This window comes from Neltuma alba, unplaced genomic scaffold (genome assembly GCF_004799145.2).
Source record: "Neltuma alba isolate B1F8T4 unplaced genomic scaffold, ASM479914v2 tig00011612_pilon, whole genome shotgun sequence".
In the NCBI taxonomy this organism is placed as follows: domain Eukaryota; kingdom Viridiplantae; phylum Streptophyta; class Magnoliopsida; order Fabales; family Fabaceae; genus Neltuma; species Neltuma alba.
This window is the reverse complement of record NW_021636263.1, coordinates 1,796-106,521: the sequence shown is the minus strand read 5'-3', so window position 1 is coordinate 106,521 and position 104,726 is coordinate 1,796. Positions and strand designations below refer to the sequence as shown.

The 104,726-nt window shown below is 33.7% G+C and overlaps 11 protein-coding genes and 1 non-coding gene across 20 annotated transcripts; 5 read left to right on the top strand and 7 right to left on the bottom strand.

Annotated features, from left to right (window-relative positions):
- Positions 1-2,417: 2,417 nt before the first annotated feature.
- Positions 2,418-3,632, bottom strand: LOC114715781 (probable carboxylesterase 18). The gene has a single exon (XM_028900673.1). It carries the CDS (start codon positions 3,580-3,582, stop codon positions 2,584-2,586), a length of 999 nt encoding a protein of 332 aa, XP_028756506.1. The 5' UTR covers positions 3,583-3,632; the 3' UTR covers positions 2,418-2,583.
- An 8,022-nt stretch (positions 3,633-11,654) lies between these two features.
- LOC114715779 (CCR4-NOT transcription complex subunit 11) lies at positions 11,655-18,721 on the top strand. 2 transcript variants are annotated; one of them, XR_003737570.1, is made up of 12 exons: positions 11,655-11,867; positions 12,715-12,825; positions 13,976-14,062; positions 14,353-14,406; positions 14,522-14,667; positions 15,113-15,263; positions 15,343-15,480; positions 15,931-16,002; positions 16,081-16,154; positions 16,265-16,366; positions 16,799-16,877; positions 18,252-18,346. XR_003737570.1 is itself a non-coding variant. In XM_028900671.1 (12 exons), exons 1-12 carry the CDS (start codon positions 11,709-11,711, stop codon positions 18,377-18,379), a joined length of 1,341 nt encoding a protein of 446 aa, XP_028756504.1. In that variant the 5' UTR covers positions 11,655-11,708; the 3' UTR covers positions 18,380-18,721. The 2 variants fall into 2 exon arrangements, 1 of the variants encoding a protein (XP_028756504.1); XM_028900671.1 differs by having other exon boundaries at positions 16,265-16,406; positions 18,252-18,721.
- A 12,596-nt stretch (positions 18,722-31,317) lies between these two features.
- On the top strand, positions 31,318-31,420 carry LOC114715786 (U6 spliceosomal RNA). Its single transcript, XR_003737571.1, has one exon. It is a non-coding gene; the product is annotated as a U6 spliceosomal RNA (small nuclear RNA).
- On the bottom strand, positions 31,383-38,713 carry LOC114715764 (uncharacterized). The gene is made up of 12 exons (XM_028900646.1): positions 38,633-38,713; positions 36,287-37,711; positions 35,454-35,461; positions 34,969-35,138; positions 34,784-34,844; positions 34,579-34,677; positions 33,672-33,766; positions 33,191-33,304; positions 32,733-32,800; positions 32,446-32,556; positions 31,965-32,193; positions 31,383-31,714 (listed from the first exon to the last, which is right to left on the bottom strand). The coding sequence occupies exons 2-12, from the start codon at positions 37,603-37,605 to the stop codon at positions 31,604-31,606; spliced, it is 2,385 nt and encodes a 794-aa protein (XP_028756479.1). The 5' UTR covers positions 37,606-37,711; positions 38,633-38,713; the 3' UTR covers positions 31,383-31,603.
- Positions 38,714-44,191: 5,478 nt separating this feature from the next.
- LOC114715763 (extradiol ring-cleavage dioxygenase-like) lies at positions 44,192-45,823 on the top strand. Its single transcript, XM_028900645.1, has 3 exons — positions 44,192-44,570; positions 44,730-45,100; positions 45,465-45,823. The coding sequence occupies exons 1-3, from the start codon at positions 44,334-44,336 to the stop codon at positions 45,694-45,696; spliced, it is 840 nt and encodes a 279-aa protein (XP_028756478.1). The 5' UTR covers positions 44,192-44,333; the 3' UTR covers positions 45,697-45,823.
- Positions 45,824-49,209: 3,386 nt separating this feature from the next.
- On the top strand, positions 49,210-49,932 carry LOC114715771 (zinc-finger homeodomain protein 3-like). The gene has a single exon (XM_028900660.1). It carries the CDS (start codon positions 49,210-49,212, stop codon positions 49,930-49,932), a length of 723 nt encoding a protein of 240 aa, XP_028756493.1.
- Positions 49,933-52,459: 2,527 nt separating this feature from the next.
- LOC114715785 (vesicle transport protein SFT2B-like) lies at positions 52,460-56,938 on the bottom strand. Of its 2 annotated transcripts, XM_028900678.1 has the most exons (7): positions 56,675-56,938; positions 55,514-55,567; positions 54,805-54,878; positions 53,863-53,980; positions 53,707-53,765; positions 52,961-53,159; positions 52,460-52,573 (listed from the first exon to the last, which is right to left on the bottom strand). In XM_028900678.1, the coding sequence occupies exons 1-6, from the start codon at positions 56,822-56,824 to the stop codon at positions 53,081-53,083; spliced, it is 534 nt and encodes a 177-aa protein (XP_028756511.1). In that variant the 5' UTR covers positions 56,825-56,938; the 3' UTR covers positions 52,460-52,573; positions 52,961-53,080. The 2 variants fall into 2 exon arrangements, with proteins under 2 accessions (XP_028756511.1, XP_028756509.1); XM_028900676.1 differs by lacking the exon at positions 52,460-52,573 and having other exon boundaries at positions 53,087-53,765.
- A 1,727-nt stretch (positions 56,939-58,665) lies between these two features.
- LOC114715770 (peroxidase 47) lies at positions 58,666-62,702 on the bottom strand. The gene is made up of 4 exons (XM_028900659.1): positions 62,419-62,702; positions 60,597-60,785; positions 59,725-59,887; positions 58,666-59,237 (listed from the first exon to the last, which is right to left on the bottom strand). Exons 1-4 carry the CDS (start codon positions 62,656-62,658, stop codon positions 58,858-58,860), a joined length of 972 nt encoding a protein of 323 aa, XP_028756492.1. The 5' UTR covers positions 62,659-62,702; the 3' UTR covers positions 58,666-58,857.
- Positions 62,703-65,471: 2,769 nt separating this feature from the next.
- LOC114715767 (PHD finger protein At1g33420) lies at positions 65,472-76,801 on the bottom strand. The gene is made up of 5 exons (XM_028900649.1): positions 76,575-76,801; positions 69,651-69,777; positions 68,380-68,595; positions 67,228-67,845; positions 65,472-66,549 (listed from the first exon to the last, which is right to left on the bottom strand). The coding sequence occupies exons 2-5, from the start codon at positions 69,686-69,688 to the stop codon at positions 65,793-65,795; spliced, it is 1,629 nt and encodes a 542-aa protein (XP_028756482.1). The 5' UTR covers positions 69,689-69,777; positions 76,575-76,801; the 3' UTR covers positions 65,472-65,792.
- A 916-nt stretch (positions 76,802-77,717) lies between these two features.
- LOC114715768 (histone-lysine N-methyltransferase ASHH3) lies at positions 77,718-85,860 on the bottom strand. 7 transcript variants are annotated; one of them, XM_028900650.1, is made up of 15 exons: positions 85,641-85,860; positions 84,425-84,474; positions 83,753-83,882; positions 83,383-83,497; positions 83,075-83,174; positions 82,265-82,389; positions 82,036-82,179; positions 81,844-81,924; positions 81,614-81,743; positions 80,665-80,692; positions 80,438-80,510; positions 80,247-80,292; positions 80,097-80,169; positions 78,835-78,948; positions 77,718-78,121 (listed from the first exon to the last, which is right to left on the bottom strand). In XM_028900650.1, the coding sequence occupies exons 2-13, from the start codon at positions 84,452-84,454 to the stop codon at positions 80,098-80,100; spliced, it is 1,074 nt and encodes a 357-aa protein (XP_028756483.1). In that variant the 5' UTR covers positions 84,455-84,474; positions 85,641-85,860; the 3' UTR covers positions 77,718-78,121; positions 78,835-78,948; position 80,097. The 7 variants fall into 7 exon arrangements, with proteins under 7 accessions (XP_028756483.1, XP_028756487.1, XP_028756488.1 ...); XM_028900654.1 differs by having other exon boundaries at positions 81,614-81,740; XM_028900655.1 differs by having other exon boundaries at positions 82,036-82,210; positions 82,311-82,389.
- Positions 85,861-87,158: 1,298 nt separating this feature from the next.
- Positions 87,159-90,571, bottom strand: LOC114715783 (alpha-ketoglutarate-dependent dioxygenase alkB homolog 6). The gene is given in 9 exon segments (XM_028900674.1): positions 87,159-87,435; positions 87,543-87,589; positions 87,683-87,874; positions 87,877-87,922; positions 88,869-88,981; positions 89,561-89,599; positions 90,106-90,166; positions 90,282-90,393; positions 90,468-90,571. Coding segments are annotated over 8 exon segments (786 nt in total). The 5' UTR covers positions 90,390-90,393; positions 90,468-90,571; the 3' UTR covers positions 87,159-87,255.
- A 3,546-nt stretch (positions 90,572-94,117) lies between these two features.
- Positions 94,118-94,762, top strand: LOC114715784 (trypsin inhibitor 2). Its single transcript, XM_028900675.1, has one exon. The coding sequence runs from the start codon at positions 94,118-94,120 to the stop codon at positions 94,760-94,762; it is 645 nt and encodes a 214-aa protein (XP_028756508.1).
- Positions 94,763-104,726: the final 9,964 nt, after the last annotated feature.

The following is a 104,726-nucleotide window of genomic DNA, read 5'->3' as shown; positions in this document are numbered from 1 at the left end:
TCTTCAGCATGAAATTAAAATGCAAACCTAAACATCTACCCAAAGGGGAAAATAAGATATTGTTTTGATTTTTTTATTTTCAGAATAATTATTTAATTTTTTAAAAAATTGTTTGATAATTAATTTTCAGCCAAGTGTTTTAATTTGCCACAAAAAAAACGATGCGTTATAAAAGAATAAAAAATCAGAATAATTTTTACCTGCTATGTTATTTTTAGGGTCCATTTGGTGTGAGGAGATAGAAGGGAGAGGAGTAGAGAAAAAATATAAATGAGTTCAATTTAAAAAATTTAAAAAATAATGTTTTTAGATTTTAATTAAAAATTTAGATGAAAGAGTAATAAAAATTAATTAAAATATTTTAATCCTACTTCTCAAATTTTTTAAACCGAGCTCATTAAAATTTTTTTCCTCTTTCCTCTATTTTTCTCATATCAAACATAGGGTCAGTTTTGTACAATTGGGAGAAAAAAGAGGCAAAGAACATGTTTCATTAAAAAAGACGTCTTTTTTTTTTTTACATGTCTGTTTTTTAAATAGGAGCCAATTAGAACCACACACCCACCCATGACACTCCTGCCCCGTAGGAAGGAAAGACGGAGCAGAGGTGCCACTGGGGCACAAGAACCACGGGTCAAATATGTATATTTATCAAGCCTTGTTCTGGAAAATAACTTTATGAGAAATTAAAATAACTCTAAGAACCTAAAAAGTAAAAACAGAATTAAACAAGGCCAAGTTATCAGTCCCTATAATTTTACATCAAGTAATCATTTGTATAGGCCAATGAATATAACTTTGAGAATCTAATACACGATTAATATAATTTTTAGTTCTTAAAATTTTACTTTATTTTGGTTTTCATTTACTTGATTATAATTGAGACAATATCTATAGAGATAATTTAAAAAAAATTATAAATATAAAAAATAAATCTTATATTTAAAAACAATATATATAGCTTTATAAATTTTAGCGGCCATATAATTGAGGCCACTCTTCTCATTAATTTTAGGGGCCACACCACCGTATGCCAACCAGATATTACTATAATTGAGGCTGTCTCTTCTTATTATCATATCCATGTAATTAACATTACTATCTCCTGCCAAAAAGCACTTGGACATTTCAGTGTTTTTGGGTGAAACGTTGGCGTTTTTGTGGAGGAACTGGAGGACGTCAGAACTGTCATCGTATTGAGCAGGATACCAATCCTCCGGGATGGGACGGTAATTCACAGAGGTGACAACAGCAGAAAACTTACACGCAAACTGCCTGCAAATGGCGTCGTACGCGTGGGAAGCCGGTGAAAGGTACGTGAACCCACCGTCGTGAAAGAAGACAATGACGGGAAGATACAAAGAAGTGGTGCTCGTTGGTGTGAAAAGCCTGGAACCAGAGGTTTCGAGCGGGGTCGACTGTAGTGTTGGAGGATTTAACACCTTTAACGGGTTTCGGATTGGGGCCGGTTTTGCGGTCGAGGATGTTCATGAGACGGCTGTTGAGGGTGCCGTCAGGACGGCGAGGGGCGTCGGTGAAAAAAATTGATTTTTTTCCCATCATCAGATATCTTGCAACCATGAAATGGTGAAATTTTGTATATTTTATTACTTTAATTTTAAATAAAAATTCAAAACTGCATCCACAATTAATCAAAACTATCATATTTTAATCCAACGGTGTTATATCATGATATATAGTCAGGGATAGGTAGGAGATCCAATCTCCAAAAAGAAAACTACTTTTAGTCTTAATTATAAAATTTTATTTATAAACTATAAATAAGATCTTATAATTAGAGTTAGATGTATATAATGATTGGTAAACTTACCTACTACACGGTGGATGATACATATTTCAATTTACAGGTTACTTGGTAGAAAGACCATAAGCCGTAATTACGGAGAAATAATCACACGTGGCACACATGGATTCGTGCACATGTTTGACCTTCAATGTCGAGGAAGGAATTCTGAGATGGCAGGATTACCGTAAGTTTGAAGAAAGAAATATGTGCACTAAAAAATCTTGCAACAATTGAGCAACTTGTTTGAAGAAAGAGGTTTGTCCATTAAAAAGTTGTATAACAATTTTGGTTTTTTTTTTTTGGGCCTCATAATAATTCTTCCTTTTGAGATTATAGTAGCTAATCACCACTATGGTAACATGTTCTAACATTAAATTAACTCTCATATTTAGAATCTAATATGAATATAATGACCAGTAAACTTACCTACTGCACCGTAAATGATGCACATATACTCTTTTAGTTTTATTTATAAGTCACTTCTAACATATTTTATAAGATTAAAAAAAACCTTAAATTTTATTAATTTTCATTTAAAATTTAATAATCTTTTAATTTTATTCCTATTTAATATATATTATACCGTACACAAAATCAACACTTTTTCACATGCATAAAAATCCCACTATATATGCGGCAATAGAGCTCAAGAGGAAGATGATGTTTGTGACAAGAGATGATAAACATCGAACAAAAATGAAAATTAAGGAACAGAGGAACCAAGACATCACATAAAACAGAGGCGGCCAAGAACTTATAAGCTCGATCCTATTTCATTACAGTCTGGACAGGCGCTTATTGATGAAATCCTTCACTTGGGAAATTAACTGTGAAGCTTCGGGCAATTCTGGAAACAGATAAAATGCATGGATGCTGTCTGGATACTCGATTAATTCCGCCTCTTTCCCGGATTTCTTTAACCACTCATAGAACCTCCTCTGCCAGTCCTGCAACGGGTCAAAACCACCCACGAACACTAACGTACCCGGATAATCCATACCCGATATATCCACAGCGTTCGGCCCGCTCACGTTAACCGCTTCGTGGTCTCGGTTGCACCCCTCCGGTAGAAACACCTTCCATATCCAATCGGTCCTCTTGGCCGAGACCAACGGCACGTTTACAAGTCGGGTCTCCGATTCCGTCCTCTCCTCTCCTCCGAAAAACGGCTGGATTGAAATCTGCCCGACGATCCGCACATTCTGGAGCCTGCTCCGGCAAACCCGAATGGCCACGTTATGGGCCAAGTTCGCGCCGGCGCTATCACCCGCCAAGAAGCACTTGGACAGATCAGCAATATCGGGTAAAGCGTCGCTGTTTTGGTCGATGAACTGGAGGACGTCAAAACCGTCTTCGTATTGAGCAGGATACCGATGCTCCGGGATGAGACGGTAATTTACAGAGATGACAATAGCAGAAAACTTACGCGCGAACACTCTGCAAACGGCGTCGTATGAGAAGGAAGCCGGTGAGAGGTACGTGAACCCGCCACCGTGAAAGAAAACAATGACCGGAAGAGACGCCGAATTAGAGGTCGTGGGTGTGAAAAGTCTGAACCAGAGGTTTCGAGTGGGGTCGACGGTAACGTCGGAGGATTTAACACCTTTAATGGGATTTGGATTGGAGCTGGTTTTGCGGTCCAAAAAGTTCATGAGACTACGGTTGAGAGTGCCGTCAGGACGGCGAAGGGCGTCGGTGACTGCGGAGACAATGGAGAGAGAGAGGCGGGTCTTCCAGGGAAGGAGGGGCTTGGAGTTGGTGGTTGAAGAAGCCATGGGGAGACCGTTGGTTCTAGAGGAGAGAGTCAAGGGGCAGAAGAAGAGGAGAAAGAAATCTTCGATAAAGCGGAAGAGATTTTTCTGTCGAGGCAGGTGAAAATGTGGTTGAGGCTGAACCCAAAAGCAATAAATAAGGCTGGAGCGCATTGACTATAGTAGAAGCTTGCCGAGGGGTTAAAACTAGGAAATAATTTTAGAATTTAGAGAATCAACCATGTGCGACAGTTGGGGAAATTGTGACACGGACAACTGGTTATATAATTAGTGATCATACTATTGTGTATTTTTTTTTTGAGTGAAATACTATATGCATTCTTTAAATTTCATATCATGCATTTTTTTTTGCCAAACACATCATGCATTTGCATACTCATATTTATTAATTTATTTTTATTAAAGCCTCAAAATCTAATTCTTGTTAACTAAAGTATATGTATGTCACATCAAAAAATAAAAATATTAAATAGGAAAAATCACAATTAAAGACTATAGAATTTGAAAAACATAGATAGGAACTCGTGACAATTTGACTTTTGATAATAATAATATGTCATAAAGTTATCAAAATCTATAGTAAAGTTGTCACGGGTTCTTATCTGCGTTTTTTAAATTTTAGGATCTTCTTTTACGATTTTTCCTATTAAATATCCATTCATGGATAAAATTAAAGTAATTTTATGTACATAAACAGTAGACTTATATAATGATTACAACAGATTACAATAAATCACTTAATTAATATTACATAACAAAGTTATGTAACTTGAATTCAAACTTGCATGAATCAATGTATAGACATCTATATAATCTATGAATTAACATTTAAACAATTACCTTCCATTTTCATCTTTGATATCAGTTCACAAGAGAGAAAATAACCAAAAAAAGGACCTAATATAATTTATCCTTTTAAAATTCCATAAATATTTTTCTATCACTTTTTCATATATAATATGCGCGCGCAGACATATAGCCTGATATAAGTTTTAACCCAATAAAATTAAATAAATGAATTTTATTAAATTGAAAAATAAGTTAAAAATGATGCATAAATGATATTTAAGATTCATTTAGAATAGCTTATAAACAACTATTTAATAAAAATTTATAAAATATGAGATAAATATAAGGCATAAATTTTATCTTAATTTATGTAAAATATGTTTATAAATTAATTCGCCTTAGAATTAATGAGACGTGGGTAATAAGTTATAAATTAATTCGCCTTAAAATTAATGAGGCGTGGGTAATAAGTTAAGAGTTGAACCCTTTGAATAATGATAATAATAGGCGGGAAATGTCGGCACGTGAAATGAATTTGGCAACAAGTGGGTATGCCCGCAAGGGGTCGCTGGGCGTTATGGCTTTGAAAGTGACAGTGAATGTTGTTTGGCTGATCGCTGAGCCATATACCCCAGCACATGGCCTCCCCATGAAAATGGCTTCTCTTTATTTAAAAAAAAAAAAAAAAACAGAGAGAGAGAGAGAGAATTCCAACAACTTGTTTTTGGGAGAATGATGAATGAAAACCATGAAAATTACTAAATCTCGTATCAGGATTTGTTTCAACACTTTAATATATTTTGGTAATAATTAATTTGTAAATAACAACACATTTTGTCAAAGTACTGTGATGAATAAATTGTAGACGGTGGGCAGCGTCGGTCAGTGAAAGCGTTTTAGACTACTGCTCATCTTTTAATTCTTGAGAAAATTAATCTCTCATTCTTTCAATTTTTTACTCACTTATAAATTAATCTCTTAATTATAACTCAATATAACTCAGTCCTTAAATTTTTGACTCGTATATAACTCAATCCCTTATTTTTTTTAATTTTGATATTACTATCATTTTCCTTCACAACTCGGTTTTATGTGGTAACATACTTTTCCAACTCAACTCCACTTGGTTGGTTTTTATTGCATTAATGTATAAAATACTTTGGGATAATTATTTCATTAAAGAATAATACTCCTCCGGTCCTTAATATAGAACTCAATTCTTGAGTTGGTTTTGGTCCTAAATATAAGACCCATTTTTCATATTTATCAATTTTCTCTAAATTACCCCTATAGATATTCTCCCAATCATAGTCAAGTAGAAGAAAAAGGGGGTATTAAGAAAGATGATTATGGTGTTTTAGAAAAAATATGTCACTTTTCTTATAATTAACTAATTTACCTAGCTTCCTTAATCTAATCAAATTAGTTAAATGGGTCTTATATTAAGGACTGGAGGAATATAATAATATGACGTCCAGTCAAAGTGAAACAACAGTCCCTCATTTCCGATGACCGCAAGGGAAAAAAAAATTGAAAAGGTTTTTTTAAATATTTATAAAAGCAAACACGTGCGTGTTTTGTGAGGCGTGGGGAATTCAATAAGAGATAAAAAATAACAAAAAGTAATTTTGACACAAACTCACTCTTACAATTTTATTAAAATTAGGACAGTCTCATAATTTATAAATTATTTACACACACATATATATTAATGGATGATATAATAAAGAAGATGATTTAAGAAGAGATTAAAATGAAATGATTAAATAAAGAAAAGGAGAGTAGTGGAATCTTAGTAAGGCACACTAAAAGGGGGGGAGAGGTGGGCATATCCATCAATGAGAAGGGAAGAAAAGAGAAATTTGTTTGGTTTGACATGAAAAGACAGCCTTCATTTTCATTTTCATTTCTTCTTCTTTCACATTTAAATGCCTTTTTGACAATTTTCCTCTTTTCATTTCTTGTTCTTCTGTCCCGTCTCAGTTTTTTTTTTTATCCCATCTAGATTTGTCTTGTCATGAAAAATTTCAGAACGAACCCGTCCCGTCCCAATAAAACCAGGACCAGAACCGGCAAAACAGGCTGGCCTTGAACACTCTTATGTATGGCATTGGCCGCAAAAGGTAGCTGGGAGTTATGGGCTTTGAAAGTGACAGTGAATGTTGTTAGGCTGATTGCTGAGCCATGCACCCCAGCATATGGCCTCCCCGTGAAAATGGCTTCTCTTTATTCAAAAAAAGAGAGAGAAAATTCCAACAACTTATTTTTGGGAGAATGATGAATGAAAATCATGAAAATTACTAAATCTCATATCAGGGATTTGTTTCAACACTTTAATATATTTTGATAATAATTAATTTGTAAATAACAATATATTTTGTAAAAATACCTGATTTAATATTTTACAATTTTCACTGTTTTTTGGCCATTTTCTCTTTACTTTTTTCCTAATTTAAACCCAAAAAAAAAACAGTAAAAAGACTAAGATGCTTCGCCTGTATTATGTTGGTAGAATGGTAGTTGTGGAAAAATTATATCAGGCAACAATGGGGAATTGTGATGAATAATTATAGACAGTGGGCAGCATCGGTCAGTAAAACGTTTTAATTCTTGGGAAAATTAATCTCTTAGTTTCTCAATTTTTAACTCACTTATAACTTAATCTCTCAATTATAACCCAGTGCGACTCAGTCCCTGAATTTTTGACTCTCATATAACTCAGTCCCTTATCTTTTTTAATTTTTATATTACTATCCTTTCCCTTCACAACTCGGTTATATGTGGTAGCATACTCTTCCAACTCAACTCCACCTGGTTTTTTTAAAAACAAAATTTAAACAAAAAAAAAGGGGGGCTAGAGAGAACTGACGAGGGGGAAAAAGTTGCAAAGAGATTTACATCATCAAACCTAAGCCTGCCAGCGTCTGTCTTTGTGGTCTCTGAAAAACAAGACAATCACATTTGATAATATCCTTGTATGCATCAGATGGGGAACTGGTGCTTTAAATTAATTCCTTATTATCAATTTTTGCTGACATCAGTGCTTGTTAGTTCAATCGATGAACTAATGGGAAGGCCTGGGTTCTAATATAGCTTAAAATAATTGAAAGAAGGTGCCAAGGGGAAGAAGAATTGATGTATCACCGAAACAAATGCCAGAATGAAAGCAATGGTTGCATATTCGGCTAAACAAATTGAGAAGCCACTGTCAAAAATATGAGGAATGCCTTGAATTGGATGAGTTCGCCTTCTTCTTCCGCAGCTTGGGTGAGTCCGCCTTCATCACTATGTGAAGCTGTGAATCTTTAGGTTCATCTATGGGGACATGGCTGTCTTGTTTTTCAGAGACCACAAAGATAGGTGCTAGAAAACCTGTGTCCGATGATGTGAATTTCTCTGCAACTTTCTTTTTCCCCTCGTTGATCCTCTGCAGCACCTTTTTTTTGTTTAAATTTTGTTAAAAACAAAAAAACCGGGTGGAGCCGAGTTGGAAGAGTGTGCTGCCACATAAAATAGAGTCGTGGAGGGAAAGGATCGTAATATGAACATTGAAAAGATAAGGAATTGAGTTATATGCGGGTCAAAAGTTTAAGGATTGAGTTGTACTGAATCATAATTGAGGGATTGAGTTACAAATAAGTTAAAAGTTGAAGGATTAAAAGATTAATTTTCCCTTAACTCTTTTTATCTCAAGAAGAAAAATATAATCACAAATATTTTCCAACAAGTGAATGGCGTGGATCTGGTATTATTTCCTACATCTTACAATTTGTTATCGTGTTACTTATTATGAGAATTTTTTATTATTAGACTCTTTTGTTGAAATTCCATAAGAATTCTCATTATCTTTTATCTGATTTTTATGTAATTATATTTGCACCCCATGCGATGTATAATGTCAAATATTTTGCATTTCCCAAAAATTATTGGTTAAAATCTTAATTATTCTCAATAATTTTAGGGTGAAGTAGCGCTTAACGCCCTAAAATTATTTTACAGGCACATTCAACACCCTAATCTTTTAAAGGGTGCAATTTTACCCATCATTTTTTAAATTTGGAGCAATTTTAATCAGAGCTAACTTTGCATCAAACTCCGTTTAAAAACCTTGACACATGGCTTTTTTCTTTTTTGAAAACTTCCAGATAAACATATTGACATGGTACCTAATAATAATGAAATTTCCACATAAGCTTAGGTTTTTCAATCAGAAAAAAAAAAACCCTTCAGTATTTCAACGTGTAAAGAAGAGTGGAGAAGCATCATGCAAATAGCAGTCAAAGAGTAGAGAAGCATCAAAATCAGGTGAGGAAATTCATCTTCAAGCAGAAAGGAAAGATCGATTAAAAGGCAAGAATGAATGTGTATTGGTTTTGTTTTCCTTCTATAGTCTCACTGAAACCATAAAAAAAAAACAAATAGGGTTTACTAAAAAGGGTTTTTTATCTAGAAAATGGAAGGAGATGGGAATCTAGGAGATGATGTGGAATGAGACGAAGATGATGTGGCATTTGATGTGTTGGTTGAAGATGACAGGAAGAAAAGAGCCCACCAAGTTGATGAAGACCATAGGTACAAGCGGCCACCAAGTTCCTGCGCGTTAGGGTTCCTGATCAAATTTCAAAGTTAAAAAATGCAAGTTAATAAATTTTTTAAAAAGATTCAGATCAGCCATCTTCATGTCATATGCTTACGTGGAAGTTTTCAAAAAAAAAAAAGCTGTGTCAAGGTTTTTAAATGGAGTTTAATGCAAAGTTAGTCATAGTTAAAATTGCTACAAATTTAAAAAATGAGGGATAAAATTGCATCCTTTAAAAAATTAAGATATTGAGTGCACCTGTAAAATAAGTTTAGGGTACCGAACGCTACTTCACTCATAATTTTATATCTTTATAATTTTATGCTTGAGTGAACTATATATAATTGTAAACGCACGTCTTCATCTAAAGGGATCAATCTGTACCTGGACTAGTAAATCTACATGGAGATGACGACATTCTTTTGTTGGGAGATCCTCTTCTGACGGCAATTTCTCCATTAAATCTGCTCATACGAAGCCATCGAAAAGATGAAATTAAATTGCAATTACAATTCTGAAATTTGGTGTAAAATTTAGAGATAACCCACATGCGGATGTATTAAATCATTCATTTGGAAATCTGATTGGGACCACCTTCAAATCAAGTACACCAAAGTCGAGAGATATCTAGCGTCTGCCAAAGGATCGGACCTACCCGCTTGGTTGCAATTCCATCGATTCTATACCCTACAAATCCTTAGGGGGGACTATCCTAGAGTTAAACGGCTTGGTTAAACACAGTGAACCATACCAAACTCAACTAATTGTCTATGTTTATAGGGTGTTCATGAGATGGACGGGACTCAGATGGTTTTCTTTTGGTCCCGTCCTGATAAACAGTAATAATATAGTATTTTTGTTCCGTGTTTCGTTCCAGTCTTATTCAGAACAAGATGAGATGGGTGTTCTATCACTTTTTCCCCCCTTCAAACTCGTATAAATTGGGTCTGAATTTTGGGCTTTCTCTTTTTTATATGACATTGTTCGTTTTTATTGGGCTTTTGAAAAATTAAAACACTTAAAAATCTATTATACAAAAAGCCCAAATCACAAGAAAAACAATCATGCCTTTGACGGTAAAAAAAAATAACTGAAAAAATGAGCACTAATATTAATTTCATAAGTGGATTAATCTAGCCCATTCATAATGAGCAACTTCTCTCACTATCATCTAGCACTATCAAGAGGATTAATAACCTCGTCATGAGGAATTGGAATGTTACCTTGTATCATGCCTTCAAAACAGAGAACAGAATCATCTCGGTTTAAGATACAATAATTCTCAATAATCCCATGCATGAATCTATTTATACTATTTCCGGTTTTTAATATAACATCTCGTTTGATTTTTATTTTGATAATAAATATAAGACCTTAGTCTATTTTATCTCTCATATTTATCTATCTTTTTCTAAGGTAGTCCTTCTAATAATAGTAGCTCTAGCTAATAATGCATTTGATTATCAAGGATATTTTGGAGAAGACAACACTTATTTATTACAAATAACTAATTTAACTTATTTACTCAATCTCTTCAAATTAGTCAACTAGCTCTTATAATTAAGATCGGAGGTAGTGCTTAATAAGAAACACTTTTAGTTTTAGGCTCCGTTTGGTTGCCTGGAATTATTTTAATGGAAATAAAAATAGAATATAAATTAATTGAGATTAAAAGTATCTTTGGAATGACTGAAACATAATGAAAAAAATTCTGTTGGCATTTTAATTAAATTGATTTTAAAATAGGAATAGATTAATCCTACCCTTTTCTCTTACCTACATTCTTCCTCTCTTCCCTATTGTCCATCTAACCCGAAACATCATCAGAAATATAAAACAGAAAAACCAACAAGCAGTTCAAACAATAAATCATACAATTTGAAAATAACTAAATAAAAAACCATTGTTTTTTCTTTATCAACAAAGACCCAATAAGATATCATAAAATCATAAAATTAATGTATAATAATAGTTCACTTATTATAATTAGATGCAAAAGAATCTGGTTTTCAAAATTCCTATACAATGAATAACTCTTTATAAAATCTTTAAAATATCCAAAAATAAATCATTAGTTAAAAAGCTAAAACAAATCATCCCGTTGCCATCATACATTCATATAGATATATCATGATGAAAAATGGGAAATTCATAATTTTTAGTTATACTAATAAATTAGGTTTTTATAATATTAGATAATTTAGGTTCTAAATCTTATATTTGAAATTAATAATTAATAAATTTTATATACTAAATTTTGATAGGTATTAATATATATTTCTTGATATTTTTATTATACAAACAATATTACTGTAGGCTTGCACCTAGCCACATGGTTCATGTCTTTAGCCTTATTTAGAAATGATATATTAGGAGTGTGTTTGGGAACCTAGAAAAGTGCTTTTTAAAAAAAAAAATTTTCAAAATAAGACAGACTCCTCTACATATTTACTTTATATACTGTAAAAATACTTCTAAAATAATAGTTTAATTTTTATCCAAACACGTTCTAGGTTAATGAACGGATTTTCATACTCAATACATTAAATCATTTTTTTATTTTTGACATGGAAACAAATGATTAAATTGGCAACAAAATAGGAATTCGGGGGTATTTTTGACCGAACAAAAAGTAGGGGTATCCTTTGGTGAGAGTGATGGGCCGCGGATTCACCAATTTCTCTCTCCTTTTTACTTTCTCGGAGAATTGTCTCGTATCGCCTAGAGTGGGGGGAGTGAACGCCGAAGCTGGAGGGAGACGATGAGTATCAGAAAGTTAAGTGCTGAAGAGTCTCTGACGCTGTACTCTCTACTGAAATCGGAGCAGCGTCCACTGGACGATGTCATCGCTGACTTCAACTCTAAGATCTCTCGCCAACACCATTTCACTGTCTGCTCAAATATCGTTTGGCTCTTGGAGGCAAGTCAATCTAATCCCTCATCTTTTCTGTTCCTCCTCTTTTTTCATACACGGGCATATGATTGAGTTGATTGAGTTCTGGGCCTTAGAATTTTAGGGTTGCTTGCCGATTTATGGAGGGAATGGTAATGGATTGGGTTTCGGGAGGTTTTTGCCGTCTTGAATTTGACGATGTAACAATCTTTTAGCTGAACTGCATAGCTAAGAATTCTTTTATCTATGGGAATAGGAGTTTTTCATGTCCCAATGATATCATGTGAGTTCTTTAACAGATATGGGACTTGTTTTGTTCATATGCATGGTGCTCCATTCAGATGCGGCTGTGCTGGCCGAGGCCTCTGTGACATGGAATGATTTAAACCATTTTATTATCTACTTCTTATCAGGATGCCCTGTTTATACTTCCTTTCCACATGTTAATAACATTTATATCCCTTTTGTTTAAAGACAGACAAATGTAGATTCTTGCATCTAAGTTCTTAAAGACATGCATCCACTTACCCAAATGCATCAGTTTCTTTATTATTAAAGTTTTCTTGGTTTCTCCATTTTGGTTTCTGGGGGTCATGCTCATTACCATATTCATGTGTGACGACAGTTGCTCCTTGACGAGAAAAAGAATCCATATGGCGCATCCTAAATATATCATGCTTGGTCATCTTGTTTCTCTCAACGGCTTATCAAAATTTGATAGTTCTGTAGTTCATGCAATTACCGTATTACCGCATAACTAAATATATCATTATCATTAACATTCTTTATTATTGTTGTTGTTTATTACTTCTTAATTCCTCAGCTATTATGTGGCCATAGTAGAGTATGACTTGTTTGAATCTCTGATGGACAGGACAAGAAGATTCTTAAATCCACTGAGCGCTTGGTTGCTTTTGCCATCCTCCATCAAGCGTACTCGTCACAGAAACCTGCTTCAAACCCCTTCATAAACTTAATCGTAAAGGTGCAGCTTTTTTTTTTACTACATCCTAAGTTGTTTATTATCTTTCTCCTATCATTAATGGAGTGAGAAAACTAGTTTTACCTCATGTCTTCTCTTGCCTCCAAGGTCAGATTTTTTATTCCCTGTTAGTCTTTAACTAAGCCAACCAACTCTTCTGTCAGATAATATTTAGCAACAAAATTAGATACAGAATGCTGAAAGAGACTTTGATAGATATTGAACCCGAAAATTAGTTTTTTGGTTAATCGAATATCATTGCACTCCATCTATTTTACCTCACCTGACTTAAATAAGGCCTTATAATTGAAATTAGTCACAAGATGAAATTTATTATCGGATTGTCATTATGAAGCTGTTTTAACTCATCATACATTCATGTTATCCTTGTTTAAGTAATTGAAGGTCCTTTTGAAAAATCACCCTCATATATTGTAGTCATGGCAAGCTACAGACAGAATGTTTTGAAATGGATATAATGCTTATGACTCTAAGTTATTTCATGTCTCATTAATTTAAGTTCAATAATGCTGTTGGGCTTTGCTGAAGGGCATGCCACTGTATATTTTGAACTTTCTTGATATTATCTTTCAGCTGGTTATGATTATGGTAATGAACGACTAGGTAGAAGCCATTCTGCTGATCAATCAGCTATCATTAATACTAATTAGCTGGGTATACATAAAAACACTGCCCATCTGGTGTGACAATACTTTTAAGCCGGGTTTTAAGGTTTATCATTTCGTAATCTTTTAGTGTTAAGAAATAAATACTGCTATAGCATGCATGAAAATAGAACCACGAGTATGGTGTGCATACTAGGGAAGTAATAAATTTATGTTACTTTGGTTGTTGATTATTACTTAATGCTCCCATACCATAAGACCTTTTATGTCTATGCATTCCTTGAAAGTCCCCTTAGTGATTTTAGATCATGAATTCTCTGTTAGATGAGATGTTATCTAATCTTGGTTATGGCTCTTGATGCCTTCCATTAAGGCTTATATAATCATGGCCATAAAACAACGTCACATGGAGTTTGAGTTGCATTTGATTTGGTTATTTTATCATCTGTGTTGAGTTCTTTGCTTGTATTTCTTTTGATTTGATTCGTTATGTAACTGCTGACATAAATATCATTTTAATCAAACAGGCCGCCTGTGATGATGCAGCTGAAAAATTTGAAAGGGCATTTATTCTCGAGCTGCTAGGCCTTGATAGCTCAAACAATAGCAGAGAGGTTATCTTGAGTGAATTTTTATATTTTCACTAGTAATAATTGTCATGTTTTACGTTCTTGATAATGGGTTACCCTCTATAATGCATGTCTGGCATGCTGCGGTGTTAGATCCTCCGGTTGATTTACTATTTTTATTTGTTCTTTTTATTGTGAATCTAATTCGTTATAGGTAAATGCATACATGGCATCATGTGTTTGTTTTGTTGCTTTTAGTTGCTTCCTTCTTTCTTGGGGAGATGGTTTAAGTTTGCAATTTCTGATGTCTTTTTACCTTGGCTGGAGGATTGCAGTTTCTTAAGCAGTCTGCGGCAGATTATGTGAAAGGATTTGATCAGTCGTTGCATGTAAGCTACATATGGATCAATAGATATTTCAACTTTAAAAGCTAAACCTGCTTTCTGAGGCAGACATTTTGATTTTTTTTTTTTTTAAATAATTATTTGTTCCCTGTGATTCCAGGTTTTCCCACAATTAGATCAGTTGCAGCAGCAGTTTTCTGTTAAAGAGCACCCTGAACAATATAAGTGCTTATTTAAAGATAATTCTGTCAAAAATGCAGTCCCAGATCCTGATATACCACATGGTTGTGATGCAAACTCACCAGAGTATGGCTTTATATATTGGAGTGCAACTTTTTTCCCTTTTGTTTTCTTGATAACGGAAATTCTGATGAGATAAAGATAACAGAAGATTTGAGTATAAGAAATTCTCAGACAAAGGCAACAAAAGCAGTCTGAAAACAAAGCTACGGATGAGAGCCATCCATTCTCTATGAACATAAAGAAACTGAATGCCTTAAAAAGACCATATGCAGAGCACCAAAAACAAGACAGAAAAGCAAATCTATTCTAAAGGCAAAGAAACACCCTTGGAGATGTGGGGCATATTCCTCCCTAGCTGATAAACGTGAAAATCCCATAGACGGCCCATTGCCTCAGACTTTTGCTATCCTTTTTGTTACCAGACCCTTTAAAATTAATTTGTAATGGAGTGTAAACCCTAATTCTCATAATTTCATGTGTTGCACATTACATTAAGCTCTTACTGTAGGTTTGATATACAACCTGGAACGAAAGCTAAATTTGGATCTGGAGATAAAGATGAGGCAGTATCTGGGCTGCTGTCAAATCTATCACTGGAAGGGTTGAGTCCTCGCTGGATCAGGCCTCGTCCACCCCGACTACCAGTACAGGATGGAGAGGTACTGATTGGAATATATAAGATCTAATTTAAAGAGATTAGTAGATAAACTACTTATGCTTGGAAAATATTTTCTTCAGCTAGTTTGGCTCAACCCCCATGACAATCATGAACTTCAATGGGACTATGGTATGTGTGTTGATACTAGCAGAGGGGCAGCTGTAAGGGACTTAATTGCAAAGGCTCTGAAAGGGGCACTTGCGCCAGCACAGCAAGAGGTGATTACTATTTTCCTTGATAATGAATGATGCAAGTTTTAACATCAGAACCTCAGTAATGCTACTATGCTAATCGGTGCTTATGATGCACCTGCAAATTATTTGCTTATTTTGGACACAAGTGGCATTCTGACTTCTAAATTTGTATATGCCACTTTGATTAAATAGTGATTTCATGAATTTGCTCAACTTTTGCTAAGACTAACAATACTGTATCTGTGGACCCTGGACGAGGAGAAAGATCAATTTCTGATCACTCTGGACATTTTTAGCTGTTCGGATCATTTGAGTTGTGCCAGAGAAAAAAATTAGGGTTTACTTGAATGACCTAACGTGATTGTAGTTTCTACAACTTGCATCACGACTATGTGAAAAATGATACCTGTTTCTTAATCTGTATGAGTTCAACTGTTTGACGAAGAATCAGATGTTTGTGCTTTTGTTACCCAGCAAGTTCTGGTGGAGCTGGCAAATGACCCCAAGCTTGTATATCACTGTGGGCTGACGCCCAGAAAGTTGCCAGTAAGTGTTCCTGTAATCACTCTGGCAAATCATGACACTTGCTAGGTCTTTATGTTTTATTCTCGTTACTTTTATCAGGAATTGGTGGAGAACAATCCCCTTATTGCGGTTGAAGTTCTAACTAAGTTGATAAATTCTCCAGAAATTGCAGAGTAAGCATCTAGATGTTCATTGATATACTACCTACTTGCTTTCTCTTATGCGATGAATCTCCCAATCTCATTTGTTTTCTTTATTTTGGCTTGCCTATTTATGTGTACAGATACTTCACAGTACTTGTGAATATGGACATGAGTCTTCATTCTATGGAAGTCGTGAACAGGCTTACAACAGCAGTTGAACTTCCTGCTGAGTTCATTCACATGTACATAACTAATTGTATATCATCCTGTGTGAACATCAAGGTGCCTCCGTGAACTTTTCATTTTCTGCAAAACCTAAGCACTGATTTTGCACAAAAAATATAGTCCGTATGCTGAGTCTGACATACTGATATGCTAGCTTTGGGTAACTGGAATCCCGCTATATTCTTAAATATTGTAGGTCTTTTTAAGATATGAGACTGTTTTAATGGCATCCCATTTTGCTTACAAGTTTTGCAGTTTTAGTTTGTTTTTGTGTATCCACGGGAGTTATGTTCATAGAGAGATGCACGCTCAAAATTCTTTCACCCCCCCCCCCTATCTCTGCACTTTGCATGTGTCTTGTGGGCAGGGTGCAGCCTATTAAATGTTGCATGATTTCTGCACTTGTGCCGTGGCACTAATAGGCATTTAAAATCTACTGTTTCTCTCAGGATAAGTACATGCAGAACAGGCTCGTGAGACTTGTATGCGTTTTTCTACAGAGCCTTATTCGAAATGACATTATTAATGGTAAGTTTATTCAGATTTACAGAAAACTGTTGTCATCATAGCAATTCGAGTATAAATGTTATATGGCATTAATTGGTATTGGCTTGTGTTAGTGTTAGTGGAAGCTACTAAGAAAAAGAAGTATAGGGAATTTTGTTGCATAGACTTGCAACCCTAGTGGTTTATAAACATGGGATGAGGAAGATGCACGTTTGTGAATGATTCAAATAGAATAGTGATTTTATTATACTCTGTGCCTGTATAGCACTCACCTAGCAGGCCTGGGTGCTCACTTTCTTGACTGCCTCAAATTCTCGTTGACTGAAGTAAATATTAGCAATTGTTACTTTGCGTATTGATTCAACATTTAGAATGGTTCTTCAAACACATTAGGGAATAGAATTGGCACTTCGGTGACTAAAACCTGTAGATGGCGTAATCTATTTTCTAATATCTGACTGTTGGAAAGGGGAAGAGTTGCTGTGTCTGACAAGCTGTCTAGGCAAAAAATTTTGTAAATAGAAAATGTGAAGTATATTAAAGTTTGTTGGAAGCCCCAAAGAGAAGACAAAGAATCAATATATCAATTTATGTTCACAAGTCATAAAGAGCAGGGCCCACCTCAGATGCTTTGCAAAGCATGATATTTACAGTCCAGTTGATTGAAAATAATTATTGAAGTTCTTGTTGGCATATAATAAAATTGCTCAGTTTCCCAATTTAAATTCCCAAACAAGAGGGAGGGCTTTCTCTTCCCTCCTTTCTCTACCCAGACATGTGACTTTCGTGCAAGCATAGAACTCCTTGCTGTATTGTTAATCAGCGAGCATACATTCCAGTAAATCTTTCCAAGTACAGATAAGTTGCTAACAAATCGTTGGACTATTATTGATTTGGTTGGTGAGACAATATGTTCAACCAATGTTTCTTTCAAAGTACACGTGATGGAGCACATATGAAGAGGGAGTTTTGAACCGGAAGAGATTATCTTCTAGGTGAGATCTTAGAATACTAGTGTTATAATAAAGAAACTTTACGACAAAAACGAACTTTGTCCTACGTGGGGTGGGCTACATATTTCACATTAGACCAGTGTGCTTCATCGACTACCCAATCTTTTAAGTATACAATGGAGAGACTAAATAAAGAACTTTGATTGATGCGTTTTATTCTGTTGATTCATTCTTCATATTTTAATAAACAAAGCATTCATTTGCAATTTGCCTGAAGTAGTAGGTTGATGTACTGAAATCCTTGGTTAAATTATTTTGTTTGCTTTTCTCAAGTTCTTTGCCATGGGAACTTTTTATGCATTTCCTGCTTTATGTAAATCAGGTTTTGAAATTTATTGCATTGAGGCACGTTACTGACTTGAGAAATGATCCCATCTTGCAGTGAAAGATCTTTTCATTGAAGTTCAAGCCTTCTGCATTGAGTTCTCAAGGATCAGAGAGGCAGCTGCATTATTCAGGCTTCTTAAATCCTTGGAATCAGTTGACCAAAAAAAATCCTTGGAATCATGATTTGTGACCCCTCAAATCTTCAATTTTCCCTTTCCGGTTGTAGATAAAGTATGTATATCATTCAGACTTAGCTCTTTAGCGCTGGGTTCCCATTTTCAGTGACGGACAATAAAGATTGCAGTTGAGACTGTTGACTTCCTCATCCATATGTCTAATTAATAGGGAGTCAGGAAAAGTGGAATTTCATATTTGGGCCTCTTGTTCTTTAAAGCTATTAGGTTAGATGCATTTTTTTCCCCCCAATTAACAAGCCATTGAGTATTCAATATTTAGATTTGAACCGTGTTAGGTCACAATTCAGACTAGAAATTTATGAAGGGTGTCGAGTCTTTTACGTCAGAATCAAGTGGTGGTACTGTTGCTTCTAGGGTTAGCTGCATTAATTTTTTATTTTAAAACACTTTTATTTGAATTCGTGAAGGGAATCGAGCGATTGAATTATAAATGCGCTGGTCAAGCGTTTTCTTTTTGTGAACAGCATTTTTCCTAATAAAATTAGGAGGTGTTTGAGTGAAAGGTGTTTTGATAAAATCAAATCATAATTTAAAGAATAGCTTCTAGAAAAAAAAAAGTTCTTTTTAAGAATAGATTTTGGAAATATAAATTTTGTAAAAAAATAATTCTGATAAAATCAGAGTGTATGAATAGTTATTATTATAAATATTTTTTATATATAAATTACTAAAAAAAACAAAAATTAGTACGATAATTATATAAAAGATAGATTGTATAATATATTTTTATTTGAAGTAATAAATTTGTTAATAATATATTTTTTACTAACATAATAAATAATATATAAAAAATATAATTAATAAATAATTAATACGTGTATAGGTATTTATAAGATTTAAGATTAAATATGTATTTATCAATAGAAAAATATTATTTAACGATTTTAAACATGAAATTTTATAACATTTTTTCGCAACTAGTTTTTTTAACAACACACTAACTCCGATATTTAATATAATAGTTTTTTTTTAAATTCAATTTGGTCTTAAATATAAAATCCTAATTCATTTTTTCTCATGTTTATCTATTTTTTAAAAAATAGTTCTTGTAATAGTTACATATGTAAATATTTTAACATATGATACTTCTAACTAATATACATGCTAGGAAAGATTATTTATTTAACAAAAATAACTAACTTAACTAATTTTCTTAATTTACTAAAATTAGTTAATTGTTTCTTATATTAAGAATTATATGTAGTATTACAATGTGAAAAAAAGACCACATTTTCAAAAAAACAACATTTTTTTTATTTTACTTTTCATAAAATCATGGTTTAGGTGGGTCAAATCATGGTTTTGGAGTCAAACCATAATTTCATAAAAATGTGGAGTGTTTGACAATTTTTTGGACTAAACTATAGTTTGGGCTTCAAAAGTGATTTTGACAAGTTTGCCAAACACCCCTAAATTATGATTTTAAAAGTAGTTTTGTGATATACATCGGTACTCTGAAAATTGAACTTGTTTGACTTCCACTTCTTTATCTGTACTTTTTTGGACGATGGAGCAACGAACTCAATCCAAGGCTGTGTTTGGGTGACACCCCAAACCATGGTTTGGGGACCCAAACCATGGTTTGGAGAATAAGTCACCCAAACAGCCTCCCAAAAATCAAAACCATGGTTTTGGGCAAAACCATGGTTTTGGTTCCAAAACCATGGTTTTGAAAAAATCAAAATTTTTTTGCTTTTGGAGAAAAAAGGGAGAGTGTGAGAGCCTATAGGATATGTATCTTGTTATTTTTTTATAAACATATTTTTTTATAAACATATTTAATCTTATATTTTATAAATATATATACATATTAATTATTTATTAATTATATTATCTTATGTATTATTAATTATGTTGGTAAAAAATATATTATTAACAATTTTATTCCTTCAAATTAAAATATATCATAAAATCTATTTTTTCTGTAATTATCATATTAACTTATGTCTTTTTTTTAGTAATTTGTATATAAAAAGTACTTCTGATAACAACTATCCAAACACTCTCACTTCTCAGAATCACTTTTTTACAAAATCTATTCTTCACAGAATCTATTCTCCCCAGAATCTATTCTCCAGAATCACTTTTCCAAACCACGGTTTGGTTTCATCCAAACACACCCCAAGTGGAAGCCAACAGGATTCAGAACTTGAAAAGATTATAAATGCATGCATCCATATATACACACACATTATCTCTGATATTTAATATAAGGACTAACTGAATAATTTGAATTTATTAAAGAATTTTGTTAAGTTAGCTTTTAATAATAAATAGGTATTGTCTTTTCTAAAATACCTCTGCTAATCATGTGTATTAGCTAGAATTACCATTTAATGAAATATTTAACATGTGTAATTACTACAAATGCTATCTTAGGAGAAATTGATAAATATTAAAGACTAGTAGATTGATCTTATATTTAGGACTAAATAAAAGTTAAACTAACTCTTATACTATCTTCGCTCTTTAATATAAGAGCTAATTAACTAATTTGAGTAAATTAAGAAAACTAGTTAAGTTAGTTATTTGCAATAAATAATGTTATCTTTCCTAAAATATCCTTATTAATCAAGTGTACTAGTTAGAATTACTATTATTATAAGGACCGCCTTAAAAAAAGGGATAAATGTGAGAGATAAAATGGATTGGGATGTTATATTTGGGACCAAAATAAAAATCAAACGAGCTCTTATATTAAAGATTAGAGGTAGTGTATATTTTTATATATGGGGTAAATTATAAATTTCTGTCGGGATAATGCATTCATATGCAAACGTCATGTTCGCCAATTCTTGACTAATGAAATGAAATATTAAATATTTTTTTTTTGAGCAAAAGAAATATTAAATATTAAATATTTAAATATTTAAATTGTAGTCTTCAACAACGTATATTAAGCAGCTAATGAGTAATGGGCTAAAGCTTTTGGGTCTAAAATAATGGGCCAAAGTGTGTCCCAGAGCTGAAATAAAAGGGCAGAGTTATTTAATTTGTTTTCAGCTTTACTTTTTAAAAGCATTTTTAAATTATTTTTTTTTCTTTCTTCTTCAGTAAAAGGACATGCATTTAAAATAAATTAAAAGAAAACTACGTGTCAGTGCACCCTTGGATTCAGCTTTTAATTTCTTTGAGAAAGCGAGCGTTTGCATAAAAGTGGCCATTCCCTTTTCAGAGCTGGCCAGTTTGGTTATATTTAGCTTTCGGGGCTAATGTTTATAGGAGGAGTAAATTTTAAGAATCAAAAGTACAGGTTTTAAATTTTAAAAATTAAAATTGAAATGGGGCCAAATTTCATAAATTAAAAATTATATCAACCTTATTATTATACTCCCCCGATCCTTAATATAAGACCCATTTAACTAATTTGATTAGATTAAGGAAGTTAGGTAAGTTAGTTAATTATAAAAAAAGTGACACATTTTTCCTAAACACCATAATCATCTTTCTTAATATCCCTCTCTCTCTTCTACTTGATTATGGTTGAGGGAGTATCCATAGGGGTAATTTAGAGAAAATTGATAAATATAAGAAATTGGTCTTATATTTAGAATCAAAACTAACTCAAGAATTGGACCCTATATTAAGGACTGGAGGAATATCCCAGAGAGAGATCATCAATGCTGGACTCAATTTTTGCTAATTGCCATGGTTGAAACAATTTTATATGCACATTCATGCACCAAACCATATTAATATGCATAGAAATTTCTGTACACATTGTTGTACACATGTACGGCATAGGGCCATTGCATTATGATTAATTGATATTATGATTAAGTTATTGTGTAGATTACCATATTCTCAGCAACAATCATGTGTGTCCCTTAAATAGATTTGCAAGAACCTTAATTTATTGCCAAAATTATATTCTTCCCTTTCTAATTATTGCACAACACATGTCCCTTACATACACTTGCAAGTGAGCACTATTCATAGTCAAGAGCCTTTCAATAATATAATTGCAATAAGTTTGGCAATGGATTCAATTATTTAGTTATTGAGCATTTAACAACATTCACAAAAACTTATTTATGAAAATTAATTCAAATAAAGGAAATTAAAAAAAATTGGTCAACATCTGTTATTACAGGTGGCAAAAGGTTTGCGACAAGATTTTAAGTTCGAATATTTTTAAATGAACAAAATCAATATGTTAAAAAGAGTTTCCTTACCTCCTTGGTATAGAAGACTAGAAGTTCATAGATTAATTAAAGTATGAGTTAAAAGATTAATTATAAAGCATCGTATAATTGGTAGTAAACTATAAAAGATGATTATCTGTGTTAGTTAAATAATTTCTTTTTTCCAATAGTCGTATATGTTAATTAAAATTTGTGAATTGTTTTATTGGAAGCTCAATGTGAATACAATTTCCTGCTCTCACATATGTTAGTTATAGACTTTTTTTAAGAAAAAATGTTGAAATTCAGAATATTAGTTGTCAATTTTCTTCACATATCATGTCAAATTTTGAAAAATCAGTATGAAATTTCTATATCTATATGATATGTTGGGCTCAGAGTGTTATTTTTTTGAAAAAGAAACCACTTTTGCTTCTTTGATAGCTGGATGGATTGAATCAAAGACATTATAACTTTTTTTGATTATCATGAACCAAAACCAACCAAAAACATAAAAATGATGAATTTAAATTTCTATATTAGTGCATGCATGAACAAATGATATGTGTGTGTGTGTGTGTATATGTACACATACCTACTGAGATATACGTTAAGATCTTCCTTATGAAGGAAAAGATTTCGTTTGCCTAAAAGTTGTTGTAAAAGTGGCCAACATTAGGTTTTATTCCGATTGAGGTGAAGTTTAATGTAAAATATATATATTTATAAAATAATTAAATCCCAATAAAATAACCAAGTTGGTGGTATTGTGGCGTTTGGCATGATGGAAACCGCTAGAAATAAGTTTCCTTTTGTTGAGGAAGAATCAAGCTAGTTAGATCACTACCTTCTATTAGCAACCTCTTTCTTGCACTACTTTATATATTATTTTTTGGGCAACAATTAATCTCAGTTTCAGTTCTGAATCATGTATAAATAATTCATTTAACCTTTAAAACGTAATAGTAGTAGTAGTAGTAATAATAATAAGAATAATAATAAAAGCTTCCATGAGCTTTTAGAACTGTGTGGATAACTCCCAGCTATCAAATATATATATATATATATAGAGAGAGAGAGAGAGAGAGAGAGAGAGATGATCTCTCTAAATTTTAAGTTGCTTGCAGATACTTAATTAGTAATGCACAAGATTGATTGTAAAATTTTAAAGATTATGACAGAGATATCTAAAAAAGATATCGATTTATATACTTTGCTTTATCTATCTTTTGCTGTAAGGCATGATGGAACGAGCATCTTATTCTTTGTAATTGTTTAATGGCACAAAAAAGCAAACAGATATTGAAACGAAAGGCTGGAGCTTGAATCTTTCCTCAAGATTTCCCAACATTATCTCTATATATCTTCTAGTAGATGATGATGAGTTTTACATATATATATATATATATATATATATAATATGCGTGGCCAGTTTTAAATTCACACGTTCATATCTTAGTTTTCTCCTGTATTTATACACACATAAACTTGTATAAATAATTCTTTTCATTAAATTTTAAATTATATGCAATAATAAGATATGATTTTATTAATAAAAAAAAGATACAAGATTATAAAAGTATATCCGTTGTTACATTTTGGAAATTATTAATACATATGACTCAAAATAAAAAGAAAACTAAGTATTTTAACTTATATATTTGTATGCATCTTATATGCTTGGAATGCATTATGGGTATATTGTCATCTCTTATCTTTTCTCCCCCATTAATTATAAGTGATAATTAAGTTTAAGCATTACGAAGAGAAATTGTCAATTTTTTAAATTCAAAATCTATAGACATGGCTGTACGGTTAGGCATATGGAGATTCCATAATAATAGTTGTAGGATGCACTCACAATTATTTATTACTACTACTACTACTATTATTGTTGTTGTGGTGGTGTTGATGGATTATTGCCCATCTATATGACATGATATGCTGTGAAAATTAAATTAAATTAAATTAACCAGAAAGTATAAACTCTCTGTAAAGTAGTTTGCTTTTGTGAAAAAATAATTTTTTCGCTGATACGTATAATCAACAGTTAATTAACGATTATTATAAATGGGTGAATTTAATTAATTTTTTATGCAAGGAATTAGGCGCACTGATACGTTTCATAGCAGCCTTTTGATTATGATCATATTGATAATCTTTTAATTTGTTGGTAACATTTAATTAATGTATTGTCAGTAGTAATAAGTTCTTTCGTGTATTTGTTTACTATTAAGTGCTGATTAGTATTTTTTTAATAACACTTTAAATTTTTTGTGAGAGTAGAAAGTTATAGTTATTAATTATATCATGCTTAATTTCTTCTGAACACCCAATAAACTATTCATTATTCAGGGAGTATAAAAGAAAAGATGATTTTGCTTTCAAAAAAATAAAGATACTAAAAGAGTGAAAGATATGGTAGAATTATGTTTTCGAATATAATATACTTTCGGGAGATATGCATGATCAATTAAACTAAGAAATTATAAAAATAACTACACATTTTTCAATTTGGTCGATTAGTCTAATTAATAGCACTTTTTCTCTTTAAGCCTTGAGAGTCTAAATACGTTGATTACCATCAAATATATTTCGTTTCAAATATAAGACACTCATAACACTTATCTCACATAAATCAATAAAATTAATTATTAATTAATCTAATTAAATTTGTAGCAAAATATATTTCTGTCACAAATTTATTGTTGATTAATGATTGATATTTCTCCTTGATTCTCAAGTTTCTATCTTATGCTTTATTTAACAAAAAAAAAAATTAGGATGATGACATTTAACGACCCAAAATATGTAACTTGCATACACATTTCCGACCAATTAGCAAAGCATTCAACAATTACCTTATATTTGAGATCGGAATATTAGCTTTATATTAATTCATTATTTGCTATTTTTTAGAGTCATGATTTGTGCTCGTAATCAAGATATATGAAGCACGAGTACTTAGTCACTAAGCTAATATCTAGTATTGGGACTAATCACATGATTATATATATATTTATATGATAAGTATTACTCTCTCTCTCTCTCTTCCCTTTTCTCTTTCAATAAGATTATAAAAATTATTTAAAATTAATTGAGTATCAGAGAGTTTGACAACTTTTCAAAAGTATAGTTTATTGGGAGAGTAAAAGGGAAATTGAAAAAAAAAAAACCATTATTTAAGTTAGGAGTGGAAAAGATAGGTTTGGCTTTGAAGTGAGTCACAAATATTTCAATAAATCTTGTATTAAGGATAAGTAAATATGGTTTATAAATAGGGTTAAGGGGAACTATTATTTATAAAGGTTAAATTTAAAAGTACAAAAAAAAATTAGACAAAACAAATTCAAAATTTTTTAAATTATAAACTTTAAAAATAAGAACATTGAATTATAGGGGAATACTTCTTCTAATGGAAAGCAGCAGGTCAATCCAAGACTAAATGCAACATTACATTTATATTTTGATTTTTTATTGTCAATAAAATAATATGAATTTTGACCCGAAGACCAAAAATATGACGTTTTCAAGGAAGACTCTAAACGCTGAAGATCTTCGATCAAAGTCATTCCATCACAGTCATCCTTCTGGTCTTTGATCAACAAAAGCCAATATATAAAATACAAAATATTTAGATGCATTCTAATATAATTTTTATGACAGTGACGAAGTAACTAATTGTAAATTGTGGTAGGAGACCAAGCATATAATTATAGATAATTAATTATATATTACATGGTCTTTACAAATAATAAGGTAGTTTAACAATTTCAGCGAAATTAAAGAACCTTCTGGTCTCTTTTGGAGGGCATCTATTGCTGTATATTTTTATACTATATTAATGGTTTTATAAATTATTTTGTTGCATTATTTTATGAAATCATGCATGCATGCAATCTTTCTATTAATATATATTATCATATAATGCACAAATAATTTATCCTGTTTTTTTTGCCAACAGCATAAATAATTTGTCATTAAAATATGATAATATAAAACCGAAACATCTAGACATTTTCAGAATGTGAAATTTATAAAATATTTAGAAGCAAAAAAAATAAATAAAAAATATTAGATGTTTCGTATTTCATAAATCAAGACAGCGATCTCTGACGCTATGGTAATGCTAAAAGCAGTTGTGGTCAGGAACATCAGGACATGCACGCTGTTGATATCGTCTGTGGATATTTGATTTCCACGTTTGTCTGTTACTCTGGTCCTATCTATGAGATAGATAGAAAAGGATATTTTTTTTTTATCCTATTTATAGGACATAAAAAATATTTTTATTCTATTTATAGGATACTGAAAGAAATTTTTTATATAGATGTACAATTTTACCTTTCATTTATTCTTATATTGACTTTATTTACATAAGTCATAATGTATATGAAACAAGACTAAAGTTAAAAAGTTGTTGAATTTTAAATAAAAATTAATAAAATTTAAGATTTTCTTAAATGTGCATGAAACATATTGAAAATGATCTATACACAGAACTATAAAAGTATATGACAAAGTAATACTCATCCTAATTTATAAACATTATTTCTTCTTATTCTTGAATATAGTAGTTTATTTTTCTATCATATTTATTAATTTATTTCTTAAGCTTTTCCATGGGTTAACCTTAGCCATATTATGAGTTATTTTTAATTACTCACATATATCCTCCTATTAGAGGTAATCCTATTTAAGATTCAGGGTCGAATACTAAATGTAGACACATATTTTAATGAAGATTTAAATTATAGTTTGTCATATTATGAAGAATTAGTCTTCATAAATTAATTAACTATTTCTTAATAGAATATATGACCTAATTGATTGATTTAAAAAAAATTAAAAAAGTGACTAAATTATTTTAAAATATTTATATTTTCTCACCAAACTAATTTGCCTCATTTATAAATTTATATATAACTTAATATACATATAAGTATTTTAGAAAGATCATATATTCTATGATATAATTATATAATTTAATAATTTTATTAATATCTTCAAATTAATTAACTAAATTTATACTAAGGATGGGAAGTAATATGGTAGTATTTGAGGATAAAATTATTACAATATAAAGTTTGGCAGCCTGCGATAGGGAATTGGTCTACATCTGTCCTTAAAAATATAAAATAATAATTTTCGGCAAAAAGAGTAAAATAATATTATAATAATACTGGTAATAATAATGGGGGCGTGGGAGAGACGAGGCTGGCATAGGTGAAATAAAAAATGTGGGGAAGAATGAGAACGTGGCGAACCAAGAGACATAGTAAGCAAATGTTGGATTTGGGGTGTTTGCCACGTGGACCCCTTCCCACGTCCTCTCTTGATTTGTTTTTTGGTTTTATTCTCATTCTTTCATTCCCAAGGTCGCATCCTTTCATTTCAGCCACTGCATGGGGTCCATCTTGTCCTTTCCCAAATTCCCCCAAACTTTGATACTTTTTTTTTTTTGAAGAAAACAAAAATTCTATTTATTTTTTTTTCAAAAAAAAAAAGTGGTTGCTTGTGAGCCTACCATTCTACACTACCCCATGTTCTGTGGTTCTTTTCCGTTGATCTCAACTTTTTTATAAGGAGGTTATTTTAGTTGGTAACAATAAGATACTTTAGCAAATAGAGATTTTTTCTCCATTGGAAACTCCTTTTTTTTTTTTAATGATTTTCCCAGAAAAAAAATTACAAAAAATGAAGTTTAGTCAAATTAGTTGACGTGGATCAAATGAAAGATACTAAGGGGACAAGGTAAGATGGGAGAATGGATAAGTAGGTACAGAAGGAGTCAATAGTTGAGGAAGAACGCACCATTCATTTGTTTGCTGCAATAGAAGACTGACTTCTTGTACATTTGTAAAGACCTTGTTTTTATTTTTTAATTTTGGCAGCGTAGATTTGTAAATACTTCCCCTTATATAGTCATCTCTTTTGTATCGAACTTAGTTAAGAGTTGTATTTAATTATAAATATGATATTTTAATTCATATTTCTCTTGTATTTATTATTATTTTTTAAATTAATTTATTTGAATATCTATAATTTAATAAATAGAAGTGTTTTAGAAATTTCATGTAATATTTATTATAATTAATTATTTGGTCCGATTCATAGTATAAGCAGTGCTTGTGAGTTGGATGTAGCTATAATTTTAAATTGATGGTAATTTATTTGAATTTTTTAATCTCTTTAAATTAATTATAGAACTCTTACATTTGCAAAAAGATAAAGTTACAAATAAAAGATTTGAATTTTAGCTAGGAGGGGTTTCCATGTTCAGTATCCAAGAATACCTCAAATAAAATTGTTTTTAATAAAAAAATATTTATGCATAAAAAAAAAAAATAAAAGTTGAATGACCCAAAAAACTTATTACTCTTTGTTTTACTATACTGGAAAGATAAATATCTCCAAAATCTATTTAGGCACTCAATCCCTCAATGATTCGCATGAATCCTGTGGGTCCCACTTTCTTACTACGTGGCACTACAGTCCTCAAACACGTCGACTAATTCCAGCTCACAGCTCACCCAATTATTTGACTCTCCTCCAACCGGAAAAAAACCAATAATTCGTTTGCTTCCAAAACCCCATCTCCAATAAAATTGGGCCCCACGGTTAAAGGGCACCTAGGGCACAGCCTTCCACAAATGGACCCCACCCTGAGCCCTCCCTTGAGGACACCCCGCACTTCTCATCCAATGAAAATCCTCCACGTGTCATCGTACCCCACATGGCCTCGCTTCTATATATACCCGCACGAAAGCGGAGTTACTCAGAGCAAACAGCACTGATCTACGAACAGAAACTGCAATGGGAGCACCTTCCGTCTTCCTCCGAAGCCTCTCCTTGCGGCGAATGATTCAGCCACGAGCTCCGCCTTCCACGGTGGCTCCGTTGCCAGACAAAAGCCTCTTCGATGAACACCTCAGGGCCGAGCTGGACGCACTCCGCCCGCCGCAACAAGGCGGAGCTGGATTGATTCGATTTCTCGACGCTTCCATCGCCACTCAGAAGATTGCCGTGGGAATGTTGGCGGATATTCCTTACAGAGACGATACGGATCGTGGAACTCTCGAGCATTACCTCGAGACCAACGTTGAAATTCTAGACGCCTGTAATTACTTCACGGACAAAATCGAGATCGTCAAGAAGTATCTGGATTCGTTGAGAGTAGTCCTGCGTTTCGTCGATGGAAACTTCAGCTCCAGAATGCGCGCAACAGAGCATCTGGAATCAATTCGAGGTATAGAGCAGAAATGCAAAGTCGTGAGCAAGCGAAATGGACTGAGAAGAATCCTGAGGCGAAAGCTAGGTCATGATGAATCAGAGCTCGGGGAGATCATGTGTGGTTCCAAGGCTATGGCGTTGATGGCTTGTGAATTCCTCGAGCTTGGATTGTCGTTTGATTCAAAACGCAGAATCCCTACAATCACAGAGTCTCAGAGGTCAAGAAGTTCACCTTCCTGGTTGAGAATTCTGCAGGAATTGGTGAATCAAGAAGAAGGAATCGAGAAGATGCAGAGAAGAAGGTGTGGAACAAACTTGATTATGAAAGATTTGAAAGAGACAGTAAGATCAGTAAGGGATTTAGAGGAAATGATGAAGGGGAAGAGAGAAAGAGAGGTGAAATCTGCAGTTGAGGGATTGAAGAGAAAGTGCAGGGGATTGGAGGTGAGATTGAAATTATAGGGGAAAGAGTGAAAGATCTGTATAAAACTTTGATTGACGTTAGAATGGCCTTGCTGGGGATTTTATCCCAGGCCTGAAAAAAAAAAAATTGTTGGATCAGATTAGTTAGATTGTAGGAAGATTGATTTTAGGGAACTCAATGTAGCTTCTCAAGATGTATAGCATTGATCTTAATTAACCCCTTCATTTTATAATTATTGGGTTTTCGTTATGGAAAAATCCTTTGTTGCATCTATTTTATTTTTCATTGTTAGATTTCTTAGTTAAAAATTAAAATTTAAACGAATGTAAAGTTTGAACAAATCAGTATATGACTTCTTCTTTAAATTACATAATTATTGTATTTAAATTAAAAAATTTAATGAGAAATATGATTTTACCGCTAAACATGTCCCTTACGGTTCATATTGAGAGCCTGAGACTCTACTTAAGTGATTATCATGGATTGCGAGGGTACTTTAGTTGTTACTGACAGTTGTTTTACTTCTTTTTAATCACAGAGGCAAACACTAAGTGCCGGTAATAATGATTTACCATGTTTGTAAAATTGTAGGAAAATTGCAAACAATAATATAAAGAGGCTAAAAAGGTGGGAAAAATCAACAAGGATCCATTGTTTATTGTCGATGGACCACCTATGATACGGTAATTTTAGATTGTACTCCTCAGGCTCTAAATATAAAACTTTTATACATACTAGTATAAAAATCTTATATTTATAACCGAAAGAATAGTTTCATTTGAATGGATGAGAAAGAAGGAAAAATTATTATTATTGTTATTATTATCATTATCCTTGACACAACATAAAACAAAGATATTTTAAAACTTCGTAAAACTATGAGAATCAACAAGTGCAACAATCTTTCAAGTTTTCATACTGATTTTAGTTGAGACAATTTTATCAGCACTTTGCAACCTTCAAAACATGGCCAGCTTGATTAAACTTTGATGCTCAGACGTCCTCCTTTTGTTTTCCCATTTAGCAAAGGCATTGCTTCCCCAATTTCTATGGTCAATTCAACTCACCAATACTTTTACAAGCTGTAAGCAACTCATTTTAACTTATTTTCGGACTAAATAGTTGTGACAATAATGCACAACTTCCCTCCCTTCAAGGACATCCAATACAACTGGAACGATAGAGAAAAGATTAGCATGGTCACTGTATAAGAATGACAATAATGCAAAACTTTAAGGAAAAATAACCCATTAAAAAGTAACAAAGCTAATTCTATGAAAGACTAAAATCCTATATTACCATATTAAAGCAGTATTAAAATTCCTCATGCGTGGAAAGAAGCAAAGCAACCCCAACCACCCCCCCCCAAAGAAAAAAAAAGGGAAAAATCTATCGTCCTCAGGATAAATAAATAAATAAAATAAAAGAACTAATCAGTTGACAAGAAGTGCACACTTGCAAGGGGATACTCATTCCCTGCAATCGAAACACCAGTTTGAGACCATTGCACATCTTCCCATTCAAGATTTTCCTCCAGTACCTGATCACACAGTGCACATGCTAAGCTATCATGCTCAGAATGAAACCAAATTAAATCCGCTATATATTATAGATAAGATTCGGGTTAGAATGAAACAGCACCTATAAGTTCTGCCATAAAACCGTATGATACAGAATTTTTTAGGAAATGAAACGAAAGATCGTGCAAACGGCTTCCAAACATTAAAAATAATAGAAGATATAGAAATATTATTGATATGCTAGTGAAAAAATAATGCATTTGAAACTACCTCCACATAATCAAGGGGCAGAGGTATGCCAAGTGTAAGCATCATTTCCTGGGGCAGAGGCTTCTTACAGCGAGACCAGCGAAAGATATCAACCACAACATTTTTCCCATCAGATTTTCCACTTTTTGCGGAAAGTGAGTGGTTTTGAGACTTTTCTAAATCTGGGTCATGCATTTGAGTTGGTGGCACCAACTTCCTCTTCTTCTCTCCAGTAAAACATAGCTCATATCTGCGAGTAATTAACTTAGTCATATAGGTCCTACAGGAATCCTGAATTCATCAACACCCCAGACTACATGATGATGGAAACTGACCCTTTATTTTCAAATAGACAAAACAGTCACTCTGTTATCAAGGGTTTTAAAGAACATTACGCAACGCAGTTCCACGTTCAAAGCACTTTTTTTCCCCCAAAAAAAAGGAAATTCCGGAAAAGAAGGGATCTAAATGAAGCCTACAAAACTCCTGTGCGAAAAAATACCTGCAAGAACGGGTCTCCAAATATAAAACCTCTCCTTTCTTCAACCGAGCGGATGTGAAGAGTGGCTTTTTAAGACCCTTGTCCGCAACAATGCTAATACCGTACTTGGTCCTGATAAAAATATTATTATCATGACATGAACACGAATTATGTGCCAACAATAAAAAAAAAAAAACCTAATGTCAAGATAAGCTGCAAAAATACAAGGTTTAAAGATCTAGTATCTAATTTAGGGAGAATAAGAAAATATTGTAACTCAAGACAACTGTAAATTAAAGCTAATATACCAAGGCTCATTGCAGAGATTGTATAGGATTGTGACTTCTCGTACAAATCTTTGCTGCCGCAACGCATTCTGCTTGTAATGCAGGTCACCATGTACAATAACAAATTAAAATGTCAACATGTTGGTTACTTTACCAAGTTACTGAAGAACATGAAAAAAGGAAATTGTAAAACTAGGATTTTTTTTTTTTTTAAGAATATCACCCCCCCCCCCCCAAAAAAAAAACTCGTCCTCCATCCAAGATTGCAGTTTTCCATCCGGCCTTTGAAGGTATTCAGTAAAGATAGAAAAATTGATGAATTATGGAGAATCAAAGAAATTCATAGAAAATGAATTTATCAAAGATAAGAACAATAAAACTATGAGGACACGTCCTCCAAAAGATATAAAATATAATTTTTCAGATATATTAGCTAGATTTTGAAAGCAAGGAGTTTAATCATCAGATGAATGACAAACCGAGGCTGCAGCTCTGGTAGTTATCGTCCTCTCAACAGCCACTGGAGCAAGGGTGGACTCAACATTTGATGTATGTGCAAGGCAAGGCTCAAGATCTATAGTTCCACCTCCTTTCTAAATAAAAGTGAAATAAAGATGGTAAACAAGAATTAGATAATATATAATGACATGCACAGGTGTGCAAAAACAGATATTAGTACGCATATGTGAAGAAGCAGAGTCATTCCAGAACTAACACCCCTTCTTTTCAAAGAAAATCTTGAGTAGCAGTTAACATGTTATGGAAATAGTAACACGAGCACGCCTATAAAAACAACTCAGCCATCTCCCACAAATGAGGAACCAAAAGGACATGCCTTGAAAATGGAACATAATAAACTTAGTTATATGAAGTGCATCAAAAGTAACCAAGGGAATAATGAAAGAAATCATATAAATTCAGGGCGATAATCAACATACGTTCCAGAGTTCTTGTTACTACCTTCACAATGCAACATCTTTCAACTTGGTAACTGCAACCAATTGTTGCACACCAGACACGGGAACGGACACTGTTTCTCAGAGTAGAAATATAACCTAATATCAAATAAATTTAGAATCTTCAGATTATCTACAAAATGTTGAAAAGTTTGACAGAAATAGCAATATTAACTGAGAGAGGAAGGGAAATCAACATCACCGCAACTAACTTCCCTCTACATCACAGATAAATATTTCAAGGCTTCTAATCAATCATGTCTGCAAGCCAACATCTAAGTAGGTGCTTGGTGGCCATTACAGTGACTTGCATAAAAAGTGCCTCTCATTGCCTTTTTGTACAGGAGTAGCTCTCAGTTCTGTATAGCTAACTGCCTTCCCTAAAATATCATGCCAAATGTTTGATCCAATAGATATATAAGCGGTTATGTCTTCTGATAGGTATTATTATATTCTTAAAAGTAATTTATGTCATTAGAATTTTTATATTGGTTGTTTTAACTTGACCTAAAGGTGTGTTCAGACATGTAATGATAAATAGTTCTATTTGGGTGATATTTGGAGGCATTGAATGCAATCGACTTAGTGAGCATGCATGTAATTAAATGTATGAGCTGCTCGAGCAAATTCCGAGTTTGAATTTGAGATTTAAAAGTTCCGAAATTTTCTCTCTCTCGTTTTTATTTTCTGTTGCCGCACAATGCACAGGTAATGTTCAGAATCAGAACCACAAGTTCAACTGAAATATTTGTTATATGCATCATATATGCAAACTATGATGTTAAACCACAAGAATTGCTCTCAATAGTACCAAGGCCTAGAGAACTTAAAATGTAATGACGACCATTTAAAGAATCAACATGGCATCTCTATGATTATTTAAAAAAAAAAAAATCAAGGCGGTGATTTACATTCTTGTGGAGGAAGCACCCGAATGGTTGCACATAACTCTTGTATGGTTGTGGGAGGCTGAGAAGTTGATGGTTGACAGTAACCAGTATGCATGAGAACTGTGCAACAAAATTGCCACATCAAATACTAATCTCAATTACTTCACCTTGATCATTTTCAAGCAAAGCTAATTGTGTCCTCTTTGTAATAAGTAACAGCACATACCAGCAACAAGGTCTGAGTCATATGTGTACACATCAGTGCCCCATAGCTGGCTAGCTCTGACCTAAACAAAATAATCTAAGCTCAACATGGAAAAAGCTTAAATCTTAACAACTTTAAAATACATATTAGAACCCAAAACAAAATGATCAATATTACAACATGGTACATATCAGTTTTAATCATACTTGGCGATTGGCAGTAGTGACATGCTCTGCTGGTATCCGTATTTCAAGAGTGGGGCCTTTTTTAGAACTTTCACCATTTTTTTCTGTTTGAGATAATTCATATTCCTTCCACAATGTTACCAATTCTTGTATGCATTCCCCAACTTTATATACAGACAGTTCTGCTTTGCCTGAAATGAGAGAAACTTCTATATGATGAATATGCAAGGATAGGCTGGCAGCTGCAGTCTTTTCCATCCAATATGCATAAACAATTGACTGAATATATGAATATGTGATGACAGTAGCCCATCACACAATAGTGATGACACAGTAAAAGGACAAGCAGGGGAGGTAAGTAAAAAAAGGAAGGGGGTAAAAATACAAAATATGCGGCTACATGTTAACTCAAGTTCTGCTGATACATTAAATAACAATGCCACATGTTCAGTGATCTAGAACAAACCAACTACTTTGAGCCAATGGAACAAAACATAACAGCATACCTTGAGACCTGCAAAATAAATGAACCAGATAGTCAATATCAAAATGAAAGAAAATAGAACAGTAGAAAGGATTCCATCAAATCCTTTCAGGATACTTCCAAGCTCCAAAGAGTAAGACTCAATTAAGAGATATGAGAAATTGTTGATATTTATACCATACAGAAGAAGCAAAACTTGACATGTGGTGCTTCAAAACAGAAGGGTAAAAAAACATGAAAAAGAAAAGTAGAGGCAATAAAAGACAACCTTTTGATGAGAGAAAAGGATCAAATCGAAACAAAGTTCTTGTCTCAGTTCAATAGGAGCTGCATTTAGATCTAATCTAAGTCTTCTAAAAGACAAGGTTCTCAAAGTTTAAAAACAACTATTACATCGACATCTTAGATATCCAATAGGATTATATATGAGAAAAACAAAACAGAAATCATAGGTCACAAGCTTATCTCTCCAAAGATCCAGGATATAACATAAAAGCAGGGAAAGAAAGAAGCACTACCACACTTTTTCTTTTGATTAATAAATAGCATCTAGGAATATTCGTATCCCTATAAAGTTCAGACTTCAACCACAAAAGGTCAATCATTTCAGTTTTAAATGCTATACTTGCAAGCAGACATGACCATCCTGCCGCATGCAGTAAGAGGGGGGAAATTGAAATACAAAATTCAGTGGTCATAAATTTTAAAAAATCTTGAACTTCAGCATTCGTAAATCAGTCTCATATATATATACACGGGGTAAAATTTGTTTACAAAGATTATAAGAAAATTAACAAGGAAGCAGAAAGATGCTTATTAGAAAGTAAACTTCCCAAGCATTTAGGGGGAAAATACCCTTCATTGTCTTGAGCAGGGGATCTGACATGAGGCTCACAATTAGCCACTTGTGGAAGACCTCTTGATCTTTTCACTCTCTTACGATGGTGAACACCAGAATTATAGACTTCCTTCTCATTCTCAGCTTCCCCTTCCCTATCAGCACTTCCCTCTTCAGGTTCCTTGTCAAAGCTCCTACTACGCTTATCAGCCCTATCTCCTAAATCAGAATTCTTTTCAGTCCTCCTCTCCGCTGGTTCCCCGTCAACATTTTTCCAATTATCATGATCTTTTGGTTTCTTCTGTTCTGGCAATGCCTTATCTTGCTCTGGAATTTTAACTGATGCATCACCATGCTCTTTCTCATTATTTTGAACTTTTACAATTTCATTACATAAGTCCCTCTTGATACGATCCTTTCCTCTCTCTTTTAAACTAGCCTTGTCTTTTGGAACATCTCTTTTCGCCCTCTCCAACCTCTGTACATCCCTAACTTCTTTAGCAGAATCTTTGCCTTCATCTTTAGTAGCTACTTGCATACTGCTTCTACAGTCGCTTCTTTGTTTTTCCTTTTCCCTACAATCCCAATGCATTACATCCTTTCTTTTTCTATCCTTCTCTTTAGATCTGTCTTTAGATTTGTTCTCCCCAAGAGCCTCATGACTTTCCACGTAATTCTTCTCCTCTGCAGTTGAACCCTCCTTCCCAGCCACGAGAGAGCCTTTCGTATTCCCATGTGATACATGCCTAACATCCAAAGCCCCACTGGAAGCATCAGAGTATCTTTTCCCCCTATGGCGCTCTTTTGATTCTTTCAAATTCAATGGACTACTCGACACACTGTAACCATTCTTCTCTGTCTTCATATCACCTTTAAAATCATGACGACTATCCCTATCATATCTAACATCTTTCTTGTCATCTTCTCTACCTTTAACATGCACATCCTTCTCATTCTTAGCAATCTGAGAATCCCTTGTAAGCTCACCATGGAACTCGTTCTTCTCTGACTTAACATCACAGTTCACAAGCTGGAGATCTCTACCATCCTTAAAATCCCTTACTTCTAAACTGTTTTCAGTACTGACAGGATGATTTAAATGTGGCTCATTAGACAATGATGGCATCCGATGAGCTGAGTGAGGAGGAAATTGTCTGTCTGTATCATGAGATTCATAACGTGGGATCTTTGCCACACAGGAGTCTTGAACTGTTTCAATGTGATATTCATTCGAAGCCAATGATGACAATTTAGAATAAGTAACAGCATCTTCATGAGGATGCTTGGAAGATGACTGAACAGTCTCTTCATGAGATCTCTTCAGCATACTACTCATAATGAGAATCAATCCAGTCGTAAAATATAGCCAGAAGGTAGTCACACAGCCAAAATAATACCAACTTGCATAGCCTGCTTGTCACGTAATAGCTGGTGTATACAACCTGACAAAACAAATTGTAAAATTAAATGAGCGTACAATAATTTATAGCTGCACTCAATAAGAAACACTTACCAGCATCTAAACAGATTTAATCGCATATGACAAAATATGAACTCGTAGAAACCTATAGAAGCAATTATTAGACACCGCAACTTACTTATAGTATGGGTTCGACAATTTTGCTTCTTTTTTTTTTTTGCCCAAAGAGTGCAACAAGGTTTAAATTAAGAGTAGAATGACAATTAGGCAAGACAGGAATAGAATAAATCATAGAACTCAAAATGTCCTATTTTCTCCTTGGATCGAGAATATATTGATAGATACCCAACCTCAATGCACCCACACGAAAATAAATTGAAGAAACAAGAAAGGAGACAACTTCTTTTTAGCGTCAAACCCAATTAAACTTCTCTGCAACATACGAGTCATAGAGGAAAAGATTGACAAACACGTGACAAGGGCCAACCACAAAACCGAGGAAGAAACAGCATTTTAAAAACAAAATTAAATAAAGTTTCAATTGACAAATATCCAATCTCAATGCACCCCTAAGAAATAAGTTGAAGAAAGAAGAAGACCACCTCCCCTCCGAGAAAAATGAGCAAACCCAATTTAACTTCCTCAACTCAAAATATATAGAGAGAGAGGAAAAGATTGGGAAAACAAATGAGAAGAAGCAAAACCAGACCGAAGAAGAAACAGCATTTGAATAACAAAAGTTAGTGAATTGGATACCGTGTGATATGCCAAGAATCACTGATCAAAACACTAGATAAAGCAGCCAAGACTGACAAGCGACAATGGCAACACAACATTCTGTTATATTGCTAATGTTCGACCAAAACAAACCAAAATGAAGTGGGATTTGCACAGTGGAGTCAAACCAAACCCTATCAAACGCACAACAAAGAGAAAATCTTACGCATACGTAACCAAATTCTCTTCATCAGCCTATAGATTAGGCGCGCCCATATGTTTCCTTTTGGCGTTGAGTCTCCCTTGGCGCACACTGATATTTGGATTTTGCGAGTATAGTCTCTCCATGTACTTTTGTAGGCCAAGACAACTGCGTGCTGCCGCACCAAAACAACCGCACCCCATTCAAATCTTTCAGCTACTAAATTAAATTATTTGCGTTTTTAAATCAAAAAATATAATATAACTGATGCCTATTATTTTTATAAGGGGTGTTTCGAACCTTACAGGTGATTTTAAATTTGGAGATAAACATAAAAAATGTATAAAAGTATTTTTTTTAAAGTATTTCTGGGAGCTCATAAGCACATCCTAAATGATGTGATTTATTATAAATTTTATGTTTAATTTTAATACTATTTGGTTATATGAGAGGTCATCTATAGTGAATACATTATAATATATATAATAAAACTACATATTTTTGTGCACAAATCTAAAAGAAATAAGTGATATTGTTTGTCGTTGATAAATAGTAGGTCTTTTAATAAACTGAAAAAATCGTAAACAGCTGGTAGATTTTATTATATCGCGATAAAATTAAAAAAAATTATTAACTTTTGGGTAAAAAAGGAAAAACTTATTAAATTTTACAGAGAAATTCATCTTAGGGTGTTTGGATGAAACTAAATCATAGTTTAGAGAATAACTTCTCGAGAATAGATTTTTGTTTGGATAGTTGTTATCAGAAATACCTTTTATATGTGCAAATTACTAAAAAGGGCGTAAGTTAATATGATAATTATATAAAAGATAAATTTTATAAGATATTTTAATTTGAAGGAATAAAATTGTTAATAACATACTTTTCACCAACATAATTAATAATATTTAAGATAATGTAATTAATAAATAATTAATGTGTGTATATATTTATAAAATATAAGATAAATATGTTTATAGAAAAATAATTGATGAGTGTTAAAGTCATATTATCATTGAAATCTATTTTGACAGATACAATCATAGTTTCTATTTTGAACTAAAAACAGAATGGATTCATTTTTTCTGAAACTATAGTTTTGAGCATAAAACAATGATTTTAATTCAAAATCATGGTTTGCTGATTTTTTTTTCCTGTTTAGAAATTTTTACCCAAATCATGGTTTGGATCCTAAAAATATGGTTCTGGTCATTTGCCAAACAAGCCTGTTAAGTTGCAATTTTTTAATAAAATTTTTTGAAATATAAATGTCTGGTAACTGGCACCTGGCACCTGCATCGTTAAGTTTTGAGTTACAAGGGGTGTTTGGATGATATGAAAATCACTTTTGAAAAGCATTTTTTTATAAATTGAGATAATCTCCTCCACATATTTATTTTGTATACCGTAAAATTACTTATGAAATCATAGTTTGATTTCTATTCAAACACTTTTATAATCATTAAAAAATAGCGACATTGTACCACGTTGGTTTTCACTTCCGTCCCTCAACGTCAGCCTTCTTCATCTTCAACGCTTTTTTTTTTTTTCCTTCCTCCAAACTCTCTCCTAACACGGTATTACCTCATCGTCTTTCCCGCCTCTCATTCCCCCCCCCCCCCTGCATTCCTCCGCGCCTCTTCTCATCAATCTTCTTCCTTTTCATCTTTTTCTCATCACTTCTCTCTTTTTCTTCCAAACTCCCTCTATCCCTACCTTTCATCTCTCCACTCGTCATTTTCTTCCTCCTTTTTTTTTTTAATCATTGCAAGTCTGTCACAGTATCAAGAGATTGGTGACACACTCAAAGATGCCCCGTGCAAGCTATTTATTTAATGTTTTGAATTAAGTATTTTAAAAAATAATAAAAATTTTATTGTATAAAAAATATCAATTTTTTTAAAATAGTAGTTGAGCGTGGTCCCAACCCACCCCGATAGGTTAGAATTAATTAAAAATTAACTCATAATTATACGAGTTTTTTTAATTTTCGCTGTTTAATCCTAACCTATCACATGTCAACCCGTGAGCCGTGGATTGTCCCGTGTTACCATCTTTGCTTGCAGAAGCAGGTTGGCCGAGTTGGTCATGCTGGTTAGTGTTCTAGAGATTACTCCTTGACCAGGCCAGAGGCCAAAGCAGAGAAGATGACGATGAAATCAGCAGTGGCTGTGGTTGGTTTGGCGACACCGAGGTAGCTACCGTGGAGGCTGACTCTTCAAACGTGGACGCTTTCATTTGATGGGGTCGAACTTTGGAGTTTAAATGTGGAGGATACTGGGGAGAGAAAGATGGGAAAGAACAAGTGCCAGAGAGGAACGCAAAGGGGAGGGAAGGACGAGGGTGTAAGGATGTGTTTGGTATGAGAGATTTGGAAGGGAAGAGAGGAGAGGAAAAGAGAATGATTTTAATTATTTTTACTTGTTTGGCAACACACAAATTTTAGGAGGGGAGCAAAAATTTTAAAATTTTTTTTCCTCCCCTCCCCTTTAAAATTGGGAGAATTTAGAAAGAAAGGATAATATTTTGTCATGTTGTGATCATTATACCCATATTTTGTCATATGATGTCTTAAATAAAATAAGGACGAAATTGTCTATGTCAAAATATTTTTCCTCCCCTCTCCTCATGAATCAAATAAGATAATATTAAAACTCTTCTCCTTCCCTCTCTTTCTATAAATTCAAATAGGATAATATTAAAAATCTTTCTACTCTCCTCTCCTTCACTTCCTTTTATTGAGCCAAACAGAGCCTAAAGGAGAAGGATATAAGTGCGTGGAGAGAAAGAGAAGAATGAAGAAATGAGAGAGAAAGGATGAGGGCTGGCAAGTGAAGGGAGATAAAAAAAGAAGGAAAGAAAAAGAAGGTGAAATGCGGACAAATTTAGGGCCAACCAAATCAATAAAAAAAACAAAAGAAGTAAAAGTGTTCATTCGGAGGACTTGACAACAGAGGCAAATTTTGGGTAACCCCGTAAGCTCTTTTCAGAAACATATTTTTTAAATTGAGATAAATTTTTTTATATATTTATTTTGTATATTGTAAAAATACTCTTAAAATCATGATTATGTATTTTTGCATCCTTTCAAAATCTAATGGTGCCACATACTCATCTCGCTAAATATTGCAATTAAAATTGCATCTTATCGGAAGAATACATTAAGTGTACATCTATAAGTTTTAAATTTGAGAAAGTGTGTGGTCAATTTTATAAGTTTCAATTTATGTTTATCTTATCATTTGATGTATTTTTTTAATCTTGTTCTCAAATTATTTATTCTCTCCCATTCATTATATTCTCTTTTATCATATTTCTCCATCCATTTCCTTTCATCCTTCTTTTTTATTTATTATAAGGGCATATTTAAAAACAAGATTATATTTCTAATTGTTATGAATAAAGAAGAAATAGAGAAGAATCATACAAAAGAAGAGAGGATCAGCAAGAAAAAGTACTTTTCTTTCCATTCAAGTGTACTTAGTACATTATATATGGCCTCTATTTATAGGTATAGCTTTATACCTTTGATAAAATCTACAGATTACATATTAATATGAAATAATTGTGGGATATAGAGAATAAAAGATATTGGAGATTATAGGAGATATAGGAAATATAGAAGATAATGTGAGATATATGGATATCTATAAAGATATTATTATATTCATAACACTAATATATTTATTGCTTTTAACTAATTTTAACTAATTATTTATTATTTCCAAATTAGTTATTTGAAACTTATATTTAGGACTAGTGGGAGTATCTTATAAGGTTGGGCCAAAAAAAAAATCACCTGTAATTTAACAGTCTTCCTTTTTGCATTTTAGTATTGTCTTTTTTAACTGGACAATTTAATTAAAACGATCAGTGTTTAAGGTTTTATTGTCATTTTCCATAATTTAAAGTCCTTATTTTTTAAACTAAAATAGTTATTGCACATCTACACTGCATATCTAGATCACTTGAAGCATGACTTCAGAATAATAATGTCAATGAAGACAGCCCAAAAATCCAAAGACAACGACAGCCCCAGATGCAACCACAAGTCTCATTCTTATTTCATTTTTCTGGTGATAAGCCTTATTCTCATAATTATTTTTTGATAGGCCTTGTTCCTTTTTTCTTTTTAAAGCCAAAGCAGGCCTTATTCTTATTGATTCTTATAGGGACAAGTGTTGGATAAGAAGGAAGTATATATGTTTTTTTAAAAAGATAAGGAAGCATATGCAGACACACACAGGTATCTCTGTGTGTGTGTTTGTGTGTGTCTGTGTGATTAAGGCTCTGTTTGGGTGTTTCAAAACCGTGGTTTCAGAAGCACTTTTTCGCAAAACGAAATAACCTCCTCCACATATTTACTTCGTAATCCGTAAAAACACTTCTGAAATCATGGTTTGGTTTTTATCCAAACACTCTCTAAAATGTCTAACCGGTGGAAGAGGTCAAATGGCAAAACTTTGAAAATGGGATAATAGTAATACCTAGTCCCCTTCCAGATGTTCTTTCTTCTGATGTCATGTCTCATGCGGTCAACTAAGGAGAAGTTGCGGGTCAAAAAAAGGCAAAACTAAGAAGAATTTTTTTAAAAAAATATTATTATCCGGCATTTAATATTTTTTCCTAAATTATATTATCAGGTTATTTGCCCCTCTCAATAGGAGCGCTCAGACTTAAAGTGGAAGGTAACAAACTTTCAACCTCCCCTTTTTCGCCAGATTCAACCTTGAATCGTGAATCATACTATCACCCCTTCTCTTTAATACTACATCCGATTCTAATTATAAGAGCCAGTTGACTCATTTGAAGAGATTAAGAAAATAAGTTGAGTTAGTTATTTGTTCTAAATAGGTGTTGTTTTTCTTAAAATATCCTTGTTAATCAAGTGTATCGACTATAACTATAATTATTAGAAGAACTATCTTGGAAAAAATTGAATAAATATGAGAGACAAAGTGGATTGAAATCTTATATTTAGGATAAAAATAAAAGTCAAATAGGTTAAGGACCGGAGGAGGTAGTATAAAATTTGTTTGATTTTTATTTTTATTTTAAATATAACACCCAATCTCTCTATATAAATATATATATATATATATGTATATTACACAATCAGAAAAGAAAAGAGAGACGAAGACAAAACTGGGTGACAGGTGCAGACGCTAATAGTTCCCAAAAACAAAAAAGCACGCTAAACTTGAAGGCCAATAGGAGTAGTCAGTGCTCGTTTTGCCAATATGTCATTTGTTTTTTTTTTTAATATATATATATATATTTATTTTTTAAATAATTTTTATTATAATAATAATTAATATAATTGATTAGTAAAGATATTTAAAAAAATATAATATATATTTATTATAAATAATTAATTTACCTAATTTTTTAATTTATTTAAATTAATGCACTAGACTAAAACAGGGACACACAAATAGGTACTCTCAAAGTCACCTCAAAAACAAATAGGCAATAGTTTTCCTTTGACCGAAAAAAATAGGCGATAGTTGAGACAAAGAAAAGACGAAATAACGAAATACCTGTCTGGGGTTTGTTAGGTGGGGACTGGGGAGATATTACGCGGTACTCACCTACCCATGTCAGGATCTATTTCTCAATTCTAATTTCCTGAGAAACTGAATTAGTTTGATATCCCAGATACGAATCAGTATTAATAAGCAGATTTATTAATCATCCAACATATATAGCTAAGCGGCAATTAAAGATGCAAGCGATCAAGGAGACGTTCTACATTTCGCACGGATCCCCGATGCTGTTGATCGACGAGACGACTCCGGCTAGAGGATTCCTCCAGAAATGGAAGACGGAGGTGTTCCCGCAGAGGCCTTCCGCCATTCTGATAATCTCCGGTCACTGGGACACCGAATTCCCCTCCGTCAACATCGTCCCTCGCAACGACACCATTTACGACTTCTATGGCTTCCCCAAATTCTTGTACGAGGTTCGTTCCTATTTCTTCCGTTCCAAGTTTCTCAAAGCTCAGATCTCTCTCGCTCATTAGGTTTACGTGCTCTGGGGATTAATTTACTCATTGAAAGAATTAACTCACAGTACGTCAGAATTCAATCCTCATGCGCGATCTCTGAATTACATCGTGCAGCTGAAATATCCGGCACCGGCGGCTCCAGATCTGGCGAGGAGGGTGAAGGAGCTTCTCGAAGCGTCGGGGATAGAGCGCGTGGACGAAGACAGAACGCGAGGGTTGGACCATGGCGCGTGGGTGCCGCTGATGCTGATGTACCCTGAGGCGGACATCCCGGTGTGCCAACTGTCAGTTTCCGGGAACAGAGACGGGACGTTTCATTATGAGATGGGAAAGGCATTGGCTCCCTTGAAGGAAGAAGGAGTTCTGATAATTGGGTCCGGAAGTGCCACTCATAACCTGAGAACAGCTCGCTGGGACGCCGTCGGCGATGTTCCTTGGGCTGTTGAATTCATTTCCTGGTTGAAAGACTCTCTTCTTAATGGCAGGTACTGTATTTTCTTTGCTTCCACAACATGACTTAGCCTCTCAATACTATGTTCATAATACTACCAATATGGCTGAGGAGATTCAGCCTTAGTATACAATATATCAATTATACGTGTATATATATATATATATATATATGATGCCATCGAATCTACATATATAGAATGGCAGACAGAATAAATGGACTGAAGAAGGATGTCTCATATATGGAATTGAAATTTGAAATAGAAAAGGGGCAAAAGAAGAGAAGAGATAAGACGACATATAAAATTGAACTTGGAAAACTCATTGTGAGGGAAGAAAAGGCTCCATATAAAAAGGGTGATGATATATATATATATATATATACATATAAATGTGCAGACACGAAGAAGTGAACAAGTACGAAGAGAAGGCACCACATGCGAAAATGGCACACCCATGGCCGGATCACTTGTTCCCATTGCACGTCGCCATGGGCGCCGCCGGCGAGAATGCCAAAGCCCAAGTGATTCATGACAGCATCCGTGGCGGTACCATGTCTTATGCCTCTTTTAGCTTCACATCTCATACTCCCTCATCATCATCATCATCATCACCACCACCCACACTTTGAAATCTTTTAAGGTCAATAATTTACCCTTTATTCTGTCTCTGTGAGAAGAAAATCAGGGAGCGAAAAGAATAACACTACCTTTGCTTGCTACTCATTTGTAAATTATTTAAAATAGTAGACTTTTTTTATAGTATTTTTTTTCTCTCCTAATTTTTCCCCTCATTTTTTCTTCCATTCAAACCAAGTCCTCGACTTTAAAATAATTATTCTTCCTTACAAGATCCTAAAGTGGTGTACGTGGGGAATCGGAACTTCTGGGGCAGCCTAGACGTACAGCTGCGATAAAGGTACAAAATAAGAAGAGGAATGGTAAAAATAAGACTCGTTAGTGGGGCTACCTCTCTCCACCACCACCTCCACGATCTAATAATTATTGGAGGGTCCCTACTTATTTGTACATTATCATCATTCTAATTTAATCGCATATTCTATATTCCTTGATGAAAATTAAATTATGCAAAAGGTGAGATACGTTCTTCTTTTCAAGCTCTATATATATGTGTGTGTGTATGACTATCGCTCAATCACATCTTAAATCTTAAACTATTATATTACCTCTGGTTTTTAATATAAGAATTAAAAATTAGTTAAGTTAATTATTTATAATAAATATATTTTTTTAAAAAATATCATTGCTAATTAAGTAAATTGGTGAGAACTACTATTATTACAAGGATTATTTTGAAAAAAAATAGATAAATATAAGAGATAAAATGAATTAAAATTTTATATTTAGAACCAAAATAAAAATTAATCGAGCTTTTATATTAAGAACCGGAAATAGTAATAAAAATTGCATTGCTTCGGTAATGTACGAGAGCCTTATTTATTTTCATGGAAATAATTGTTGCAGGCACGCACTATTAAATAGTCACATAGGATTTGTGTTTGATAGATAATTTATGTCCTTTAAAATTGAAAAATAAAAAAGAAAGAAAAGCATACTATGGTTGAGAGGCATATTCAGAACTTGGTATGATAGTATATTTTGTATCTTTGAAAGGGGAAACATTCAACTGGGGAAGAAATTAGAAGTTTTAATGTTTTCAACAAGTGATTGAGTGAACAAATCAACATATTTTTAATGAATCTTAATGTAGCATAGCACTAACAATTTCTTTTAGAGACATGGTAACCTTCGTTGACTTTGGTTCTTATAAGCACCAAGCATTAAAATATTTACAGAACTATAAGTTTGTCTAGGTTTTTAGAAGAACAAAGTTGAAAACTCATCATGACCTGTGTTACTTTAATAATTTAAAAGGTTATTAACATTAATAATAAAAATCAAAATTTAATAATGTGTGTGTGTGTGTTACACGCCTCACAGTTCTCCTCTATGTGATCTCATGTTCTAAAATTGTTGAACATGAAATAAAAGGCAAATAATTAAAAAAAAGGGTTGTTAAAAAGTCGGTTTTGATTTTAAAGGTAAGAAGAAAATAATGATGTATATATTTTTTATGAAAGTAATATCATAGTAAAGTTTGTGAAATTATGGGTAGAGTTTCTTTACCAGACAAAAGACCTACTGTCACCTATTTATAAATTATAATTTATCACAAGGTGGGGCCTCCTTCAATCTAACGTGGCTCCGCTAAATTGGTGGTAACTTTTTGAGGAGCGCAAATTGCTTTTTTAATTTTTTTGGAAGTTGAAATTATTTTTAAATGGATATATGTATTTTAATGCCTATAAGATAAGTTAAAATCTTGTATAAAATTAAAGAATTAAAGATATATTTCGGTCTATTTTTTTTTATACAAGAGCGTTATATATATATATTTAGATGAACCGAACAACAACAATTTTATTACTTCTGTGAACATCCAATGGGAAATTTCTAAGAACGATTTTAACACTCCCTCTCTATGTGTTTATATATAAATATATATGTATATGTATATGTGTGGTAATATGGTTGGCAAGAAAAATACACACACATCTGTGTGTGTGTGTGGTAATATGGCATGGCAATTTATAAGTGTGGGGCTGAGGCTACCAACCAAATCTAGGACTCCCAACGCACTTTTAATTATAAATCGATTGTCTTGTTGCGAAGCAAGGGTTCATGATGACAGCTGTTCTTTGTTTCGTTTGATTATGATTAATGTAATCACTTTTGGAGTAATCAATTTTATAAGACCTTAATTAAGGTTTATGTCTTAAAAAAAAAGAAAAGAAGAAGAAGGAAGCATATAAACTCCCCGCTTTTTTTAATTAAACGTTCTTTCTTTTAACATTTCAATCCTGCATACAAAACACCTCTCTCTAACTCTTTCAATAAGCAAGTTAAAATCCATCTTATTCAAAATATTAATTTAACAATTTGATTATGAACATATAATAGCATGCTAAGAATTTGATTTGACCAAGAGATGATGATACGATAAGAATGAGTTTCAGTATCTATTTTTTTACAATAACAATAAGCTTCATCCCACTAAGTGAGGTCGGCTACATGAATCGTACGATGTCATTAGATATATTGTTAGGCAGAAGGTCTCATTCAATTACTTCATTGAGCGTTCTTTTTGGTTTTCTTTTCCTGGCAAAAAAATATTTACTACCTCTGGTCCTAAATACAAGAGTTAGTTGACTAATTTGAATAGATTAAGAAAAGGGGTTAAGTTAGTTATTTGTAATAGATAAATATTGTTTTTAAAAATATCATTTCTAATCAAGTTTATTGGTTAGAACTACTATTATTAAAATGACTATCTTGGGAAAAACTAGATAAACATGAGAGACAAAGTAGACTGGGGGTCTTATATTTAGGATCAAAATAAAAATCAAACAAGGCCTTATATTAAGGACTGAAGGTAGTAATTTTGTTCCTTTATTTTTTTTTTTGAAAAAAGTTAGTCCACTGTTTGACCTACAGTCTGCAGTTTTTTTTTTTAAAATTTGATATGATCTATATAAAAATCAATTTTTAATCTCTAATAAAACTTTTTTCAAATCATGTACATATACCCATATATCATAAATGTTGGAACTGAAACAAGAATCTACTTACAACCCAATATTTAATTTTGAAAACAATCTTGTTCAATCTTACGTTAGGAAAGCATTACAGTTGTACTTTGGGATTATTTCATGCCAACTTTGTCTTGAACCCAAATTAGAAAGATTGTGTTTTCTCTAATCCCATCTCAGATTTCAATTAAACATTCCTAATTTGTTATTAAAAACTTTAATTGAAGTGACCGTTTTATGATGTTTCTGATGCCTCTTTCACTCCTTACTATTATATATAAATTGAGTGCCCTTTGTTATTTCACTTGCAAAATTCCTATCCATCCTTTCACTCACTCTCTCTCTCTCTCTCTCATGTGGCCAGTTTTTTCTCAGAAGGTTCTATCCATCACAGTCCGGTTAGAAAGTTCTCTTCTGTTTCATGTCAGAGCCAAAATCATTTCTATGATCAAATCCGTTTTTTCCTTAATAATAATTTAAGGTATTTTTCTGTTCTAGCTATAGAAGTTGTTATTTTGTGTTCTGTCTCCTAACATGGACTCTAGCAACTGTCATGTTGAATGCAAAAGGCCAAGCCCTTCTTCTCCTTCACCCATTACTGAAGAGCCTAAAGAACAGAAGAGGATAATAGTAGTGAGTTACCAGGAATGCCTCAAGAACCATGCAGCTTCAATAGGCGGGCATGCAATTGATGGGTGTGGTGAGTTCCTTTCTTCAGAAGAAGAAGGCTCACTTGAGGCTTTCAAGTGCTCAGCCTGCGGTTGCCACAGAAACTTCCACAGAAAGGAGATCCAATACTGTTATTCAAATTCCTCCTCCAATACTTTCTTTTATAGCTCTGATCAGCATTATCTCACCCCATCGCTTCCAAACTCCTCTCAGATCACCAACCCCATCTTTCTGGATCATCTTCTATTATCTCCCAACAAAACTGGCTCAAGTCTTTCTGATCAGTCACATGATCATGACAGTAGTAAAGATCCCGGGGAAGAAGATCATAGGAATCATTATAAAGAGGTTGGGAAACCAGAAGATGAGAAGGTGATGATGAAGAAAAGGTTTAGGACTAAGTTCAGTGCAGAACAGAAGGAGAAGATGGTGAAATTTGCAGAGAAGGTAGGGTGGAAAACGCAGAAGATTGAAGAATCTGTGGTGCAGCAGTTCTGTGAAGAGATAGGAATCAAGAGGAGAGTCCTCAGAGTGTGGATGCACAATAACAAGAATACTTATGCAAAAAACTTGTGCTCCACTGGCTAGTTGTAGCAATTTTCCAGCTTATTGGCTGTTTCTTTGATTCGGTTTGGGGTTGCTTTTTGTTCTGTTTCACTGGTTTTCCTGTTTGAAGGGCTTTTCCATTTGTTCATAGTGTATCCTGTGTTCCTTTTCTTTCTTGAGAACAACGTGAATTAAATGTAGTTTTGAGGATCTTCATGGGCACTATATCAGTGTATTTTGCAACTAATTCAGCTTCCTCTTTAATTAGATTTTAATTCTTTTCTGAGAGAAGAAAAACTCTTGCCAAAACACAATCTAACTCATTATCTGAATCAATATAATATAATGTGTCAAGTTCTTGATGCTTATACTACAATAACAAGAAGTTTTATTTCTCACCAGATAAGGCCAAATACATGAATATAATCACACTTTATCTTGTTATATGAACAACAACTCTTCAAATACATATTTACAAAGAGATCCCACAATAACTTAAGTATTATTCTTGATTTTCCCCTCTATCTCTTCGTGGGCTAAAACAATTTATTTGACTTTTTTTTTTCACTGATGCCACTAGAGGCATTCTTTATATATATCCACACCATCTTAAATTATTTTCTATAATTTTCTCTTTACAGATGTCATACTAATTTTTTTCATATCTAATTATCACAGATTTTATCTTTTCTTGTATGATCAATTGATCATATATCTTTGTCAACATTTTTATTTTTATTCGTTTTTTTTTCTGGCTCGTGTTATTCCTTCAATCCTTGAAGTCCACTATCATTTTTTTTTTTGGTTGTCCCTTTAAAGCGGTATCACTTGTATTAAAATTTTTAAGCTTTTACCAAAATAATAAACTATTCCTTAAGTCCTGGATTTATCACTTATATATTCATCTAGCCGTTGTTTATTTAATTCAAGAAACCAATTAATAACTTGAAATTTTTAAAGGAAGGATGACACTAAAGTTTCAAAATATCAATTTAACAATATTAGTTCTTGAAATTTTTTACTAAAGATAAATAGTGAGTTACAAATATAAATTTAAATAATTGCAATGATGAAAATGCTACTAATTAAATATCAATAAGTTAAAACTTAAACGTCTTCATTTTCTATATCTTCCTCTTAGTAATTATTTCTTGGTGAACTAGTAAGCACATTATTTCTGCTTAAGCACATTATACAAGTCAAGGCTATATTATGATACCACGCACACATAAATTTCATTGACTTGCTGTTTTGGGTGGGTCATGTGCGCAGAAAGGATGCTTGTTTTTTCCTACTGAGAATGCGCAGAAAGAAATCAACTTTTGAAATTGAAGTCCATAATTGAACTTGATGTCCTCCGTGGCAAGACATTAAGGGTAGGGCTTTGGATGCCAATTATAAGAAAAGTGATTAAGACTATTTTTTAAATAAAAAAATATATGATAATCATAGGTACTAATTGATGTTTCCATGATCCTTGTGTGGTGCAAAAAAGCGAACTGCAATTGATAACTTACAACTCAATCATCTATGGCGGCAGGTGAATCTGCTTCGTGGCTAATCTTTGTATTTATTTATTGTTTTCTTTGAAAGATAATATCACCTCCAGCTGATTCTAAATATAAAATTCTAATCCACTTTGTCTCTTATATTTATTTTATTTTATTTCAAGAAAGTCCTTGCAATAATAGTAATTCTAGCCAATATGCTTGATTAGTAAGGATATTTTTAAAAAAACATATATTTATTATAAATAACTAACTTAATTAATTTCTTTAATTTACTCAAATTAGTTAACTATAACTACAGGAGGTAGTAATTAAAAAACCAATTCAGTTAGCATGAGTGATAAGATCTCTCATTCTTTCAACAACTAATCGGGGATTTGATTTTGGGAAGGAGACCCCTGACAAATGCTGTATGAATTCATTATTATTTTCTGCATCGGACTCATTCATTGCATACTGCTGATTTGTAGTAAAACTTTTCGATGATTACAATTTTTTTTTTCGAGACCTGAGAGTAATTTTCCCTTTGATTTTATCTTGTTTCTTTCAACAAAAGTATATTGAAATTTCAAAAAGTAACAGTAATATGTCGGTCAGCTATGTTATTTAAGTAACCCATATAAGAATGTATGTTCATTTTCTACTAAAAGACTTTCTAGCATAGATTCTCTCTAGCAGAGACAGTAAGATTGATCTTCATTGAAGAAACAAGCTGTGGAAAGAAGATCAGTGTCACATCTTTAGGTCGTGTAAAATATTTGAACATAAAAAATACAAAAAAAAATTAGAATTTTTGTGCTGTGTCCCGTGTGAATCCTAAAAATATAGTAATACTAGTTTCCCCCTTTATATTTTATATTCCCTTTTCTCATAAGTAAATTTATAGATGCATGCAAACTAAGAAAATTCGCTTGTCCTGGGCATATGCTAGTGTTATAATTTGCCCATATTAACAAGAAAATAATGTTTCTTGTCCAAGGGCCTTTCATTAACTAAATTAATAAAAATAGAATATAATTACAAATATCTTGTTTATATGCATCAAATGCAAGCATCAAACCATCTCAATTTTTTTCTCTATTTTCTCAATCAACACCTAAAAATGGGTCATTTTGGTGATCCCTCTTTTCTTGTAAACCTTTAAACCAAAGGCAACGCAGCCCCCAAGACGTGACCTTCTCCAGTGCACCATGCGGATTCAATAAATGAACAAAAGTCAGAAAAGAAAAATAAAGAAAGCCAAAAAGAAAAGGAGACAAATTGGAAGAAATTTTTTTCCATATTTTGATCCACTGAAATATTGTACGGGAAAACAACTTTAAGACAACTGCTTACGATCATATTCTTCAATAAAAATATAATATGAGTTGGCAAAAAAAAAAAAAAAAGCAGCAGAACATTTTTCTGAAGTGTCCAACAGCGAACTGGAAAATGTCGACATGTTATATATATATATATATATATATATATATATATATATATATTTTGAGAAGTCTGAAAACAAATAACTAAGAAAACAAAGTATTGTCGGTTATAAAAATCCACCAAGACTTCATGCCTACCGGTCAAGTATTGAAGAATCTCACTCCATCCGTGGTATGTTTCAGTTCCACAAAACCTCCTTTCGAGCAGAACTTCAAAAATATTGGGGGAAACAATGGTAGGAGTGTTGTGATTATAACCTAAAAGTCAGTGTCAAAACAAGCAACCATGATTTTTGAAACCATGGCTCTTGCGAAAGGGATGTAGCTCAAGCTATACCTGTCAACCACAAGATCAGAAATGGGGTGAATTATCAAAATGCAGTAGTATTGATGAGCATGATATCAAAATGGGATCATCACATTTCATTCTTGCAATTTAAATTCAATTGTTGAAATGGTACTCAAATTTTTGTTAAGCAGACACTCTTGAGCATGGATCACAGTGAGAATAGGCCGACTTACGTGGTCTTATCTTCCTAACCTTAAGTATTCAAATAAAAGCACATCTTTGGCAGAGAAAGTTCAGCTTGCCATGTCAAATATATCTTCTTTAAGTATACGGTTAAAGCAATTTTACAAATCTATCAATAGGAACACAGGGAAAGATATTAAATTCAGATTCTCAGGTAAAACCAAAAAGCAAATTTGGAGAGAGAAAAGAGTGAGGAGAAAGGGCATGGGCCTAATTCAACGAGTCCTATCTGCTATCTGTCTTCCTCTTTCTCTCTCTAAATTTATCTGCTGCATGCAGAGGGCAAATGCGGAGAACCAACGTTAAATGATATTTACTAAGGATAGGAAATTCATGAAAATTTTTGTCATACCAAATTAGCGCCCCAAACTCCAAAATAATTGCTAGAAGTGTCAAAAGTTTGTTACGAACCTGTTCAAAGCAAAAACGGGTACAATGTGAGATAATGGGTCAAGTGAAAGAAAGGATCCTTTTGTAAGAACAAATGATTAGATATACAGTGACTTACATAAAGAGAACAAAATAAGGCGATTATCATACTTGCTAGGTATATAGCGGTTGCATAGATACGAACAGGATCAAGCATCATTGTCAACTGCCTCTTGGGACCAATGAGAAATCCTGTGCTGCGATTAAAAACACTCAAACTTAGCATCTGAAGAAGACAGAACAGCCATGAATATAAATTATTTATACAAGTTCAATTCACAAGAGCAAGGTGAAATATTAACACACAAAAAGCAATCACAGCATTATCAAAAAGTGTGAGTGAACAAGAGAGATGACAAGAGAAAATTATTTAACTTCGTAAATGAAAAAACAACTCATGCATACTCAGAGCAATCTTCACGATAGGACATTCAGCAGAACTTCACTCTAGTAGTAGCAGTAATTGTTCCGGCCACTTATAGCAGAAGAGAAGAGTTGATGAGGTAAATTAGACTTGAAGTCGTCTTGATTTTCATGCTTGGTGATTTTCACCAGGTACTACTATATGTTTATTTATAAAATTGTTTTTACACTGGAGCCAGAAGACGTATGATACTACATTTAATCAGCATAAAAAATCAAGGTTAGATGTCATCTTTCATTTCTAAGAACAGAAAGGAAGCTGTACAACATCTGCCTCTTTTAAAACATTGATTGTAGGACTATCCACCGAAAGAAAAACTGAGAGACAAGGAAAGAGCTATCTTGTTAAAATGGAGGGGGCTTCTCCCTCCACCTCATTAACAAACTTCTAAGAAGAAATAACAAAATATGATGGATAACGTGTCCTCACGAAAGATGTTCAAAATTCACGAATTCAAGCATAAAGAACAAGAGACAGTTTATATTCAAACACATTACAAAGCTTCTAATACCTCATCACCTGCGGAGTGCAAAAGGGTGAATAGAATGGTCAAACACCATCATAATGTAATTATTCATCTGTAAATGTAGTAGATACCTTCCAAGTGATAGCAAATTGCCAAGAGTGAATGTTATCCCAAACTTGATTGGATTGAAGAAAACAAGCATTGACTGTAAGATTAAAAAAAAAAAAAAATTATCACACTAATAATTATTAATGCTTGCCAAATAAATTTTGAGTTTGGAAACTTTTATCCCTTCATATAGCTAGATGGAGCAACATTCATTATGGTTGATAGGCACAAGATAGATTAACTCTAGAAAATTGGCAATTTGAAACCAATATGAAAAAAGCAAAGAACTAGAAAAAATTTGTAACTTCTAGCTATTGACCTTTGGAAGTTCTGTTCTACTTCCCCTTCCATACTCAATGCTCATTATTTTCGATAATTGAGCTTACATGAGCAAATGCAACTTGTACGACCCTGAGAATAAAAAATTTAAACGGCTAAATGCAGCATTTCAGAAATTAGTTCATCAGGATAGAAATTGCCATCAGAGCATGCGTTCATCAGGATCAGCTTAACATATCAACAACCTGTCCTACAGTAAACCCTCTAGATTACGTTAACAAATTAGTTCACCGTCTAGAGCAATATAAATGGATGAGATCTCCTCCTTAAAAAAAATAAAAATTCACCTCATATTTAAATGAATAATCTCTTTTTACTATTTTTCCATGCCCAAATAATGAAAAAATTGAAATAGTAAATAATTCATTGGTAAAACAACAGTGGCAAACTTACCAATAGTGTAAAAGTAAACCCAGCAACAAAGCATATGGCAAAGCCGTATAATCTCTGTTTGATCACAAGCAGAGAGCTGATTAATCAAACTGTGGAAAGATATATATAGATACAGGCTTGTTGCATGATCTATCAAGCATTTCAAATTTCAGAGTAACATAAGAAGTTTGCATGAGAGGGTAAACTTCAGGATGCTGACTTATAACATATAAAAAGTCAAAAAACATAGGAACAACAGAGGGTGATCCATTGAATTGTAATTGCTAACATTTTCAAATAATGGATCCTTCAAATAAAAGATCATCATTAGCCTAAAAAAAATGAACAATGAGGTCCCAAGAAAAGAAAATAATTACTAAAAAGTTCCAAAAACAACTTAAACAGCTTATAATGACAAGTTCCAGAATAGGAAATGATAACTTATGGGATTTGTTTTGTAATTATTTTCCTTCTTTGGGATCTCATTGTAATTCTCCAAAAAAAAAAAAAAAATCATATGCACACTGTAGTGCATTTTTGTAAATCCTGATAGAACAATACTGATACAGGCGTTCTGGCCCCTCTGGGCACCAAAATATCTCATTTCTTCAGAATCAAGTATTAGAGACAGAAGGAATACCTTTACCATGTTTAAACTATATTTCAGGATCCGTCAAAGATGATCCTTTGTGAATTGCTTATCTACTCGTAGTTTTAAACTAGACGGAGGTAAACAGCTAAACCATTAACTAAGATTTCTTACTATTGAAAATTAATGTTTTAAACAACTCCGTGTTATAGCTTGGCTTCTAGCGCAATGCCACCATTCACTTTTATAAAATAATCTCCACGTTTTGATTTGACACAAGAAATCATGTTAAATTTGAAAATGTCAACTTCAGAAACAAGGAAAATGTGGGACGAAATGTTCCGAGAACGAATTCCTTCGACCCAAAAAAGCGAAACGAGTAATCAATCGCAAGGGATCATCGATCAGCTATAAGTTACTGCATGGTAATAAGATACATTCCATTCCCCACTTTCGTGTTCAAAACAACGAAATGGAAGCAAACTGAACCAATGCCAGAAATACATCTGACCCCAACGTAGTTATTTTCTCTGTCACTAAATAAAGCAAATAGAGAACTATTAACAATAGATTCATTCAATGGAAGCAAAGACCTGCTTGGTGGACAACGTGCAGTTCTGATTAAATTCATCCATAAAGGCGAATGAGTTGCTCTCCTCCAATGCTGCAGTTTGTTGTTCGTCTTCCACCTCCACTCCCACCATTTTCTTAACTTTCTCAAAGGCTCTGTTCATTTTTTCCATTACTGTCACACACTTTCCCCAGAAAATGGAAATACGATGGATCTGAGAGAATTACAGAGACGAAGTCTCAATTTTCACGAATAATTTGGAATTGATGCCCGACACAGCCTCCCTGCTTCACTCTCATGAAAGCGGCAATGAAACTCCCCACCGGGACCGGGCGTTTTCTTCTGAGAAAATTATAATTAGGGCTCATCTAAGAAAATTAAATAAAAAAAAATTCTTAAAATCATGAAATTGTTTTAAAATCTTAAAAAAAAAAATTGTAATAAATTTTATTTGTTTAATTATGTTTAATTACCAAATTATATATATATATTTTTAAAGTTTGCATGGACAACTGAAAGAATAATGGTTGACAACTCAGCATGTAATGATTGATAACTATCGCGACTGGTTTGGCAACACATTTTCTCAGCATATAACAAAATGTAACGCATGAATTGTTAAACCAGTCGTAATAGTTGTCAATCTTTACAATCTAAGTTGTTAACTACTGTTTTTTCAGTTGTCAATAGAAACTTAAAAAAAAGAAAAGAAAAAAGATATTTTGGTAATTAAATAAATAAAATTTATTGTAAAAAGTCCATTAAGATTTTAGAATAATTTCATAATTTCAAAAGATCTTTTTGTATTTAATTCTTTTGAGTGAGACTTAATTGCAATTCTCCCTTTTCTTTTCTTTCTTTTTTTTTCTTTTAAAATAAATCAAAACTTTTGTTTGACATTTCAAAAAACTAGTTAAAATTAACTAATTCATGACAATATATAATTTTGTTATCATTGAAAAGTCAAACAACAGTTTTAATTTATTTATAAAATATAAAGTCAATTTGATTTGATTCTTTAATCAAATCAACTGGAGTTAATTTCAAATCGAATTAAATTAATTAAATTGAGTTATGATTCAACCTTTTTTTTTTTAAGACAAATGATTCAATCTTGTATGAAATGAGACTTTAGGTTAAGACATTTTAAAAAAAAAAAAAAAACAAGAGGACGACGTCTCTACTTTTTAATTAAGATCTTACCAATTACATTTTTTACTATTCCAAAAAAAAATCACATTTTTTCCAGCGAGTTTGAAATAAAAGACTTGTTGATTATTTATTTTCCACAAATTCATTATACTTTTTCTTATTTACCACAAAGACTTATGTTTCATAATAATATAACATGTTTTGTACAAAGCATTAATTTTTACCACTTAATATCCTTTACTAATATAAAACTTCCTAAATAATTAACAGAACTCCTATAATTAATTATTTTTGTTGAGGATAGTTTTGATATTTTCCAAAAAATAACAAATTTTAATTAATTTCATTAAATTATGTAAAGTTGTTATTAGGTGGTTACATAAGAACCAGAGAGGTATTATTTTTTCATTCTTCTCCCCCTTTCTTTTGATTTTTACACACATGCCTTTTTCAAAATTTAACTAAAAATATTAACTTCAGTTAAATTAAGTGAAATGGGATTGATACTCCTTTTTAAAAAAATAGATTATTTAAATTATTTCCTATTTAAACTCATATAATACTTGAATTTAATGGAATAATCTAACTCTGGATCTTAACATAAGAACTTTTTTTTATTATTTTGATCATAAATATAAGACTCTAATTCATTTTGCCTATTATATTTATTTATTTATTTTCTAAGATAATCTTTATAATAATGATAGTTCTAACTAATACACTTGATTAGAAAAGATAACACCTATTTATCACAAATAACTAACTTAATTAATTTTTTTAATTTACTCAAATTAATTAACAAACTCTTATATTAAGAATTAGAAATATTATTACATATCATTAGACTCACCATTTATGACAAAAATAAAAGCTAACTATATATAAATCCTAGGTCATAAAAGAAAACAATTCAAGTGCATAGAGTCAGATCACACCATATCTAACACATATATGGGGAACAACAATAAAGTATTACAGTGCTTCTTCACAATCACAAATACTACAACGTTGCAAAGAGAAACCATTGTCGTCTCCGGCCGAGACCTTATAAGATTAGTTGACTTTCCGACAGTTGGCTCGAACTTGGCCATTAGAACCTTGTTTGACGTCAAGTAAACCCATCTTGACCATGGCTTGCTGGAAATCGAAGAAGAACAGGTACTGGTTAAACGCGTAGGCGTCGACGAAGTTCTTGGTTTCTGCATGGCTGTACAGCGTCTGATCGGAGGTTAGGAGGCCGTTGTTCCTCGTCAAGGCCTCAAAGTACAAGTTGTCGAAGATGTCCTCCGTGGCGTCGAACGGCTGCTCCGCCTGGTCGCCGGCGCTACATGTCTTGGACAGTGAGGTTGCAAATTCTGAGTCCAACGTCGGATCTGCTGGGCTTAATCTGTTCTTGAACGACGCACACCTTGCCACTCCGAGTGTGTGAGCTCCTGCATATTCAAATCATCCATGTGACCAAAAGTCTCGTTCAGTAACTTAAATTTAACATTTTAGAGTGGATGATTGATACAAATATTTTATTCTCAACTTGTTATGTGGGGCTCTGTATATACTACCTCTGATCCTAAATATAAAAGCTAGTTGATTAATTTGAGTAGATTAAGAAAATAAAATTAAATTAGTTATTTGTAATAAATATGTGTTATCTTTCCTAAAATATCCTTGTTAATCAAGTTTATTGGCTAGAATAACTATTTTGAAAAAAAATGGATAAATTAAATATGAAAGACAAAATGGATTGAGATCTTATATTTATGATTAAAATAAAAGTCAAATGAGGTCTTATATTAAGAATCGGAGGTAGTATTTAGTTGTCATGTATGCAAATTATTAATTGTACCGTTAATTGTTCATGAACAATTCAACTCATTTTTCAGACTCTGCAAGTTACGTTGGTGGAGGAAACAAGTTTATTACCAGATAGAGCGACTATCTCGCGGGGAGTAAAACCACGTTGGCCAAACACTCTAATAAGTTCAGAGGCATTGAAGGTGGGGAATGGAAGGTTGATTGTGTCTTCAATTTTGGATCTGGTTCCATCCTTTCTTCCTTTTGGTATGTCATAGGACGGACCACCAGCCTGTATTCATCAGCCTGTTCATCATCATCACAACCTCATCTCATTCAATAATATTCATAATTACGACCCCCATTACTGATTTGATTCTACTAATGATCTTAACAACATTTCATATACGGATAAAAGCTATGTAGCTCAAGCAAATGATTGCAAAGAAACACGATAACATATGAGATGCTCAAAATGTGGTTTAGTACTACCTCCAGTCCTTAACATTAAACATTAAAGACAACTCCTTAAAATATCTCATATATGATAAAGTCAGGGAGAAATTAATAAAAAAATAGCAAGCCAATTAACCCCACCGTCATGGGACCCACTCTTCTCTTGTTAATTCTTTCTAAATATTTTATATGCTCCTTCTGATCTTAATTATAAGAACTAGTAAAAAAAATTTGTTTTGATCTTAAAAATAAAACTCCACCAGTTCATTTTGTTTCTCAAATTTTTATATATATATTTTTAAACTCTTCCTATTGATTGCATATATTAAAAGTGTTTTTCATTAAGGGAGTTATTTCTAGTGCAAACGATTGAAAGGGATATTTGAGGAAGCCAACACAATATGCACATTATTTTTATAAATAATGAACTAATTTTCTTAATCTCTGCAAATTGATTATCTAGCTTTTATATTTAGGACATGAGAAAATAATAAATTAAATTTTCTGTCTGAGTATATGTAAATTAAAGTAGGGTAGGTTCTTACAAAGAAAACTGCATCGCGAGCTGCCATAGCGACAATGTCAGCACACGAAACCACGCCAGGGCACTGTGCTTCAAGCTCTTCTTTGATCCTATCAATGACTTCGTAGCCTCTCAAGCTCAAGTTTCCTGGTGAATCCTTCTCTGCCGTGTTATCCTTAGTTGAGTCAATCAGAATCGACCCATCACATCCCTGTTCATTAATGCCAAGTAGCAATAATTCTGTAAGTTCCATTTATGTAAAGTACTCTTCTGGTCCTATTTATAGGATAGAGAGAGAATATATTTTTCTATCACATTTATAGGGTACTCAGAAAATTTTTTTGTATGAATATATAATGTCACCCTTCATTTATTATTGTCTTGACTTTGTTTACATAAGGTATAAGGTATATTAAATGGATAAAATTGAAAAGTTATTAAATTTTAAATGAGAGTTAATAAAGTTTAAAATTTTTCTTAGTCTGTGTGAAACACATTATAAGTGACTTATAAATAAACCAGATAAATAAGCGGTAAGTTCTTGAGCTGCACCTTAACACGATGTTTATGCAACAGTTTGTTCCTGAAACATGCCCGACATCTTCAGGTGGGGAACATTTGAGTCACTAACCGGATATATTATTCATCAATAATATCCACTATATATACCTTATAGTGGAGGTTAATGTGCTGGTTGGTATATACATATATATAATGCTGAAAATCTGAGATTTTATATAATAAAGAAAAAGAACAAGTGATGTTTGGAATCATACGGCCATTGTAGGGTTAAACAATACGGTCGTCAAATCTTGCTTTAATTCCTTAAACAAAAATGCATGTTGTTTCTTTAATTTATCATTCTTACTTTCCCCAAAATTTTAATTATAAAAGCAAATAATTAGTGATTAAATAATTATATAATTTATCATGCATGAACCTTTTAAAATATGATCTTAACTAGAATATTGACCGTGCATTGCACGAGTGTATCCTAAATCTTTGTGTTGTATGAGTATCTCCCAAACGTTAACTCAAGTGATTCTGTAAGGGAGGACCAATAACAGATTACAATTATCAATAAAATAAATATCTCCCAAAGCAAGCCATGTCCGTCAAATTTTACCACTATTTATAAGCCACTTGCTCCCATCAAAAATCATATAATAATTCATTAAATTCCGACATGGTACTCCAAACCAACTGACTCCTTTTCTTCAGACACTACGTACAAGCATGACCATTTTTTGACCCATCACATTAAGTTCTACTTCTTAAAAGCAAGCCTTATGAGCAAAGTAGCACTTTTTCCACTGTGGTCACAACTGCATTAGTAGTTTTGTGTGGTATCCAAATATAATTTGATACTTTTTCGGTCCTTAATATAAGACCCATTTAACTAGTTTGATTAGATTAAGGAAGTTAGGTAAGTTAGTTAATTATAAGAAATGTAACACGTTTTTTCTAAAACACCATAATCATCTTTCTTAATACCCTCTCTCCCTCTTCTACTTAATTATAGTTGAGGGAGTATCCATAGAGGTAATTTAGAGAAAATTGATAAATATAAGAAATGAGTATTATATTTAGAACCAAAACCAACTCAACAATTAGGTCCTATGTTACTTATGTTAAGGATTGGAGGAGTATATCATAACTGTTCAGAAAATAGCACTTTTTACCCCATGGCCAGTGACAGAACTGCATGTATGATTTCATGTTGCAAGATGAAATGCCGAAATGTTTTGGATGTACGTTTATGACAGTGTGCACAGTTGTACGAGGGAGATATATATATATATAGAGAGAGAGAGAGAGAGAGAGGAGAAGAAGAAGAAGAGAACCTGAATGAAGCAGTCATGGAAGTGCATTCTAATAAGACCAGCTGCTAGCTTTGGATCATTCTGCAAAGCTTCGTTCACAATGTTCCTAACAATAGGTTCAACAAAGGCGCAGCTGAATACGTAGTAATCCACGCTCAGACTATCCGGTCCTATCCTGAAACCACTTGTCACCATCGTCTCCAACAGCAGAATCGAAGTCACCAACTTAGCCATCACCATCTCCGAATACTTCATAGACATTGATATGATTTATGCAGAGGTCTGTTCTAATCCCTAAGATATTTATAATAGAGAGGGGAGAATGAACTTAATACTGGAAATGAGGCATGGGAATAAAATACTTGAAAAAGCAGCAAACTGCTGTATGGGGAGAGGCAATTATATGTATATATAAATGCTAATAATTAAAAGGGAAAAAAAGTGGAAGGTAGTGGTTTGTCATTTTCTCCTGTTCATGCAACACCACTTTTATCAAATGCAAACTGATCCCATTGGTCAAGGATATAAGCTGATGAACTAAATGTATGTTAATTGCTTGTCAGTTGACACATAAGGAAAATTCACATTCAGCGGCTGTCGAATAAGTATTAGCCAACTCAAGATTTACAGATTAAAGTCAAGTATATTTTCATACACTTAGAAATGCTAATTATTTGATAAAGATGAATTGGAAATCTAGGATGCAAGATAAGGTAGACAAAGTAAAGGTAGAAAAGATAAGAATTAGGTACAACATCCCTTTCCTCGAATCTCTTCCAACGCTATCAGAATTTGTCGGAAAGAACAAGCAAATGAATATTACCTCAAGCTTTTTCAGATTATTGAGAAAGGGAGAATTAACTTCGGGTTACCGCTTTTGTTTTGTTTTGTGTATTTTTCTATGGGGAACAATTTTCCTAAACAAGTAATATAAATGAACATATGAAGCATGTTATATATCCTTGAAATAGTGGAGCAACCTAATTCAGGAGGGATATATTAACTAACTTATCACATCTTCTCAAATAAAAAATAGGGCCACTAAAATAGTCTTCGTATGAATAAAAATAAAAAATATTTGGCATGTGATGAAATGGGCATATAGTATATGGTGGTGAGACGGGACTAGCATATCCCCATTAATAAATCAATACATGTGATCACTACTTAAAGTCATTTGGTATTTCTTGTCTTAACTTTGACATCCAATATAAGCATGTTTAATCAATACATTTACAGCATACTACCTCTGGTCCTTAATATAAGACCCTGTTTGACTTTTATTTTTATCTTAAATATAAAACCCCAATCCACTTTGTCTATCATATTTATACTTTTTTTTTCCAAAGTAGCCTTTCTAACCATGATAGTTCTAGTCAATACACTTGATTAGCAAGGATATTTTAGGAAAGACAACACCTATTTAGGACAAATAACTAACTCAACTTACTTCCTTAATCTCCTCAAATTAGTCAACTAGCTCTTATAATTAGGACCGAAAGTAGTATATCTATGTGCAAAACTTGACTATTATACTTTGCCTAATATTCAGTTGCCACCTGGTGGTGTCAAGCAATCAGAGCAAGAGGAAGTGTTTGAACTTTCAAGGCTGAATAAGAAGTCTCTGGATCCTTAGAACTATGAAGAATTCAACTCCAAATTTTGAGTTTCAAGTAAAGCTCATTCTAGCATCAAGCATGGTATAATCATTCTTATAAATCTACTCTATGGTGTGAAGACTTTAGCTGGAATTGGTTCTAATGGAAGTCAAACGTAAGTAAGTGGAGTTGTTGTCAAAGTGCACACAGGCCTAGCTGTCTACCACATACAAATAGAAGGTGACAAAAATGTGTAGAGTGGGATAAGAGTCACGAAATTAGACAACTATCTGTGAAAAAAAGTTATCATTAAAAAATTGCGCATGAAGCCTGAATTTCAACGCCCTGTCCAAGTGCTAGGGACGCGTCCAAGCTACATGCATGTGGGCATAGTGATATCTTACTCTGTGTTCTCTAGCAAAGCATTTTCTTGCAAGAGGAGGGCGATGCAGTAAAGAGTGCAGGCAGCTAAGGTGCCCCACATAAATCTTAGTATTATTATATTGCTCTTTAAATTAATAATTAATGCATCACTATGTTAAGCACTACTGATGATAAATAGTATATGATCCACATGGGACCTTAGGTTATGGGAGTCAAAATCAATACTTTAGCTAGGAAATTTTTAAAGACGCTTTATTACAGTCAATTCTGAAACAGATATTTTAGGGATTTTCACCACTTGAGACATATATGATACAAAGATTTTACTAATTACTTGTGTAATTGATACACGATGAGAGGATTCTTCACGTCTCCTTGCCTCTGGGAACAAAACAAATTTTTGTTTTGAACGGCTGCATAAAAGCTGGGGGGAAAGCAACAAGGAAATTCTTGCCACGAGTAGAGTACAAAGTAAACAACATATCGATTGAGAGAAGAACTTTCTTGAGTTGCCAGAACTACTCATGACATGGACTCATTGGATTGATAGGCAGGTACATAAGTTCTATTTAGTACGAAACATTAAAAATAAGAAATTGAAAAAATCATTAAAAAAGTTTTTTTTTTGTGAAATAAAAAAGTTCTTTTATCATTCAAGTGCAATATCTACGTCATATTCATGAAGGTAACAATTGCAAATCGAGGAAAGAAAACCATCTTTCTTTATTACAAAACGAACGGAACCTATATCCCTCACCCTACTCTGTACAGTGTTCCCTTCTTTCTCATACCTCATCTAAGAACCCAAAAGCCATATAATTTGAAGCATAATTGTTAAATAAGCCCAACATACTTCAAAAGACAATCAACATACAATTTTCAACAAATATCACCTTGCATGTGCGTATTAATTTATTCACAATTGACTTTACTTTATCCAATTTTAATAACCTGGATTTACTTAAATAGCTCTCATAAGTCAACTTTAGGAATTGAAACAAACCGAATATGATTATATAGCGTCCAACTTATATTGCAATTTGCAGCAAAAGGGCAACAAGCTCACCAGCCAAAAAAACAGGAGCCAACATCTTTGCATAAAAAAAAATTTGCGGTTCGATTTTTCTTTTTCCATTCTGTATCCACTAGTTTTGTCAGTCAGTCAAAAATATACAAAATTAAACAAGAGGTAGAAGGTAGAACCTAGAAGTGAAAACGATTAGATAAGCCCCATCCTGATGCCATATTTTAGGCCTGTTTTTTTATATACAGGCTCATCATTTCAGGCCTTTGCAAAATACATAAACAAAACATTTATGTGCATAGAATGAGTCGATGCCTCACCTAAATGGCACTAGCAAGCCGTTTCAAAAGCATCTAATGTTAGTACTGATGTTAGTCAGCCTCATCTATTCAGTGTCCACTTGAATGCGGCTTCAACTCAAAATTTTGGCATCTTGGGCATAAAAACCTCACAGGGACAGGATCTGCATCATGAATACTAGAACACCTAGTGTGCCTCCACACCCCACACACATCACACGCCAACATTCTCTCCCCATCATCATCTTTGGCCCCACAGCTGCAATCGACGGTCCACCTCTCAATTCCACGTTCCCTTTGGAACTTGCTCAATACATTCTTCCCAATGCATTTTCCTTGGACACGAACCAATTCTGTCGATCCTATCAAGAGTTTGACGGGAGTGGAATCATCTGCAGAGCTACAGCCAAAAAGCTCATCCACTTGAAATCTCTTAAACACAAGATATACATCTTGAAAAGCATTAGATGCTTCAGTCTTGAGGTCGGACACAGTGGCATTCCGGGGCAGGACAATTAATTCTGGGGGAGGACTTGCAAAAGCTTCATCAGTTTCATCAACTAGTACTACCTGACATGAGAGGCGTATCCTATTCACGCTTGTCATTGGCAACATCTCAGGCCTATAATCTTTTACAAAATGCTTGCAGTCAAGAAGTTTTTGTGCAGAGCTCGTTGCTGCAGTCCTTGTCCCCCCAGAGTCATATCTTAACATCTTATGCGGATGAAGCAAAGACTCGTATAAATATCTCAAGTCGTGCAGGAGATTCACTTCAGATGGATACTTAGAACGCAAAGATTTATTGCTTGCTGTTGTCCCATGGGAAAAGCTGTTCCCTGCCTCTAGTCTGCAAATAAATAGAAGTACAATATGAGAAATTGGCAGCGAAACGATTCAAACCAATAAAATAATTCTAGAATGGAAAGGACAAGAGGATCTTTCAAATTATACTAATCAAGAACATCAAAGCACTGAGGAAAACAATGACATGTCCCGCGATCCTCCCTATCAATGGTATGTTATTGGACTATATGTCAATTCGAGTATTCCTCCAGATATGCAAGGATTCAACAATAATCAACCATAAATACATGATAGGAGTGTGCATAAGCCGGCACCTTGGTCCTCCTTGTAACTCTTAGAATGATGTTCTCATGAGGAATTGTGTTTGAAGCTGGTGAGAGGGAGGGCGAGAGGGGGAGAGAGACAGATGGAAAGAGAAAAAAGCATGAATAAATATTTTAAAAACTATTCCCTTTCCAGGCTTACTGCACAATAATGTCAAGAACTATCATCACCTTAGCATACCCCATTCCTTGAAAAGCATAACAGCAGGCAGTACCAAATTATTTTCAAAAGTATAAAAACTGAAAAATCAGAGCTCATGACATGTGATCTCTTTCTGACGCTGTAGTTAAATACCCTTCTGAAGCATGAACTCCTTTGTAGTAGTCAAGATGAAAAGGACACAAGAGAAAGCAAATCAAAAGGACACAAGAGAAAGCAAATCAGAATGAAGTCTGACCTGTACTCGAAAGCTCCAGTAACAGGATTGCATCGGGTATTGACAACCATACCACCAAATATTGCTTTTCCTCCTAGTTCTCCCAGACAATAGTCAAGAAGCTCTGGAGAGGCCACTTTGCAGACAGCACCCTTAAGAGTACGCCAGTTCACCCAATTGGATCCTGACACTGCACGCAATACTCTGAGCATTGCTCCCTCCACACGTTCAATGTCACTCATTGAAGAGAAACATGACACTCCTGCAGCGTTACAACGGCGCTTCTTGCAAGTGACATCATCAGCCCTTGACACTGTCATGTGAGCATCATGAATCAAACCAATCAAAAAACAAAAGAGATCCCTTATATTTACAAGCCCAGTTTCAGACAATGACTGGTAATATGAGATTGTGTCCCGCAATCGATAATCAGGTCTCTGTGCTTCAGAGAGGAATAGGGACAATGGTAGATTGGAAAGGCATTCAACCGCAGACATATATTCTTCGTGCGTGAGACCGTAGCTACCAGTGCCAAATTGGTAGCCCCAATCACCATACCAGGGATGACCCTTTGTAATGGCATGGATCAGGCGGTACTCCAGCCCATATTTCTTTGAAACATCCATTACACTAATTTCTCTGCCCATATAGAGATGAATGAACACATTTAAGATCTTAGCTCATGGTTATATGAAAAAAAAAAAAAAAACTAACTGCACATAGGATATGTGAAACAATGGAGGCTGGTGGATCAAGACAGAGAGGATATAATTGTCTTTTGAATGAGGTTGTCCATAGCCTTTTATTCAAAAAAATAAAAAGGGTGGGGGATATGTGAAACAATCGTATGATTCTATTTACCAAGGGTCAAAATATTTCCAGATGCCTTTATTTCGGAAGTCTAATTCCCAGTCCTTAACCCCTAATTTGTAGGAAACTTACATTTTATGCAACAGTAGTTGTAATGTCCTACAATAATCAATTTCTCAATGCAGACCCATATAATTTTTCCACTGATATTCTCGAGTCGGTGACAGAGGATGTCATAGATGAAAGGCAAGTAGAAGCAGAAAGAAATCGATAGAATTTTCTTGAAGACTAACAGAACTGCTTAATGACAAATAAGAAGGAAGTAGAAGTTGTAAGCTTGTGATTAGAACAAAAGATCCTAACCTGGCTCCAAGTGACTTGCAGAGACGATCCCAAAAGTTCATGATATGACAACCTGAAAGAAATCTCGAGCCCCCTTCCCTGCCATTAACCCGAAGAAGGTGCCCATAACCATTTGCATGGACAACACCATGTAAAAGATGAGTCGTGTTTTCTAACTGGTTATACACCCAGTCTTCAACATCATCAGTGATCGTCACATGGTTGCATGACTTGCACCTGAAGATAGAAAGCATCATACACCAAATCAGTGACCACATAATAACCAGCATAACTTTAACATACTAAGAGATAAGTTAAATCACAGATACATCAGTACAGCGGTTGCTCCAAACCAAAAAACAGAACCCATCAAATTGGAAGCTATCAATATGTTTTGGTGAATTAGAACAAATTAGGCAATTGACAAAAGCCAAATAATCAGAAAAAAAGTTATATATAAAAACATAACTTCAAACTTAATAAAACATAAGCTAGGAGCTAGCCATGTCCATTAATCAATTCGCCTGCTACAACTTAATCTTGAAATTTCTTTTCCTTACCCAGCCACGGGACTGAGGTGAAAATGAGGACATAAAATCTTTTGTCCTCTTCCTATTCATGGCAACATAAATTTGCTCACTTCCATTCATATTAACAGCATCACACACACATTGTCCATAACCAGGCACATGGGCACATACATGAAACAAGATTCAGGGTCAAAGCATAAGCAATAGGAAATCCAATTGCACGCTTGTTGTAAGAGCATACCAGACGCCAAATTAAAGATTGATTGCTTTATGAGTTTAAAATCACAATAATTCACCTTTATCAAAGCATTATATCATGAAAACAATAGTGTTAGCCGAAAAAATTATACAGAACAAAGCTATCTCAGCAACCTAAAGACCCAAACTGTAGGAAATTTCCCGTTGCTTTAACACTACCAAAGCACGGAACTACTAGGGCCATTCCGAGTTGGCAAAATAATTATAAAGCTAATGTCAAAGCAAACAAAATTAATATCATTCACCTACACTGGATTGAAAAGCCTTCCATAATTTACCCACTTGGATTATGCAAAGAAAAGTAATCTCATTCACCTACACTAAATTGAAACCGTCCGTCCTACTTTACAATCCTAGATTCGGGTATCACAAATCAAAACGTATCCTGCACCAAAGCAATAGAAAATGATAAAACTTCAGAAGACAACAGTCCCTTCCACCCCCAAAAAACAGCAAAAGAAAACTGAAAATAAGCAATCAGAGCTGAAGTCTGAAGTTACTCACTTGGATTCCGACAAACGTAAGATATCTCCACAGCACATGCATGGCTTGTGGTACCCACCAATAGAGCTACCATCGGCCTTGATTATAAAGTGGTAACGTTTCCTGCATACTGGGTGGTCACTCCAACCTAAATAAATATTTCCAAATATAAAGGACAATTAGAAAACAAGAACCTAAATCCAGCAATAAGATTGATTAAATATTATATTATAATAAATTGACATTGTATCCGCCAAACAAAGGGAGGAAAAAGGAAAATCCAAGAGCTATTTTACGCAGTAACAGTAGAATTAGAAAAAGTTTATCGCAAGCAATATGGCCCAAAAAATGCAAAAGCCGTCATAGTGGTCCCGCACAAACAAATGCGAAGGAAATGTCTTCCAAATCTTAGACCGACACATGGCCCTGCCAATAAAGAAGGAATAAAACCGATAAGGAAACAGAAAGACACTACCCTGGGCTCCTCAGGATGGGCCCCACAGACTCCTGGATCATGGGAATATGGGATAGTCCCCGATAAATTGGATTTTCTCACTACTGTATCAGCAATAAGTTGTCAATCCACTTAATGATGTGGGTCAAATGGTGGGCCATAATCTACATTGTGATCTCAATTATTACAATCATATGTTTTTTAGGATTTTTTGGAAATATAAGGTAAAATGGCAATTGTTCCTGCTGGGAAAAACATTGCTCTTATTCCTCCTTCTGTTGAGGAAGACGACCTACTCATGCGGAGCTCAAAAAAGATAAAGAATGGGAACTCAGATAGAGGAGAGAGCTCAAGAGTGAACCCATGGCCGAAGCTCGATATTGGTAATGTGCTTAGGAAACGAACAGGGTTAACATTTGCTGAGACTCTAGAAGGAGTTTGCATAGATGAAGAGCACTCTTATGAAGAAACTGATAAGAATGATGACCAAGCTCATGATATCATGTATGAGGATTCTCCTTCAAATACAAAAACTGACAAAAAAGAGCCCCTAATTAGAATAAGGGAGGACCCCAATTGTAACTTCCCTACTTTCCATTTCTCTGGCTGATTGAGGAAGAGATTATACAAGGCTTGGAGAAAAGCAGTAATAGTGAAACTTCTAGATAGAAGCATTGGCTACAAAGCTTTAGAAGCTCGGTTACAGGCATTTTAGGTAAGGAAAGAGGGGATCAATTTGATTAACATTAGCTATAGTTATTTTGTTGTTAAGTTACAAACAGAGATGATGTTTGTCCTTATGGCGGAATCAAAAGAAGAGATTAACACTAGTTTGGAGTTATGGAGAAGGACTTTGGAGTCGAAAGGTTTCCGTTTGAGCAGGAACAAAACAGAATATATGCATTGTGATCTTGGAGGGAGGCAAAGTAATGGGGATTTAGAGGTGAGGATGGGAGAACAAATTATTCCTCAAGTATCAAAGTTTAAATACTTAGGATCCACTATACAAGAGGATGGGGAAATTGATGGAGACATTTCTCATAGAATACAAGCTGGCTGGTTAAAGTGGAGGAAAGTTACCAGAGTTATTTGTGATAAGAAGGTATCTGAGAAACTTAAAGAAAAATTTTATCGAACTGCTATAAGACCAGCTATGATGTATGGTAGTGAATGTTGGGCAATAAAGGGAAAACAAGAGCACAAAGTCGGAGTAGCAGAAATGAGGATGTTGAGATGGATGTGTGATCATACAAGAAAAGATAGGATTCGAAATGAAAAGATCAGGACAAGAGTTGGTGTGGTACCTATCCAAGAGAAAATGGTTGAAAATCGCTTAAGATGGTTTGGACATGTGCAGAGAAGGCCTTTGGAGGCCCCGGTGAGGAGGGTGGATCAAACAAGATGGAGTCCCATAAAAAGAGACAGGGGAAGACCGAGAAGAACGTTGAATGAGGTCATTGAAAGAGACCTCCTAGTCAATAACATATCTAAGGATTGGGTTGTTGACAGAGCACGATGGCGTTGTGTGATTCATGTAGCCGACCCCACCTAGTGGGATAAGGCTTGTTGTTGTTTGTTTACAAACAGAGATGATCATTTTAATGCTTTAATTGGAATTCCATGGATGATTTATGATCATTATCTCATAGTAAGACCATGGGAAACTAGATTCAATCTTGCAAGAGCTAGCATTGATGAAGTTGCAGTTTGGATCTGATTACCAAGAGTGTTCTTGGAGTATTGTGACGAGGAGGCTCTTACCATCATTAGCAATAGGATTGGAGAAACCATTAAAGTTGATGTTAAAACTTCTTCTTAGCCCTGAGGACACTTAAGAAAGGATTTGTGTCCTAGTTGACTTAGGGAAACAACTCGTGTGTGGATTCTCTCTAGATGGTGAGGATTATTATCTGGAATATGAAGGCCTTCATTCCCTGTGTTTGAACTTTTGAATTTATGAACATCGCAGTGATGTGCGCCCATCAAAAAAGCTGGCCACAAAACCTAATGGAAGAGGACAAGGTGGTGAACAAACAGGCGAGACGAGGCAGGGACTAAATACTAAAGAAAACGGGGTTTTTGAACAAGAATCCAGAAGAGTTGTTCAAAAGCCTCATTGGCAAAGGAAGACAAAGGGAAAAATACGGGAAGTTTTCCAGCAAGCAGGATCAGGGACGAGGTTTGATATCCTAGCTGACGTGGAAAATAATAGTCTTATAAATTTAACTAAGGAAATTGAGGATAATGTCATACCCACAAATTCGAACCAAGAGAACATACATGTTGGTTTTGATAGCACAACCATTGTATGACATGCGCAAGGGGAAAAATTGAAAGGGGCCCGAGGGGAGAAATTGCGCCAAGATTTTGTGGCCCAGATGGAGAAGAATGCAATGAGAGTCATCAGAGTATGGGTTCAGTGGTACCTGAAACCCAGTTTCCTTCATAGTGTTATCCTTCATAGTGTTAACTGGGTCGCGGCCTCTTTTTTCAAAGCCCATTTTTATGAATATTATCTACTATTGGAATGTAAGAGGGGCTTCTCATAAAAGCCTCTTGACAAATCTAAAGACAGCTTTTGGTGTGTCTAGCCCTTCTATTCTGATCTTACCAGAGATGAAGTGTGAGAGTGAGTCGAAGCTAAGATGCCTAGAGTCTTTGGGTTTTGACAAGCTGGCTATTGTTCCTCGTGCTGGTCGCTTGCGTGGGTTAACAGTCACTTGGAAAAGCCAGCAAGTAGACGTTACAGTCAAACAGCAAATTAGCCAAATTCTACATATGGGTTGTAATTTCTCTAGGAAACCGTGTTTCTTTCTTACTACGGCATATGCAGTTCCCCATTCAAACTTACGGCATACATTATGGAATGAATTGAAGATTTTATCTAGCACCCTAACGAGCCATGGGTTGTTTTTCATGACTTCAACGACATTGCCGATGCTTCTGAAAGGAAGGGAGGTGCTGAATTAATCACGCTCGCATGAAGTGGTTAAATGATCATGTACAGAATTGTGGTTTATCTAACTTGGGCTTCAAAGGGCCTAAATTTACTTAGAAAGGGCCAAATATAAGGTGTTCAAGACTCTATGAGAGATTAGACCGAGCATTAGGAAATTCTATCTTCATGTCCTCCTTCAGTAATTTTTTGGTGAAGTTATGTCGTCGAACAAGCTTCTCAGATCACAATCCTTTAATGCTCTATTTAGATGCTGTTGGACTGAACTTTCTAGGTATTAAACCTTTTCGTTTTGAAGCTATGTGGATTAAGCATGACAATTTCAATAGTTTTATTGAAAATTCTTGGAGGTATTGTCCTGATATAAATCAGAGTTGAGATAATTTTAGAGAATCTGCCCTCATATGGAATAAAGAGACCTTCGGCTTTGTCGAGAAAAAAGAAAAGAATTATCCTTACCAGACTTGAAGGAATTCAAAACTCTCAAGCCTATCCTTTTTCAAATTTTTTGGCTGCTCTTGAAATACAGCTTCAAAATGAACTTGATAGAGTTCTGAGATTAGAAGAGATTAAATGGTTTCAAAAAGCTTGATCTATTTGGGTTTCTCAAGGTGATAGAAATACCCGCTACTATCATCTTAAAACTCATAAAAGAAAGAAATGGAATAGAACTATTGCCCTTAAAAATGACCAAGATGACTGTGTGGAGGATGCTTCTGATTTACAGGATATGATTCTGTCCTATTTTAAGAACTTATTCTTTCTGGATGCTACTGGAAGTGAGTTGCTAGGAAAAAAACTTCATTTCCCACTGTTGATTGTACTCTGTTATGCAATATGGGTAGGTTACCTACAGATAAGGAGATTAAAGACGCACTTTTTGCTATGGAGCCCTATAAAGCTCCTGGACTTGATCGTTTTTCCCCTTTGTTCTTTCAGCATAATTGGAAAATTTTTGGCTCTTCCATCTGCAAGTTTGTCAAAGGAAATTTTTAGGGGGATTTATCTATTGAAGGTTCTAATAAGGCCTTGATTACCCTCACACCGAAAAGAGAGAGCCCAGAATTAGTGACTCATTTTCGTCTTATTTCCCTCTGCTCAGTTCATTATAAATGTGTTACTAAAGTAATCACTCAAAGATTAAAAGATGCGATGAATGATTTGATTTCCCCTTTTCAAGCCAATTTCATAAAAGGAAGGAATATACAGGATAATATTATTATTGGGCAAGAGATTCTTCATGTAATGAGTAAGTCTAAAGGAAAAACAAGTCTTCTGGCAATGAAAATTGATCTAGAAAAAACTTATGACAGGCTTAGTTGGGATGTCCTTAATAGAGTTCTCATTGAAGTGGGCTTTGAAGATAAATTTGTTAATCTTGTGATGTCTTGTGTCACGTGTTAATTATAATGTGTTGTGGAATAGTTCAAAGACTAAATACTTTGCTCCTAAAAGAGGACTTCAGCAAGGTGACCCTATATCTCCCCTCTTAGTTGTTCTTTGTATGGATAAGCTTTCCCACTTTATTTGTGATGCTGTTACTAATGGTAAATGGAAGCCTATCACTGTTTCAAAGAATGGCCCCTCTATTTCTCACTTAGTGTTTGCAGATGACCTTCTCTTATTTGGTTTGGCTACTAAAACTCAAGTTTTGTGCATGATGAAGGCTCTAGATGCTCTCACTATGGCTTTAGGAGAACGTGTTAATAGAAGTAAATCCTCTTTGTTCTTTTCCCCTAAAACTCCTGCTACTATGAAAAAGAACATAGGGCGGATCACCTAGATGAAAACATCCTTGAAAATAGGGAAGTATTTAGGATTCCCTCTTACAAGACAAAGAAAAGCAACTGAGAAGTTTCAATACATAGTAGACCGTGTGAGAATGAAGCTTGATAATTGGAAGGCTAACTGTTTATCAACGGAAGGCAAAATAAATTTGGCAAAATCTGTTTTGAGCTCTATCCCTTTATACCTAATGCAAGTTTCTAGAATACCTAAGAAGATTTGTGATGAGGTGCAAAAACTACAAAGGAATTTCATACGTGAGCATAATCAAGATGTTCAACGATATCATCCCATTAGTTGGCAGTATATTAGACTGCCAAAATCCTATGGCGGGCCAGGTTTTAAAAGATTGTCTTCAGTCAATGAAGCTTGTGGAACAAAGCTGGCTTGGAAACTGCTAATAGAAGAAAAATCGCTCTGGGCGGACAATCTTAGCAGCAAGTACATGTTCCAAAATGAGGGGAATCTCCTTACTTCCTGTCCTGGAGACTTTGGTTTATAGAAGTTCATTTGTGAGCAAAAAGAAGTTATAGGTAGAGGTTCTTTTTGGCAACTCAAGAATGGTGAATCTATTAAATTTTTTCAATGAACTGTGGCTGTTTCCTGACAAGAAGATTAAAGATTGTTGTTTGAGGATGCTGACAGGTGAAGAAGAAGGAAGTGTAGTTGTAGATTGGGTAATCCATAATTCTTGGAATTTTCAGAAATTAACAGTAGTGGTTACTTTAGAAGTTTTAAACAGGTTGTCTAGTGTTCTGCCTCCATTTCAGTCTGCAGGGGAGGATTTTTTAGCCTGGAAAGCTTCAATTTATGGCTTATTTGGCCTCAAAAGTGCTCATTTTATGATTAAAGAGAACCTGACATGTCTTTACAATCCGAGTTTCAAACTCATTTGAAATGGAGAGGAGTTGAAAGAATTGATGTCTTTATATGGAGAATCTTTTATGGGAGGCTTCCTACAAATCTTTGGAGGAATAGATGGTCACAGTGCTCACCAACTTGTTCTTACTGTTTTGAGGAAGCTGAAAGCATCCTTCATGTTTTGAGGGATTGTTCTTACGCAAAACTTGTGGGGAATTCTTTTACCCATCCTTCTTGATTAGCAAAATTTTGTAGTGTTACTCTTCAAGCATGAGTTGCTATGAACCTAAAATAATTGCTACCTTTGCTTATTTTAATGTTTGCCTTGTTGATTTGATGGGCCTTGTGAACAAAGACACTCTGGGGTTTGATCTCCGTGTTAATTTTAATTTGGGCTAAGCCATCTCTTGTACCCAAAAAAGTATTTTGAAATATGTTGACTGTTTTATTAGTTTTCATTTATTTATTTTGGAGAAAATATCTAAAAAATTAAAGTTCATCTCACATAACTAGCACAGAACCCGGGAACTTTATCAACCATTTAATCCTAGACTCTTAGATTTAAAAGTATTTAAATGAAAAACAAACTATAATTTTAAAAATAATTTTATGGTATACAAAAAAGATATTTGGATTTTCATAAAAATACTTTTCAAAAATATTTTTCAATAAATTGAGACAAATTCTCTACATATTTATTTTATATATTATAAAATTAATTCTAAAACCATATATAAACACTTCCGAAATAAATACGTGAAAAATTTATTTCTACTCATGAAAAATATTTTTAGAAAGTACTTTACCGGGAGAAACTCGAAAACGATGAAACCAAAGCGATCTAATGGCATGGAAAGAGAATTGGTCACCTACTGGCGAGTCAACTCACCAACAACTCGACACTGATCGCAGTAGACTGATCTGGATCTGGCCACATCCTCTTCCACGACGTCAAGACAGACCACCGACGGCGTCGAGTCCGGTCCGTCTGTCTGGTCTCCGACTCGGCAAAAGATCTGCCACGTCAGCAGGTGAGAAAACAGTGCTGACGGCGGTGGAAGCAGGGCGTGCTTCGAAAGGAACGAGCGCACGTTCGTCCGGAAGGGTCCGCCGGAGAGAACTCACCTGCCACGACGAGTGACGGCGACGGAAAAGTGAGGAAGTCGTAGAAATCAGCCGTGACTCTCGTCTTCATCCGCTTCAATGGCTTCCCTCCAATCAGGACCATAATAGTGGAAACTGGCGTGTCTTACACGGCTCACTGTAAATGCACGGAAGCTACTAGGTACTAGATCAGCGGTGGAAATGAGAAATGGAGGGGGACGATCGACGGAACTTATCGGCGACGACCGGAACGAGGAGATGCAGAGCGAGAAAGTGAATGGAGGAATTGTCGGTTTTGATTATGACGTGCCGTTTGCGTTTGGATGCTATGATCCGTCGTCGTCGTGGTCTGCTGTATAACGGGAGTATCACTTTCCAAAATATTTATACATACAACTAGATGAAAAATGGTTCCGAGAAAATGAACAGAAAAGTTCAAGGAGCGAGATTTTAGTTTATTTCTTTTGGCCACACCATTTGGTCGTCGCCCGGCTTTATAGCTCCCAGAGAACCACGAGATTTTCTTTCTTGAGAAAAATTTTGATATTAAGATTTTAATCGGGCATGCATGAACGAAAACCTCAAACTTTAAATCAAATTCCATTTTTTGTGGGAAAATAATTCAACAAAACTTTATTATTTGCAGGCTTTACTTATATTTACCGGATAAAGAACCCCACGAGTTGCCAATGCTATCTCGTTACCCAAAAGACACAAAAAAAAAAAACAACAACGAATCCCTGAGTAGTTGGGGTTTCAAGTAGTGTGGTTTGGATTTGATATGTTCACAGGCCCAACCCTTTTCACCATCCTGTTTATGCTTGCAATCAGCTCGCTCACGTGCATTGCCGTTTGACTATGTTCCTCCGAGCTTAGAGATCAGATGACACAAAGGAATTCTGAATTCACCACAAACACTACCATTCTATTTTTGAAAGCTCAACTGCATTAATGGGGGATATGAAAAAGAAACCATCCATTCTAGAGAGCAAGAAAAGGAGTTGGGGGTGCTGCATTCTAATATTTGCATTGGTCAAAGAGTGGTTTTGAGCTCCAAAATTGAGGAGGCGGCCATCAAGAACAGAGACACAAGCAGGCGTGCAGAGTCAACAAATTACCAGAATTTACCATATGATATCGTCTTTTACCTAGCTAGTCTCTCGCCTTCACATAACCGAAGTCATGATTATACAACATAACGGCACATCCCATAACAACTACGCAGCTACTTAGTATCGGAAGGAAGCCAGAGTAAGTAGCCAGGTTGGGTGTAACTTGACAGGGGGATTAGCTTCAAGAACAAGCTTACCAGTGGCCACCTACCAAAACCCACTGTACTAGCAGTTAGCCAGAGAGAAAGCAAATTCAGTTCATACTTGCATCATTAAGACTAGAAAGCTGCAATAGAAGAGATATTATATGTGGTCTATCAACGAAGGTTATGGATTTTTTTTCTCATTGTGTGCGTTTGTGGTCCCCACCGGGCCGTGCACCGGGGGGGGGATTGTTTGAAGGGTGTGGATAGGTTAGCAAGATGCATGCCAATGCAAAGCTTTTCTACTCACATGGATTATACTATCTTAATTCTTTAATATAAGAATTCGTTTGACTTTTATTTTGATCCTAAATAAAAGACTCCAATTCATTTTGTCTCTTATATTTATTTATTTATTTTCCAACATAATCCTTGTAATAATGGTAATTCTAACCAATACACTTGATTAATAAAGATATTTTAGGAAAGACAATACCTATTTATTACAAATAACTAACGTAATTAATTTTTTTAATCTACTCAAATTAGTCACCTAACTCTTATATTAAAAACCAGAGGTAGTATCTTAGATCACTTACCATCAAAATAGCACGAAAAACGTTTGCATTCATTACAGCCATTGGACAAATTCACAGGTAAAGTTGCAAAGTTAATCCTATTCTTACAACAGAAATCAAGTTTCGTACAGACATCATTTCTGGCACTTTAAGCAGCAATATCTTTTCCCTCATATAATACAGTTGTCAATGGAAAATAAAATTATTAATACCTGTAATCAGCTGGGTTATAATGGTCTGTTCTGCTTCATATTATGTTAACCAGAGCCTCCAAAAGAACTATCCACATGCAATAAAAAAGATGACCACAATTTTGACCTCTCCACCTATACACCAAAGCAGGAGCACAGCAATTTTATTTCCCACCCTTTTTAAGTTCCCAATAAAAATATGATGACGACATCTATATGAAATGACTACTTTTCATGCTTGGTAGAAGCGGAAACCAACACAAATGACATTTAACAGAGAGACTGACTATGGTGCCTAGTTAAAAAAGAAAAAAATCGAATGATGATGAATCAAGAGAGGGAGGAAAACAATTTTACAACCAAATGATCAAAACTTTCACAGAAGGATGGATACTTTTATTTTTTTTTTGGTAGAAGGATGAATACTTTTTAATACTCAATAACGCATCAATTTTTATTTTTATTTTTTGGGTAGAAGGATGAATACTTTTCACTACTCAATAACAAATCAAATTTCTTGCAACATATAAGCATGACAATTTAATATGTTGAGAATGGGATTACATTTACAAGTTATGACTTCTGGATTAAATTTTCTAGTAACGAATTATAAGGTATCGCTCACTGCTTCATGCTTTTGGCTTAATTATTTCACATCCACCAGCTTAAATTTTGTATAAATTGAGGTGCCCAAAATGATTTAAGCAGCATCATTCTACAATATATGAAGCAACAGCTGCCAAACCAAACAGTTAACATTAACCACCAAAAGCAGCGTACACAACATACAGCTATGACTATTAAGTCAAAACCCATTTTACCGGTCTTCCCTATTAGAAATGGCGGAAAATGCTGGAGGTGAAGTAGTAACTAATGGCAACTAAGCTAATTGCTCAGATTCTTCCCTCATCCATCAAAACCTATCTTTATCAGAATTGTCAAAACCTACCCATCCTAAGAGTAACGTGTGTCTGCTGCCCTACTCCACCCAAAGCCCAAAAACCATAACATCACAACTTCCTCACAGACTCCATAAGCAATCCTTTCTGTCCCATGCAACAACAATTACAAAATAGCAACCTAAAACACTGATATGAAGAAAAAGTTGCACATAATCAGCACATGCAAGAGCAAGCCAACTTTTCCGCCACCCCCCCCCCCAAAAAAAAAAAACCCGGGTAGGGGGATGTCAATTGGAACTGAGCAATATATTTAGAATATGTTAACTTTCCAAAGTCATAAAATTGTACATTTGCTCATTTAATTATAGTTGTTATTCTTACCTCACAGTCTCACAAGCTCCCAGTCTTCTTCTGACATGTCATGAAAACCAGCAGTGCCATCCTCAAACATGATCTGCAAAAACAAATGCATAAAAATTTGATCCTAAAGCTAATTTTAATTATTGAAGACCCAGCCATGGAATCTCTTACCAAGTGCTTTTTTGAATATTTATCAAACCGCCTAATAATCCCAAACCTGGAACATCAATACATCATGTCAATGAAAAACACCACAATCCAATCATTTAGGCAAAAGTATATGAAGAGTACTTATTGAAGAAATGAATCATATGCATTCGAACAGGATATCACAGTTCAAAGTTAAACAACTTAGAAGCTACCTCTCATTTATCCTAACAACTTGACCAATGCAATTGTGAGAACACTTCTGTTGGCCAATAACGTGAGAACTTCCTAACATGCCAAGCACAATAGAAAATATGGGTGTTTAGTGACATGTAAAGATGATCCTGAAGGAGATAATGACTTAAAGATACAAATCATGGTTTCTATAAAACAAAAAATCAAGTAGCACATAACAGATTTCTTTTCAAAAGAAAAAAAATACCTGCACGCAAGCCTCCATTTTGATAAACCTGTCCCATACAAAAATTCCGCTATTAGTCCATAAGTCGTAAGACAGATCTAAATATTATAGCATATTGCAAATAGTAAAACCAATAAAAAAAATCATTGAGTAGCGCCTTTGGAATGTAAACAACAGTTTCATTACTTGTGAATCATTCTAAAATCTAGATACCTTCCCCCCCCCCCTTTTTTCCCCTTGTGTGCAGAATCCCAATACATTTTAACATATTCATGCCAAAACCTTGAGTTACAATCCACCCTGTACCACTGCACTTGACATCTTCACTAGAGTAACATTTATTATTGTGTCTTTTCAAGTAATATACATCCTGTTATTCATTCGGAAAAAAAAAATATATTTCCTGTTAAGCCTGTGATCCCTTTGGGGCAGTGTGTCACTGCTTAAAGGTTGCACGGTCCCCCACTTAAATATTGTTTTCCCCATTTTCCCTATGTTTGAAAAAATCTAGGCCCAGATTGATATGGCAAGAAGATAATATCAAAACATGACCATGTTACCGTCTCAAGGTGCTTCATGCATTGATGAAGGGAAAGGAATAGCAATTTTTTCTGTTCACAAGAATCCTTATCAGGATTGCCCTACATGGGCTTAGAGACAGAAGAGTTTCTTCCCTCACCAATAACTGGGGAAAAAAAATCATGGTGAGGACCCATATTTACAAGGCAAAATAAACAAGGCATGTCTTTGATCACAAGTCTAATTGAAAATAAATAATAATAATAATTATTAAAGTACTGAAAATTTGTTTATGTCACTTGTCATTTAAGTTTATAGCCCAATTTAAAAGAATTAGCTCCTGAAAAAAAATTCCTTGATAGGGAAGCTGAAACAAAGTTTAGTTTGACATGACTGAAAGAGTTGGATAAATTTCTAGATATAACTGTTATTTTGGAGAAGATGAAATCACCTGATATGCAACTAATTTTAATGCAGCATCAGAAGCCGTTTTGGGCTTGGGTGGTCGAACACCCAGCTTACGCCTGCATGTAACAGCACCACAATGACAATCCTGATCTGCACCAAACTGAACAAACCTGCTATATATTTAGCATCCAATTATCATACGAAGCCATCAAATTATCTGAGGCAATCCTCAACTGTAAAAATGCAACTAAAGAATGAAGCAATTGCTCATACTGGTAATCATATGTCAGGTGTTCCCCCTTTTTAATGTCACGAGTTGCGAATATGCCAATTCTTGTTTCACCATCAATTATCCTTAAAAAAGAAAGAAAAAGGAAGACATAAGATGAAGCATATAAAAAATACTATGTAAGATTTGAAATACCTAATTGCACGACCATGTGAGAAAAAGAATTAGTATTCAACCATTTCTGCATCTCAGTGTTGGGGCAGCAACTATGGTTGATATATCTTGATTTGTTTCCCTTGAATGTTGCATCAATCACCATATCTCGATTGATTTCACATAAGTAGAAGTTTGTCTCCCCTCGATGTTTCATATTCCAAAGCCTATGTTCACATTCTTTGTCATCAATGACTGCTAGAAAGAGGCAACATCTATTAATCTATTAATAATTTTAAAAAGAACACATACAAATATTTACTTGCAAATATGAAAATAATTATGGATCGTTGATCACCTTCTCCTACATATTCTATCACAAACTCCCCTTGTTCAATATCCTCATCCGCCACAATTCCCGAACCACATTTCTCTGTCTAGAAGCAATACCATAACACTCAGTAAACAGTATGCAAGCAGAAACATGTGAGAAATGGCAGTGACTACATTGCTTCAAACAACCTATTCGAAAATTAGCAGATAGAAGCAGTTCTGCATTGGGAAAAAGGAGGTGGAAAGATTGGGAAGGAGCAGAAGTGGCAGAGCATAATGAGGTAACTTCAGAAAGAAAGTGCAATTTTAAACATAACACATTTCAAATTCAATTTTACATTTTTCATTTATCATTAAATTTTATATTTTTAATAATATAGTTGACAGAATTTAAGAGACCAAAGATTCCTTACACTTAAAAAGTTAGAAAGGGAAGAGGGGAAGACTACCTTTGGTTGTCTTAATTAATAGCAAATATATGCATTAGGATGGGAATACAAATCCAGAATGAGTGCCCTAAGTAGATGGTCATGCCAAACAAAATGCAGTAGCAAGTACAAACAAGCAATCATCAACTAAATGAAGTTTTCATGCCTACAAATCGAAACATGATCTTGGAAGAAACTAACAAGGCCACTATAAGAATAAATATCAAGGCGACATAAATCATAAACCTCAAACTTTCATAGGAGGAAGCTAAAATTTACTTAAAAAAACAAGCAGAGAAAATAGTGTGATATTTACATCATAAAAAAATAAATTTAAAAGAAAAAAGCCCTAAGCCAACACCTCGACCAGTTTCATCTTCTTCAGAGGTCGATTCTGGAATGGTTTGTTCAGGCAGGAGCTCCCACATTTACAGCCTGAAGAGCAAGTAGAAAACAGCATCCTGCGGGAACAGTCAACATGATATACACACATCAAAGCTGCATATAAATATCCAGAAACAATAAAATAAGCATACAAGGTAAAGCTGTTAGTGGTTGTCAAAATCATACAATGCATTGCGTCAAAATGCCAAAAATGATGATAGATATGTTTAGTTTGCCAAGATAAATAAAGGAACAAAAACAAATGTTGAATAAGAAAACACTTACCCGCAGAGGCAGTCTTTACCACATACACTAGAAGAGCCAGCGGAGGGAGTACAGGAACAGAAAATGCCATCATCATCATCAAGTCGTTTCCTAACCTTCTTTGTGCGATATATATCTTAATTCATAAGGACCAGCGATGATAAAGAAAGATAGAAGGACAGATAAAGCATGTGAAAGCAAATAAACACTTCAGAACAGAGAAGAAAAATATGATCAATTATAGAATCAGATGTCACCTGAATCATCATATAGAAACAGCCCCCCAAAATAAGTTGTAATAGCTATAAGTCCAAACAGGAAAACTAAAAGCAGATGCAAGATACTGAACCAGATAGGAGAAGTAGAACAAGTTTGCCATAATAAAAGATACTGCGTTTTATAGAGGTGTAGGACATTGGCTTCCACTTATTAAACCAATCTGGGAGTTCAAAGTCTACAGGTTCCCGAAGTTCCTTCATCAACTTGTCAAATACAACCTTGAAGCTAGTTTGTTCAGGCTTCTATTAAACAGCAAAAGGAATGAACTCAGTCAGTAGCACAAATGCAGATTAACAAGATAATTCCTGATTAATTACAACCTTGATGGGAATTGTAATCATGGAAGCATTAGACCACGATAACATGTTGTCAAGAAGAAAAGGGTGACACCCTCTCAGATTGAAAGTTTAGAATCAAGCAAAACAGGGAAACCACAAAAAGCAGTTACGCTATTTAACCATGGTTGACTTAACAATCACACATACCTTGCAGATATGCATGCAACAATTTAAAAGCTACTTAACATAAACTAACTTCAAAACACTTTACCAAGGGAAGAGTATGGCTTGAATAAATTATTAAATTTATTAACTATGCTTAATAGAGGCCATAGACATCCCTCTGAAACTCTGAAATTGATTTTTAGAAAAGAACACTAAAATAGTTAAACAGCAACCAGACCACTTTCTCGTGGCAGACATCACGAAAAATCACTGGATAAAGTACAGGGAAGAAATTTCACTGAAGAAACTCAAACCATAAATTGGATATTCGCAATTCGCACCTCAGTATCCACATATGGGACTTTCTTCATCCCCTCAAAGCATAATTTGCCTACAAAGGAGGCGTCAACATTAAGTGGAGTATTTTTAAGGGCAAGAAAAAAACACGTATTAAAGCCAAAATATTTATAACCAATAGACTATATTAACATTTTCAATCTCACATTTTAGAAAAATAAATCTAGACTAGATGGAAGCACGTTGTAGATTTTTCTAACATATGAAAATAGAGAGGGAGGGAACTCAGCAGCAAAAAGATGACTAAGTATTGGTTCTTTTAAATTTGTAGAAAACAAGAATAAGAACCCATAGACGATGAATGCAAACCTCTATAAAATAGAAAATACAACCAAGGTATATGCATGAAAGATTTAGAAAAGATATGAAACTATTCACTCAGCATATATTTTAGTAAACAGATTTCTAATCATCCTGTTCCTGTACAGTCCCATTGAGCAATATGCACTACTTTTCATTTACACATTTCACAAAATTTGAATTCTCTTTTAAAACTCTATGATGATAATAACTCACGTCTTTAGAATAAAAATCCCAAATATGCATGAAGAACTTTTTGGTTCTTTCCAGTTACACCACTTTGGGCATACCAACAGATTCCAAGTTCTCCCCTTCCCTTACTCTGCTAACAACATCATTTGCTCCCTATAGCTCTTATCAATTAATCATGCTTCAAAATTTTCAAAAGTACAAACTCTTTGTAGTTTAATTAGTTCCTTACAATTGCACCAATTCGTCCCCTTTGAAAAAACAAAGTTACAGTACATACTATTCTTCAAAAACAAAGGAATAAAAAAATTGGAAATTTGAAAATGGAGAGAAATTTTGAGGAGAGGGGAGTAATATTTACAGAGAAAATGTTCAATTCCAAATAATTATCGCTAAGAAAGATGTCAAATTCTCGGACTCCTTTCTGTTCCATTTGCTTTCTTCTGCTCAATCCAAACGGAATGAGAAAACTAGTCCAAGGCATTTAGATAATAAAAGCTGCCAACAGTGTTAACCAAATAATATTTTTTTTCGCGAAACCCCGGGTAAAATCATTCCAAATGCCAATGACTACCAGTCAAACGAAGTAAAGGGATGGTGCAAACAAAAAATGAGTAACCAGAGCCAAACAAATCAGTCACACCCCAAAGCCAAGAGTACACAAGAAGAGTGAAGAGGGAGAGGGAGGGGGGGGAGAGAGAGAGTACCCACAATAGATCCGATAAGCAAACGAAGCTTCAGAATAGCAGTGACGTTGAGCAGCGGATATATGAGGAGGATATCTGATGCAACAAATCCGAAATCAACTGCTGAATTTGATATTTTAAGAAGAAACTGAGAACGACAACCGAAGAAACAAGGAAGTGGAGAGAGAGCAGCGGCTGACGAATTATGAATCTGGGCGCGGGATCGGTGGGAGCCGTGGCTGGAGCAGAAAGTACAAGACTACAAGTATATATAATTGGACTGGAGAAGAAATGCGGGGTTTTAGTTTTCCTTTTATGAGTCATGACAGCAACTAGACCGCTTTGGGAGTCCGTATTAAACAAACTATTATAATTCTGATTAGTTAATATAAAAACTAGTTAATTAATTTAAATAAATTAAAAATTTATTTAAGTTAGTTATTTATAATAAATAAGTTTTATTTTTTTAAAAATATGTATGCTAATCAAGTGTATTGGTTAAAACTATCATTATTACAACGAATACTTTGAAAAAAAAATAAATATGAGAGACAAACTATATTGAGGTCTTATATTTAGGATAAAAATAAAAGTCAAACAAGGTCTTATATTAAGAACAAGATGTAGTATAAGTTACGATTAATTAAATTAATTACATATATTAAACTTTTTTGCCAACTAATTACATATACTAAACTAACTAAATTATTTGTCCAAAAAAAAAAACCAAATTACATAGATAAATTGTTAGTTAAAAATAATAAATATGTAAGAAATATGAATTTTTTCAAATATATTCTTAATTATGGAAACAAAGACTAGTAATAAAGAATGTGTAATAATTTATGAAATAAGAAAAAAACATGTGATAAGTAAATGTGCAATAACGTATTTAACGGGGTAAAAGTATGTCAAAATTTCATATTAAAAAAAAAGTGTTACTTATATATCGGATTATATAGATTATAAAAATTTTGAAATTAATTATTTATAATTCTTTGCCCAAATTACTAGTCTATTTCTCATTTATAAACGAATAATATCACGTCAATCAAAGTATTTTTTAAATTGGTCTTAAATTCATTAAAAAAAAATTTTGGCAGCTTAGATTACACACAATCCATCAAGTTTCCATTTTCATATCTCATTACCTCAATCAAAATATAAAATAATATATATAATAAGTTGCATTATTTTTTATATAGAGACCACTTTTACAAATTATGATCTACCGAATTTTATTTTAAAAAATGTCTCGATCTATGTGCAAACAAATGCTTTCTATTTAAATTTGATAATACCTTTTTGAGTTTTTAAATTTAAAAACAACAACTCTCTTTGTTAATTCTTTTGTTGAAAGAGCTAGCACTTGGAGAAAAAATCTAAATGATTTCTTAAAACATTTAAGCCATGTGATTTTTTCCCTTTTTCCTAGGTTTTAATTGCACGTATTTGAACGTGAAAATTTAAGACGATGCAGACAGATGTCTTTTATAATTAAAAATTATGAAATAGTACACCTGAGAAAATTATAAAATAGTTTTTGGGGGGGGGGGTGGTTCACATGTTACCAAAGTAAGATATAGACGCTGTACAAAGTGACATTACTATGGCATATTCTCACGCGGAAGGTGGTTGCTTCAAAATCTAAACAAATTTTTGTGAACTTTTGGTACCAACCTACAAGTCAGTGAAATTCTACTGGACGTCCTATGTACATTCTTATACTCCTTTCTTTCCATTGTTTCCACTGCTTCCTCTGAGCTTGGAAGGGATTGATCTAATTCATTGTGTTTCAAAGCCTGAGCTTCATTTACAGCCTGAAAAAGAGGAATTGCAAAGCAAAAATGACCCTAAGATTTTCAGAATAAAACAACAGTCAAAAAATTGCTTTTCAAGTATCAAAGTTTACGAACTTTAAGCTTACCCCATCATAGCAATGTACTTCAGTATCTTTTATACCATGCAAGTAATCTGCATGGCCCCAGTGATGTTACTAACATTTTGAAAGAAAAAGTACTTAACAGGAAATTGCAAAACGGGGATATTAGAGAATTTGATAACAACCTGAATATGCTTGATCCTTGAATATCAGAAGACTGCGAGGCATCAACAGGACAGAAAATGGGTGGTGATCATCAAGCCATTTACTTTTCTCAATCTGCATAGTTCCATCATCATTATTAGTATCAATAGCGTCATGTGAATCAAGTTCCAATCTGGAATGGGGAGTGAAGTCCATGACAGCAGGAGATCCAGGGAAAGAATTGCTACAACAGGGAAATAGGCAGGCCCATCCTGGTGCGGCTGTAGAAAAGCAACAGTGTAAAGGACAATTGACAAATACGCAAGGGATCATAGAACAAATAATGCTGCCTAGTGGTAAAATATGCACAAATCCAGCATTCAATCCACCTTTCCTCTTTATATCAAAAGGCGTTTTGTTCTAGCAACAATCATGACAATGCAGATCAGAGCTTCTTGCTGATACCAAAAGAAAGGGGAAAAAGCAAAACCCTCATTCCATTTTCGATCAGTAGAAAACATCCCCCTTAACGTTCTAATTCTAAACTGGAAAATACCCAATTATCACCCTCTAGGACTTAGATCCTCAAACTCTTTCAATTGCAAGTGGTATGCTTCCACTGGTTCTCAACTTGAGCCTCATGCGTATAATGTTTGTTTCCACACCTAAGAAATCTTGTTACTTTTAACCCAGTGGAGAATATTGGACTGAAAAGCTCTTTTATGCAATTTGAGTGATTTGAGGTGCATAATTTCAGTAAGTTTGTTTCAAGATTATTTTATCTAGGGTTCCTGTTTGAAAATATCAGGATTTAAAGTTATGTATCTTATTGCTGCACAACCCATATTTCAATATTTTAAACGCTAATATTTAGTTACAGACTAACGAGCAAGTGTCGCGTGTCAAATTAAAGAATCTAAACTAGAATATATGAAGCCAAGAACTAAACAAAATAAGTCCAGAAGGATAAGAGCTTAAGGGGGTAAACTGATAACAAACCAGAAAACTGTAGATAAAATGACACAATCAGATAAGAGACAAAAAGATGGGAAGTTGTTAGACAAATGGGTGCAAGAATCTTCAAAACGAAAATTGAAGTCAAAAAATTATCAATGAAACTTTTAACACAGACTTGCAATGTATAATTCAATACTTTTTTTTGGGGGGGGGGGGGGGGGGGTGTTACAAATGAATGGCTAAAAGAAGGGGTTGAGGCTCAGCACAAACCATTATGCCTTGGTTAGGTAGATATTCATTGATGAGAACATGATTGATGGCTGATGGGAATAGTCCTGATTGTTCATATATTTTTTGGGTGAGGTTTGTTAACCATGGAGGCACTGCAAGAGAGAGACAGAACCTGTGATATCAGCTGGACATTTAAAAACAGTAGCATAGCTAATATTGCTTGCAGCAAAACAACCTATAGGAAGTTGAACATGTATAGTCATTTCTTCCTCTCCTTGAGTGATTAAGAAAATTTCAAGAACCCAACAAAAAAAGGTCATGCGAATTAACATAAACTTGTTGCATTTCACAGTTCAACAACACAACATTTTGCCCACTAATGTAGAAAAGGTACAGACCCAACATTGTCTAACATTTATAAAGATAGCACAGCAATGATAAGATTCACATCATAAAACATCGTTCTAGTAACTCAAACAACAACTGGAGGAAAACAACAAAGTAAACTGAAAAAATATTACTATCGCAGGCACACAAAACTCTCCTATTAAGAACGCAAAAGTTGACCCGGGTCAAAAGGCTTAAAAAGTTTCTACTTCAATAAATGACAGGTCCAAGATAAGTGCTTAGTTGTCAGTGTTTGGAAACACACACCAAAACAGGCAAGAATGACTATCATATAGCACACATATTGCCTATTAAGATCAAAAAAGCAGGTATTTCTGACTTACAAGCTTGGGGTAGAAGCCCCTTCTCATGCACCACACCACCTGCCAACAATCATAGGTCAGAAAAGCAAAATGACATAATTTACAAATGAAAGTACTAAGCCTCAATCTATGCCAGCCTTGAATAAATTTGAGAATTCAGTCATTCCTGAATTTTTGAAGGACAAAATAATTCTTCTTAGGGACAGCCCATACTTTATGAGTTCCAATAAATTTCAATCCCTTGAGTCCATATACTGGAATTGCCAAATGGTAAGCTTTGGGTCCAGGACAAAGGAATGATTTTGCCAAACAATCCCTTACCTGTGTGTGTATACATACCTGGTAATTTAATTGTGTCTCGCATGTTATGTTTGATGGTTGGACTGTTATTGATACATCTGAGAAAAGACATCTAGGAACGCGAATGGGTCTAATTTGTTTGTGCACACTTAGGTACTATGGTGTTTATCCTACACACTAGACTATCTATGGTCACTCCTGAATCTATACTTACATATATTCTGCATTGAAAGGAAAGCATATGTAGCATACGACAGTAAACATACCCCAATTCTGCAGCCTTCTATTCTTTAATGACTTCCACTTTGACGGGGGAGCTCCGGATACCTGGAAAGAACAACAAATTAAAAAACTAAAAAAAATAATAATAAAACGGAGGGCTTGAGAGAAGAATCAGAAGGAAGAATCATCAGAAGAGTGAGAATGAGAATAAGAAAGCTACATTATTGAGAAGAAAATTCACTTCATTATCTGTGATGAAGTTGGGTATGTAGAGAACAGTGGGCAGAGTGCCAACTTCGTAATCACGCAAGTTCTCGTTTCCTTCCATCAGCCTGCAAAATCAGGGCTTTGATGTTAAATATCCCAGTAAGAGAAATATTAACGAATTTTAATACAAGAGACGGAGCGCAAACCTAAGGGGAGGCGGAGATTAGATTGGGAATGACACGCTCAGGGGAAGTCGTGCGACGTCTGCAGCCAAGAGATGCTAAGCAAGAGGACTCTGGTTTGAGTTTCCGCGGTAAAGAGGGGTGCACTGTTCGGAGTTCAAATAAAGGCCGGTTAACTAATGTCAATGTGTGAGGGGGGATCCCAACTCAGTTTTTTCTGCCGGGAGATTTTTCTTTTTTCAGAAATAAATACTGTAATTCAAGGAAATGTAAGCGAAGAGCAACAGAAAATAAATATTATAGCATCCAATTGTTGAGTTGGTTTTGGTTCTAAATATAAAACCCATTTATATATTTATCAATTTTCTCTAAATTACCCTATAGATACTCCATCAACCATAATCAAGTAGAAGAGGGAGAGAAGATATTAAGAAAGATGATTATAGTATTTTAGGAAAAATATGTCACATTTTTTATAATTAACTAACTTACGTAACTTCTTTAATCTAATCAAATTAGTTAAATAGGTCTTATATTAAATATGAAGGAGTAGTCTCTATGCAATCAGTGAATCGAGCAATCTTTTGACAGACTCTTGACCAATATAAGCGAAGACCATGAATAATTCTCAAAACTTTCATGATCACGGATGGAGCTGAAGTGAGTTTGCAACTGAACCCAACAATCAGCGTGAGAAGGGTTTCATTCATATTTTTAAAGATAATCAGTGTATGTTTTTGAAAATACTACTTTTGAACAAAAATCTAAATTCTTTATTTCATCATTATATTTAAAAATACCCTCTTTCTTAAAATAATTAATTACTCAAGTCAGGAGGGATCGAGCCAGAGTCAAATTATGCTTTCCCAACCCATGGCCGAAAATTAAATAAATGAATTAGGCAAGAAAAACATGGCTATTGTACGTACAATTACAAAGATCTTTGCTTGCTAAACCAACTTCCAGTTTTTTTTTTTCTTAAAGTATAAGTATCCTTATATTGGAAGCAATCCTATTCGAGACACTTTCAGACACTAAATATAGACACCTATCTCAGAGAGGATTTGAATCTTGGTTCGTCGTGTTGTGAGGAATTAACCCCTTATGCTAGACCCAACCTATTGGCAACTTTCTGTTTTTTTAATTAAAGAGGCAAAAGCAAGAATTATCTGTGACTTATGGTTCACCTGAGCCGGGCCTGTTACTTGCCGTGCGACAGATCCATCAGCATGATTGGGTCTCTGATCCGTGGGCCATTATTGGGCCGCTTATAGCAGACAATACAATGACGTTTGATAGAACTTTGGTTGATCTCGGATTTGACTTCACATCACAAAAGTGTAAATACAAATTCATACCCAAAAAAACGTGTCAATATAAATAGCTAACAAGGGAGAGGGTGGAGATGTTTTGTCTTTTTTTGTTTTTATACAAGTATAAGTATCTTTCTATTAGGACAATCCTATTCAAAACACTGTTGGGGGCTAAATATGGACACATTTTCTAGCAAAGATTCAATTTTTAGTTTGCCATGTTATGACGGATTAATCTCTTTAATTAGACTCAATTTTGTTAACAGATATGTTTATTATTCGTTGTGATTTGTCACACCACAATATAATCTTCATGGCCGTAGAACTTATCATTTCTCATTCTCATCAACTAACCATTCGAACCAGACGGAACCATTCCCTCTACACACCTTCACAACTTGGAACACTCATTTATGCCCCTATCTTTTTCCATCTACGCTTCATTCGCCATGGCTTTAGATCTCACTTCCTCTAAAGCTCAGAGAGAGAGACCTATCCCTACATATTGTTAGCCGCCATAACTTTTTCTCAGCAACTCCTCCTTCTTCTTCACTTTCACTCTTTTGATCACAGTGGACCAGAAGGCCAATAATGCTTACAGGAATTGGTAAAGTGAAAAAATATTGGAAAATTTTTCAATTCAATACCCATCAAAATATTATTTCTGATCCTTAATATAAAAGCTAGTTAACTAATCTGAGTAAATTAAGAAAACTAGTTAAGTTAGTTATTTGTAATAAATAAGTATTGTCTTTCCTAAGTATCTTTGTTAATCAAGTATAGTGGTTAGAGCTATCATTAGGACTATCTTAGAAAAAAAAAAGATAAATATGAGAAATAAAATAGATTGTAGTATTATATTTAAGACCAAAATAAAAGTCAAATGGGATCTTATATTAAGAACAAGAGGTTGTACATGGAATTGAATTCTCAACTTCTTCTTCTTAATCATTCCGGCTTTTTTATAGATTGTTTCTCATCATTTCAAATTTGCGATTGCTTGTGCTTCGTGATTTCCGATGTGGTCATCGATTTTTTCAGATTGTTTTTGGTTTGTTGATTATGCTAAATTATTGAGATTTTCTCGCATTCAATTGCTTGTGCTTCGCAGTTTCTAGCTGATTATGCTAGATTATTGTTTCTAAACTGTTTTTTATTTTCTCTGTTTGATTGATGTCGCTCGTAGAGGAGAATGGTGTTTGATTAATTTTTTATAGGGGAAAGAGTGAGTTTCCCATGAATTTAATTAAAAGGTGATAGAAAAATTAGAGAGGAGTCCTTATCGAAAAGTATTATTGGTACTCTACATATTTTGTATCCACAATATCAGTACCCTATTTAGGTATTTCTTATCAATAAAATTTTCAATCAAAATTTTCCCCTAAATTTCTCAAATTTTTATTACTCTTTCCCATATCAAGCCAGGTGAATTTAAAACGTTTTGTCTTCTTTTCATAAATTTGTACTACTAGTTGTATTCAGTCCATTTAATAATGAAAGGGACCGAAAGAGACGCGACATGCCGACATGAAATTTATAAGTAATTTTCCGCAAAAAAAAAAAAAAACCATTTTAAACTCTTGAGAGGCATTTTAATTCTTGATATTGATCCTTTTTTTTAATTCTCCTTCTTTGCTTCCAGCAATCTGACTTTAATCTTGATTATAAGTGCGTGTTTGGATTCCATTTTTGTAATAAGCTTATAAAAGGACTTTCAGAAAACAAACCTTCGCCTTAATTAATATTTAATTAGCTTCAGGTTAGTTTCCAAAACAGAAAGTACACAAGAAAAGTCAGTTTTATATATATATATATATCTATCTATCTATCTATCTATCTATATATATATATATATATATATATAAACGCAAGTTAAAAGAGCTTTCTGCAAAAGTTAATTCAGATTTACAGAAGTTCATTCTGTGAACTGGAACTCCTTGCATGGGAGGATATGGCAAGAAGCTCTTGAGACTTAAACCAGCATGGATCCTTCACCAATAAAGTGGCCCTGCTTTTTTTTTTTTTTTTAATTTTTGGTAATTATAAAGTGGTCACATATATTGTTGCTAATACGTTAAAGAAGAAAGAAATATTTTGAACCTCATATGATCGTTGTCCCTTTATGGTGTAGGTGGCATCCTTATCCAGCTGAAGTGTTTCACGTTTCTCTGAAGCCTTAAAACCAAAAAAAAAAAAAAAAAGCCATTTACAGGCATCTTCAAGCTTCACCTCACTCCATATTACCCCTATAAATGCACGCTCTGAGTTCTCATTTACTCACACCCAAGACAAAACCCTACTTCTCTTCCATATATAACCAAACCCACTCACACACCTGCCAGCCAACCAACACAATGATGAAGCTATCTGCATTCCTTTCCTTCCTCTTCTTCCTCCTTCTCTCGGCCTTCGCCACCACCATCTCAGCCGAGGCGGTGGTCGACTCGGACGGCCATATTTTGAGAAACGGTGGCAAATACTACTTGTCACCTGCCACTCCCATTGGAGGTGGAGGCATTATAGCTTCCGCCATTAGGCATGGAGATTCAAATTTCTGCTCCCTGGCTGTGGTTTCAGCTTTGTTCACCAATGGATGGGGCGTAACCATATCAACTTATCTCAAAGTAACTTTCATCAAAACGACATATCCTGTGAACTTAGCGTTCGCTTATTTAGCACCAAATGTTTGTACTGACTCACCAAACTGGGTCGTCGTAAATTCTCTCCCTCTTGGACAACCTGTGATGCTTGGTGGTGCACAAGAATTTAGTGCTGCTTCTGTTCCTGGACAGTTCTATATTAAGACTTATGATGCAGAAAAGCATTATTATAAGATCGTGTTTTGTGAGCAAGGAAAAGATCACTGTGGAGACATCGGAGTCAAGGTTGATAGTGCAGAACGACGGCGTTTGGTTGTCACTGATGACAAAAACCCTCTGGTTTTTAAGTTTTACAAGGTTAAGGAAAGCTCCAACTCTGATCTCTCTATGGTGGTCTGAACTGTTCGAACCTCTAGAACCGGAGATCGGTAATATTAAGAATAATAAAAAAATGTAATGATGGTGTAATAAATAATGTGAGTGTGACATATAGTTGTTGCACTTGGCACTTGGTGGACCACGACTTTCACGTGTTTGTTTACCATGTTAATAAATATTACATTATCATCAGCTATATTTCTTGAGATGCTTCAGCTGCGCCACTCATATCATCATAATAATGTTGGGTTGTATGTGACAGCACTGCGGATCTATATTTGAATCCCCGTTAAGAGAGGTGGCCATGTTTAGTACCCAATTATTCTTCTTTCTTGGGATGCTTTAGCTGCGCCATCATAATATTGTTGGGTTTTACCATTGCAACATGGTTAATCAATATTCTAATTTCTACTCAAAGAGGAGTCAATGTTTAGTTTCCGATTGGGTCTTGAATAAATAAAATTGCCTCCACTCTAATAGAAAGATATGTGAAAGCAATAAAAAAAGTGCCGGGTTTTGCATGGAATATATGTACGTTTACATTTTAGTTTCTCTACACTGCTCAGCTATGTCCTCTAGTTGCACGTTATATCTCCTCATTTCAATCGGAGGCTTTTATCAAATCAAATTTTGACGGTTCTCCATTTATTAGTATTAACAAAGAGGAGGGAATTGGAGAGACATTACAGAAAAGCGTTTTTGGAATATTCAAGTGTGTGTATTAAGGCTGCAGATTTTTTGGCAGCATGTGCAGTAAGGAGGATGCATCAGCATGAATGGCTGACTTGTGCCCCATCCTCTTTTAGTGTGGTTTTGGCTCGTGACTCTGATGATGGAAAGGAACCCACGAAAGAGGCTTGCACGGACTTCAACAAAGTTGGCATTGGTTAATAGGCTGTTGTTTTTTGCTTGTTTGTTAATGGTTTTGTCTAGTGGTTTTCTTTGTTTTCTTCTTTTTCAGACTTTGCTTAGTTCTTCTAAAGGTGAGGTGTGAGTTACCCCTCCTACGTGGTTCAGCGGGTGAAGGGATTAGATATGCTCACTAAGGGAGTAGGTTTGATCCTGAAACATGTCGCGATACTGGGGGAGACATCTTCGAAACCAAGGCTTCAGCCTGTAAACAACGGGTGTAAATACCTCTCAGTTTAAACTACAGTATTAGGGCTAGGATTAAGGGTTAGTTGCCCTGCCTTTGAATCATGAGTGAGTCCAATCTTTTTTTAAAAAAAATTTTCTCACCAAAAAGAAGATGAGGTGTGAGTTAGTTTGTACTGATGGGTTTTGTTTTGAGTGTTTCTTTGGCCTCTTGGCTATTAGTGATTGTTATGATTCTAATTATATTAATAAGATAACTTTTTTGGCCCAAAAAAATAGTGTGTGTGTGTGTGTGAATCGAGCAGGCCCATGGATGCAAAGGCGATGCAAAACATTAGTATTGATCCATAACCATTTTACAATCTGCCATGACTCACAAATATATAGACAGTCAGAAGGGACTTAATTAGCACATAATTACAACTACACACCCTTTTGACAACGAAATGATAATCATTATATATAACTATTTTTTATTTAGAAATTTATATTTCATTTTAAGTATTCGATTATATCATAAGCGTACGATAAATTTCTTAGAGTAGTTTGATTTCCAGTTCCCATTTACAGTTTATTTAAAGTGAAATCAGACTTTTCAGTAGTTTTATCTTCAAGTATGAACAATAATTTAGTCCGTGTCTAAAATAAATAAAATTATAAATGAAGTTGGTGCTTTTTTAGTAGTAGAGTTGACAAATTTCAAAGTTACCTTATAATTTTTTTAATAGTCTTATTTTCACTTACCAATAATATATAATTTAGTTCAAATATGAAATATATGAATTTCCAAGGAAGATAATAAGCACTTTTTAGCAGCAGAGTGACAAGAATTTCAAATCCTCCTTAAATCCTTAATACATTTTCAATAGTGGAGGTGCGCAAATAAGACTGCTAAAAAGCATTAACCTTATTTTAAATTTCACATATTTTGGACTTGGTCTAAATTATTTTTTCAAAAAAGCTTATAAGCCAAAAAAAAATTGTCGGCGAGTGTTTCAGTGTTTCTCTTGTGGACGACTGGCTTTCGTTCTCCAGCGGTGGGTCTTCGACGAATTAGAAGATAGATACAGTCAAAAGAATTTATCAGGGAATGCATTTTTTATTCTCAAAATCATGTTTTACATTAAATTTAAAAAAATACTCATTTTATAATTTGTGAATAGTGTAACTAAACGATGTGATAAGTGATCACTAAAATATATATTTGGTTACCACCGGCGGCCCAAGCCCAGAAAATACAATTAAGGATTTACCATATAAGTAATCCCCAATCAATGTGCATGTATATAAAATAATTCACTGTATTAATGTCCAAAACATTTAGTTCATTGAAATATATTGTCATAAATTCAAATGGTCAATGATTTCCAAATATGGTAATACTATAAATTCTTATAAAAAAAAACTATGGTATTGTATTACTCTTCTGGTCCTATTTATAAGATAAAGAGAGAAGGTATTTTTTGGTTTTATTTCTAGAGCATTGAGAGAAATTTTTTGTATGAATATATAATTTCCTCCTTCATTTATTATTGTATTAAATTTGTTTATATGAGATATAATGTGAATTAAATAGGGATAAGGTTGAAAAATTGTTGAATTTTAAATAAGAGTTAATAAAGTTTCAAATTTTTCTTGATCTGTGTGAAACATGTTGGAAGTGACTTATAAATATAATCAGAGGAATATAAATTAAGCCCTCCAGCTCACATCAATTCATTCACAGTATACAATTCTTCAAACCCCTACTGGCAAATAATGGCAAAAGCTTCAACCATTAATTTCACTTTCTTTTTTGTTTTCTTGCTTCTCGCAACATCAGGAGGTAAGTCACTATTTTATCTATTACACTTCTTTTAATCTTTCGTTTAATTTGATTAATTAATACACGAATACACACACTACTCCCACTAGTCCTAACTAATTAATCCGTGTGTCTATAAAAAAAAATTTAGTTCATTCTTCGATCTTTTCCAAATATGTCGATTATTATTTTCGGTTTTACCCTTATCAACTACATTAATGTCAGAGTTTCTAAACCACATTATTGGCGAGGGTGGAGTTGGAAAAAAGCTACTAATTAACACTACACTAAATGACTTACATATTTTGAACCGAACATTACTTTTAGAGGTTACCGTGTATATTTAATTAGGACAGGAAGGAGAATATAAGTGTGAATAGTAGCAAATATATAGATGATCAAAATATCTATATGTGTTTTGCATGGCTCTGAAATTAGGTGAAATAAAATTAATTAACAAAAATTATGTTGCAGGTTGGTGTTCAAGCGCAGCAAGAGACGGAGGAGGAGGCATAACAGTAGCTACAATCTGTCGTGATTCCTCAGACTGTGTTCCATATTGTTGTAGACCTAATGGGGGTAGTTGTATTGGTCTCCCCGTTTGTCTTTATGGTACATGTGTTTGTAAATGACCCCCTAACCTTAGTTTTCCTCTCAGCAACTCATGATTGATCTGCTTGAAATGAGGAAAATGGAAGCAAGAAAAAAATTTTAATGAGTTCGATTTGAAAAAATTGTACAAGTGAAGTTAAATACTTAAACGTCTTTAATTAATTTTTATTACTCTTTACTTTTATATCTTCTTTTTATTGAAATTCTATAGCTTTATTTTTGTAATTTTTTTAAAATCAAACTCATCAAAAAAATTTCTCCATTCCCGTTTCTATTGAAGACTTCTTCTAGTTGTTGCTATTTTCATGATATTAATAATACTGAACTATATAAATATATATATTATCTGTATAAAATCTTCTTATATAAAGATCTTTTCCTGGTAAAAAAAAATATAAAGTTCTTTTCTTCTCCTTAATTAGGGGTCGGTTGGTTCGATTTACTGAACTTTTAATTTCATGAAATGTATTAAACGTTTCTTCAAGGTCATTAAATAAACAAGCAAGAAAATTTGACGCAATTAGTTTCGACTATCCCGTATTTCTTCCAAAATTTTGAAGAACTTTTAATTTTCTTTTCTCAAGAGTCTTCATTGAGCTTCAAAAGAAACGTATCTTGAGCAAAATTTCTGCGAAGTGTGAAGAAAAATTTCTGTAATTAGCTTTAGTTGTCTTTATTTTCTTCAATGATCAGTAATTAGCTCCAATTGCTCATAACGTTTTTCCTTATGCAATGAACAATTCTTTTTAAATAAATTTTACACATTTTCTAAAAAAAATTTCTACTTAATTAATCAGGGCTTCAGGGAAAGTCATTTTTCCCCCTGAAAACTTGTCATCCTATTCAGAAAAATGATGCATGGAACAAATTTTTTCTGAACAAAATTAACACATTTATTTGGGGGGGAAAAACTCATCTCCGCCACCGTCAACGTTTCACCGGAATAACTATTGTCACCGCTGCCACCCAAGTTGCCGAGAACCCTTCGTCACCTGAGGTAAATGTCCAAATAGATATATCGCTCGCTCTAAGTCTAGTCATTTTTTTCCATAAGCCGGAATGTTATTTGTTCCCGCTAAAGCATATAACAAATTTTCAGGGAATGTATTTTTTTTAATTTCTCAAAATCATGTTTTATATGGAATCTAAAAAAATACTCACATTTTATAATCTGTGAATAGTACAATTAAACGACATAACAAGTAGAACGTTTTAATAATTAAAATATACCACTCTGTTCCTTATTATAAGTCACCTGCATTACAAACCCGCAAATTAAGAAATACATTAAATTAACCAATTTTTTTTCATATTTATCCTTATTAAAAGTTGAGAGAAAGAGAAGAAGGGAGGGGATGGACTGCATATGAAATAAAAAGTTAAAAGAGAGAGATGGAGAGGGAGAGGAAGAGGGACATGTTTCAAGGAACTGTTAGTTCAAACTTAAATTAATTAATTTTTATTAAATTAATAGGGATAAAATTGAAAAAAATCATTAATTATACTATAAATGACTTATATTTTGAAACAAATTTTTAAGGTACAAGTGACATATAATAAAAAACAAAATAGTATATTTGGTTACTATTCAAGCCCCAAGGACAGAAAATACAACCAAGGTTTTTTTTTTTTTTGCCAGCAAATACAACCAAGGTTTTACTACGCGATTCCCAATCAATATGCATGCATAAGAATTAATTGCATTATTAATGATAATATATTTAAAAAATCCAGAACAATTAATGAATTGAAATGGTCATAAATTCAAATAGTCAAAGGCCTCCAAATATGGTCCTCCCTCCGGTCCTTGTTATAGAAGCCATTCTATAAAAAATTCTTGATTCTTTTTATAAGATCATCATTTCATAGTCTCAATAAATGTTAAAAATATTTTTTTATATATGTCCCTATTTAATGAGGATAGTGAAAGAATAGAAATTAATATAGTGTCAGAATTTAGTGTGATTAATGAGAATAATGTTGGACAGCAGTTAAATTTTATAAAAAAAATTAATTCCTCTGATTTAATTTATAAGTTACTTCCAACACGTTTTATACAAACTAAAAAAATTCTAAACTTTATTAACTATCATTTAAAATTCAATAATTTTTTAATTTTATTCCTATTTAATATACATTATACCTCATATAAATAAAGTTAATATAATAATAAATAAAGGATAAAATTAGATATCCATACAAAAAATTTCTCTCTGTACCTTATAAATAGTAGGGGTGTGCATGGACCAGACTGAACCGGGTTTGTTATCAACCCGAAGTTTGGTCCAATAAAGACCTCGGGCTGAAAAAGACAGCCCGAGGTCTGGTCTAGTCCAGTACCAACCCGAGGTCGGGTTGGACTGGACTTGGTCCTCTGGACTGCCTGGACCAGTCCAAGCAGTCTGGACCTAAATTATTTTTTTTTAATTTTTTTTCTTTCAATAGGAGACAAGATTGTAACTTGCTATATAAATTTTGTACATATTTTATCCAAAGTTCATCAATTTAATCATTCTCTTTCAATTTCCCAATAATGTCATGTTTATTAATAATCCTCATTAATATAGATCTTATATTGTAGAAAATATATACGCATGCTCATTACTTAGGAAGTTAATAAATAAATCTTGATTATTTGAATAGACAAAAAAATTATATAGAAAAATTAAACCAAATTAAAATTATATAAATAATAATTAAAAAAAAAACCGGGCTAGACTGGACTGGACTAACTAGTCTAAGGGGCCAGTCCTTAGTCCAGTCTAGCCCGATGAGACTAGTCCAGTCCAGTCTGGTCCAGTCTGTTTTCGGGCTAATTTTCTGGACCGGACTGGACCGGGTTTGCTCAGGTTGGACCGGACCACCGGGTTTTTGTACGGCCCTAATAATAGAACCAAAAAATATATTCTTTCTCTACCCTGTAAATAAGACCAAAAGAGTAGTTATATTAGTATGCATGAGTTAGTCAGTGGTTCTTAAAATAAGGACCCGAGGATACTATAAATTAAGACCATCCAGCTGATATTGTTCACCCGCATTAATTCATTCAGAATATACAATTCTTCAAACTCTTTAGCCCAAATGGCAAAGGCTTCAACCATTAATTTTGCTTTCTTGTTTTCTTGCTTCTCGCAACATCAGGTTATTGTCGATTACTCTCTCTTTTTTTTCAAGAAAAAAAAATTCTTTTGTTTTTTGTTTTGCCTGATTTCTTTTGGTTACTACATGAGTACTCACACCTCCATTAGTCCTTACAACAGTTCTAGCTAGCTAATTCATGCATTTTTTAATAGAAAAATTAGTTTCTTCTTCAATCTTTCCAAAAAATGTCGAAAGAGTTTCTAAGCCACGGTTGAAAAAAACTAATTAACACTACAAGATGACTTATATTTTAAATCAAATACTATTTCTCAAATCTGTTCTATTTAAGAATTGGATGGAGTATGTACGTATAACAACAAACGCCCCTCCAATCCTTAACACATGCCAGATTCTCATGTGCTAAGGAATATATTAAATTGTTAGAATTTTTCAAGTTTACTCTTATTAGAGTTTTCTCCTCTCTCCTCTCTCCTCTCTTTGCATTTATAAATTATTCTTACATCTCTCTCTTTGTGTCTTTCCAATGAGAACTATGAATAAGGGTAAAATTTAAAAAGGTAGTTAAATACCCCACAAACCACTTATACTAATTAGGACCAAAAACTCCCCCTACAAGTGACTTATGATAAAGACCGGACTGATATATATGATCAAGTATATTTAATTTGTGTTTTGTATGGAATTGGGAATTCAAAATCAGATGAAAATGACAAAAATTACAACCGCAGGTTGGTGTTCAAGAGCAGCAAGAGAAGTAGGAGGAGGCACAACAATAGATAAGTCCTGTAGTAATGTGTCAGATTGTAGGGAATATTGCTGGAAACCTAATGGTGGCTGTCCTAATGTGTTCGTGGTCAATGTGTTTGTACATGTCTCCCAAACACTAGTTTCCCTCTCAACAATCCTTAGGGTTTCTTAATCCTCCTTATGGTTGTTCTATTTGTTATCTCGGTTTGATGATATTTTCATCGTATAACAATAATATTGAATTCATATTATATATATATATATATATATGTATGTATGTATGTATGTTGTCTCTGTAATTAATCTTCCTGTTAATTATTCAGGAGCACTTCTCGTGACGCTTCGCACCCAAAAAAAATTGAAGATCTTTGTCTTCGTTTGAATAAGGGTCGCTTGGTTCAATTAATTGAACTTTTCAACAAGTATATTTCTCAACAAGTTTATAATTTTTCATTGCTTGTTTCGTTTTTACAGTCCCCAAGAAGTCTAACTATTTTCTAAATTATAATATTATTATTATTCTATTGCTAAAAACATAAATATCCTTTTAATTAATTGAATTTGTTTTGTAATTTTTCAGAGAAAGTAAAACTTACTTGAGTTCTATTATACATGTAAGTTATTTTATTAGTTGTGAGAGAAGTGTGAAAGCTGAACTTTCTACTGGACCAAACAAAGCGAATTTCATTACTTCTCAGAAAGTTTAACACATTCTCGCCACTTATCCTCTCAACCAAACAACTATTGAGTTGTCTCGATTATATTACTCCTGTATAAATATATATATATATATATATATATCCGGTTTTATAATTAGTTCCACCTTTTTAACAGAAGTTTACGAGTTTCCTCAAGACATAAAAATTCCTGAAATTAATCTGATTTTTATGCAGTAAAAACTTTTTTTTTAAAAAAAAAGGTGTATCAACATATATTTTTAAGGTTCTGTTGATTATTTTGGTCGATATTAGATATATCGATGTTCAGTTAAATTTGACAATTTGATTGAGAGTGAATTTGGAACACAAAGGAGAGATCGAACAAGAAGATGATGGAACTGAGGTATTCACAGTGAAGAAGAAGGCTGAGGCACGGACTGAGAAATAAGAAGTAGAGTTTAACGAGCATTTTCGTGATTTGTTATTATAATAATAATAATAAACAGTATTAAAAATATGAAAAATAAATTAATTTTAAAAAATTCTCTGGCTTTTGACACCATTTATCACCTCACAACAGGTGTAGAAGTTAAAGTAAGATTTTTTTTTAAAAAAATATATTTAATTTTCTACACAAGGTATGAGTATAAATAGTGTAAAAAGTATTTTATACAACGGTTAAATTTATAGTTGCTCTAAAAAGTTAGTTACCACACAACTTATTTATAAAAATTCCACCACGGCGCAAAAAAATTTCTTGCTAATGTATTTATGATATTTGAAACACACCCATACACACTTAATTGGTTGTTATTATAAGGCATGTTTTAGAAAGAATAGATGGTACTTGTTACAAGTTACTCCCTCCGTTCCTTATTATAAGAGACGTTTGATGCTTATGACATGTTCCCATATATAAGAGACACTTAAAAGTTGTTTCTATTTTTTTGTATTGATTTCCCATTTTACCCCTATTTATTTTGTCTCCAACTCATACACTCTCTCCCTCCCACTTCTCTTTTTTTTAATAATTTAATTGTTCTCTCTCATACTCTCTCTCCTTATTAATGGGGGTATTGTTTGGAAAAAAAAACATTATACTTTTTACACATTAATTGTCCTCAACTAATTTTAACTGTTTTTTTTATCAACGTAATTTGGCTATTTGTCTCTTATAATAAGAAACGGAGGGGAGTAGTAGTAATTGGGTACTAATAAATTTTTTTCATGATGCGTCTATTCAAAATCTCATTATTTGCATCTCCAATATCGTATGGCTTTTTGTTGTTGTAATTGATGGTAGTATATATATGAATAAATTAACATTTTATTACATTTTTTAACCAAGTCCATAGATACTTAATCTTCCTTGGTTTTGTCCCCATTATATGTGTGTGTGTGTATATGTGGCGTGTGTGTGTGTGAGATTGTAATAAGGAGAGTGGGTCTACAGAAGCTTAATGTGGGTAGATGTAAATACTACATCCAATTCCCATTACTAGGCACTTCTAACCGCCATTTCAGAACCAACAAAATATGGTCAATTAAGTCATTAGCTTGTTTAAAAATATAAAAAAATTACTAATATTTAAAACTATGAATTACATCTTCAAAGTGAAAAAGGAAAATGGCATTAAACTTTGAATAGAGCAATCTTAAAAAATTGTAATTAACATCCAATTTGTTGACTTATAATAAGGACCACTTATATAGAAAGTGCCTTGGACCAAAATAGAATTTGGTTTCCAAATGAGGCCCTAGACCCTAGCAAATTTGCATTTATGATAATATTCTTCTAGTCCTATTTATAAGTAACTTCCAACATATTTCATATAGATTAAGAAAAACATCAAATTCTATTAACTCTCATTTAAAATTCAATAATTTTTCAATTTTATCTTTATTTAATATACAGTATACCCTATGTAAATAATGTCAATACAGTAATAAATGAAGGATAAAATTG

Bases quoted from the DNA above. Each gene is read 5' to 3' on its own strand.
- LOC114715781 (XM_028900673.1), bottom strand. From the start codon at position 3,582: ATGGCTTCTTCAACCACCAACTCCAAGCCCCTCCTTCCCTGGAAGACC.
- LOC114715779 (XM_028900671.1), top strand. From the start codon at position 11,709: ATGAGTATCAGAAAGTTAAGTGCTGAAGAGTCTCTGACGCTGTACTCT. The intron at 11,868-12,714 runs GCAAGTCAATCT...TCTGATGGACAG, and splicing joins ATATCGTTTGGCTCTTGGAG to GACAAGAAGATTCTTAAATC. The intron at 15,481-15,930 runs GTGATTACTATT...TTTGTTACCCAG, and splicing joins TTGCGCCAGCACAGCAAGAG to CAAGTTCTGGTGGAGCTGGC.
- LOC114715764 (XM_028900646.1), bottom strand. From the start codon at position 37,605: ATGAGTAGTATGCTGAAGAGATCTCATGAAGAGACTGTTCAGTCATCT. The intron at 32,801-33,190 runs GTTTGTCATTCA...CATTACAAGCAG, and splicing joins CTACCAGAGCTGCAGCCTCG to AATGCGTTGCGGCAGCAAAG. The intron at 32,194-32,445 runs GTATTTTTTCGC...AATTACTCGCAG, and splicing joins TTGGAGACCCGTTCTTGCAG to ATATGAGCTATGTTTTACTG.
- LOC114715763 (XM_028900645.1), top strand. From the start codon at position 44,334: ATGCAAGCGATCAAGGAGACGTTCTACATTTCGCACGGATCCCCGATG. The intron at 44,571-44,729 runs GTTCGTTCCTAT...TACATCGTGCAG, and splicing joins TCCCCAAATTCTTGTACGAG to CTGAAATATCCGGCACCGGC. The intron at 45,101-45,464 runs GTACTGTATTTT...ATAAATGTGCAG, and splicing joins GACTCTCTTCTTAATGGCAG to ACACGAAGAAGTGAACAAGT.
- LOC114715771 (XM_028900660.1), top strand. From the start codon at position 49,210: ATGGACTCTAGCAACTGTCATGTTGAATGCAAAAGGCCAAGCCCTTCT.
- LOC114715785 (XM_028900676.1), bottom strand. From the start codon at position 56,824: ATGGAAAAAATGAACAGAGCCTTTGAGAAAGTTAAGAAAATGGTGGGA. The intron at 55,568-56,674 runs GTCTTTGCTTCC...GTGATCAAACAG, and splicing joins GCACGTTGTCCACCAAGCAG to AGATTATACGGCTTTGCCAT. The intron at 53,981-54,804 runs GTATCTACTACA...TTTTAATCGCAG, and splicing joins AATTTGCTATCACTTGGAAG to CACAGGATTTCTCATTGGTC.
- LOC114715770 (XM_028900659.1), bottom strand. From the start codon at position 62,658: ATGTCTATGAAGTATTCGGAGATGGTGATGGCTAAGTTGGTGACTTCG. The intron at 60,786-62,418 runs GTTCTCTTCTTC...ATTAATGAACAG, and splicing joins TCCATGACTGCTTCATTCAG to GGATGTGATGGGTCGATTCT. The intron at 59,238-59,724 runs GTAATAAACTTG...TTGAATATGCAG, and splicing joins CGAGATAGTCGCTCTATCTG to GAGCTCACACACTCGGAGTG.
- LOC114715767 (XM_028900649.1), bottom strand. From the start codon at position 69,688: ATGTGCTGTGGAGATATCTTACGTTTGTCGGAATCCAA. The intron at 67,846-68,379 runs GTTAGGATCTTT...CTATATGGGCAG, and splicing joins TGCAAGTCACTTGGAGCCAG to AGAAATTAGTGTAATGGATG. The intron at 66,550-67,227 runs GTCAGACTTCAT...ATTTATTTGCAG, and splicing joins ACTGGAGCTTTCGAGTACAG to ACTAGAGGCAGGGAACAGCT.
- LOC114715768 (XM_028900650.1), bottom strand. From the start codon at position 84,454: ATGAAGAAAGTCCCATATGTGGATACTGAG. The intron at 82,180-82,264 runs GTATGTGTTCTT...ATGTGAACATAG, and splicing joins ATATTTGCAAGTAAATATTT to GCTTTGGAATATGAAACATC. The intron at 81,744-81,843 runs GTATGAGCAATT...CTAAATATATAG, and splicing joins CACCTGACATATGATTACCA to CAGGTTTGTTCAGTTTGGTG.
- LOC114715784 (XM_028900675.1), top strand. From the start codon at position 94,118: ATGATGAAGCTATCTGCATTCCTTTCCTTCCTCTTCTTCCTCCTTCTC.